Raw genomic sequence first — 144,179 nt, forward strand, 5'->3', positions numbered from 1 at the left:
ATTTTTCAGCAAGCCACAATTCCTCATTATATTCCAACTTGGGGGTGGGGGGGAGGAGGCTGTGGTTGGTTTAAACTTTTGTTAGTAATTTTATATCTAGGCTTGTTCAAAACTAGATTTACCTGTTGGGTGATGTCCAAGGAAATAAGGAGTGTCAAGTTGATGCCAGTGGGTTAGAAGAAGTCCCTTTGCTTCTTTGGAGCAACATTCTACAAGGCAATAAGTGCCAAGGGCAGGGGTCTGCAACCTTTAAGACAAAAAGAGCCACTTGGACCCGTTTCCGAAGAGAGAAAAAAACTGGGAGCCGCAAAACCATTGCGAGATTTAAAACAAATATAACACTGCAGAGGAAAAACCCTTATTATATTATTATTATTATTATTATTATTATTATTATTAGGAGCCAATGCAAAGAATAGAAAAGGAAGTATTATATTATTATTATTAGGACGACGTTAAATCTTATTTTGTGCACATTTAAAGCAGCAGGGAGCCTGCAAGTACCATCTGGCTTCAGGGCAAAGCCTTGTTTAAGCTGCCTAGAAAGGCTGACAAGCCAAGCTGAGCACGGGGGGAAAGTTGCAAGGCAAAGAAAAAGGACAACAAGAAGCACGTAAGCTGCAAATGGAAAGCGTCCTCTCCCGCGCTCGGTATTTGCGAGGTAGCAAACGGCTCTCATAGAAAGAGCTCCCCGAACTTCTCCCCACCCCCCTTGAAGCAATCCCGGGTGAGGTGGCGATGGGAGGGCTGCTGGTTTTCGCGAAGACCGACGAGGCTGCTTTTCTGCACAGCTAGATGTTCAGCGCCGCCTCTCCGTCCCCGCTTCGCTTTGCAGCGCGCAGAGCCTGTCCCTGGCGCGCGGCAGGTCAGTCCACAGGGCTCCCCAAAGCACGCCTCCAGGTTCTTGCCGCACCCGCCCGCCCGGGTCCAGGCGGCGCGGGCATGGCGGCGCACGAAGGCTCCGAGTTCCGGCCGGGCTTCCGGGCGCTTCCTGGGTCTCGCTGCTAAAGAGGCGTCCGGACGGCGAGGCGGAGCGGCAAAGCCAGGCGGAGGCGGCAGCAGTGCCATCTGGCGACCGACGCCTGGCGCTGGGAAGGTCCCCTTCCTGCCTGCCTCTCCGGGGGCGGGGAAGGCGCGACGACGAGGGAGGCGGCCCGAGCCAAGCCCTGCAAGGACATTCCAGCTGCCTGCCGGGCCCGACACTTTAACGAGGGAGGACGCATGAGCAGCAGCAGCGCCTGCCTCAGCCTCCCGAGGGCGGGCCGCCGGCCAGCTGGAGAAGTGGGTGGGCGCGGGCGGGCCAGGAGGACGGCGCGGCGGGCGCAGCTCAGGCGGGCCAGGAGCGCAGCACAGCACCCCCACCATTTCGCGCCATTTCCGTGCCCTAGGCAGCCGCCCCGGAGCCGCGGCAAATGTGTAAAAGAGCCACATGCGGCTCTGGAAGCCGCAGGTTGCCGACCCCTGGCCAAGGGCATCTGCTTGCTTCTCAGATACAATCTACACACCTACAGGTATACCATGATGATAAGATACCTGTAAGATACAGAAAAACTGAATGTATATACAGTTACCAGAGAGCTGTCACAATCTCTTCTGGCTGCCCTCCTGCAGCTTGCCTGGGCTGCTCACTCGTCTATCTGGACCAACCACCGGCTGCTTTTCTTTTGAATGATACTTTATGCTGCATATGTGTGGAGGGCCACCTGGATTTAAAAATAAGCAGCTCTAGCAAATAAAATGGCTGGTAGTTAAAGTTTTCTTCCTTCTACGATTGCATACGCTGTAGAGCAAGAATTAAGATCGTGAACAAAACAATCAGATGAAAACTGAGGAGAAAGACACTAGTGTAATGTATGCATTATCAACTAAATTTCTGGCACACCGGTAAAATGAGGATATGCTCAAATGGTAATGAGCAGAAGGCTCAAATCCGGGACATATGCCAAAGACTCCCTCCTGCTGACAAGAGCATCAGATCATCACCCAAGGTGAAACAAAGCTGCTTTGATGGGAAAGAAAAACAGAAATTGCACTATGATAAAAGAGCCAAAATATTAAGGCTGTTCTCCCAAAATGTAAATGCAATTGTTCAAAGCCAGAATGGGCAATGGCACTTAGGAAATCCCCAGCAGGGCTGTCCCAGAACGTTTTGCTGCTTGAAGCAAAATAGGAAGTGTTGCCACCTCTTCTACCCTCCTCGCTGCCCCTACTCTTTCTCCACAGCCCTAGTGCTACCTTCCTCCTCACAGTACCAACCTCCCCCCCCATGGTGAAGGTGGCGAGGGAGTAAAATGAGGCCCGAGAGGAGCAGGTGGAGGACGGTGGTGATGGGCAGCAGCAGCAAGCAGCATGCTCCTCAGAGGCTGTCCCACCTCACCTCATGGGAGGCTCGGCCCTGATCCCAGGTCACATAGAATATAAATGGAAAGTGGGCAGACACTAAGGTGCAGCTGCAGGGGCGTAGCGAGCCGCTTTGTCGCCGGGGCAATGATGTCATGGTGTGCATGCGCGCGCAGCATCCTGGGTGGGCTGCGCCGCCACCGCCACACGGTCAGAAGGGGTGCCGGCTGCTCGTGCCCGCCATCTTAGGTGGGCGTGAACAGCCGGCACCCCTTCTGACTGTGCAGCGGCAGCGGGGCAAGTTTTAAGGCTGCAGCACGCAAACAGCCGCACAGACGCTGTGCTGCTGTTCACACGCTGCAGCCTTAAAAGTTGCCATGCACCGGCAGCGCAGGTCGTGGGGGCAGGGCGCTGCCCCAAGTGTCACCCCCCTGGGCGGTACCCAGGGTGGCCTGCCCCCATGCCCCCCTTGCTCCACCCCTGTGCAGCTGAAACAGTAGATGAGACAAAGGGAGCAGCTGAGAGGGATGAAATTGTAACCAACTTGGACACCTGCACAAGGCCATACAGTAGCCAGGGAGAGGTAATGGCAACAAGTGCCATGGGCAGAAGCACTATTATCACATTGCTCTCCAGAGGCATCAGCAAGTATCCACTCAAGCTATGGAAGAAAATTAAAATCCAGAAGTAGAAGGACTACGTCACACACCCTAGAACGAATTATTTAGCTTTGTACCTGCCGGCCTACTGGAAATATCTAGGGATATTTTCATTTAATGTTTATTGAGAATATGAGTGTAACATATGTATTATCCACTAAATACCTGGTGTTTGGCCCTGTTAAAGCAAACAGCTATAGCCCAGGCAGCCAGCCTCTGGAGAGCTGACTCAGAGGTGCAGTCTGGCTGGAGGAATGATATACTACTCTCCACAGACTCCTAGGCCTCATCAAGAATAAAATTTGATTTACCATTAACTCAGCTGTAGTGAGTTCATATGTAAACAGGAGAAGGCAATACATGGAGGCATTCTAAGTAGGATTTCAACTTGATTAAATATATTGTAATAGATTAATCACGAGTTTTTAATAGTTTTTCTGTGAAATTTGCTTGTGATCAAAAATAAATTTCTGGACAAGCCCATGCGTACAACTCTTGTGAGCCACCCCACCCCATCTATTATTTTTATAAAAGTTACCAACTCTCTTTTTAAAAAATATATTTCAAATATTAGGAATCATCGCATCCAAGGCTCTCCTCAGAGAATGTATGTCTGAATCATCTTCATCCAAATGTCAATGAACTTCCACTCTCAGGCTGCTGGCAGTATGGCTGTTAGAGCTGGAGTCCAGGGATGCACAATTCTAATGAAACTGGACGGAGGGGGGGCAGGCTGTTGTCATTTGACTGAAGCAGTCACTGATGACCACATTGGCCTTGCAGTCAGCACAACTGCTTAGTCCAGCCTGACACCTTCTGTCAGCAGACAAACTAGAAGAATAAACACAATGCTGCGTTTTTCTCTGTTTGTCCTAGTCAAATCTCCCAGCTTTAATTTATTTCTTTCGACTAATGCTTTGGGTCTAAAAAGACTTACTCGGATGCAAGAGCCAATGATTTACGTGGAATTTATTTCCAAGGAAGCGTTTCTTTTAAAATCCCAGCTAGGGGGGGAAGAAATTTGATTCAGTTCGCTTTTATAGACAAACCTATCTAATCAGCACTTTCCAAAACAATATGGGAACTGAAATGGACCATCTTTTAAAATCTGTTTTCCTTATAATTTTGCAGTATAGTTCTCCAGTCAAATAGCATGCACAAAAATGGATTCATTCATAAAATGAATTCATAAAAAGTATTCATAAAATGTAGCCTCTGGTATTCCAGTTGAGTATGTGAATACTTTTCTGACTATCTAAAACTCACTAGATACTTGGATTAAGTGTTCCTTCACCTTGTCTATGAAGTAGAGATGTTAGCTGATAGTTTTGCTATATGGCATCTTTTTTCCATCTGAATTTGGTTTATTCTGCATAGCTCAGTATTAGATTGCAATGTATGATGATTAGAATTAATTGATAATTCTGTCAAGCAAATTGTGGCTTTTCTTTTAAAATCTAAATTATAGATACAGTTCAATGGCCCTTTCCTTAGTTGGTTGTGGTGGATGATAATATTCATTCATTATTTCATCCAGAATGAAACTATCTCCTGCTGATGGTAAGAGTTAAAAATAGAGCCATTTGTAGACGTCTCTCAGAAGATCAGAGCAGTTGAGTTACACAATGACATCAGAGAAATGACTTAAACAGCAGAGTTTTTAGTGCACTATCAAGAAAGGTGGCCAATTACTTTGCAGATTTTTGGAACTATGTGCAGTTTTAAATGTAGAAAGTAATGTTATGTATCAGGCCACATAACTTCCTAAGCCAAATGAAACCCTTTCATGATCTAATTGCTCTAATGAGCATGCAATTTCAATCACAGGCCATCTCTCGAAGAAAGGACAAGAGTATGATTAATTGTCTATTGTCTCAGAAACAAATTACGTTAAGTCACAAAATTGTATGACTGTTATTATTTTTTCCACTCAAGTGGGACTCATGAAAAGGATGGTAATGCTTCGTTATAGCCAGCCTTACACAGAAGCTTATTAGGTTCCCTGGTGGATTATTTTTGCCCTTTCCAACATGCCTGCTGCCCATTAACTTGCAAAGGCAAATGCAGCCTGACCATGCAAGGGACATTGCTTGATGGCATGATGAATTCTGCAAAACCCAAGCAGCCCAGATACTATGCCTATGGGATGCCTTAAAACAGGCTTCCTCAACCTCGGCCCTCCAGATGGCCTACAACTCCCATGATCCCTAGCTAGCAGGACCAGTGGTCAGGGATGATGGGAATTGTAGTCTCAAAACTCTGGAGGGCTAAGGTTGAGGAAGCCTGCCTTAAAAGAAAGAGTTTAATTAAAAATGGGCAAATATTTGTAAACATTATACAAGTAAATAAAAATGGCAAATGATGTCATTGGTTTAGCCTATGTGTGCCAACCACCATTTTTCTCAAGCCATCTCTGTCTCTTCACCAGGGCCCCAGCTGGCACATGATTGCTGAGCATAAGGATCAAAGTAGACAGGAATGCCTGTCAAGTGGTTGATTTTTTACAATGGGAGAGAATCTGGCAATGAGGAGCCTTCCATTGTGAATAGCTGACATGCTTTGGGGAGGGGAGAGAAGAAAGAAGAAGAGAAGAAGAAGAAGAAGAAGAGAAAGAGCAAGAACAGAAGAAGAAGAGAAAGACAGAAGATAGATATTTGAAAGAAAAGAGAAGAAGAGAAGAAGAAGAAGAAGAAAGAAGAGGAGCTTTGGATTTATATCTGCTTTATCACTACCCTAAGGATAGGGTAACATTTTCCTTTCCCCTTCCTCCCCACACCCAAACACTCTGTGAGGTGAGTGGGGCTGAGAGACTTCAAAGAAGTGTGACTAGCCCAAGGTCACCAGTAGCTGCATGTGGGGGAGTGGAGACACGAACACGGTTCCCCAGATTACACAGTCTACCACTCTTAACCACTACACCACACTGGAGCAATTCCTGTTGGAACAGCATAGGGCAGGCATAGGCAAACTCGGCCCTCCCATGTAGCAAGACTCTGCAGACTGAATGAAAACTACCAAACGCAGCAATAGAGAAAAGGAAAGTTAATTTATTGTTTGCGGACAGCAAGCAGTGGCTCAGAGGATATTTCCAAAAGCTGAGCCCCAGAGCATCAGTGCTCTGGGTTTTTTTTTATACCATTTCCAGGTGACATCAAACATTACATATTCATGTATTGAAGCCAAACTTAAGCCAATAAGCTTGGTCACAAGAAGCCTTCCTTTGTCCATATTTGGTTACTTCCCCTTTCATTTCCAAGATCAAAGCATTTCAGTATATATCCATATAAGGCATTTCCCTTTCCCTTTCCATATAAGGCACTTCCTGGATACAGTGTTCTGCCTAAGGTAAAGCAAACATCCCCATCTGAAGAAGTGTGCATGCACACGAAAGCTCATACCAAGAACAAACTCTAGTTGGTCTCTAAGGTGCTACTGGAAGGATTTTTTTATTTTTTATTTTGTTTTATCCCCATCTCTTATCAGACTCTGCTGGGAAGGCGTCCAATAGAACATCCTGTAAAGCATGTCCTCCATAAAAAGAGGGCATGTGTTGTGGTGTGACCTGGCCACCTGACCCGGTGTTGTGTGTGTGTGTGGGGGGGTAATCTGGAATCAGCCACAACCCCTGATAGGTCAGTCCCGTGTTGCTGGGATGCAATCTGACCAATGGGGTGTCGCAAAAAAGCAGCAACGTGGGACCTATTTAAGCCCCATGCGAGGCTACTGAGCTTTCCTTTTTGTAGCTTTTGCATCAGAACACGGATGCAAAAGCCCCAAAGTCATCCGCACTGGACCTAATGGTCAGGGGTCCTTTACCTTACCTACCCGTGTGTACTCCCTTCCCCTGACTATTAGGCAGGCACCATCTCTGTTGCCTTTTTGGTGCCCCCCTGAAGACCTTCTATTTTCAACAAACTGCATTTGGCCTCCAGGCCTGGGGTTCCCCTTATGGACTGCAACATTTCTACAGCAAAAGCTTCAGGGTCTTCAACGGCTCTCTTCTAATTCCGCACGTCTGTGTTTAAAATTACCCCAGTGCCAACGCTGGAGCAGGGCTGAGTCATCAGTTATATTTATGGCCCATAGCCTATGCATTTTTATGGACCCTAAAAGATAAGGAAAGACACGGTGTAGGATAAAAGGACTGAATATATTAAATAACTTTAATTTAAATGGAAAATTAAAAGACAAGAAAAAATTAAAGTAGATTTGAAACAAGTCATTTTCATTTAACTTTTTTATGGGAAACAGAAGATTAAAACAAATATTAATTATTCACAGAAAGGGCCATATCCATCTCAGGAATTCCTTTTTAATATATTAATGTGAAGATTGCATCTATATATTTTAAGATTGTGAACATTGTCATGGCTGAAGTGGTATGTGTACGATTGCTTCAACGTGTGCCTGACGCACTGCTGAACTGATATTTACTGGACCACTTACGTAAGAACATAAAACAAGTCTGCTGGATCAGGCCAATGCCTCTTCTAAACCAGCATCCTATTCTCAGTGGCCAACCAGATGCCTGTGGGAAAGCACTTACCACAATTGCCCAAGTAGCAGGCTTATTTACAAAGACATTTTACCTTGAAGTATGTCAAACTAATGGATAATCTTAGGCCATCACATCCACAAGTACTCAGAAGGAATGCATATTTAAATTAAGCTTGCAAAAGATATTTCTCGCACTTTTATAATAAGGCCCTGCAAGGCGCATTAACCCAGCTGAGATGGGATGCTCCCCCCTAAACATCTTCTTTAAAAAGAGATTTTCAGTGAAAATACCAAGAAACCCCCAATGCATGAGGGCAGGAACAAATCAGTCGCTTCATCTTGCTTTTGTTTATGTTCCAGACAAAATCTACCAAACATGGGCTTATTTATGTTCATGCTCCCCCGTCCTCTATTACTCATGGATCACTTTTAAAGTGGAACTAATAATTATATGACAACTACAACAATTGTTTACAAGAACGCTACCTTCTAATGAATTCAGTGGCATGCACTAAGGAATACAGCTTGAATCTAGCATTTCCAAGCTTCGCGTAGCTCATGATTTTCAAAATAGCTGTTCTCTGAATCCCACTGGCTAAAGGATCTGACATCACTAACTCCAGACAAGCAAGAGAACTTTCTGAGCAGAGGCTACATATAGCAACAGCATTTATGGTTGACTAAAGGTATCTAATGACATTGGTAGATGATCAGGAAACCCTACAGGAGTTTGTCATAAAACAGGAAACAGTGGGAAACTGGACATTTACTTGGCAAGTCAAGCACCAAAAGTGCTTGGGGTGTGCTTTGTGCTGAACCAAAATGACAGAGCAGAATATGATGAGGCTTTGACTGAGCAAAGCACATTATATGATCTGCATTTCTGTGCCAATTAAGGGTTGCCTATATTCCAGGCTTCCTCAACCTCGGCCCTCCAGATGTTTTGAGACTACAATTCCCATCATCCCTGACCACTGGTCCTGCTAGCTAGGGATCATGGGAGTTGTAGGCCAAAAGCAACTGGAGGGCCAAGGTTGAGGAAGCCTGCTATATTCCATTGAAATCAAGGAGGCTTATGTGGCCTTATTTGATGCAAGTCTGTAGACCTTGTTTTGATTTCTTCCATCCTGTCCTTGCTACAATTTCTGCTTACTGTTTCAAGTATTCATTCCATTGTGAGTAGATTATTTAGACTATTTAGACACCATATTTTGTCCCTGCTTTACCAGCTGAATCTCATTTAGTCACACCTCTGTGATGTTTGCTGTCAGATGGAGAAATAGTTTTCCAGGCCTTGCAGTTAGCTTCAGGACTCATAACTAAATGTGTGTGTTTTGTGCCGAATTGGATACCATTTTTCTCTGGTCCACAGTGGCCACACATACTTTGTCTTTCCTTGATACAGACAAATCTTTAAGTGCTTCTTGCTACATTCTAGGGACCCAAATGCAAGCAGGATGTATAACGGGGGGGGGGGGGAGGAGGCTGCTAATGGAACACAACACTTTCCAGTCTGTTGAAGCTCATTGACATAATCTCAAAACAAAATTAACATAACAAATGGTGCAATCCTAACTTTGGCCACTGCCTGGCAGGGCTGAATGGAGTGGTGCTGCCACCACTGTATCCTCAGTCTTGTGCATGACAACTGGGGTGAAAGGGAAGCAGGCAGATCGTTGCATGTCATGAACTGGCAGGATGCTGAGGAAGGAGAAAAGGATCCCGGGGAGGAGTGTAGCCATGGGGCAAACTGAAGATGGGAACATTGAAGGGGCAGCTGACAGTTCACAGGAGCCAAGGAAAGGAGACACATCACCAGATCAGAGGTGCCCCCATCTCCGTGGACATGGCGGACTCTGAGGAGGTGCACTCTAGGAGGACTGAGGCAGGCAAGGGAACAGAGTCCAACTAGTTGACCAGGTGAAGACCATGGGGCTTGTTAAGTCTGGAAGTTTGTAGTCACTCAGCTGGATGAGGCTCAGGGCAGGTGGAGAAGCACAGCTGCCCAGCTGCAGCAAACCCAGCTTGAAGTCAATCAAGATTGGAAGGATAAAAGGGAAGCAGGGCAATTGCTCTGTGTCTGCTTAACTTTTGATGGACCATAGCTTGGCTGTTTTGGGAACTCCACTGGATTGTACCTTTGGACTGACTCCAGGTTTTCCAACCCTGGAGCTTCTTCAGAGGAGGGAACCTAGCCTTATAGAATGACTTTGGACCTTGCTTAGTGTATTGAACCTGGACTTGTATTTGACCCTTTGGTTTGTTGAACTACTTTCTAGTGTTGCCCTTGGAATTGTGAGCACGATTAGGACTTAACTTGGGTTATGCTGGGTTTCAGGACACTGCACCGTCCTGGAGCTGGCACAGCAGTTGGGCCTTTATCACTTGATGGCAGCAGAGCAGGCTGAGAAGCCAACAAGATTCTGAGCTGGCTCAGCTCCTCCCCACCCACACAACACCCCATTGCAGAGCTCTTCTTCACTGACTACCACCGGCAGGCAGCATACCTGCCCATTTTCTCATTTGCCAGACAGTAGGAGGAGATCCACACCACTAGAATGATTCTGGGATGAGGAGGCTATTTACATGGTGGCAGGGCTTGGTGGAGGGATACATATGCTCAATCCACCACCACCAAGACTGTTGCAAAGAAGGTTTGGATTACCCTAGCTGTGCAGTATGAAAACGCCCTTTGTATGATAATAACAGTTCTAGAAGCAGAAATTTATTTATTTTTCTAACTGGCATATTAATGGTACATGTAGCTCTCTCTCCCTCTCTCTTTTTAAAAAAAGGAATCAGTTCTACCTTTGGTCAAATACAAATATTTCAGAGCACAGTCAAAAGTGTTACCTGATCAGTTAAGAAATGCATGTAATCCTTTAAGTTAGACTGTACCCATTATTTTGCCAGCACCTAGCATGCCAATGCTCTCCTTTCCTATTTTTTCTGGTTCCTTGGTTTGTGGGAGGAATAGCTAGATTTTTAAGCAAGTGAGAGACCTTGGAACATTTGAAAATGTAATATATAGGCACTGATTTTATTTTAACTTGGGTGCTGGTTACTAAGGTGTTATTATGGCTGTGTGCCTTACGAGGCTTACTTTCAGAGAACTCAGAAGTAGCACAGGATCAGAATGGTAAAGGTGCATTTTGTGAACATTTTCCTCCCCAGGGGAGTCTGAAAGGTCTTCAAGAGACAGGATTGGAGGGAACTAATGCTGGGTGTCTTCCTTGCAGTGCTGACAGGCTACAAAATCTCCAACGTAGTGAGGCAAGATGGCTAGATGGGTAACAGGAATGCCACCTTGCTCCCATTACATTCAGAGTGAAGAAAAAGGGAGGGCTTCATCTGCCCTCAGTGTCGTTGCCACATACAGCACTGGCCAATGGGGCTGCACTGTGGGGGAGGGGGGAGAGAGGTGCATTGCCCTCCTGGCTTCCTAATGATGTGCCTTGCTGCCTGTTAAGGGTGGAGGGGGTGGAGCAATGCGGCAAGAAACTCGGTCAGTGTGGGTGTAGTGGGGGAACCAATCTGGTATTCCTGTGCCTGTACTATGCCACTGCCTCGCCCTTCTCGGTAACCGGCAGTGGCACACAGGTGTTGGGAAGCCAGGAGAGCAATGCCACCTGTGCAACTCTGCTGGCCACATAACCAAATCTTACTAGCTACAGGGCATCACAATCTTGTGCTCACTACGTGATCCCTGGTTGGCTTTGATGAAACAGGCTGGGGAACCTGTTACTCTCCAGATGTTGTTGGACTTCAGCTCCTAAAGGTCAGGGGTGATGGGATTTGGAATCCAACAACATCTGGAGGGCCACCCTGTTCTCCATCCTGATATGTAAGGTGAAAACAACTATAACCTGAGTTAACTGAACTGTACATTCACATGAACAGTTAAAATAACTTCTGTGTCTGGATGAATGAGAATATATCATACCTCAGAGTGAATGCCAGGTAATAAATTTTAACACCACCACCAAATGAAACATTGCTGGCCATTATCAAAATTTCACCAGTGCTATGGGTTTCTGTAATAATCATTTTAGGAGAAGGGGATAGTAAGGCAGAAAAGGGCTCACTTCCCAGCTGATTTGGGGCTTTATTTCAAGGAGTGATAAGTAGCGTGAAATCTGGAAGAGAGTGAACCCAAAGTCAGTAGATTCAGGAGGCGGTAAATGAAGACTAAAGCTTTCTTTATCAAGGGACTGGCTACAATATGCTTTTGTTAGCACTCTTAATAATATAATTATAGCAATGCTGTATATAGGCGAGGAAGATGAAATGGAATTATTACTTCATTCTCGTTATTGTGTAAGGTGTAGGCAAGAAGCTGTTAGCCTAGTTTTGGATTCTGTTTGAAGATTAAAGCTTGAGAGATACAAAATGATACACATTCTTACCTTCTATATATGTTCAAGGACAAAAAGGTAATTATGGAAGGGGTGGTCGGTCAGATCTTTCAATGGGAAGAATAATTTAAAAAAAGAATTTCTTATAGAAATATGGAGTCTAAACATCTTAAATAAAGAATTGTTTGGACCTTAGCTAATTTAGAGGAAAACCTTCTCCCCCATTTCCTCCCAGTTGCTATTTTCCCCTTGCTATTTTTTCTATTTCCTTTCCCTTACGCAGAAGAAAAGTGCTCCAATTCTCAATATCTGGAAGAGATTTATTTTATTATAGAATCAGTAACACTCCCACCTTCTAAGAGCACTCCCAGCTGCCCCTTTGCATCAAAGTCTCATGGTAACAGGAAAAGGCACGAAGTTCAAAAGGGCTGACTTTTTGGTGCAAAGGGAGAATCAAGAGCCTTGGCTTGCATTCACATATAAGGTGTATTACATTAGTTTAACTGATTATGAGGCTGGCACTTCTGTCCCATTTTCTGACGTTCCTTTCACACTGCACAAACCTGCTCCATCATATCTCAACCGTTATACCGCCATGTTGCACTAAATGTCATTCGCACAGCAACAGCAAGCAACAAACATCAACAGGGGCCAATGTGTTATCCCTCTCCCTCTCCGTTCTGCCATTCAATGCCAAAATACCAGCCTTCTCATTAGGCAAAAAGAAAAAGCTTTGAAGTGGGCATGCCAGTATGCCACCTGACAGCTTGTCACCTGAGTGGCTGTGGCATAAACCCGTGAAAAAGGCAGGAAAATTACCACACAAAACTGGGTTGAGGAGGCTGCAAATTCCAGATTTTTTTTCTGGAATAATATAACACGGAAATGAGCACTAAACTTGCACTACATTCCTTTAGTTGGCTGGAAGTAGCTTTGATGTCTTATGAAAGCTCAACAAAATGCACAGAATATCAGTTAGGAAAAAGTCAGGAAAAGGGAGTAAACTGCAATTAGAATTCTGCCTCGATGGCTTTCCCTTTCCTATATTTGTACCCATTTTGCAAGGACAATCTGAGGCTTCTGTAATGTAAACACTGGAGGCAGCCATGTTGTTTTCCATGCAATTCCCCCTGGGAGTTATCAAGCCCTGCCACTCAGAGGGGGAATTTCTTTATGTTCATAAAGGTGAAAGGGAGAAAATAAAGGCAGTGCACAACCTTGCAAGCTTTGTTTTTGTTTAAAAATTAATTTAATTTATATCCCACCCTTCCAAGGCAGTAGATGTATCTGTAATATGTGTTTCTGTGCAGACTTTTAAGGATTTCCCCTTGAAAATCTGCCTGGAAATAAGAAAAGGATGGACTTAGTATTTTAATATTTTGTTGGAAGCTGCCCAGAGTGGCTGGGGAAGCCCAGCCAGATGGGCGGGGTATGTATAAATAAATAAATAAATAAATAAATAAAATTATTATTACTATCCCTTCTGAGAACTGGACTGAACTCTCCATGGCTCTGACCATCTCTAAATTTAGGTACAACATTTGGTCTCTATAATCTTGCAGTGATGTTTCAATGGCTGTAACAAAAATACCTACCCCCAGTAGCTATTTCGACGGTGATAACTTACTTTGTCTGAAATGATGTGAAATGTAATTTAATTAGGGAGTAAAATAACAATGGGAAATATATGACCTCTGGTTATGTGCCCATTAGACAACCCCCCCCCCCATTTTCTTTTACCCTTTCCATTGCAATGCATAAAAACAGCCGTATCTTACTCCCTCTGGCTCAGACTACTCATTATACACAGAGTAATGATACCTGCTCTGCAAGTGAAAAAACAATAAAAACACCTGTATTTTAAAACACACCTCATCACCCTGGGCAGGTTGTGAGTCAGAGCAAAGGAAAAGTGGACAGAGAAGGGATGTTTAACCCCTTTCTTCCCAGTCATTTTCATCTGAAGATCACCCTTCCCAAACTGCTTTTTCAGCTGTAGGGTGGGATGGGTTGGTGTGTGCAGATACAGAGACAGGCAAGAGCACAGTTCCCATTAGCTGTAATAAGATTTTACCATGTAAGATCATTCACTGGCATGATTATGCTATGCAATACCCTCAACGTGAAAATAAGAGAGCTTAAGCAGGATTACTTTTCTCATCTGGCTTCTTTCAGGGGCTTTCTCATTCTTAAGAAAATAATTTGGACAGAGATATGGCTTGGTATCTGAGCTATACCCTGAATAGAACACAAAATTAGACGTCTTGACGTTTCAAATGTTATGGAAGCACTGTTGGAAAAGGATACAATATTTACTGCCAAATGAAAAAGGGTGGTGGCTTGGGGGCACAACTGTGGGAAAAGCATGCTTCACACAGTAGTGAAAACAGATAAGATGCAATATATTGCTATTAGTATTGCATTTATATAGCATAGTTCAGTGCAAAAAGTAAATCCTGTTCTCTGCAATTCTTACAACAACCCTGTAAAGTAGGCAGGTATTATTATTGCAGCCACATTGTTGATGAGGATTTGTAGCAATATGTTATCGTGCAGGGCTTTATATATGAGGTGATATTTGAAATGGGGAAAATACTAGCTCAGAGCTCATTTGCACTTGACCATTTATGCAAGAATCACCTCAATATCAGACCTTTAAAATGCTAGGGGGGGAAAGAGAGGAGTAGGAAACCTGTGTAATAACTGAGGGAAGGGAAGGCTAGATAGAGGGTGAAAGGAAGGGGAACAGCCTGGAAACTTCAAAAACCACCTTGGGGGCATGTGTTACATTTCCTCTAGCACTCACCATTTTGGATTTATTTGGGGGCCAACTGTGCAAGTGATTCTTGGGCAGGTCCCAAATATTCCTGTGAATGGTTTCTATTTTTAACCCCTCATTCTCCTACACATTTGCTCCAGTTGGTGGAACTCACAGTTCTAGTAAAAAAGAGCAAAGTTGATCCCACAAATCTGAAGTCTGCCCAGTTCTGCAATAAAGCACACAGATCCCTGATATCTATCATCTGCTGCTTTCCTCAGATCAGCCTTTGCAGCTGCTAGCTGGGAGCTGATGGGAGTTGCAGTCGAACCACATCTGGAGGGCACCAGGCAGACCTAAGGTTTCAGTTGGGCTCCTGAAATTGTGGGTGTTTGCTTTATCTTTGGTTATATTGTGATTTTATTGTTTTACTGGGCCAAGTGCTATTCTGATGTTAACACTAGCTAGGGTTTCATTTTGTTTGCCTTTATTGCTACTGCCTTTTCTTTAGTTTTAAACCATATTGTTTGATATGTTATTGTGATCAATTTGCTTAATTTATATATTGCCGTGCACCGCTTTCTTCGGAACATTCTTCTAAAAGATTATTCAGTAAATAAGTATGGGGCGGGGGGAGAAACGTCCTTCCCTCTTGCCCTTTTCACTAACACAGGCACCAGTTGCAAGGGCCATTTTAAAACTGCCAGTTATGACTGGGCACCTGTGTTTTTGCACCCCTGGTTTTACGTTTACTTTTGCACAGAGCAATTCTGTGAGCAGAAGCCACTAAGTGCTGGTTTTCAAACAGTCAAAATGAATACCTAGGTCCTCAATGCCCCTCATGATTGCACAGTGATTACTGAACAGATGGCCATTTGAGGCATCATTCGTTGCCAGCCAGCTGGTGCACTGTAGGCGGAAGTATCAATATTTTTGGCCTTGGAAGGATGGCTGTCTATTCCACTGCCGGACTGAGAATAAAAAGAACCTTCAGGAGTGTGTCTGGCTGAAGAGTTTGTCTAAGTCACCATGGTGGCAGCTTTTGTCTCTGGTGATGACACTCCTTACACATTACTTTTTTAAAAGGGCACTGAAGTACCTGCTGGTTTATTTTTATGGATTCATACTCTGTCCTTGAAGAAAACTTTTCCAGAGTGGCTTGCAAAACAGTTTAAAACAATCAAAGCAGATTTCAAAAGGTAGTAATTTTTTAAAATTCAGTATCTACCCCCCCCAATGTTAAAAAGTGTGATGGTGACATAGAGGTGTGTGAAAAGACATGTATCATGCAGGTACAGAAAACTGGGTGTGGCTTCCTTTTGTGAAGGATGCAGCAAGACACCATGGTGACAAAGCTGGGTTACTTTTTATGTGTAAAATAAATCTAAATGAGCATGCAGATCTTTCTGATAGAGAGCATTTACACATTCTAGCCAACTAGAAAAACAGTGGAAACATTCCCTTCCACACACTCAAGAAATTCATCACATAAATGTGGTCATTTGTTGTACCAGCTTTTTCATTCCATTGTTTTTGAGGGAAACCCATTGATCGTCTGCCTAATGTAGGTGGTGTCAAATATTTAACTGGATGACCCCATACAATTTCCTTAAGAGCCGTTAAGGAAAGCAGCCAGGTAGGTTGCAAAAATATTTTTTTTAAAAAAATGCACCAGCTTAATACTGTTCCTTGGGAAGAAATAAAAATATAGTCTCAATTGTTTTTCTGATATTCTTCTAATGCCACCCAAATTACAGAGGATGCAGTATTTGGCCAACAAGATGCAAATGTTTGCTTTTGATTGTTACTGGCAGTGAAGGCCTTTTATGCTTCCTACATTGTCATCTGCTTCAACAACATTAAATTCCAATTTGTTGACATCTGGTTCCACACAAATCAAATCAGAGATGTTTGACATTACCAAGCTGTACTCAGCACACTCGCAATAAAGAGCAGGGTTTTAGAAAGACACAGAACTTAAGGAATGGTAGTAATCGTAGCCTGAGCAGGAGGAAGAATCGAATCTATGGCTGTGATCCAAAGAACTGTGCATATTTTCCATGTATAAATTAAGGGTTCTCTCATTGATGGCTTTTTGTGTTCCTCCACAAAAAGGTTGGTGTGCAGGAGGATACAGGGACTCCAGAAAATGGGGAAAGAGGGAACAAGAGCCTCCCTCAAATTGACAAGGGTCTAGATTCCTGACCCCTAAGTTAATCAATAAAAAACTATACTGTTGTAGTTAAGGAAGAAGCATAGTCCATTTTCTGGAACCTATCAACTGAACGAATATACCATCTTGATTTATGTGCCTTGAAGCAGAGTTTTGCTATGTAGAGAGGAAGTGAACCGAAAGTTAATGCAAGGAGAGAGGATATTGAAGGCCAAACTTGCTGTGTTTCAGGACCATGGACAGCAGTATTGGGTCAGGAAGCAAAAAACCTGGAGTAGGGGCACCATCCAGCATCCTCGACCAAGACAGGTAGCAGCAAAGAATAACCAAGGATGCAGCAACACACCAACTTTCAAGGAAGACCTTGTACAGCTGAGAAAAGAAGCCCTCCTATATGTAGGAACTAATGGTCTGTGTGGGTTGACTCAGATCAGGATCAAAATTTTTTTCATAGAGAAGCTGCCACCTGCAGTTTAGAGGTTCACCACATGGTGTTAAACATACAGTTCCAGCAGCTTAGTCCTGACCATGTAGTCATGTAGTTTAGTGTTGCATAGATGGGGTTTTTAAAAACTGGAAGACACCTGGCTCAGGACTATGGCAGTAGGGGTGGGCTTTAATCCTTTGTTCCTACTAGAATGTCAGACCCCCTGCCAGGCTGCTGTGTGTCCTGCGGGAAAGCTGCCATCTATGTCAATGATTTTCAGATTATACCTAGATTTGAAGTTCTCAGAATGTTGATTCTCAAGTAATGTCTGGCCGATCTTGTTACCATAAAAGTTATTGCGTTAACATATTTTACTCAATGCCACTTAGCTTGAATAACAGCATTGGTGGTGATGAGTAATTTAACAGCTGTAGAGGTTCCTGCTGACAATTCAGCACTAAAAAAGTATAGTAATCTAATGTTGTAAGGAAATGTAACTGCGCTGCAAGGAAGCCCACCCAGGGAGGTTAAATATGTAAGGGGTGACTTCAGGTAGATTTCTTCCATTTGCTTGAATTTTGACTGTTTTGGATCTCCTTGCCATCTGATTTGACAATAAGCCCCTGCCATAGTCACATTTCACTGTAAGCACTTAATAATCTTTGCACACATTTCTGAGTGTCCTATCTGATCTTCTGTATTCACTTCCTATTCATAGCCCCCAACTAAAATGAAATTGCTTAAACCACCAAGACCTCATTGCAAATAATTTGTTCTCTGTATCCTACCAGAATGTTTTTAAACAAGCCCCCTCCCTCTGCCACCAAATGCTTAAAATATTTCTTAGTAGTGGAGGGTGAGAACTGGGAACACCCAGACGTATCACTTTCTTGGTTTTGTTTAAAGGTAAAGGTAAAGGGACCCCTGACCATCAGGTCCAGTCGTGTCCGACTCTGGGGTTGTGGCGCTCATCTCGCTCTATAGGCTGAGGGAGCTGGCGTTTGTCCGCAGACAGCTTCCAGGTCATGTGGCCAGCATGACAAAGCCGCTTCTGGCGAACCAGAGCAGCGCACGGAAACACCGTTTACCTTCCCGCTGGAGCGGTCCCTATTTATCTACTTGCACTTTGACGTGCTTTCGAACTGCTAGGTGGGCAGGAGCTGGGACCGAGCAACGGGAGCTCACCCCGTGGCAGGGATTCGAACCGCTGACCTTCTGATCAGCAAGCCCTAGGCTCTGTGGTTTAGGATCAAATTAAATGTAGAGGATGTGCCTCCTGTCCTGACATGGGAATACAGAGAGCATCTTAATACTTAGCTAGACCACTGATCCATCTGGCCTACACCAGTGCTTCTCAAACTTGAGTCTCCAGCTGTTGTTGGACTACAACTCCCATCATCCCTGACCATTGGTCCTGCTAACTAGGGGTGATGGGAGTTGTAGTCCAATAGCTGGAAACTCACGTTTGAGAAGCACTGGGCCACACTGATTGGCAGTGCCTCTTCAGAGTTTCATGCCAGAGTCTTTTCCAGTCTGACCTGGAGATGCGGAGGATTGAACAAGGAGCATTGAGTTATGAGCATTCATGTGGGAAGCAGTCAATTTGGACAGGGCTGCAGCACAAGTATTGGCCTAAACCTTTCCTCCCCCCCCCTGTGTTGAGGAGGTGGTGATAATGGCCAGTAGGCCATTTTCTGGCTTGTTTGGAGCTAATATGCAGCCCTCCCTTTGCACACAGAGTAGTACCAATATTATTAGCAGTTTAATATTCCATTAAATTTACTTTGCAAGATCATGCCTGCATAATAGGACTATTATATGTTAGTATCATTATGCTCCTTTGCAGCACTGATGAGTTCTCTGCTGAATTATTCAAAAGGATAGCGCCTGAGACTATTACAAACAAAATTATATTTATTCTCTCACTTTTTCCTTCTGCCTAGAAAAGCCTTTCTCTTTCAATGGAACTTAACATTTAAGACATTCATTTATCTCAACCACCAGTGTTTGCCCCCGCAAGAACATCAGTAGGATCATACTACGAGCAAGAGTTCATGTACCTTCTGATTCAGCTACAAATCTATTATTGCAAGAATCATGCATGTGCTGAATTTGACATAACGATGCGGTGAGTAGATTAAGATTTGAGCCATGATCTATAGAGGTGCATATATCAGATCCTATGTAAGTATATATTTTTATCTGTGTTTTTTTTTTTAACAGCATTCTTCCACAGGTCAAGTTGAAAAGCAATTTACAGTGTAACACAGAAGCCAAGCTTAGATATAACAGGCAAACATGGTTTCTTACTACATAGAGAAGCTACATAAAACCTTAGGCTTTCACACTCCCCCCTCCTCCCTTCTTTCTGAGGAGGTGAGTGACAGCTTTCATTGCCCATTGCAAACAAAACCATAGTTCCCTCTGGCATGACAACTCAGGGAGCCATGGTTTAGTTAAACTGGTTAGTGAAAACAAGTCAATATCAAACTGTAGTTTCATACCCTTGTTTGTTTTAAAACCATGGTTTGCACAAACTACAGTTCCCTGAGTATGCACATAATAGAGAACTGTGGTTACAACCAGAAACATATGCTTTTGATTTCTTTCTCTGGCGTGTAGAAAAGAAGGAAGCAAGGAGCACACAGGCTAAAGGCTCATGTGACTTATTCACAGTGCTGGAAACCATGGTTTCCTGTGACACCTGAAATGGTTGGTATAAAGAGGAAATAGGAGGTTACACTATTAGATCATGACCTTAAAATATCATTAATTCAAATACACCTAAGAATGAATATTTCTGCAGTTTTACTAGACTGAACAAGATTCTTCCTTAGTGATACATTATACAAACCTAAAGCATTATGGTTCAGATGCTTACCCAAAGTTTTGTGCAGAGCTTGCTTGGTTAGCTGAGATTAGCCGACTGAAGTAGAATTCTTGCAACCCCATGCTTAATGTGGCTATTGGAATTATCACATGAGGTCATAGTCAATTGAAATTTCACAATAAAGTTGGAAAATAATTTGTACAAATTACGGTGATACTATTTGCTGCATTTTCTGTTCTTCTGGCCCCTGCAGAATCTATATAACTTACACGTTTGGCCTAGAACGTTTTTTAAAGGGGGAGATCTTATTAGGGATACATCTGTGTGCAAGAAAGAGATCCTAAGATCGATAATGAGAGGCAATGTCATTATGGAGCACTGCTTCAATAGACTAACCCACCCCCAGACTTTGGGTAATGCAGAGCAGTGGGAGGAGGAGGTTATAGAGAGGTTAAGGGAAGATAAAAGACTTTAACTTTGAATTCATGGCAATAATGCTTCTGAAACATCACTATAATTTTTAGGCTGCTATTCTGACTTTATGAAGGTAACAGAAAAGGCTTTCATTTGCTGCAATGAATAAGAACGCTGCCCAGTCCTTCACATCCAACTTTAGGTAAGTTCAGCCCCCCCTTCTACAAGGAAGACTGTCAATGGGGCAAAGTGGCTCAGCTGCTTAGTATGGGGTTTGGAGAATGCAGCAGAGACTGAATAATGTCCCTTCTGTTTCATTATGCTCCCAAGCACCTAAGGAAAGCATGGAATTCACTGCCACAAGAGAGGATTTGACAAATTCATGAAAGATAAAGCTACCCATGGCTTCTAGTCATTATGAGTATGTGCTTTTTGTTGTTGTTGTTGTTGTTCAGGTTGTGTCCGACTCTTCATGACCCCATGGACCAGAGCACGCCAGGCATGCCTATCTTTCACTGCCTCCCGCAGTTTGGCCAAACTCATGCTAGTCGCTTCGAGAACACTGTTCAACCATCTCATCCTCTGTCTCCTTGTGCTGAGTCTGTGCTACTTCCACCCAACTTTTTCAGACCCAAAACCATGATGTACATCTTCCAGGACATGCTCTTGGATTAGTCACATGTCCTGTGCCCCGTGCCCCACTTTCACCTCCAAAAAAGCACCCTGGAAAAACCCAAATGGCCACTGCAATCTTGCGTGAAAAAACAGGATGTCCCATTTTTTCCTGGGGCACTTGGCAGGTATGCAGTCATGGAAGCAGTTATTCCTCTTTATACCAGCTGCTGGAGAAATCCAGGCTTGAGAGTGCTGCTATGCTAAGGGTCCTGAATTTTACAAACCATTCCCTTAAATAGGGGCATTCTTTCTTTTCCCAATGATCCACACACACAATCCTTGCTGCTAGAATAATCCAGTGCAATAACTTATCTCTTTCTTTAGGACTGCATGCTGAAGATACACTAGTAAGTATATGTCTGGGTCTAACCATACTTCAAAATATTGCTTATCTTGGATGCCATTTCATAGCATACTTTTAGCTTTGGGACAGTTCCCCAAGCACTAGATAAAATCTGCTTTATCGATTCCTCATTTGCATCATCTGCCATTTCCTGTTTTACATATTCTAAATACAGTGGTACCTCGGTTCTCAAACTTAATCTGTTCCGGAAGTCTGTTCCAAAACCAAATGGTTCCAAACCAAGGCGCACTTTCCCATAGAAAGTAATGCAAAATGGATTAATCCGTTCCAGACTTTTAAAACAACCCTTAAAACAGCAATTTAACATGAATTTTACCATCTAACAAGACCATTGACCCATAAATGAAAGCAATAAATTATGTTCTGCAGTCACACAATCACTCTGTAGCTGAACTGGGTTCCACACAGTCACAAAAACAAAACAAAAAGAGCTGCAAAAACAAACAACTCAAAATAAATAGCAAAAAACAGACAGACCTCAGCATAACACTCAAAATGGAAGCGTGGCACTCAAATCGGAAGCGTAACACTCAGAAATGGTAGTGTGGCACACCACTCAAATCGGAAGCATAACACTCTTACAGAGCATGTTCGGCTTCCGAAAATAGTTTGCAAAGGAAGACTTACTTCCGGGTTTGCAGTGTTTGGGTTCCAAGTTGTTTGAGTACCAAGGCGTTTGAGAACCAAGGTACCACTGTGTCTGAGTTGATGTTAAATGCCACATTGTCCAAAGCTTTATAGTATTAGCTATCATTGTTAATGTTGGAATATATTTGGAATTATTTTCCCATATATATTTCCAGATATTTCTTGGGATTGATGTCCCAGTCATAGAATCATAGAGTTGGAAGGGGACCCAAGGGTCATCTAGTCCAACCCTCTGCAATGCAGTCATATCCTCCCATTTTATAACATAGTTCACTTGTGTACTGAGTGCTATGAATATTTTTTTAAAACTGGATATGCTTTTGACAAATTAATTTCTCAACATTATTTGGCTGCCTTAATCCTTCTCTGTAAGTTCACAACCAATTATATTTCAGAAACCTCTAATTTGAAAATATTCATACAATATAAATTCTATATCTCCCAAACCTTCTCTCACTTGGTCTTGCCCTGTATCTGATCGTTGCCCATCCATCCATAAATATCTCAAGCTCTCATTATGCCAGTTAGCAAATCATCCTGAAGTCCCCTTTCTATTGAGCAGTGAATGAAATAGCTGTAAAAACACTGCTGGATCTTTTCTCTAATTTTCTGTGTCTTGGGTGCATCCATAACAATGTTTGGGGCAGAGTTAAATTAGTAGAGTTGTGGAGTTAAGTTAGTGTACCATAACTTAATTCAGACTTCTATTAAAAATTAACCTTGCAATGGTACTGATTTATTTGAATAACCTTTTAAATTATGAGTTTATGCTATATGTATACTGCTCTTGAACCACGTTTGTCTACTGCAGTGCAGGAGTTCTCTAGGAGGGAACACATTGGTATTTTTCCGTGGCAAGAAACATAACGCTCCAATCTGGAGGTGGAGAGGGTATTCTGTTTCCGTTTCATCCTTGAATACCAAGGGAATGGATACATAGGAGAGAGCAGGTAGGGTTAGAAAAAACTGTTTGAAGTTATTTTTCTCTTTTGCACTCGGCCCCCTGTGACTGCTGTGAGTAAGAGGGCCTTTGCAGAGGTCAAGTCTGCTGATTCAGAGTCTTAGCTTGGAAGCTCATGAAAGTTCGAATGTGGTTTAAGTCTGCTGCAGTGGAGGCCTGATGGGAATAAAATTTAGGGATTAAAAGGTGTATTTTCATTAAACATAGCTCCAAATTGAATTTAATATTTACTAAGGCATATGAAACAGGGAGGAAATTAGATAGGAACACCTCCCACTTTGGAGTCTTCATTTCCTTAGTTAGAAATCTGACAAGGAGCAGAATTCTGTTTCCCTAACAGGATAACAATATTTTATTCTTCTTTTGCAATTTGGGCTGCAGTAAAATATTTTCCAGCAGGTGTTCCTTTGTTAATCATGTTTTGCAAACATGACTATTAAAAGGCAAACATGACCATTAAGTCTTAATTCCCTTGTGATACAAAATAAAGGCACCCAGAGGGTGTTTAGCCACACATGCAACAGATGATTCCATGCTTGGAATGTCAGAGTAGTAATGTCCGCCCCCTGCCAAAAAAGTGGCATATATAGCTATGCTTAACTTTGATACAGGTTTGCTATTCACCTGTGCAAGGCATCCATTTGTGTTGTAGTCAGTCATAATTAGATGCTGAACTTTTTTTTTCATTTCAGGCCTATTCAGGCACACAATTTAGTTATATCCATTCTTAAATTTGTTTTGCATGTATCATGGTACTTTATTGCCTTATATCACAACATAGCATTGCAGGGGGTGGACTAGATTACTATTGTGCTCTATTCCAACTCTACAATTCTATGGACCATCTAGTAGTAGTAGTAGTAGTAGTAGTAGTAGTAATTTTATTATTTATACCCACCCATCTGACTGGGTTGCCCCAGCCAGGCAGCTTCCAACAAATACAGAAGCATAATAAACCATCCAATGTTTAAAAATTTCCCCATACTGGGCAGCCTTCAGGTGTCTTCTAAAAGTCAAATAGTTGTCTCTTTACTTGACATCTGTGGGAGTGCATTCCACAGGGCAGGCACAACTACAGAGAAGGTCATCTGCCTGGTTCCCTGTAAATTCACTTCTCGTAGTGAGGAAACCGCCAGAAGGGCCTCGGCGCTGGATCTCAGTATCCGGGCTGGACAATGTGTGCGGAGACGCTCCTTCAGGTACACTGGGCCGAGGCCATTTAGGGCTTTAAAAGTCAGCACCAACTTAGAATGGTCCAGCATCCTGTTCTCACAGTGACCAACCAGATGCCTGTGGCAAACCTGAGCACAAGAATAGGCCTACTCTTGCTGCTAAGTTTCCAGAAACCGGTATTTGGAAGCACCTGCATAGCACTGTGTCCCAACCCAGAGAGAATATAATATAGAAAATAAGGAAATGTGTACATATATTTGTACTAACCACAGCATACAGTTTTCTTGGAGCAGAATTTAGCTTTTAAAATGTATCCTATAGAAATATACCGCTTCCATGGAATTATTACTTCTTATATCACTGGGATTTTAGATGGAAATGGCATTCTACCTTAAAATGAGAAGCATGCATTGTTTGACGTAGCTGTTTAAAATGTATTTATGAGCAAATTGTAGCTGATCTTTTCCCCAGTTCATTGGTGTTCTAAGACACATCTGCATTTGTAATGCAATAAGTTAAACTGAATTAAATCCTCATAAAATACTGAGAAGACATGTACCTATCAAGCTGTATGGTTCCCTTTCTGATTCATGCCTGGTTAACAACTTGCAAATTAGCTCAAATGAGACTTGGTTCTTGTTTTGTTGCTTGAAAATGAAAAGATGCAGTTTGCCCTCTAGTGGGAAGGAGAGGGGGAAATGAATACAAGTTGTGAAGAACAGAGCCAATGTTCAGTCTTATCATTGCCCTGGAATAGGAGGCCAAACAGATCAATGAGCCCAAGACCTCATCCTCTCAATTATTCATTTTAAGGCCAAATTGCCTTGAGATAATCGGCCACACCCCTCTGATGAACCTATGGAATGCAGACTTCATTGTACCGAACTGCCAGATGGTGGAGCACCAAGTTGCCTCCAACAGTATTACTGCAAAGTAGATGGCCATGATTTGGGCTTCTATCCTAAACACACTTACAGTGCAACCTTACATATCTTTACTTGGAAGTACCCGGTATTTCGCAGTTACTGCCAATAGGGGTTCAGCAGTAGTCATCCTGCTCTTACAGAAATCTTCCGAAAAAGATATTTGCCAGTACTTCTGGGTCAGCGTGGTTCGCAACCTGAAGTATGACTGCATTGTGCCCCTATGGCTACTATTTCAGGTTTCTGTATGGGATTCCCCATGATTTTTGGAAGTCCTTTGCCTCCAATTCCTGAGATTTTAACTTCTTGAAATTTATATATTATTTTATATTCCCTATTTTTTTATCATAGTAAGCCACATTGACACCAGGTGGTAAAAAGTAGGATCTCTTCCATCCACTACAGAAATCTTGCACTTACCTTTTCATCATGATTAAAGGAAGTACATTCATAAGAGATGACTTCCTGACACCAAATAATGTAAGCAGCCATAAAGAAAATATAAAGGCATGCAGAACCACATCAGATCATTGCAGCCTCCTTTCTGATCCCATCTCTTTCTTTCCCTGCAAACCCTTTCACTCTAACTTGTTTTGTGGGCTTTCTGTAAAAATTATAAAGTCTAAACATTATTATTTTTTAAATGGATTCAGGTGGATGTCTGTGGTTCACCAGGGTGGCGTGGTGGGATCAAGAAAAAAGTTGTGGATCATGCCTTATGACAACTCATAAAAATGAATCAAAATGCACTGTAGTTTTTCTTCTCCCATTCGAAAACATGTTTTCCTAGGACATTTGTGTAATGCTGCAACAGCCCCATCGTGTGGTCTCCTTTAAGCTATGCAATAATTAAGCAGTGATTGTAAAAGAAAAGGGTGTAACTTAGGCCAGTTCAAGGACCCTAGAAAAAGATACCAGCCCCATGTAATTTTTTGAGCAACCTACATTTTCAAAGCACAATTGTGGCAATAATTACTAATAAGTACCTAAAACTGTATAAGGCAAAGCTAAGGCTATGTGCAATATATACACATCAATGCCACAAGAGAACTTCTAAAAAACATGGAAGAGAAAATGTTTTGTAGGGAGCAACATTTCACTGTAGGTAAGTTGGTAGGCAGTGTCACATATACTGTAGCTGGGAATCATGGGGATACATCAAGTATATGAGCGAGAACTCAAATGGGCTAAGCCCACACCACTGTGCATATAAGTTAAGTACCACAGGAATCCCTGCAGTAAAATAAGCTCTCGTATATACCAGACAGTGCTTAAAATGCTCCTACTCTGAGAAATTCTTGATTTCTAAGCATGACGAAGAAATGTTCTCTCCAGCTGCATGTGTATAACTGTCAAGGAACTCTTTGTTATGAGAGAGGATTTAAAGAAAAATTACACAGTTCTTGTTCTTATTGCTCAGGGCAATTTTCCTTTCTAAAAATGTAGGCCAGGAGTTGGGAACCTCAAGGCCAGAGGTCAAATGTGACCCTCCAAGCCTATTTGTCCCTAGTGACTCTTCATTGGGCCTGAACTGCGATGTGCACATGGCTAGCTTGGTATGGTGTGTGCAACTGCCTCCCCCATTGTATGGAGTTTTGTCCATGCAGGAATGTACCTGTCTGTAGTTATTTGTGTGCTGTAACAAACATAGTGTTGGCATTATTTATAAAGTTAAATTTATTTTTCAGCATACAGACAGACAAATATTTAAGTATTTACAAGTATATAGGCAGGAGAAGCATCTTGGATTTGAAGAAAAGTAAAGGGATAACTGGCCATCAGGATATTTGCCCAGGAATGAAATGGGGGCATGATAAACAGTATTGTTTCAGCAGTTATGAAGACCAGAGTGGTTATTAATCCCAGTCACATCCAATGCTTTGAAAATAATTAGACAAAACTTGGTCAATAAATATTTCAAACCACAAATACAAGGGTATTCTTGCGTATTTAGCAAAAAAAATGCATTTCATATCCATTGTCATCCAACTGTAAAGTTCTAAAAGCTTTTGTAAGGCATAAAGTCTGAGTACATTAAAACAAAAGCTCATTCCTTAAAACAAATTTATTCTACCGAACTTTCAAAACCTAATTCCACTTTCTGTCCAGATGCTAGCTTGCTACTCTCTCCATCCCCTTAAAACAAATTTAATTTAATTTTTTTTTTGGTGAATACCCTTTTTAAAACAGCAGGTAGGACATATGGAACAGCAAGTTAAAATTTAAAAGCATCTAACCCACTGGAAAAATGCTCCAAAATTCATTTATGTTTTCATTCTTTTTTAAAAAATGGTTTTAAACAAGTTGGTTCTTTCTTTCATATTCACTCTTTTGGACTTCCAAATCAGACACAGCCTGTCCCTCAGTTCAAATTAAAGCCTGCGTAAATTTTGTTTGCTTCTTTTGGTACCAGGAAGGGGTCCTGATTTGAAGGAGGGCTTCAAAGACTTTCCACTTGAGCAGTCCTTGGCACTATGGTAGCTGCATAAGCACTTTGTGCAAAAGTCAAAACCACAGCCTTCACGGATACATGTTGCCCTCTGCAGATGGGAATCATACTTAGCAGGGGAACCACAGCAACTGCAGACTTTCAGGCTTTCGGTGTTTTTCAAAGTCATGGCAACCTGTTGAGCAAAATTTAAAAAAAAAAAAGGTTTTTACTTTTGTAAACATCCCTGAATCAAAATGAAGCTCTTTTAATAAAAACACAACATTTTTTTCCAGCTTGCTTGCCCTTCTAAAAAGAATTTAAGGCTTCCTCTACTTCAAATTCTATTGTCAAAAGATACAGCCTGTTAAACAGTTCAATATATTGCTCCCTTAATCTGGCTTCACAAAGTTTGTATAAGAATAACTGGCACATGATATGGGGCCATTGTACTTGAAATTATTACTAATAATGTGACATCACCAGAAGCCACTTGGAATTAAAAACACTTTACCTCAGAAAACTGTGTGTACCGGCTGTAGGAGGAAGAGCTCTGGTTGTCCACCTTGATTCTAGATGCTTCTTTAGAGTTTTGTGCAGCTGATACTTTCTGAACGTGAGTTAACGGTTCTCGACAAAGAGCATATTCCCTTGTATCACCCTGTCTGGAGGCCTTCAGGCTGTTATTCTGCCAAGAAAATAATGTTTATTACAAGACTGCCATTTGTTTTATGCTGTAAAGTATTATTTATCTGTTAGTATACACACACAACCTCACACACATCTGAACCTGATTTTGTATTCAGGGAGTAAAGAAACAAAAGCAGAATAAGGAAATTTAGCTGATACTTCAGAGATGTCTTCCTTCTAGTTACTGGCACTGTTCCTACAAAAGACAATCTACTATATGACCAATAGAGATGGCTCAGCACCTTTGCCAAATTGTCAGGAATTTGCATGAATAAAAGACCCCTGGTGTAGAACAGGGCATGCTAACCCACAGCTTGTATCAGCCGTCTAGGTGGCACATGGCCCAATATCCTCCAAACGTGTCTTTGGGGACCTAATTAAAAATTAGATCCTCAAGTGTTTGTTTTTTTTGCTTTTTGGATCTTCCAAAGAGAGCAATACAAATATGGATTGACTGGCAGGCTACTAAATGTATGTGTAGGCCAGTATCTTCCCCAAATTTATTTGCAAGACTGGAACCAGGGCTTTAAAAAAAATCTATTTGACGGAATGCCAGTAGCAACAGCCACTGGCCACATTCACAATCCAATCTTGGCTCAATAAACTGAGATATGTCTGAGGTTCATAGAAGTGTAGAGTTGGAAGGGACCACAGGGATCATCTAGTCCAACCCCCTGCAACGCAGGAATCTTTTTGCACAATGTGTATGCATTCACATACAACACCTTTATGTAAGCAAGCATGCATGACAGGAAGCCTCTATTAGTCATACATTTCTATTCCAACCGAACTGGAAACTATGGTTAATATCGCCCAAACAAACCAGGTTCTGGAAACCAGCCTTAAGCCACCTTTTCATAGTCTGACTTGTTTAGAAGCCATTATCTGCCATTTCCAGGTTTGGACATAATGGGAAGCTATAGTTAATTGTTGCTTAATAGATTGTATGTTTGCAAAGTGCTGTGTAGTTGTATGACGTTTAGGAATATGTCAGATTATTAAAACAAGATTTGGTTGTACAAGCATTGCCACTGACAATCTAGCATATAGACTCCTGAAATGCTTTGCTGCTTGCACAAGTAGCGGTGCAAAACAGCTGCATGCAAACCTGACCAAGGCCCAGTCCTTACTCTTGAGCCCTGCCACATATATTAATCAGGCCCTACCAAGTTATCTGGTACAAATAAAAGCAGGCTAACAAATCCAGCCCAAACTTGTGGACCTGAGAAAATGAGCAAGTTACCTTTACAGGACAGGTGTATATACCTTTTCAGCCCAATGGCCAACATGTCAGTGGTGGGTGGGGCCAGAGGCAAAATTGGGTGGAGCAACAAATCCAAATTGTGCCTTTGTACAGTAGACTAGTTCCTATGCATGTACCTCTCTACCCTCATAGAAGAGGCACCATCAGAATTCATGGAGGCATTTCAGCCATGCAAGAACACTTGGGAGTACAAATGAGAGCCTGTGAGGTGTGACCTGGGCCAGACAGAGCCTGAGGTTCTCCACCTCTGTTTTTTAGTTGTGTTAGCAATCAGAGGCTTGCAACAGAAATAATGGAAACCCCTGCCCCAGTTCCTAGATGTGTAGGTGCTTCAATAATAAAAACAGGTCTTAGAATGGGGGAAAGTAGAGAATCTTACCAAAGTCAATTTCAGTGCTTTGTTATACATCTGGACAGCCCACTTGTCATCTTGTAGAATTTTTTTCCACGTAGTGCTCACTTTAGCCACACTGTTGTGAAAAAACCATCAGTTATATTCAGAAAATAAGATCAAATCCCATTGATTAACCAAGTACACAATTCTACCTACAGATACCTTCAAGGCACCATTTATAAACCTTTCCATGTTATAAAACTATAGGCAACCTCAGTGCAGAGATGTACATTCATCTCCCTCCCATGCCCTCCTTTTAGAAAGGATGTGCACATTTCAGAAGTGTCCACTCTAAGCTTAGCACAGCATAGGTGTTAGACAGGTTCATATTCTATTCTGAAGTTTGAAATGAAATAAAGGAAAGCAGAAATGAAAAATTATAAAGGGCTCTAACATCTACAAATATAAAATTGTTTTCCCCACCAATGCCTTAACAAATTAAATTGAATGGGTAACATCCAATGTAATGTTGTGAACAGACTTCCCCTTCCTCGCCTCATATGCTCAGAGGGTCTTCCAATCCTCCAGAGTATATTTTGGAGTTTGGTGCAACTGCAAAGGGGAACAGAAAGAGAAATCCTGTTGCATGACCAACAGGTCTCTTCTGCTGATTGGATGTCACCCAACGAAGGTCATTCTGAGATATATATTTATTGCCAGAGCACTGGGAACAAACAGTAAAAGAGAATAGTTGCACAATACTTCACATGGGTATGCTAGCTGACACATAAGTTATGTCTTCATACAATATTCATCCATGAGGAAAATTAGTGCACCACAGTAAAAATGGTCTCGAGCGTGACCTTATAATTCAGCTTAATGTACAAACACCATATTAAATGAACTCACTTTATCAAGTCCATATAGCTGAGATGTTTTAAGATACTTGCTAGTAGATGACTGAACTTTCCATGGAACAGCTCACCAAGAATGTCTAATTTATCTAGTCCCATTCTTTTGCCAATTAGATTCCTAAATTCCATGTTTTGCTTGGAAACAATCTTATCTAAGACAAGAGCCCATGTCTTTGGATTTCTTCTACTAGTTTTTTTCAAAGTTGAGCAGACAAGTTCTTCAAAATGGAGGACTGGAAGCAAATTCTTTCTTTGATTAAGATGGTGATTTGGTGTATTATTGATGTTTCCTGCCAAAAGCATGCTATCATCATGGACAGTAGGTTCATGCTGATTGCCCAACAAAGAGGAATACCCACTGTCCTCATTTCCATTGTCCATTTCACTGACACTCTGAACATGCCTCCACAGTATTTCTTGGTTTTCTTTGTTGTTATGTACAGGTTCCTCACCACTTTGGATGCTGACACTCTTGGGACTTCCATGGTGCAGGTCACTGTAGAAAACCTTCTGATAGTCTTTATTGCAGTCTTTACAAAAGTCTTTATAATTAGCAATACAGAGCTCTTCTGATCTTTTCTCTGTTCCACCTGGTTTTAATGGTGAATGTCCACCGTGAACATAGTAACAATTAACATCACGTTTCATTTTCAAAGTGGTTTGTTTTTAAATATTGTCAGATTTGTATCTAAAACAAAAATAAAAAGACATTAGCATTAAAACTATTTCAGAAGACAATCTACCTTTCATCTTTAATTGTTGTCCATTTTTGGTAAACCAATCTGGAAGCATTGATGAAGGGCTGTACATTTGTTTTAAAACATTTAATTCAACATTTTTATGTTAAAATTACGCTGCAGAAATAGAGGGCTTTTTATACATGTGATTATTTCTTACTGTTTATAGACAGCTCTCTTTAATACAAATGAACAAAATAACTTACAAACACATTTTATAAGGCATTTTACATCCAGCGAAGATGAGGATAAACCGCCAAACTAAAAATTACTGTATTTACTCTTTATAGACATATTGTATGCCAGGTATGGAGCAACTTGGAAAGCTATAAAAGGAGGGCTACAAAATGGCAGATCAGGATAGTTGGTCCTGAATAGGCATGTTTGTCCAATTCCCTGCTGTACAGTTAAAGCATCATCAGCCATAGGCCATTTCCAGCTGGGTCCTGAAAGAATGCTTCTACTTTCTCAAGTATTATTAGGGGTTTCCCCCTTCATTTAGATTGCTGCTAGGGAAAGGCCAGGAGAAATACAGGTAGCCTTTCTCCAAGGCGAGGCAATCAACGAACCTAGTGGTGGCTAAAAATAATACAGCTATGGTGCATTAAGCACACCGCCAGTCTCAAGCACCCTACTCAACAGTGAGATACAGTTTGTAATGTGAAGGGGGTGGGGAAATCTAGATGCTGTTTGGGGCATCCTAAAATGCAAAAATATCTAGGTGTGAGGAAAGATTGCCTCACGCTGCCGTCCCCAAAGGAACAATGAGAAAAGCCCCCCCCCCCAATATCAAGGTGAGTGGCAGTTTCTGTCTATCTCGCCTCACCCACCGACCCACCCCTATTGGTTGGTTAGAGCAGTCCCAAATCGCTGTTATTTCTCCTCAGCCCGCTGCCATATCTGAGGGGTTGGGGAGGCGCCTTCTCAAGGAGCGCGGGAGATGGTAGAATGGACATGGGAGGCCCGCGCCTGCCTGGTTTCCCCCTTAATAAATGTATGTCTTGGGGGGGGGGAACAGATATTAAATCCACCTCCGACCCCCCCCCCCAATTCAAGGCTCGAGCACGCGCTTAATGGCTGCTCCCAACCCCGGCGGGCTCCAGATTACAGAAGCGAGGGAGGCGCAAACCCGCCCGCGCCCTGCAGAAATTGTGCCCCCCCCCGGGCAGGAAAAATAACCTTGCGGGGCGAGGTGGAGAAAAAGGATCTTGGGTGGGTGGAAGAGACCATTTAGTGTTTTTTCACGGGCTCCCCAATCCATGTTCCACGTGCGATGTAAGGCACAATTGGGGTGGGGGGGGAGGCGGGTGGCCGGGGTGGGGAGGAAACTCATCTCCTGAGCAGATCGCGGGATAATAAACGAGTTCAATAAACGGAGAAGAGCAAAGCGGGTAAAGTAAAGGGGATCATCATTTCCCGCACTTTAAAGGAGCTCCCCCTCCACTACGCGGGAGAGCGACGCAGGGTTCTCCCGCCGGCGCGACTCCTTTCCAGCGTCAGTTCCCTTTTATTGGGGAGAAGAGGGGAAAATATGGACTTTTCCAGCCCATCCATACCAAGCTGGATCCTAATCCCTTCCCATCCATTCCTATCAGGCGTTCTTGGGGGGGTCCGAGCCCCCCACACCGCTCCCTCCCCAAAGCGGGCATTGCAGCCTTGCAGGCGCCTCTTTCATCCCTTCTTCCCTCCCCTGTACTGTACCTGGAACGGAGGAGTCGATGCACTTCTACGTTTTCCTTCCCTTTTTTCTTCCTCCGTCCTTTTCCCAAACAGAGCTCTTCCTCGGCGCTACTTCCCTAGCCGCCACCAGCCCGCTTGCCTGCTCTGGGCGGAATTTCTTTGCCGGGTACTTTTAAAAACTTTGAATCTGGTATCCAAAACTAGAGGAGCCAATGGGGAGCCGCCGCTAAAGCTCGGCGGCCAATACGGGGGAAGTGAGAAGCGGAGGCCAATGCCAGCTCGCGAGAGGCGGAGCTGCCGTTGGGGGTGGTTTTCCCCTCTCAACTCTCTCGCCTGCCAAGAGGTTTAAAGTCTGAGGGCGCGAGCCTGTGCTACTCGGGGCCTTGAGGTGGCGGGCGGGGAAAAGGCGTGCCCATCCCCCGCCCCTCGCGCGCGCGCTGTCCCTCACGAGCTTTGGAGGGAGACGCGTTGGAGCGCGGGAGCCCACGATTTCGAAAGAGCTCGCGCTCTCCTTCCCTGGGCCGTTCTATTGGTCAGAGCCTGGCGCCCAGCCCCGGGCTCCTGCGCCTTCAAGGAGACATCATTCGGGCCTGGCGGACTCTCCGCCCCTTCAGACCTCTTGCCACTACAGTGCTGTACAGTATTAAGATAACGGAGGAGGAGGAGGAGACACGTAACACTGCACAACTGCCTGACCGCCTCTTAGACATGTTCCATCTCCCCCGGCCTGCGGTTTTTAATATAACAGGTACAGGAAACTGGTATATAATTAAGTCTCATTCTTAAAACTAGAGCTTTCACAATCCCGATTATGATTAACTTGGCAGCAAGTCTTACTAGATTTCGTAAATTGTTGTTGTTGTTCAGTCGTTCAGTCGTGTCCGACTCTTCGTGACCCCATGGACCAAGATTTCGTAAATTTCGTAAATTAATTGGGTTCTTATAACTCGGACAAGAAACAGAGACCAGAAACTGACCTGGGAGTATTCCTTTCTATGATACCTGATGGGGGGGTGGGGTGGAGTGAATTGGTTTAAGTAAGGAGACAGATTTCATTGTTCAGCAAATCAGGTATTTTATTTTATACAGCCTACTAGTTTTAAGCCCTGCTGCTGAAAACAAATCTCAAAGCTAAACCTTTTCACAGAATTAGGCTGTAGCTTTAAGTCTAAGTAAGTATGGAATTAAAGCCCCAGCTTGCTCAAATATATTCAGCCTTAAAAAGCATGCTCACATGCGTTTGACTCCACTTTGTTGGAGTCCTACACCTCCACACATGAAAGCATGGAATTGTAGAGTTGGGAGTATGAGGGTCATCTAATCCAACCCCCTGCAGTGCAGAGGGTCTTCCTGTAAACAAGGCTTGGGCTATTATCTTTAATTTTAAGCCTGCATGTATTCAGGAGGAGAAACAGGTTTAAGCTGCAAGTATGGGAGTACATTCTATTCAGTGCAGTAGTGCTTCTGATATTCTAATGGTGCAACCATGTCTTGCTGCAGAGGTCTTGGACAATGAAGCCCAATATTTAGTTTAATCTCTTGAACCTTCCCCAGCTACCTGATGGAAATTGCTCCCATTCCAAATCAAGGACAGCTTGGTGAAGCCTTATCAAAGGTATAAACATTATGAAATTGCATTGCAATTAAATTTATTATTACCATTATGTTAAACAATAGTAGAATTGGATAAATTATGCTAGTAGACCTCAGTTTAAAGCTACAGAATGTACTAAGATTCTTTCTGCCATGACTTCCCCATTTTCCACTGGTTTTAGTGAAAGTTGAATGCACCAAGGCTCTTTCCAGGTCATCAGTTTGCAGCAGTTTTATGTTTGTTGCAAAATATATTAATACATTCCCACAGCTATCAAGACTGTTAACTGTGTGGGACTAGGAATATACCATTACCCCATCTTGCCCCTCCTCCCCAAACACATCAGTTACAAAAGCAGCATGGAAGTGCATGAGAGGCACTTGGTACAATCCTAGATAGATGCACTAAGTAATAATTGTGACAGCTATACTTTCCTATCCAACTCTTAGATGACCAGCTCTTAACCATTTTTATTAGCTTGTTCATAGAGCCTCAAAGCTATCCATAGATTCATTCAACAAATAATGTATCGTGAATAAACACATAACACTTCATGCCTCTCAAGTGTTTATGCAGATCTTTACATGTAAATAGCAAATAGCAACACGTTACCTTTGCCTCCAGCTACAAAGCTATCAGTGTTGAATAAAAATCAATGTACCGGTAATACTTTGTTTTTTAAAAAAACAAACAGGGTAAGCAAGATATACTGCCCCTTAGATAAGGCTGTCTGCCACACTGGAGTAGGGTATTATAAAAGATAGCATGGATCTTTCTGCCACAAATTTTAGTATCAAAAAATACATTATTTCCCCTCTATGTCTAAAAGTAAAGCAGCATATATAGGGTACTTGTGCAGAGATAAGAGTCCTATGCATAAGTCCCATTGAGTTCCATAAGACTTACTCCCAGGTAAATGTGAATAGGATTGATCCTAAAATTGATCTTAAACAGTTTCATAAAAGCAACGTTTTATTGAATTCAGAGAGACTCAAAGGTCCTAGATACAGCGAGTACATAGTGCTGCATGACTGGGAGGTGGAAGGAACTGGCTCTAATTTCCCTCCACCCTGAACAACAACAAGCAGGGAATGAAATGTAAAAGCTGTATGAAATAAATGTGCAAAGAACTTTAAAAGTCCCACAGCCCCCAGCAGTATGGCTGTATTCTGGTACAGGATGATGCAAGAGAATAATCACAGAAGCCTACTGAACTGGATAAATCTCCAAAGAGAATATTGGACTGTTTCTAACTAAATCACTGGATCAGAATTTCCTAACTTCAAAAAAGTTACTTGATCTTCCGTGAGACTTAAAATCACTATTAGATTACCTCAGCCTGAAACATGCAAAAGATATTGCTACAGGCATGTGTGCAGGGTGTGTTTTCTTATTAGTATCTGGTTTTTTTAAAAAAAAATCAGATCAAAATTCTTCTTGAAAGCTTTCTACTGCAAGGTTGTACACAGGAAAGTAAAGTCAGGGGGCAATATCCAACAAAGTAGTTCCATCAGGCCAATAATTGGTTTGTGCAATGGAGCTTTATGGTTTGGGAAAGCCCAAAGGCAGATTAAGGGGGGCACAGAGAAAGGAAGTTGTTTAATAGACAGACATCCTTGTGCTAATGGAACAACTTTTGTTGGATGTTCCCCAACATTTCCATCCCCATTTAACAAATTCCTGTCAACTCACTGTAGATAGAATTTCAGAGCAGATTATCCAGTGGAGTTCTTTTTCACAGCAGTCACAGGTGTGAAAAGCACAGAAAAAGGAACTCCCTATATAGAAAGCCAATTTGATTGGCGTTTGCCTCAGTGCAAGGAGTCAACAGCTCACTGGGAAGCTGTGAAGATGATCTTGGACCTCTGCAGTTGGGAAGAGTAGAGCATTTGAGTCTGTCCTTTTAAAGACTTGCCATATGAAGCGAGGACTTTTATTCTTTTTCAAACCAGCCATTAGGCACTTGCCTATGAACCATAAGACTCTTCATTTCCTCTAGATTTCTGGGTTATGAGACAGCAGCTAAAGTACCAGAGACCTACACTTTCCCTCCTGTTTGAAGGCAGGCTCTAGGGGATAGCCAACGTGATGCCCTTCAGGCACTGTTATACTCCAACTCCCATCATTCCTGGTCAGCTTGGCCAGTGGTCATGGATGACAGAAAATGAGGCCCAGCTGGCTACCTCTAAAGTTCCAAAGTTCCCAGTCAAATTTCCATGTGTGGTGGAAAACTAGAACATGTAAATATGGGGTGACCAGCTATTTAGACAGTAGGATGGAAAGTGTAACAGTGTTCTCTTTACTCATGGGATATATGTACATAATTGGGCCAAAGGATTCAACACAAGTAGGCTCAGATTTTAAAGAAGTTTCATTTAACATAACAGAGGGGCAACCAGCAAAAGCCCAATCCTCTGACTTGCTATGGCAGCAGAGCTGTTAGAATCTTATGTATAATTTTCTAACAATGTCACAATAAATAAATTCAAATTTACATGTGGTGACAAATCCAAGTGCCACTGAAAACAATAGAATTTACTTCCAGATTTTAGATTAAGGTATCAACATTGTAATAACTTAAAACACGTTAGCTTTATTGCACTGAATGATTTTCGCTGTAAAAAAGCTATTCATTGTCAGTGTGTTCTCAATTCCTTGCCCACCTCTGAAGAGTACAGCACCAGCGTCCATTCAGAAATCTGTCTCAAGTGTCAATTTGCTTAGCACCATGTACCTGAAGCAACAATGGCTCTTACAAATCCATCATAGCTGTCTGCTTCAAGAAGCAGTTTGAGAATAATGCCAACTTCACACTTTTTCATAGAAAGAGAGATTTCTACATCAGGTAGGCCCAAAGCTAGCAGATACAACAAGCTAGTTGGTTGTTGCATTCTATACCTGTAGTGCAGATCATCTCAGCCTGGTTGGATCACTTTCAGAAATAACTTCCAATACAGTCTCATAATCAGCATATTCTCTTAGGGACTTTATCATTTCATCTAGCAGTTCCTCCCCCAACATGAACCTTTCAATGTCATGCACTGATCTGCTTATTCTGTGATCAGTAACACGATCCTGGGGGAAGTTGTAGGTTCTGATTTTCTCCGACCTTCCTCTGGAGCCAGTCTAATCAGAAAAAGAAAAATTTGATCAGGGTTTTTATATATATACCTAATCCTTTACAGAGTTAACAGAACCAAAAAGACCCAGAAGATAAGCCCTCACCCTGAATAGCTTACACTCTAAATTGCTTGAGCAAAATAAAAAAATGAAGTGTAACAGGAGAGGCTTATACGGTAGATCTCTCCATTATGCTTACACCTAAAAAGCAACTACTGTAAGTAGGAGAAACAGAACATGTGTGCTGCATCTCTTACAACATTTTCTGCTTCTGACAAATTGAAGCATCACTTCTCTCAGCCAGCCAAACTTTTAAAGGGAACAGGAGGAGAGCAGATGCACTTGGAGGTGCCTTGGGCTCTCTGAGGCACCTTAACAAAATATGAAGAAAACAAGAGCATGCTGTATCTAGTTCCTTTGCGATGTAACTGGGTTTTTGTGCCATGAACAAGATACAAATGTATGGCATGAAGAGTTAACAAGGAAAGCACTACAGGAAATTTATTTTTCCTGCACAAATACATCACCTACTATACCACACCTTCTCTGCCCAAGGTGCTACCGGAAGAACTATGAGGGCAGTTTCCTCACCACCTGGGCATAGCTAGAAAAGTTGGGGTGCACACAGGGCTACACTTAAGGATATTAACAGACTTGCTGGTAAGCTTTATGCTCACTTTATTTTAAGTGGGGTGTTAATTATACTTCACTGTGCTGTTTAAGAAACCTATTTTTTCTCCACCACACAATGCCTATTAAAATTCCAAGCTTCACGCTGTAGATTTCTTCTTTGTGCCCTCCAGCCCAATTATATCATCAGCTCATGCCTTGTTGTCATGTTTGATGTACGTACTTGTCCAAGTAGAATTTAAACTCAAGTTTCTGGACACTGATGAAAAGTAAATTAAACATTACCTGAATCTTTCTAGCAATTTCTGTTTTTCTGTTCTCTTCTTCAAGTTTGATACTGTATAGCTTGGCACGAAGGATCTGCATAGCCTTTTCTTTATTTTTTTTTGAGATCTTTGCTGCTGACACTCAGACACAACACCTGCAGCAGCAAGAAAAATAGATGCCAGTCAAAAACAAAACAAAGAGTGCTAAGGGAAGGATGAAGGCCAGCTTTCGAGGAGCACAGTGAGATCTGACAAGCAGTTTGTTTAAATTACACAACTAGTTTCTGAACTCAGGGCTTGGGAAAGTATATGCTGCTGTAATGGCAGCAGTGTGAAGCCTGGTGATTACCAAGATAGCAAAACTTTGCTAGGCAAGCACACAGAAGGAATAAGCTCCAGTGGGAACAGAGCACTGTTCCTAGGGCCCGTCATCCCCGACTACGCTGACAAGAACTGGAATCCAAAAGGATCTGGATGCTCAAAGGTTAGTCAACTAGAAGCAGGAAGTCTGGTAGGCTTTTAGCCCCAAACAGAAAAAGCCAAACATAGCAAAAACCAAACATGATATGTTACAACTAAAAAGAGGGAAGGCACTGAGGATTGGAAAAGAGAAATAGGAGAAGCTAAATATTAAGTAGATTTGTAAGAAAGGAAGGACCTTGCTGTGATTATGCTTTACTGGTAGGTTATTCAAAAGGTACACTGTCTGTTGCAAATAACATCAGAAGAGGTTAAATGTGGAAAAACAACCCTTTGCACTGTTAAATGTAACTAATTCCAACATACTCCAGGAATTCAAATACAATCTGCAGAATTCACACTTGTGGTTAGTAAAAACTGTAGTTCAAAGTGAAAATTCATGTAGAGGCCACTGATAATTATTTTTTTAAAGCAATGATTAAGGTATCACTGAATTCACAGGTTAACGCGACATGTATTACCTGTACATGCAAAAGTCTTGAATATGAATGGAACAATTTTGTATTTGTGGATGTGTCACCCAAATGCACTTGTCAGAGAAGTAGTACTGGCGGCAAACCTAGGTTTCCTGACATGTATATATGAAGTTGCCTTACAATGAGTGTCACTCAGGTGGACACAACACCTCCCCATTTCATGAATCTCCCTGGCACAAAGCTAACTTGCTCATGGTCCATTTTTTAAACACCTTATATAATTAAGGTGTTCTCAGAGCTTTCTCTAGGGTAGTGATCCTTGGTGGGTAATGCAAAGTCAAGACTTGCCTCTTGCTTCTCTACATTATGCTGTATGGGTTGGACAGCAGGTGGCTTCTTCCATGGGTCAGCGTCTGAGGGCCAAACACCTTCATCTAGCAGTGGTAATGTGTGCAGGCTTTTTGTGACCTCTGCATTCTGCATGCCATTTGCTTCCCTCTGGTGGCTTGTCCAGTTCTCATTTTTAAGGGCACCTGCTGCCTATATCCATGCTTTTCCCACTGTCTCCCTCTCACACACAATCTGCTTCCCACCTCCACACTATTAACTACTTCCTGCCCACCTCTCTGTCTCCTCAGGTTCTTGTGTCCTCCTGTTTCCTCCACCTCACCCTGTGCTCAGGTTATTGGTTTATTTTCCAGCCACCAGCTCCCTGTCTCTGCCCCTCACTTCCAGTTAATTCCACCCCACCATTTCTACCAGTCTTCTAGCTTGTCTGCAGCTTCCTAGCACCTGTGTATTATGTCCTTTGCAGACACAGAGGTCTACAGTCACTCGGAGCTGGCAGTAAGAAGGGGACAGCAACAGTGACCTCTGACACTGAATGAGAACACTCAGTCCATCGACTCTGACTGGCAGCAGTACCCACACTGACTCCTGGAATCTTCTGCCTACATACCATTTGTACTGCTACTAAGCCAAGCTCCCCACCTCCCACCCCACACACTGTTGGTGTAAATCATAATACACAGAAACAGATTTCACCAAGGTAGGAAGAAAGCTGTAATGTACCTGTGGGAATATGGACTATTCGTACAGCGCTATCAGTTTTATTTACATGCTGACCACCAGCTCCACTGGCTCGTTTTGTTTCAATACGCAAGTCTTTAGGATTAATTGTCAAATTTATCTGCAATGTGAAAGAGACACACTCAACTTATGCTTTGTAAATGAACAGCAGATAATTCAATTTACAAATCATTCTTATTTAAAATGAGAAAGCAAGTTTTTCACTGATACCTGGGGCACCCACCACCCTTTAAAACACTCTTTGTATCACCTAGAGCTCCTTGGCAGAAAGGTGGGTTATAAATGAAATAATCAAGTAATAAAATAAATAATTCTGAGCATAGTAAGTATACATAAAAGAGCGTACTGTATCTGAAAGCAGAATATTTGAGCACCTACTTAGAATCATAGAATTGTAGTGTTGAAAAGGGACCTTAGCGTCATCTAGTCCTGCAACTCTGCAACTGTATAACTGGATCATACCTCATCTGGTTGTGGTAAAATTGCTACAGTCATTGTGCTGGTGTGAATGCGTCCTTGCTTTTCTGTCTTAGGCACTCGCTGGACACGATGTACGCCCCCTTCAAACTTCATCTGTTTATACGTGTCGAGGCCTCCTATAACAGCAGATGCATGTCTCAAACCACCTTCAACAAAAATAGAAATGTACTGTAACTGTATAGTACAATCCATTTGGAAAAGTTTACTGAAGGATTTATATTGTGATGGATGATTTTTAGCTTACAACCAGAGTTCGTATTTTGTTCTTAATTTTTGCCCCGTTCCTATAAAGTTTATAAATAACCGGATATACTAATAACAAACTTGTGTGTTATTGAGTTAAAGGGGGTACTGTATCACCATGCTAAGGAGAACCCTAAGGTTGGCAGAAGTAGAAAAAATCATCAGCATAAAGAACCTAAGGCGCCCACCCACCCACCCCACTTCACCCTCAAATAAAGCCAAACCAGTAAGGACTGAACATGAACAGCAGCCAAAGAATGCTGAGTGTCTGTTGGAGTAGTAAAGGCAGAAAACCAGCAGAAGAAAGGGAATGGAACATCCTGAAAGAAGACAGAGCTGGCTGGAACACAAAACAGGAGCATTCCACACCGCAGTATTTTGTTGGGGGTCCCACTCATGTATATTGCTTTTAAACTGGTTAAGTTCAGACAGTCATCACTGATCTTATTAACCAGACATATGTTCATGCCCATGGTTTGCGCCTTTGCCTGCACATGCAGCCCCTTAACGCCACAACGATCAAACCAGGAAGTTTCCAATTAATCCAAGTTTTCTGCCTCCCAACACTCTTCCGGTCCATATCTTTGGTCCATTCCTTAGTGCAATCAGCTGTGGAAAGGCCTATCATAGCCATCCTATGAAAATTCTCATTAATTTATATAATATTCCTATAAACTAGGTGATTATTATAACCAACATATAACAGGGTGAGGAACTGGCCCTCCAGTTGTTGGGTCTAACTGGATGTAATTGTTGGATGCAATTTCTTCAGCAGAGTATTCCAAGAGGGTTACTGAAGACAGCTTCACAGTGTGTTTTTATGCTACTTTTTTCCTATTACTTATGTGGTTGCCGTACACAAGAGTGCATGCATCTTTAAACACTAGATGCAGACTGGGCAAACCTCTACAAGATCAGGTTTCCTAGACATGTGTTTGCTGGATTTCAATGATACATAACCACTCATACTCCAACGCTCATATTTAGCAGCAGAAAAAATAAGATGTCCCCTGCAGCAATGTAATGTGTAGGGTGACACCAGTATATCCACTGGTTACTTACCTATGTCACTGGAAACATATTCCAGAACTTCAAAATTCCACTTTTTATGTAGCATACTGTTGATACATATCAAACATCTCTGCTGTGAACAGCATTGCTTCCTGCCCTCCAACTCCAGCAGTCACTTCCATGATGAGATCACTTCTATCTGTTTCTTCTGAAGGAATCAAAAGCAATACAATCTGTAACGAAAAAGGGATGCCTTTCTACCCAAATAAAACCTTCAGCCAACAGTATCCTATCACATACCTTACTGGAACACATGCAATAAGAACAATAATCAATATATACAGTTGTACCTTGGTACTTGAACAGAATGCGTTCCAGGAATCCGTTTGACTCCCGAAACGGTTCGAAAACCAAGGCGTGGCTTTCGATTGGCTGCAGGAGCCAGAAGGACAATCAGCTTCCGAAAATCGTTAGAAAACCGGAACACTCACTTCTGGTTTTCTATTGTTCGGGAGCCGAAACGTACCAGTTCCAGGCGTTCAGCAACCAATGTATGACTGTATATGAAAATAATATTGCATATTATATTCCACTCTGGAATTATTCTCATAATGAAAAGCAATGTTTTAAATAAAATTAATAAAAAAGGAAGCAATGTACCTGATGTTTCAATTCTGCTATCTCTTCCTGACAGGAAAGAGCTTCTTTTTCCGCCAGCTTCCGCAAATCTTCATGTTCATCTAGAATACAGCTATTGTTAGCAAATAATGCCGATAACGATAAACTAAAATACCCGGCCCCTGTACAAGAATTTCAACGCACTAAATGCAGGTACTAATAGCGTTACATCACGGCGAGATGGGATGGTCCCTGCAGGAGAGAGCCAAGCCCGAGAAGACTCGCCTCTCTCCCTCTGGTGCAGGCCGGTAGCAAGTTGTGTGGCAGCCACCACTAAAGGCGGCTGCGGAGCCACAGAGCTGCGGCTTAGGGCAACGAGCGCCAAGCGGGCTCTGGCTACGGAGTCTGCCGAGGCGGCCTCACCTTCCTGAGCCAGGCGCTTCGTGTCGCGCAGCTCCTGCTCCTTCTCCCGCAGGAGGCGAATCCGCGCTGCCAAGTCCGGCCCGGAAGCCCCGCGAAGCAGCCCCGGCTGCTGCTGCCGCCACTCCAGGAAGCGCTGCAGGGCCGGCAGCTCGAACAGCTCGCGCAAGCCAGCCTGGCTGCTGACGGAGCGCCGAGGCGCCGTCGCCTCCCACCGCCCCGGCGCGAGGGCAATGGCGAGCGGCGAAGAAGATGAGGCGCGCGACCTCCACCTCCGCGGCTGATTCTGCCGCCGCCACAACAGACTGCGCGCAACACTCCACCACATGCCGACGTCAAAATACGCCCTCCCTTGTCCGGAAAGTTTCCGCTTCCGGTCACGAGGCCGGCAGCTTCCGGAAACAAACGAACCCGCCCCGCGTCCAGCATAGAGTTAAAACAAAAGTGGGCAATTCGAACCGCCCTCACTTCGGGTTCACATTTGGACGTTGTTCTATGCCGGGTAGGAAGTGGAACTGCGTTGGCAAATCACGGAAGCGCTTCATTCCCGAATCTCTTTAAACGTGTTGGACCATGGCCAGGAAATATCTGGGTTCCAGTCCACGCATACACGCACACAACGGATACGAGGCTCACCGAGTGGGCTTGTGCAGTCACTCGGCCGAGCCTACATCGCAGGGTTGTTGTGAGGATAAGGTGGGAGTGGGAATTGCAAGAGCCGCGCGTGCTGCCCTGAGCTCTACGGAGAAAAAGGCGGCAGATAGATGTAGGGGGATAATGCTGCGCGGGCTTCTTTTGCTGCTACGGGTTGTCGTGTGTTCTGCTGTGCACCGTTGTGCAGGGCTTGCATTGCTGCTAGTTCCCATTCACTGCAACGGCAGCAAAATCGGGGGAAAGCCGAAAAGATGCGATTCACGACTCGAGGGATGTCAAACTTTTTATAAACATCATGAAATGAAACATTAGAGAGAGGTAACCTAACCAGAATGGTTGCCTCCCAGTTTCTGGGCAATTAATTGAAAGGGGCTGGGATGTTGTCAGTTTTTCATTATTATTATTTTTGAAACACCTGTTTAACGGCATACTAGATTTGCACAAAACAGCAGGTTAAAAAATAAAAGTGTGTGTTGCACCTGGCCCTAGGAGCACCTCTCTAACAGAAGTAGAAGTAAACATGAGGGTAGCCAGAAGGGTGCAGCTGCCCCCCCCCAAAATCAAGTAAGTAAATAAAAACTTAACTAACGGACCAACTGTGTTGCATATAATTTGGTTCTGCCCCCTACCATAAAGCCTGACCTCCATAACATAAATCCTAGCTATGGCCAGTGCTTTATTTTTTAGAAATGAGGTGCCGGGACTCACCATGAAGTTGTTACAGTACATACTACACTTTTCAACAACAAAAAGAGATGCCGGTACTGCGTACCCGTGAGTACCCCTGAAAAGCACCAGCTATGCCCATAGAAGTAAACCATATAGTTTTTGTGCTGGGGATTGTAGTGGCATGCACAAATGCTTCAGGTGAATAAGTACTACCGTTAATGCTGCCTTGTGAATCACCCATGTGCTTATTTTACATACATTTAACCTTTATGTAATTGTCAACATCTGGGTTTTTGTATTTCATTTATCTATGATATTGTTTAGATTTTTCTTTCTACACCTTCATGTGTATATATATCTAACAACCGGTAACTAAGGGATAACACTTCGTGCATCTGATGGACTCTAGTCGGTGATAGTTTATGTCATGAGGTTAGATTCAGACTTGCTCTTGTGCAAACTGAACAGCTCCTTCTGTGGGTGGAAGGACCAAGATCTGGAGAGGAGACATACTGGGAAAAGGTGTGTGTGTAGGGGGGGGGATTTCCACCAATTTCCGCCTTTACTTCCTCCTGAAGCCCCAAGCCCCATCTCCACCCCTTCTTTAGTCAGAGTGTCCTGTGAGCAGAGTTGCACCTATGGATTTTCCAGATCCGGCTCTGTGCTGTTCACTAACATGGCAATTGTTTACCTTGAAGAAATAGTTAATATACTTGAGCCCTTATATGAACTCCTATATTGGTGTGTGACTCAAAATACAACAGTATATTCTAAAATGAGTCCCTTTTCTAACTCATCGCACTGATCTGCTCTTGGGGTCAAACAGATCCTGATTAGGTCAGAGATGAGGAAAAAACTGATGTATTAGACAATGACTCCCATTTAAAGTATAAAATATAAAATTTTATTAATAATTATTGTTCATAGTATAGCGGTACAACTATACAGAGAGAGTACCTGTGGTCTGTAATCGGCCTCCCCCCATGTTAATTCCTATGGGGTCTCACACATTTTCCCCTTCAACTCAAAATCTCTCAGAAGTGTGAATACAAAAAACCAGTACTGAATTATTAACATGTCTTGTACATTACCTGCTGCATCAGCAAGTGTTATTAAGAATTTTACTAGTTGTAGACACTTTAGATCCCAAGACCTTGCATATTCCTCCCCCATTCCTCAATTCAATTTAATTGGGATAGATCAGAAGCCATATAAAAAGTATAGGAAAGGGGAGATCCAACAGTACAAAACAATGAATCTTCTTCCAGAGAATAAATGAAGCATGATGTAAGCAGCATGTGTGATGGGTTGGGTGGGTTGGATTACAGATCCAGGATCTGATTCTACTCCTAGAGTGGCACTTTTCTGCCTCCTTCCTGTTGCAGCACTCTGAACCCCTGAAAAGACACTCTTTTAGGTTGGGGATTCTCCAGAATGGCACAGGAAATGGCAAGGGGGCTAGCATGTTAACGGAGAACTAGTGAAATTAAGGACCCCCCTGGTTTGAGTGAGCATAAGCACCTTCTGCTAATACAACTGCATCTATGGATTCAGGTTTATGCCCCCAAATGCCTAGGAGGGTTATGTTGCTGTCATAAACCACAGTCCATAGAACACCCTTACTTATAAACATCAGTAAAAAGTTTAGTTGGAATAAGAAATATCAACAGCACTTATGAATGAGAGACATGTGTGAGCTTTTGCATGACCACAGTGTATAGATAATTTATTCACAGCCATTTTTAAATAAAAAGTTTCATATTTATTTCATATATGTGTGGCCTCATGAAAATCCAAAATCAAGGAAGTAAATACAGTATAAATCCATTTTCGCTTGCAAGTAGTAAGTATAGGTAGGTATTTCTTTCTTTCTTTCTTTCTTTTTTTCTTTCTCTCTTTGTTTTAAAGTTATTGTATAGCACATGCACAATATGGTAATCTTTTTAGAAGTTTAATCATTGGCTGCTCACATTTTGCAAATATACTGGGAGCAATGAGATTATGTTACCGTCTAAAACATTGCCAATACTGCATCAATTTCATAAAACAGATTGAGGTATGCAAAAGTGGCACAAAAAAAATCTCTGGTTGTTTTTGCAGTCACAGGATTTTGACACCAACAACCTATATGGTTTGTTTATTTTTAAAGGTAAAAGGCATACATATCCTATGCATTTAAAATATACATCCACTCCTAGGAAGAACATTTGGAGTGTTGTGTGGTTAGTCTACTGAGCCTTAAGAATAAGGACATAGACTGAAATGTTAACACAGTCTCATTGCAACAACACACTAACCAGTTTCTGAAAAGTTTGTTTAAATGCTATACATTACCCCCTCCCCCAAATACAGATACTATGAAATCCTATGCTAGAATTCAGGGTGGTGTTTTTGGGCCGTTATAGTTAGTTTTCATTAAGTTTCCTCAGAAGATATATTCTGTCAAACTGACAACTCGCCTACTGTATTAAAAGTATCTTATAAAGATAGCGTCTGATTAACAGGTCACCATCAAATAGTAACATCAAAATATGAAGTCTAAATATTGAAAGTTGTATACATGCAGTATTCTCTAATTACATAGTACCTAGTTGTGTGCACCAGAGATAATTGTGTTTCAAACACTGTAACAAACCTGAATTCACACCATATAAATATGCAGAAAGGGTGCTATATATTCAGAGTACCATAGTAAATATGACGTTAACTGTGGCGCTCTTGATATGCAATACCACAGTTAAATCAATTCTGGTTAGGAAAAAAAACACGTATCTTACATTTATTTCATTCACAATGAGAATTTCACAGTAGGAGGAGGCATTTCTCTGTCAATTCCACTCCCCTTGCCCATTCCCCCCCTTTAGGAAAAAAATCTGTCTTTGTAAACATCTTCAAAGGTATTATTCTATCAATTATCTTTAAAATTTATTCATAATGGTAAATAACATGAATAAAGTATATCATAACACAATAACACTTTTCAGACAAAACAGATATTTATTAAAAGAATGTCCTTTATAAATAATTCATCTTGCATTTTAAACTACAGTTTCATAAACAACAATATTTAAAAGTGCTGATTATGGTAGGATAGTCAGCAACGCCAGTGTAAACAGACCTTTTATGCTTTCTGCTTTGCAGAATTTCCTCTTATTTATTTATTCTCTCTCCTTTTTTTAAAAACCCCCATTTTGTCAAACACTACCACAGTTATCCAAAGAGTTGCATAGGGAATAAAGAATAGCCCTTTAAAGTCATTATCTCCTGAATTCTATATAAATTACAAAAAAACCAAATGAGCTTAAGAAACAGCTAAATTGCCTGCGTCTCCCTCCCTCCCTCCCCACCTAAAAGTTCTACAGGTTTCAAGTAAAATAATAAGCAAAAATTCCCCACGTCTGCCCTTTGACATGTGTTCAATAAATTAAAAATGAAGAGGTAGCAAAGGAAAGAGAAGAAGAAAAAGAAAGAAAGATCCTTTTGGAAACAAGAATGGCCCAATCACCAGCAAAAAGGGATTTTAGGAAGTGGGTATTTAGGTACTCGGATATTCTGCTGGCATGGATAAAAGGCCTTCTTGTGCAGATGTTTAGGACTGGGGTGGGACTATCCAGCTCTGAAAGTTATTCTGCACCAACCAATACCTACTCCGGCAGAGAGTCCTTTTGGCCACTGCAACGGAGCTTCTGAGGACATCCTATTCAGTACAGCCCTGGGTCAAAAGCCACCTAAAGATGGGAGGGGGGCTGCACCTCAGCATGCTTGGTGGCTCTTCAGAGGTGTTGCCCTTCAGGAATAGCTTGCAGACAAGAGGCCAACATTTGAGACCCAAAGTCTACTCAGTTAACACCACAGTGAGGTTTATTTTAAACAAGGGCCAACCACGTCAACTGGCTGACATTAAGAAGGGAGAAGAGTCACTGAGGTTTTAGATGGTCAAAACAAAACAAAACTCTTCAAAACTCTATGGCCTGCTTTTAAAATGTTCCTCAAAGGGAATATGTCAGCACTCGCCACTGGTTTGAACAGCTGTGAAAAATGTGTGGTGTTTTATTTCAGTTTTTAGATTAGATATTTATTCGCAAGATCCAAGCACATATTTAAATCAAGAAAGTTTTTTTTTTTAAAAAAAAAAACCCACATTAAGCAGCTACCTACAAAACTAAACTAGCAGCAAAGGGAAAATGTATATTTGCCCCCAGGAATCTCGACCATCGCACAAGAGCAATGAATGGGGGTTCCACAAAAGCCCCATTACTCACTGCCTGAGCTCACGTTCAGTCCAGAGTGGCTTGTGCAAAAAGATGGCCCAAGTAAACTGAGCTTAAGGTGGTTGAACTACTATTTCCCTCTTTCATTCTAGTGCTCAAAAGAAGTCCTTTTGTTTGTCTGATTTTGGTTTTTGTTTTTTTAAACAAAGAACAAAGATAACAGAACACCCACTGATCTCATTCTTGAGCCCCCCCTTTAAATTAATATTTATTTAAATCTCTGTAAACTTTTTCTACTGCACAACAAATCCTTCAAAATTAGGCAGGTCAGAAGATAGTCTCTTTCAACCTTTTTTTTAAAATAACAATTTGGTTTCAGTTTCTGGAAAAAACATGAACATTCCATTTCATATGATAGCACTTTTTAGAAAAAATTAACTGACAGACAAATAGTAGTCCTCAGTGTGGACTGAAATGCTACATCTAGGCATTTTTTCCCTTAAAAAAATTTAAACCTTTTAATTAAAAAAAGGAAATTATCAACCATGGTTGTGTGTATGCATTATTATTTTTGTTTTCTGGGTTTTTGTTTCGTTTTGCTGAATTACATAACATTACACAGCAGCGTGAGATAACTGGATAGCCAGTCTTTAATAAATCTGTTACATTATCCGACATCTGAAATGTACATTGATTATCTGTTCTTATAACAATTAAAAACAATGTCAGCGCATATACTATGTAACCCCAACATGGATCCCTTCATGTAATTGTGCTTTGTTTATGTTTTTTTTTGACATTTTGAACTCTGCAATGAAAATGCCACAATTATGGCAGTAAACAAGAGGAACCCCTTGTTTTGAATTTTTAAATTAATGATAAATAACACACACATGCTCCATCTCTCTCTCTCTCCATCTTACACAGAAAGCTTGTCTGTTTTCCATAGCAATGGATTTTCCTCCACAGAGTGCTTGGAATAACATTGCTACACTTCAGGGCTAGTTTCTGACAGTGTTCGCATATGTTGTTTAAAAATGCAAGTTACTTTTCGGCCTGCTCCAAGGATTCCTGTGTGTACTGTAAGACCATATTGCACAAAATGTTATTAAATATCGATATAATTTATGTTGTTGGATTAAATATTGCAACAACAAAAGTGGTAAATGAAGCAGTTTGTTGCGTTGCACATGCTGTGTGAGGGTACACAAGGAAATACTTCATAAAACGGACACGCATGTCATTGCAATCTCAACTGCAGCTTGTGAAAAGTGTGGTGAAACGAGTGGTTATTTAGCAAATCTACTCTTTCCCCTTCCAAACTCAAACATGAAGGACCTTGGCAAATGTAGACAAAGACCATTGTGTGTATTTGTTTCTTCACAGTAGCCTGAGTAGTGCTAAACTGTAGTTCTCACAGGAACTCAGTTCCAGATGTTAGTAAACTACTAAGGTGAAGACAGATGGAATACAAAAAGAGAGCTCGTAGCATGTCTCTCGGCTGTGGGATAACCTGGCTTCCTCTCAGCCTGATGAAAAGACAGACGTAGACATCAGGCAAAGTAAACCCTGGCTCAGCTGTCAGTCTTGCTTCCCCCGACTCCATTAAATGGATGAGCCATCCACCTTCGCTCACTCCCTCTCTCTCTCTTAAAAAAAAAGCATGGCATGAACATTCATGCGTTCAATCTGCTCATTTGTCACCTTATTCATCGAAAAGGAAACGTTTCTTAAAGTGCAAAACCTGCTCCAGCTATTGCGGGGGGAGGTTTTTGGGGTGGGGGTGGGGGTGGGCTCTGCAAATCAGCAACCGTGCACAGCCAGACTCTGCTTCAAAGGCGCAGAACTGGTCCCCCCCCCCCCGAGGTTGACCCCGGGAGAAGAAAGGTACATTTTGGATTGAATGAAGACAAGGGTGCTTCCAGAGCAACCCCGCCACTCTAAAAATGCTTCTTCTGTCTTACATCCTAACAGTATCCCCACCCCACCCCACCCCAAAAGCTAAATCAAGATTTCAGCCCCCTCAAATAGACCTAAGTTTCAGAAGTGGAGCCCACAGTACTTCCACAAGAGACTTATAATCTGAGAGTTCAAAAACCTTGGGAAAGAGTCTCTGTGCATTAACGTATAGATCTGAAGTTGAGCGTCTTCGTACATATGCGGATTGGGATCCAACAAATTTCTGTTGATCACTTCTCGCACCCGTGAGGTCTAGACTAACCTAAAGAGAAGAGGAAGAGAAGTTGATCAAGGCCCTCACTCAAGAAAGGTGGTACAGATGCGCACTTTAAGGCTTCAGTCTTAATCACTGTTGTGCCCAGCTGGATCTTGCCTACATGGAAGGATTGTCATAAACCCTTTGACATCTTTATCAGTTGTATGATTGATATGAAATGTACTGTGTTTCTTTAAAATCAATGGCAAATGAAAATGGAATGATACAAACCTATGCATTTTGCCTGAACTACTGAGATCATTGGCCTGGGTTGAAAAGCACAGACATAGGACCATTTCAGGTATTTATTTATCTGTTCCATACATTGTTGTCAGTCCAGTTTGGTTGCAAAGCAAGCCCGGGCCCTCTGCCTCAACCTTTCCCAGGACTCTCCAGTGTCAGGCATAATCCCACTGTGCACTATCACTTTGCTCACTCCTATTGTTTAGAGAGCATTACACAGCAAAATAGTCTTATCATTATGGCACCTTTGCCCACACACTTGTGAAGGAGTTTACTTCATGCTTTCTAACCTAAAGGCAACCACAAGCCTTTATGGCATGGGTTTGGAACTTTCCCTTTGTTTTGTAGACTACATTCCGCTGCACAAAACATATCTCTCTCCAGTCTTCATCCAACCAAGCAAGGGGATTAGCATAGTGCAGGCCAGTCAAAACACTCAAGGAGAATGCAGAGCAGAGCAGAGCAGATGAAGGGTGTGGCCCTCAGAGAATTCCAAGGGCAGAGAGAGTGAGGGGCCTGGGGGCCACATTTTGACCCAAGCTTGTAGGTCAATTTGGAATTTATGGTATTACCCTCTTTGGGTGAAAGTATAGAAAATGTAGTCTTCGTATATAAGTCTTGCTTTTTCTTCAACAGTTTCTTTGTTCTGTTCCTTCTTCAGGTCTTCACATGCTAGCCAGAACAGCAAGTTTTCTTCGCTATATTCTGTTCGAAGAAATTCTCTGAAAATATTCCTACCGGGCTGGTGTTTTCATCATCTTGTCAAAATTTTGAGCCCAAGACAGGATTTCATCTTCTGTAGGGTTTTGGCTGCAAAACAAACAAACAATGACAAGAGCAACAACAACAACAACAACAACAACCATGAAAAGCTATTCAGTATTTCTAATTCTAAAAGCTAGAAGTCAAACATTCAGATTTAGAAAGAGAAGACAGAAGTAGGTTGTCAGATTATGTACAGGAGTCAGAGATGAGTGCTGGGATTGGGGACAGACATTTTGTCTCCCATGGAAATACAAAGCTTATCCTAATCCCAAAGCGCAGGACTCACAACAATAGATATTTCCTCAAACTAATGTCAGCAAGGATGGATGGAGAGCAGGTGCATTAACACACACACACACACCACACACACACAAACACCATACACCCTCTCTAATGAAAACTTCACTATGACTTGAGTTGGCCAGAGATGAAACAGGAGACATGTGTGAATTAATTCTAAAAAAGGATATTAATATTTGTTTCTATAAACAAAATGGGGTGCACAATGGATTATTAAAAAATTCTCCAACTTATAAAGACCAGAAATGTGGGATAACCATTCTTTGAAATTAATGGATGCTGTGTTATGAAAAATTATTCTTGTCCACAAGATGGCATTGCCTTGAAATGGAAAGTGAATAAAAAAATGAGACTGAAAACCATGAAGGCATTTTTTTTTTAAAAAAAATCTCAGATCTTGAATTGGTGCAATAGTTTAACTTAACAACAACAACAACAACAACAACAACAACAGTAGAGCTTCAATACTCTTAGTGTTGCTAATTTATAGCATGTAGTAAGGCCCAGGTTATCAATAAGTTCAAATAACTTGAACTATATGAAAAGGGAGGAGCACAGTATAATGTCAGAAATGAATTGATGTTGTAAAGGGAGGGCAAATGAAAAGAGGGTAGGGAGGCCAAATGAAAGACCAATGAAAGGAAAAAATGGGCAAAAGGAAAAAAAAGGTATGCATGTGAATTTTGTTTATGGCAACACCGGCTCCAGCCACACCTAGTCACTAACCATACCCACTGGATCCAAAAGCTCACACACTACCACTTTGGGCCTAGAAGGCTGTCTGCTCCTAGTGTAAACAATACTGAGTTAGATAAACTAATGTTCTGACCCAGTATAAGGCAGCACGCACATCTGAAAGTTAACTACATCAGTGTAATTGTGACATGGGTATGTAGCTGACGACAGAACAAGGGATGAACTTCCCTGCTCTTCCAGAACCTCAGCTGAGTGTTGTCAGTTGTGTGAATCAGGGATGATGCAACAGAGAGAACCAGCTCAGATCATTAAAAGTTCAACTGTGCCTTCTTGAGCTTTCCACTTGCATTAATTAAAAGATCTGGTTTTTGTGATTTCAGTAGGAATTGCCCCCACAATTGCCAGCATGTTTCTACAACCTGTTAGTTAACAAAACTAACCAGCCTGTTACTTAACTAACAAGCAACCTGTTAGTTTCACAATCTGTATGTATCAACCATTTTAACTAACATTGGTTATAACTATCCACAGTTCTCTGGGTTCATACATAACATGGAACTGTGGTTTGTTCACAGTGAAAGTGGAAGCTTTCACTCTCCTTTTATCGCACAAGGAGGAGAGAGGACAAAAACAGACACAAGCCCATACCTGGAAGCAGTTTACATAAGAGTATAAAATATACATTAAAAATAATGCAAAAAAAACAGATATTAAGAACAGCAAGTAATTATCAAGAAACTGATAAAATGTTTAAAAACAAATATACATAATAAAATTAACAGTGACTTACTAAACTGTAAGAAGGCATAGAAGTACTGTATGGATGATAAGAATGCCAATAGTTTGGGAGCAGAGCTGAGGGCTCCATATAGTTATTTGCTTCTCCCCAGGCAAGCATAATCAAAATAAATTACGCAAAAGAGACAGTGTGCAAAATTTATTCAGTGTCCTAATTATACATGATGATGAGTTCAGCTTTTCTTGGCACAGAATTTGTATTTCCATAACACAGGAGTTTAATACACACTTATTTTTGCATGGAGCATGCACAGCCCCGAATCTAATTGTGGTTCTTACAGTTATTAATCTGCACAGAAAAAAATGCATTATTATTCATTGATATTGCTGACAGAAAGGAGACAGCATGCTTGATTTTATTTTATTTATACCACAACCATTCATCAGCAATGCTCCTTTGCTGTTATATTACATGAAGACCAGCTGATTGTAACTCAAATTTCTGGTTGTTGCTTTATATGAATTAAAGCACACACAGTGAAGCAACTAACAGTGCAATCCTGTACAGTTTACTCAGAAATAAGCCACAACATAGTATTTCCATTAGTTCAAGGACTGCTGGCTACACAATGAAACTTCCCTCCCCTCTACTCATTTCTTCCCCAACTTGTTCTGTGTTTCCCCAAACCCTCCAGAGTAGATTTGGGAAGAGGAGAGGGACAGGAAGTTCCATGGCACAAACAGAGATCTTTGTGCTAAGGTAGCCATTGATACTGCCCATTGAGTTCAGTGGAACTTATTCCAAGTATGTGTGCAGAAGATTGTGGCCATCATAGTTTATGGTAAGAGGCAATTGGGAGAAAGACAAACAGCAAACTTACCACTCTTCTATGACTTGAATACTCTCCATTTTAGTTGTGTGTGTCGACCTTCCTGTACTGTCCCCTCTATCTTCATTCCTAACAGTGAGGCTGCAATGTAGTACAACACTTTATTTTGTCTAGAGAGAATTAATTTAAAACAATGAATATACAATATATAAAACAACACTGAGTTTAACGTGAACCTGCATTCTTAAAGGAGACATTGTCTTCGTGGCAAATGCAGGCCACCATTGGAATACCCATCATAAAAAAGACTCCTCCATCTCTTCTACTCAAAGGAACACCAAGGAAGACAGAATGTATACTTAATATCAACACCTCAATTGTAACTTTTGTAATCTTAGTTTGTTTGCAGTGGGTTAAGTCCTGACAATAAACTGAATCTCTATATTTTTATATTTGGAAGACATATGTGAAAAGAAAAGAAAAGATGTTCCATAATGTCATTATTTAAAAGGCCAACAGTTGTTATTCTCATAAATCCTAAGCAAGGCGTTTCTTGCAATGTCTTCTGGCAGCTCAGATTCAGCAATGCTACTAGCCACTAGATGGCTCCTCTTTCAAAATGTTATTGTGCATTCGGTGCTCAAGTACAGAAACTTGTAACACTAACACTAGCTCCCATGCTCTCTCTGTGACATGATGTGGCCTGTAAAAATCGAATTGATTGTTTCCCCTTTTTGTTCAAGCTCCTTACCTGCCTAGTTGCCTGATTGTATTTACAGCCAAACATATCAGTATTCAGTATGGCATCTACGCAGGGGCAGCCTGTCCCGTTTTGCCATCTGAGATGAACGTCACCTACCAGAATTGGTGCTGCGTCTGACAAGATCTTGTGAGATCTCGCTGGGGCTGCTGCCACACAATCCTGGAGCACGGCTGCCAGGCTCCACATTTGGCCTCCTTCTACCAGTGAGACCTTTGTCATGCTGGCCACATGACCCGGAAGCTGTCTGCAGACAAACGCCAGCTCCCTTGGCCTATAGAGCGAGATGAGCGCCGCAACCCCAGAGTCGGACACGACTGGACCTAATGGTCAGGGGTCCCTTTACCTTTACCTTACCAGTGAGACATTGGGGGGGGAGCGGAGCGGAGCAGGGCCACAGAATTTTTGGGGGGCCCCAGCCCCCTCCTTGAAATTTTTTGGGGACTGAAGACCCCTCGCTTGCCTGGTTTAAACTGGGGCACAATCCAGCAAATCTGGTACTGCTACTATGCGACATCTATTTATTTCAACTAGAGGCCATTAATGTTCAGTATATATCTTTAAGAAGTCATATTATCATTCACAATGTAAGCGGGTTAAAACATATCTATGTACAACAGTATGGCCTAGCACGACTGGAGCTTGTCTTATGATGATTTATGACATTGTCCAGAGAGTTAATCCAAACTATACATCATCTTCAATGAATAAAACATATGCATTGAGCCTCCAGCCATCATTTAATACTAAGGTGCAAGGATTCCTCGGCTGGGAGTTCACTATGTACCACTGTGATAAATGGCACTTTGGCCAGTATCTCTTCAAGCCATAAAAGCATGTTGCTTTCCAGCAAAAAAATAAAAAAATAAAATCTACTTCCAATTACTAGATGCTGAGAACAATCCAAAATTCTGCACTCAAAGACCGTTTTCTCTCTTTATAATGCTAATGGATAGTAATAGGGGATATTTTCTCCTACAAAAATATTTGCTTGAAATAAGATTTGCTTCCCAACTTTGTATGTTAGGTTTCTATACTATGCTTAAGATCCCTAATAGGTATATCATTCACAACAAAACAGTAGGTATACAGTGAGCTAATTTATAGTTGCCACTAGGGGGGAAAAATGGAGGTTGGGATAGTTTCTGCTTGAGCATCTTTGGATTTCTAGAGAAACCAAAGGCTAGATTTTTTCTCTCTCTCTCTATGGGGCTGCTCACAGCCCTAACCAGGACCCACAGAAAGCATTAATGTAGGTTGTTAGTAAAGTTATTCTGTGGGTACCATCTGGTTCTGTACAGAATTGGAGTCAAAGGCTGTTGAAGAAACTCTCCATGGGAAAACCTGGGACTAGTGGATCCAGGCAATTTACTTAAAGGAAAAAGATGATTTTTTTAGATTTCATCAGGGGACCACCTGAAGTCTCTAACAGAACCAAAATGATTTTCAATAAGGTTAGAGATATTCTATAATTGTGATGAGGCCATCCCCCACCCTGCTCACAGTAATCCGATGTTGTGGCAAATGGGTCACCTGACTAGTAAATTAGAAATGGATGCTACCATTTTAGGTAACGCAGTGAGCCTTCAAAATTATGGCTTCTGCTCTGGGTGAAAAATTTAGTGAAATCTTCTACCTGTCTATTCAGAAGTATGTCTCATTAAGTTTAAGGTAAAAAGGTAAAGGACCCCTGACAGTTAAGTCCAGTCGCTGGCGACTCTGGGGTTGCAGCGCTCATCTTGCTTTACAGGCCGAGGGAGCCAACATTTGTCCGCAGACATTTTTCCCTGGTCATGTGGTCACTGAAACCAGAGCAGCGCACGAAAATGCAGCTTACCTTCTCGCCAGAGAAGTACCTATTTATCTACTTGCACTTTGACGTGCTTTCGAACTGCTAGGTTGGCAGGAGCTGGGACCGAGCAATGGGAGCTCACCTGGTCACGGGGATTCGAACTGCTGACCTTCTGATCGCAAGCCAGAGGCTCAGTAGTTTAGACCACAGCGCCACCTGCGTCCACCTCATTAAGTTTACTGGGACTTAATTTCAGGCAAGTGTGCACTAGATTTCAGCCTTACAGTACCAGCCATTTGCAATACATGTGGATCATCATAAGCAGTGTAGAAAAGTAGTCAGCTCTAAACACTGAAAGCTCAGTTTAAGAGTAATGAATGAATCCTAAAATCCCTTGTGAACAGCTCTGTGCCTTTCAAGTGTCCCTGCTGACACAGAATATACTTTCTGAGAGGTGTGTAAATGTGTGAGGGGTATAAGCCCACCAGTCTGGCTCAGCACTAATATTCATTCATGTGTACCCAGTGTTTCTAAGAAACTGAGCAGGGTTATAATGTTGCCCTTGAGAAACAGAGTGTGTTTTTCCAGAATTACCTAACCCTTTTGTAGCATGAATAGTATGCTAAAAACTGAACCGAGGGGGCCAGAACTCCCCTTTCCCCCAATGTGTCAGTTGCAAGTATATTTCTCCCTTACAGGAACTATAAGAATACTACTACAGTATGTCATTGGTCTGCAACAATGATTCAGCAGTGATTCAGTAATGCAGCAGCAACTATGATTTCAATGGAGAAGCAGAACTCACTCTCTCTCTCTCTCCTCTCTCTCTCTCTGTGTGTGTGTGTGTGAGAGAGAGAGAGAGAGAGAGAGAGATTTGCACCAGTTGACTTTCTGAAGACTCCTAAAACAGGAAAGCGCCAATAGAATAAATAAGGCACCTGCATTGGGAGTAAATGTTGAACATCGCAAACTTGTGTTGTAGACAGTGTGATATAGTAGGCAGAGAGCACGGACTGTGGACCAGAGTTACTTAGGTACAATACTTTTTAGCTGTGAATCCTACTTGTGACCTTGGGCTCTTAGATCAGCAGGTCTCCACAGACTTTAAAGCTTGGAGGATGTTGTGAGGATGTAATGGGGGGTGGGGGTCATGTACTTCCCCCTCCCCAAACATATGAGCTGCTTGGAGGAAAGGTGGGACAAAATTGTGATGAAGATGTACTTGCCTATTACAGTGGTGCCTCGCAAGACAAAATTAATTCATTCTGTGAGTGCTGTCGTATAGCGAAAATTTCGTCTTGCGAAGCACCAACGGGGGAAGAGCAGTTTGACAGGGGGGGGGGAAATCGGAAATTTTTTCGTCTTGCGAGGCAAGCCCATTGAAAAATTTGTCTTGCGAGACAGCCTTCCGCTAGCGAATGCCTTTCGCCTAGCGAGTTTTTCGTCTAGCGAGGCATTCGTCTAGCGGGGTACCACTGTACTCCCATTCATTCCCGCCCCCACCTGCATTCATATTAGTTGGCTTCTTGCTACGCAGCTGAATTCAGTGACTGTCTAGGTGAGCATGTACAGGATAATAAGCAAAAGGGCCATTCCTATATATTTGCTATACAGTGGTACCCCGCAAGACGAATGCCTCGCTAGACGAAAAACTCGCAAAACGAAAGGGTTTTGCGAGTTTTTAGTTGACTCGCAAGACGAATTCGTCTATGCCTGTTTTTCGCAAGACGAATTCGTCTGGCGAGGTACCACTGTAAGCTGGCTTACCTTTTCGCTCTGGTCGGGAGGGGTGATGTCCGCGTCCGCCATTTTGGATCGACTGTGCATGCGCAGTCGATCCAAAATGGCAGACGCGGACAACATCCCTCCCGACCGCAGCGAAAAGGTAAGCTCCGCTGCCGGTCGGGAGGGGGCCGTGGGATCGTGCCCGATGTCGGGCATGATCCCACGGCCCTCTCCCTCCTTCCCGGAGCCCCGCCGCTGCGTTTTAAGACTGCAACGATTGTTGCAGTCTTAAAACTCGGCGGCGCGGAGCTCCGGTGCCGGTCGGGAGGGGGCCGTGGGATCGTGCCCAATGTCGGGCATCATCCCACGGCCCTCTCCCTCCTTCCCGGAGCCCCGCCGCTGCGTTTTAAGACTGCAACGATCGTTGCAGTCTTAAAACTCGGCGGCGCGGAGCTCCGGTGCCGGTCGGGAGGGGGCCGTGGGATCGTGCCCAATGTCGGGCATCATCCCACGGCCCTCTCCCTCCTTCCCGGAGCCCCGCCGCTGCGTTTTAAGACTGCAACGATCGTTGCAGTCTTAAAACTCGGCGGCGCGGAGCTCCGGTGCCGGTCGGGAGGGGGCCGTGGGATCGTGCCCAATGTCGGGCATCATCCCACGGCCCTCTCCCTCCTTCCCGGAGCCCCGCCGCTGCGTTTTAAGACTGCAACAATCGTTGCAGTCTTAAAACTCGGCGGCGCGGAGCTCCGGTGCCGGTCGGGAGGGGGCCGTGGGATCGTGCCCAATGTCGGGCATCATCCCACGGCCCTCTCCCTCCTTCCCGGAGCCCCGCCGCTGCGTTTTAAGACTGCAACGATCGTTGCAGTCTTAAAACTCGGCGGCGCGGAGCTCCGGTGCCGGTCGGGAGGGGGCCGTGGGATCGTGCCCAATGTCGGGCATCATCCCACGGCCCTCTCCCTCCCTCCCGGAGCCGCGGAGCTGCATTTTAAGACTGCAGCGATCGCTGCAGTCTTAAAACACAGCACCGCGGAGCTCCGGTGCCGGTCGGGAGGGGGCCGTGGCATCATGCCCGATGTCGGGCATCATCCCACGGCCCTCTCCCTCCCTCCCGGAGCCGCGGAGCTGCGTTTTAAGACTGCAGCGATCGCTGCAGTCTTAAAACACAGCACCGCGGAGCTCCGGTGCCGGTCGGGAGGGGGCCGTGGCATCATGCCCGATGTCGGGCATCATCCCACGGCCCCCTCCCTCCCTCCCGGAGCCGTGGAGCTGCGTTTTAAGACTGCAGCGATCGCTGCAGTCTTAAAACTCGGCGGCGCGGAGCTCCGCTGCCGGTCGGGAGGGGGCCGTGGCATCATGCCCGATGTCGGGCATCATCCCACGGCCCCCTCCCTCCCTCCCGGAGCCGTGGAGCTGCGTTTTAAGACTGCAGCGATCGCTGCAGTCTTAAAACACAGCACCGCGGAGCTCCGCTGCCGGTCGGGAGGGGGCCGTGGGATCATGCCCGATGTCGGGCATCATCCCACGGCCCCCTCCCTCCCTCCCGGAGCCGCGGCGCCGTGTTTTAAGACTGAAGCGAGCGAACAGCAGCGCTGCTGTTCGCTCACTGCAGTCTTAAAACGCGGCTTGGCTTGGCTCCGGTGCCGGTCGGGAGGGGCCCCCGGACTTTTTTCCCCATAGGAACGCATTAATTAAATTTTAATGCGTTCCTATGGGAAAAGGTGCCTCGCAAGACGAAATTTCCGCAAGACGAAGAGTCTTGCGGAACGAATTAATTTCGTCTTGCGAGGCACCACTGTACCAGCAAATATATGCATTGCACTATGGCAACATGCTGTAACCCAGATGCCGTGTGCGCTATAATACAATCAAATAAATGTGGCTTATAGGCAGAGATGGTGGTTGAAGTGTTTAGGGAATGCCAATCTATTACAATGGAATGATTGAAAATGGAACTTCTTCATTTTTCATTGATTCGTATTTGGACAAAGTTTTATTTAATGCATATAGTTAGCAGGTATGTAATCCCCACCCACTGATCTATGGCACTGCTGATAGCTCCCTGATCCCTCTTCAACTCTTTTCAGGTGATCCATGCTATTCTCCTTGCTGCCCATTTAAAAATATGTGTGTGTATATGCATACACACAAAACAGTGGGAACTGGGAAGAAGGGACAAGTTTTGACACCAATTAAACATGTAGGGGGCTGGGCAGAAGGAGGAACAGCAAGGGGAAGCGCTGAGCTTGTGTTGTCAGCAGATACTTTGAAAAATGTATGGAAAGCTCTTGTGCCATAGGGCTGAGTTGAAAGTCTTAACTATTGATTTTCCCTGAGTAAATGCACCCCCTATAGTATTTAAAGAGTAAATACTGAACTTCAACATGATACAGTAATAATATAAATAACATGCCTTATCTATTAGAAGGGAATACATAGCCTTTTTTTAGTGTTATCTCTCTATCTAGAGTGAGAGCTGATTGCCTGTTTTGGGGAAAACAGGGTACCTGTCCTGGGAAAACATACAGCACTGATCATCTTCTTGGCACTGTGGTTGTTTTCTCATCCAACAACTGGAGCGTATATATCCATGTGCAATGAATGTGACAATCCAGCTAGAGCAGGCATCCCCAACCTGCGGCCCTCCAGATGTTTTTGGCCTCCAACTCCCATGATCCCTAGCTAGCAGGACCAGTGGTCAGGGATAATGGATGGGAATTGTAGTCTCAAAACATCTGGAGGGTCGAATTTGAGGAAGCCAGAGCTAGAGGTTCCATGGGTGAAATTCAACATCATGCTAATATGATTCTTCCTTCAGCATAAGCACTTCTGCTGATGGAACTATCTCCCCTCCCCTGATGTGCTGTTTTGGGGGTTCTCCCGACCCCACTGAGCTGAAGAAAGCAGGAGCATATGGGGGAGCAGAAATGAGCAAGCCCCATTGTGCCAGCAGGACTCGTTGCTCTGGCTCCTGCCAGCACAACTATTGAGTTGAAGCCGGCCTCACATGTTTGAATCGTTCCTGATCCAGAATGAAAGTAAACGTGGATTCCCCAGACCACGTTAGAGCAACTGTCAGATCAGTCCTGTGAACATATCACAATCCAAATGTTTATGACTAGGTTGCCACTAGGTACATATCTCATTTCTCGGTGATTATGTGATTATTGCTATATGAGCTATTTGTACACTCCCAGGCAAGTGATGAAAACTGGTCCGCCAAAATGTCCCATTTAAGTATGTGACTGTGGCCATTTTAATACGGGTAAGTGGCCATCCATAATGTTTGCTCCAACCAATTGCAAGTTGAATCATGTAAAGTGGAACATAAAATGCACCAGGGGAGGTTTAAAATGTACTTTGGAGAGGGCATTTTGGAATCAACTAACATCTGGAAATAGAAATGATGGGATGAATCCCTCCATGTGAATGAACATTACAGGAGAAGCAAAAATGAAGGTAAGAGGTACAAATAAGATTCTGTGAAGCCAAATTGTGAAAATGAAGAAAAAGGGAGAGAGACAAGGGGACACGATGCACATTCTGTATGAAAGCATGCCTAAGCACATCAGTAGGGCCTTCACATGGATGAATATTTATATTCTGCCAGATTTTTAAAGGCTGTTTATCTTCTTTGCCTTCTGTCTTAAGAAAGAGGGGGCTGCTTTTTAATTGAAGGATTCCACAACATCTTGGTTTTAAGCAAGGAGACAGTCTTGAAAGAGTTGCTTAATTCTTTGGAGTCCAGAGATAGTGCTTGAGTTCTGTTTAAAAATCCCAGACACTTATTCCTGGTGCAAGTGACATTTTAAGCTGATTTGGAATGATACATGGTTGGAAGATAAACCCTCTGCAAGCAGGAAATTATTCTGTGAGCTAATATATCAGCCAGAAGTTATATCTTTCATCCTCCACTATAGGGGGTGAAGGGGATTTTTTTTTTTTTAAATATAATTCCATTATCAAAACATTGGCAGTGTTTGCATGTTCTGTGAATGCACAGAAGGCTCTCAGCTCACTCCCCTCCCCTTAATTAATGGGGGCAACAGACCATTATCCCTCATGTCTCTCTATTTTATCTGTATTATCCAGCACGATTTTACATCCAATGTTTTAACTGTATCTGTAGTATTCTTTGTATAATCGGGCCAGGCCACTGCCTGGTCTTTTACTATGTGCTATGGCCATATGGCTAATGCAATAAATTGATTGATTGATTGATTGATTGATCCCTTGTGTGTCATTACACCTGAACTGGGGATCATGGTTCCTTCACTTCAAACTAACCATAATGTTAAGTCAGGGTTTGCCCAATGTGAACTGGGCAGCTGAGTTAGATTCAGTCACTAAAGTCAGAACTTTCAGATGTGTCTTCGGAAACTCAAAACAAGAGTGCTCCAAATCGCCAGGTGTCTGCTCCCAATGATTTCATATAGGTGTCAAATAGCAAAGGAGACAGCTTGGGCTCTTGAGGGACCTCACAGGTCCGAAGCCATGAAGCTGAGCAACCATCACCTCGTACTACTTGCTGTTAGCAACCCTGCAGGTAAGAGTAGAACCCCTGTAAGATAGTACCACCACCTTCCTCAGTTGCTCCTGAAGAACACCATTGGCAATGGTGTCAAAAGCCCCTGAGATGTGAAGAGAACCAACAGGGTAGTGCTCCCACTGTCTCTCTCCCAATGCAAATGAGTTCAATGTCATTACCTGCTAACTGCTGCCCATCACACCACTCATAAAGATGCAAGGACAGTAGCTGAATTTCCTAGTAAGGGATTTAACATTTCTTAGTGGCTAGTTTCAAAAGAGCCTGGTATCCTTGGTCTCCAACGATGCCAACATGCCAACCTCACTAAAATGACAACATGAAATCCCTCAAAACTATCTTGCAATATGCCCGTGAAGTCAGAAAAATAAAAATCCCCCCAGTCCTTATCAAATTGAAGAGACTAATATATTTATTATTTTCAGTGAGCCCAGTTACACTGTTTCAAGCAAGCTCCCTGAAAACAGTTTCTTGACTGCAATCATTTTCCATCTGAAGGGTAAATATTTGATAGGAGGGCTGAGCTGGGTCCTGTCAATAAGTGCACCACACCCAAGCTGCTGCTGGTCGTTCAACTGAAAGAAGACTTAAGTTGGCTCTATACATAGCAGTCAGGAACCATGCCTGAGAAAACATCACTTCCATATTCACAGGTGGCCATTCTTTGTAGATATGAGTTTTGCATAGTTCCTGAGCTGAGCAGAGAGTGTACCAAGATGATGTCACTGGCAAAGCATATTATCTTCACAGTTTCTAGCAATGGAAGATCTTTTGAAAAATAGGGGAAATCATGCCATTGGTGTATCTGTCTTATGGACTTTAGTTTAACTGCAGTCTTCTGAATGAAAGAGAATAAAATGAAATGAAATGTAGGTCACAGCCACACCATACATCTAATGCACATCTAAAGCACATGGTGTCCTTACAAAGGATCCTGGGAACTGTAGTTTAAGGGTGCTGAGAACTGTAACTCTGTAAAGGATTCTTTTGTATGTGTGGATGTATCACATTTATACTTGGTACTCTAGTTGTTGAATAAAGACATATGAAAGGATTGACAACCTTAACTCTTGCATCTCTGCCACTGTTTCCTGTCCCTTAAGTTGAACCTTATACAGTTTTGCCATTGTTTATGTCCTGAGGTGAACTTGTCTTAATTTCACACAATGCACCTTGACATTCAAGGCAGTGTGAAGTCTTATAGGAAAGAGAACTGCATCTTGTGGGGAGGGGTGTCCAATTTAAGAAGCCAAAGGGACAATGAGGTTTTGTTTCTTTCCCACATCTTGCATCCTGAGCAGTTTTGTAGCAGACTTTTTTATTTTTATTTTTTTTGCATGGGGCTTTGGGACAAAACATAAAATCTTTCCTCACACATCAATTTAGGTGTGAGAAAGAAAACTCTAGGTGTGCAGAGCAGGCTGTGTTCAGAGCTTGACTGCATAGGCCACAGGAAAAGGCAAGTTACAGCATTTCCATCTCTGCCTTCTAATAAGGCTAAACAGTGTTATCATACACACTCACTATACATTTTTACACATGTATACTCAGAAGTATGTCCCACTGAGGTCAATGGAACATCTTCCCAGGTAAGTGGGCATAGGGTTACAGTCTCCATCACTCTTCTGCATGCTTCCAACAAAGGCTTCTCTGTTTATTGAATTGTAGATACCTGCTCTACAGTCTCTGTCCCATAACCTCATTATGTCACTACTAACACCTGGTAACTTCTTTTGATGCAACCCAGGTGTACCATATCCCTAGGGATTAATGAAGAGAATGCAGCTAGCTCATCAAGCCCACCACTGGCTGCCAGCTAAGTAGGGTGACCATGTGTCCTACTTTAGAGAGGATGGTCCTCTAGTTGAAGGATTACCAGAGGACAGACCTCCATTTGAAGGTGTCTTCTGTTCGATGGGCTGTCAGGCCAAGTCACAGACATAGAGCAATAAGTAGGGAGAGCAGATACCTTGACATTGCCCATCATTGGCGAGCAATTGAACAGCAGACTGAGCAGGTATAGTGGACTAAGCACAGGGCACATATCTGCATATAATTCACATTAACTAATGCATATGCACATTTAGAAATAATTATATAAATCAGTGCAAATTATCTGCAAACCTATGCCCCGGACTGGCTGGAGGACACTAGGTTGGTGGAGGCTGTTCTACTGCCATGATCTCTGCAGTTGGCCAGGTGGTTGTTCTAAAACAGGCTTTCTCAAACTTGGCCCGCCAGATGTTTTGAGACTACAATTCCCATCATCCCTGACCACTGGTCCTGCTAGCTTGGGATCATGGGAGTTGTAGGCCAAAAACATCTGGAGGGCCAAGTTTGAGGAAGTCTGTTTTAAAATCCCCAAACGCTGGTGTCCTCCTCCCAGGGGAAGGATTTAAGACATTGTCAGGGAGGCACAAGTGCTAGAACCTAGGAAGGAATAAGCAGCTGCTTCAGGCTGCAGGCTCCGGAAAAATTTACTCCTTTGATTGTAAATGCAACTGATAAGGTCAATAATTCAGTGCTGGAAGATGAATCAATGCAAAATCTTTATGTAGTGGAGAGCAGAACTACCAAACTTCAAACCAACCACTTGCTTAAAGATCAGAATCACTTGGCTATTAAGGAACACAAAGCAGACTCCCAGAGCCTCACAAAATAGTGTACTAAGAAGTTATTTGCATTCAAATAGCCAAATTGGAAATGTTCAGATTAATGAACCTGCTTTGCTACTTACTGAAGATTTACTCAATAAGACATGAACAGATGATGCTACCTACTAAAGCCCCAGGTAGGCTAGACCCAGCAGGAAGTAGAAACGAACCCCTGGTGGGTTGCCATATGTGACTGGTGGGTTTCATTCAGCTTGATGGGCCACAAGTTGTGTAGGCCTGCTGTTGAGGTTGTTTTTTTTTTTTTTAGTGTGAAGCTCAGCAATTTCTTCCATCCAAGTATGGCTGAAGGCAGGCAATAACTCTTAAGGGAGTTAAAAAGTGCTTGAAGAGAGGCATTTCCTCCAATGGATCCACACACATCCCCAGCTGCCTCTGGTCAAATACATTTTCCAGAGTTCTTTCCCCCCCTCTTTTTCAAAAACTGGTCACCAGGGGCAGAAGTGGGATGAGACCAAGAGTATATATGGTACCAATGAAGATCAATCCCTGTTTCAAACTGCTTTCCACTCTGAAAATCTCCACAGCTATGTGTGATAATATAGCCAGCCACCTTTATAAATAATGTGACAGCCTCAAATTTTATAGTGATAGCTACATTTAAATAACAGGAGAGAAAAAATCTGGCTCCTAGTGTGGGATGGATAACAAGACGCGATAGATATATATATGTACAAAATATGTGTATAGCTGTCAGACACCTCACAAATTCACTGTAAAAATAATGACAAAAGCATGGATGCTGTGACTTTTTTTTAAAAAAAAATAACTCCAAGTTAGCTGTTAAACCCATACAATGAAAAATGTTCCTTTTAATAAAAAGAAATATTTGTGTAATAAGGTCAGAAGCAAGAGCTTTCAGACTATCGAGGCAAATTACAAAACCAGAAAGAAGAGGTTTCTTGCCAACAGTGACTTTTGCTGATTCTGAGTACTTTAGTGAGCAGCCTGAAGGCTGCTGAGTTCACCTGGTTCCAATGCTGGCTTGCTGCCATTCTGGGCCTTACACTTCCATGCCCAACTATGACTTTTCACTTTGAAGGTTAGGAGCCGACAGCCAATTTTTGAAGAGCTAAGACCTTGTATTGTGCTTCACTCTATTAAAATAATGTAAAACTTTTGTTCGTTTCCCTACTGGGGGGAAATGGTGCAAATACTGTCAGTTTCTGAATAATCTATCCACCTTACGTTTATGACACTGTGGCAGAAGGAATGTTTTTGAGCTTTGGTATGGTTTCATGATGGGTGTTGTGATTTAATTTGTAGCCTAAATGGCATGTTCAGAGGGGGAGGGGCCTAGTGTTCTATTAAAATGAAGGGTTCTTCAAATTTCAAGGCACATGACGCAATAGGCTCTTCTGCCACCTGATGGAATTAGTATATCCTTCAACATTTCTCCAGGGAAAATAGGGACGTCCCATTCCATAATGATAATTTTACTGGGTTGCCCCAGCCACTCTGGGCAGCTTCCAACATATATTAAAACATAATTGAATACTAAACATAAAAAAGAATTCCCTATACGGGATTGCCTTCAGGTGGCTCAAGGGTTATATAACTCCATACTCTCCAACATTTCTCGTATGAAAATAGGGACATCCTAAGGTAAAGTGGTACATTCTGGGATCAAATCAGAAACTGGTACGGCTTCTCTAAATCAGCAACACCACCAGAAAATAGGTGGAGGGTCCCTATTTTGTGGCTTTGAAATGGCTTTAAAAATATTTAACAAATTCAGCTCATCAGTTGTCCCCTAAGCTTAAAATTGTGTATAATCTTTTTTTTTTTTTTTTTTTTTTATATAAAAAAAAGCTTTATTTTATTATTCGCCAATACAACTATTAATACATTCGCATATTACAAACAAAATAAACTAACATTCACTCATTATTACATTCACTCATTTTTACAAACAAAGTAAACTAACATTCAATCATTTACAGAAAAACAACAACAACAAAAACAACAGATAAAGAACAGAAACGGAAAAAAACAAAAAATTCGACCAGTCTTCCCTTGCATCCTTACATCTGTTTTCCCCACCACCTTTCAACACCCCCCTCACCCTGTGCTTGACTTCCAGTCAACTCAGCTGCAGTTCATTTCCACTTATCCTTTTTCTTTCAACACACTGTTATTCCCATCTCTTATTTCTTTACAATTCTTTACAATTCTCCTTTATTATTCAGCTTGTTTAATATCTAATATTTATAACGGAACCTGTTTATTACAATAGGAGATCCGACTTTTCAACATAATTTTGTAAGTACCCTTTGAACGCTTTCCAGTTTTTTTCTGTCTTTTCTGTTGTGGTCCTTCCAATTTCTTCCATTGTTTTGGATATATTGTAATATTCTAAAAGTTTGGCAAGCCATTCCATTTTTGTTGGAATTACCCCGCTTTTCCAATTTTTCGCTATCAGTAGCCTTGCGGCTACTGTTGCGTATAGGTATAATGTTTTACTTTCTTCCTTTAGGCTTCTTGGGATTATTCCCAGTAGAAAACCTTCTGCTGTTTTTTTGAATGAGTGCCTAACCATTTTTTTCATCTCATTGTATATCATATCCCAAAATTGTGCTATATCCGAGCAATTCCACCATATGTGCATCATGGTGCCTTTCCCAGTGTTGCATCGCCAGCAGATATCTCCGCAGTTTTTATTCATTTTGGCTATTTTTTCCGGTGTTAAATACCATCTGTGTTGCATTTGGTATATAATTTGGTGTATAATCTTCAAGGAAAAGGAGTCTTGTTACTCCTAATACATTAGGAAAGTATGCCAAGCCATTACAGCAAGAATGAGGAGCTGTGGTGCTCTAGATGTTTTGTTAAATTCTCATTCCCATCAGCTCCATTCAGCATGGCCAGTGACTAGGGATGATGGGTGTTTTAGTACATATCTGAAAGACCACAGGTTCAGGGGCGGAGCAAGGGGGCAGGGGGGGGTGGTCTGCCCCGGGTACTGCCCTGGAGAGGGTGACACTCTGGGGGCAGGCCCCACCCCCGTGACCGACGGTGTGGCAACTTTTAAAAGGCTGCAACGCGTGAACAACAGCACAGCGTCTGTGCTGCTGTTCACGCGCTGCAGCCTTAAAGGTTGCTGCACTGCACGGAAGGGGTGCCAGCCGATCACGCCCGCCATCTTGGGTGGACTGCGCATGTCCACCCAAGATGGCGGGCGCAATGGGCCGGCACCCCTTCCGACTGGCACCGCGCCGCGCTGCGTTTTAAGGTGCCGGTCGGAAGGGGCGCCGGCCGATCGCGCCCGCCATCTTGGGTGGACTGCGCATGTCCACACATGACATCACGGCGCACGCGCAGGGAGGGGTGCCTTGATGTTTGCCGCCCCAGACGGCAGATTGGCTCGCTCCGCCCCTGCACAGGTTCCCCATCCCTGTCTTGCAGCCAAGGTGAGATGAAGATGGTGTGACTGAAGATTCTGATGCCAAGGTCATTACTGAAACTTACTTATATAGTTGCAGTTGTTACAGCTGTAATATAACTGATGGCTTTAACCATTTCTAAAGGGTCTACCAAGCGGGGAACCAGTGTTGTTCTTGCTAGAGGAAATAGGAGGTTGTAAGCCTGCATAATTCAAACCAGTTCTTACTTCTCTTAAGAAAAAAATGCTCACTCTGATGCTCTGTGTGGATGGAGGTGGCAGCAAGATCAGGTGTGTCTTAGATGCCAGGCATATATTGAATATGGTCTTAATAGATGTAGATTTCTCAACATCTGGACTAAAGAGACTCTAATGGGGGTTTGGAGAACGTACCCATATGAAAATATGGATCCAATCTGCTTCAAAGGTTGGTAAAAGAGAAAAGAATGATTCTTAGGACTATTCAAGTGCATAGTCATATAAGTTCTTTTCATTTTAAAAGAATGGACTGCAGTCTTCTCTTAGACAACTAGCGTGATGTAATCTTAATACAAATGCAGTAATTTGCCAGCTGAAATAAACAAAAATTTAAAAATATTGGGCAAGGGTATTCTCACATGGTTTCTTCTAAATGTCAGTCAATACTTTATTTGCTAAAAACCAAAGGTCATCATAACTTTCTGAGAATTCCACAGGCTATGCAACCACATGCATACATTTTCTTGCATCATTTTGTGGATAGAGCTTGAGTGGAAAATGGATTGATGGAAAGGAAAGAGATAAGGGAGGTAAAAATTCATTGTGGATATCCCACTTCAGCGTATGTTTTTATATCTCTTAGTTCCTCCCATACCCCAACTGCACTACTTGGATGCCTTTTTATCTATTTTGTGATGGAACTGAGGGCAGGTTGGGCAATTCTCTCCCTTCCTCCCTTTTTTAGTGGAGTGGGGAGTCTCCATAAGAAGAGCTTGCTGGATCAGGCCAATGGCCCATCTAGTCCAGCATTCTGTTTTCACTGTGGCCAACCACATGCCTGTGAGAAACCCACAAGTAGGACCCAAGCACAAGATGACTCTCCCCTCCTAAGCAACTGGTATTCAGAAGCATTAAGCCTCTGACGGTGGAGACAAGGTCCAGCAATCATGGTTAGTAGCCACTGACAACCTCCTCTTTTAAAGTCCTCCAAGTTGTTGTCCATCATTGCCTCCTGTGGGAGCGAGTTGTATCAGCTTCCATTGTCCCTTAAGGCAGACAAGTATCTTTGGCTCTTCTCTTTCCTTGGATCTTTGTATCCAGACTGAATGCAAGCCCCACCAGTCAAATATTATGTCTTTTTCTTTGTGTGTTTTTTGGAGATTAACTAAATATGTGAAATAATCCTGGGGCAGAGCAGTTTTATGCCAAACTTCCATGCACATAGAAAATAAGCAGGTAAGCAACCATTATTTCATGCACCCTAGCTTTCCAGAGACAAAAGGTTTTCTGACCAGGAGGAGGGGCATTCAGTCCCACCTGCACCCCCATCTGCATCCAGAAATGGCACAGCCTCTAGGATGACCATATCATGCTTTAAACAAAACAAAATGTGTAGATCACACTTAGTTGCATTTAGAGAGGCTCTGACTAATCTTTCCTTATTTTGTGAAGGTTCACTGCAAATGAAACCTTGATTCATCAGTGAACTTACTTAACCAGCAGGAAGAAAGTTAATGAGAAGAGATGTCTGTCTTTCTACGAAATGACATATTTGCTTATTCCTTAACATCCACTCTTAGGTCTACATTCCCAGCTAAGAAACCTTGCAGTATTAATAGGTACCATGTGGCCTAATGCCTATTATTAAAGAGGCATAAATGACAGAAGAGGCACATCCTCTCTTAAACAGCTAATTGTTCTCATGCCATATCTAATGCTTTGATTGATGTCATAAATTTACTATCCACTGAACAAAGGTGTGGGTATTTAACTATCAGTTGCTGTGCAAACAAAAGGCTTAATCCTCATTCTGATTCAAATGTTGGCTGCAGTGACAGCGAAAACTAAACATCACCTGACCTGAAATGTGCCAGTCAAACAGATGCAGCCTTAAGGATGAGTGGTGCTTTAAAAAAGGTTCCGGCTCAATGGTACAAAGGTCTTCCAAGCCTTTACCGGGAACAGAAGCATGCACGTCAATCCAATGGAATTATAGTGTGGTCCAGGGGATGAGTGTTGGGCATGGACATTAAGTGACTGGCTTCCAACAGCAGCCTGCATAGTCTGGAAAAACAATTTATTCTTCATTTATAAAATGGGCGTCAAAATGACCTTAGCAGAGTTTATAAGAGGCTTTGGGCTTTGGGAGGGAAGGGGAAATGCTGCTGCAAAATGCACTAAATTCTCTGTCCCCACACCATGTGCAGGTGGAAAAATGGGATCATTTAAGTGAATTGGTTGGGCAGAGCGGAGTGTTGCTTGCTTTCATTTTCACTGGTACCTATGTGGCTGTTCTGGCAATGAATCACCTCTTGACAGCCTTTGCTCCACCTGCAAATGCCCTGGACTGACACTATGGATTGTATCCAACTAAGGCTTGGGGTGGGGTGGGGTGTGAAAGTTAGTTATTCATTTCAGTGGGTCTACAATTCCATTTGATAATGTTAAACTAAATGGATATCTGCAGAGAAAATGGCAACCACAGTCCCCACCATTAGTGTGGCTGTGCTCAGCTTCCCCACGAAGCCTTTGGATAATCTGCTTAGTTATAGTAAGGTGGAGACTAAGCCAGAGTATGTGTAATTGAAATAGTCACATATTCTTCCTCTGCCTTCATCTTCCCTTTTCCCTGTTGCTTCTTGTGCCTATTTTAGATTGAAAACCCTTCAGGTAGGGACTTTTTATTTGCAGACCAGGCTGTACATAGAAAGTTCTGTGTAAATTATGATGGGCATTTCCATGGTCACCTGCACCATTCAAGGAGCTTATTTAAGATGAAAATCACAACTGTTATTTTTTGTTGGAGCTACATGGCCACAGGAGTCAACCTGAGTTTTATATGGACACAGCAGTCATTGCGTAAAGAGTTAAGATGCAACTTCATCATTGTCCCCCCCTTAGCATGATCTGGATGTGCTGCTGTAATTTTAGTAGCCTTTAGAATCATATATTTGATTCATACGGTCTTCAGAGATCCGTGCTGTATTTTTCCCTGTTTCCTGAAAGAAAACCAATTTTTAAAAAACCCTTCCACTGCAAATGTTAGAGATGGAAGAAAAAGTTATTAGGCCATCCAATCTGTTTCTCCTTACATTCTTTTTCCATTCTTTTGTCCAATCTAATTCTAAGAATCGCAAGCAATGGCATTTCCACCACAACTTTGATCCTAACTTTCTAACATTATTTTGTTAAAGCAGGCAAGCTGTAACAGGCTTGCCCAAACTTTCACAAGAACGCTGTATAACTAGCAGCACATAATCTGTGATGACAGACAGTATTGCAACTTACAAACACACTGAAGGGGGGATGGGGGGCATGTAAGCAACGAATGCTGTTGCGTAGATCCTAAATACTCACAAGCTACTATATGGAGACTGTGGAGTTTTGGAGTCTTGCCAAGGGCAACATTGTTTTTAAATACCATCTGAGAACGACTTCAAGCTGAGAAAAGTTCCCAGAGAAGTATAATATAAATAAATTCAGCTTGCTTTTAAAGAGCAGCAAAAATACAATTCTATTAGCTGACAGCCACGGGTGATACTTGGGTAACACAGAGAAGAGCTTGCATTGTCCCTACTACCTAATTTACTAGCAGTGTGTGTGTGGTGAGGCAGAGATGTGGACTTGCCCTGCCAAAATCGGGAGTGATGCAGCTTACCTGGATTGGTATAGAGTGGGGAAGGATGTTGCCAAAGTAGGACTGTACGGGTACCAGTAGAAACCCAGCATCCAGGTAAGCTGAGGTGAGGTCAGTGTCGGGAGGGTGGCTCCACATTCCTGCCCCACCACACTGGCTGCTACTGCTATTATTCACCTATATATTCACCTATATTTAAAAAGTATATTTTATTCCTTATCCAGCATGCAAAAGCAATCAGGAGAAAGCTTCATAACAACCAATTTTCCTACCCCCTTCTCAGACGAACACTTGGCTTGACCCTGGAAGAGCACTTTGATGCCCATGACTATATAACATGGACATCAAAGTGCCCTTCCAGGCCTCGGTCCTGTATACCTGAAGGAGAGTCTCCACCCCCATCGTTCAGCCCAGACACTGAGATCCAGCTCCAAGTGCCTTCTGGTGGTTCCCTCACTGAGAGAAGTGAGGTTACAGGGAACCAGACAGAGGGCCTTCTTGGTAGTGGCGCCCGCCCATCAGATGTCAAAGCAATAGTCAGGTAGGACTATTAGGGAAGTTTTTAATGTTTGATGTTTTATCGTGTTTTTAATATTCTGTTGGGAGCCACCCAGAATGGCTGAGGAAACCCAGACAGATGGGCGGGGTATAAATAAATTGTTGTTGTTGTTGTTGATGATGTGAGTTTGCAGCCAGTGTGAGGACTGCATTTGGCCGCAAGAGAAAACGGTCACATGATGGCTTCTGGGTGACCTTGGGCTAGTCACACTTCTCTGAAGTCTCTCAGCCCCACTCACCTCACAGAGTGTTTGTTGTGGGGGAGGAAGGGAAAGGAGAATGTTAGCCGCTTTGAGACTCCTTCGGGTAGTGAAAAGCGGGATATCAAATCCAAACCCTTCTTCCCCATACATCCAAGGCACGATTCACACACGTGAACAGTGATATGGACAGCTGTTGCAAAGGTGAATGGCATAGGTGCCATTGGCCAGAAATATTTGGAAACCATCTTCCCCTAGGGTTTCTCCACTGGTGTGGCGAGAAATGGCACAATAATGGGGCAGGAAATCTTCTCTGTACATAATGGTTTCTTTCAAGCTTATAAAATCACACAGTTGTAGACAGGGATGCTTGGGGGTTTTGTTCGGTCTGCATTTTTAAGCAGACTGACCCGATTCACACTTCATACACTTCTGTCTTTCTGTCTCAAGGTTCTGCCCTAATGGCACCATTGCTCCATCTTGGGGTCTGTTTCTTCATCACATTACAGCAAGGTGGGGGACCTTTTTATTAGCCCGGGTAGCTTCTGGTAGCTTTCTTGGGGCCAATTATGCCAGTGCCAGGTCAAAGCAAGAAATGCAAACTTTGTCTTTGTACGGTAGCCCAGTTTCTTCACGTTGACACATTCTTCTCTATCCTCCATCCAAGCAAGTAATCAATGTTATGACAGGGCTGGTGAGGGGTGTGGTTTGTGAGGGTGTGTGGTCTGGGGAGATTCCCAAGACTCAGAGGATGACATTTGGCTCATGGGGCTGAGGGTCCCCATCCCTGCAATGAAATTTTAGCTACTGGCATTTCTAGACAGATGTGTACACGTGGGAAATCCAGAGCATCTAAGCAAGTAAACAGCTGTATTGTAACCGCAGCCCTGTTGATGCCACTGAGATGTTCACAAGCATATAAATATTGCTATATTAAAAGTTTTATATATACACTTTTGTGACAGGCATCCTAGGCAGGCTATCCCAGCCTAGAAAGATCACATGGCTATCTGAGGTTATTTTAAAAACAGGAAAATAAACACTAAATTTCAGTCTCATATTTCCTGAGCTGATGATTCTTTTAGGAAGAGCTGAGCAGCAACTATTTCCTGGCCTGATCCCCATTAAGATGACGGCTCTTTGCCAGTTGAAGGATCTCAGTGGAATTTGAATGCATCCTGACTATAAATACATTCTGTAGGTTATTCATCAAATTATCAGGCAGAAATAAACAAGACAGTTTTGTTCATGTTTGCCATTAATTCAACATGCACAGACCACCATTCATTTTCTCTTCCCCATGCCCTGCTTCCCCAAATAATCAGAAAACTACCTTTTTGCACATATTTGCTACGTTATTTTTTTATTATTTCTATAGTTGGGAGTTTTCACATATATAAAATTTGGAAAGTCTTTTCAAATGCCCATCTTTTAAAGTTGGTTAGGGGGAAAGCCAGTTCTCCTAGAACAACTTTAGAGAGGGTCAAATTATATGCAGAAAGCAAATGCACACAAACGCTCTTCTTGCTTAGCTCTGGTTGCATTATCAGGAGGGAGCTCTGCGCGCGCATGCATGCATGCATGCACAGAGGCTTAGGAATCACATTTTCCTCAATGCAAAATATTGTTCAATTACTTTCTTTTTTAAAATGTGCAACATGAGCACAACGTTGAGAGAAGACATAAAGTCTGTGTGCAACCAATGAGAATCAAACGAGCATTTGTCGTGCAACAACCTGATTGCACAGAAAAGCCCCCCCCCCCCAGCTTTACGTTAAGCCTGACAACTGGCTTTTACCTGTGCTAGCTATGGTATCTAGCTGTTGACATTTACCTGTTGACATTTACCTGCACTAGCTATGGTATCAAATAGACTGCGTGACATACCATGAGCAGCTGCAACAACAACACCAACAGAAGCAACATGTGTTGTTGGGCCTTTGGTTTCCAGGTGCTTGAGACACAGCAGATGTTTCTTCATTTTGTGGCTGTTGCCTTTTTCTCATTTCAGCTACTTCAGCACCCCAGTGGCTACAAGAACACAGACATAAAAGAACATGAAGGAAACACAACCTGCATTTGTGCCCTTTCTAAATTGACGGCAACGGCTCACGCCCTCTTTCAACTTCATATTACAAATCAAAGCATCGGTGTGACATCCTGTCTGCCACTTTGTGTCTCAGGTGATTTGTGTCTTAGGATTCCCAGGGGCCCTAAGTGGGAGGAAGGAGTGCAGAAGAGAAGCTACACAGAAGGTAAGGAGGACAGGGCAAATTTTCACCTGCCAGTCTCCATCTCCCTAAACCTTTCTGGAAGCAAAGATGGCCTCTAGACCTAATCAGGAGAGGAGTTCGAAGGGCTCCCTCTTCAATGTGCGTTCCTGAAATCTGGTTCCCTCTCCAGCAAATATATTTTCTGCAGTGATGTGGGGAGAAGGGCAGACATCTTTCACTGACAGAAAGGATTTGAAGTGTGGGTCTGGGGAGATAGTGCTTCAGGGTTGCTTGCCGCAAGGCTTAACACCTAAAAGATGTTCACAGATCCCATGTTGCTGTTTCATATTCCTTTGGTTTAAGAAACTCCTTTTGTTACCTTTTGTTCAGTGGTACGCACCTCACAGTTTGTATAGCACTCTGCAGTGTTTAAGATGTCAAATGACAATGTGACTATCACAGCTTTTCCTTCTTTCTTTTCTTTTTGCAGAGAAAGAATGTCACTGAAGACACACAGACTTATTCCCTGTTTTACTTTAAACAGTGTGGCAATATATGCCTTACTTTGCAGAGGAACACCCTCTATTTGATGGGCTGGCCAGATCAAGCCCGGTTTTAAAGAAAAAAGAATGGAGAGCAGGAGCCTGAAAGTTGGCCTTTACTGGCGAGCACCTGGTCAGTCTTCCACACTATGATGAGATGTATTCTATTTCTATCTCATTTATAAAATTATTTCTAAATTTGCACTTAGACATGTAAATTAGCTAAAGCAAATTTGTGTTCTAGTTCCCCCCTTTTTTGGTAATATATTTCCTGGGGGGGGGGGTTCTTTCTCTTTCTTTTTTTGCAGTGCTTAAGTGGCCACTCTTCTGGGTTCATATAAAAGTAGATATTGTACCCAGGCAACATGGACAATACCACTTTCACAATTTGATTGTGAGCCTGGAACAATTTGTGAAACATGAAATCAAGGTACCTCATTGCATCTCACTATGTTGCCTGCCGGATCTTTGCCAACCTCGCTGGTTTTTGTTATTGCAAGCAGAAAACATACCATTGCAAGCCCCGGCGAAGCACCATAGATCACTGATAGGTTGAATTCTGCTGGATATGTCATATCTATCTATACAATGTTAGACATTTTCATATATATATATATATATATATATATATATATATATATATACACACATATATATATTCATTCTCTTATATATATAAAATCAAACTGTTAAGGAGCCAAGTTCAAATACCTCAAGACTTACTTGATTGTAATTTGGCAGGCTTTATCCACTATGCCTGAAATTTTCATTCACTTTTCCCCTAAAGGGGAAAAAGCAATACCCATTTTTAAAAATTCTGAAATCATTAATGGGGTTAAATGAAACTTTGTTTTTTCCTGAAACGGACTTGGCATGGAACCTTAAGCTGAATTGAGCAGCATCTGAAGCGATTTGGACTGAGCTGAACTGTTATTGGAAAAGCCAGATCAGGGTCTTGAAGTTGATGCAGAAAACTACCACATTTTTCTCATGGCAGGGTAGGCATTTTCTCTCTCTGAGAGGTGTTATTTTGAAACCTCTGCAACTCGATTAATGAAATCTACAAAATTTAGCCGTGGGACAAAGGAGAAAACAACCTCCTCAGGAAGCCCAAAACTATGCATATTTATACAAAGAAATAACCCCTTTTGAATTCAACAAGACTTGCACCTAAGTAAGTTTGGATATGATTTCTGACTTAGATATGGAGTTCCATAGCACAGCTTGACTATTTACTTAAGATTCATTAACACCTGAAACACTGGAAACCTCAACAGCAGGGGCATAGCAAGGGGGGCGGGCTGCCCCAGGCAGCGCCCTGCTGGGGGTGACATTTCAGGCGGTGGCCCCACCCCCCTGGGCTTATTATTATTATTATTATTAGCTATTTTTGGCACTGCCAGGGTGGAGCCGCAGGGGTGGCCAGCGAGGAGGGTGCATGAGCAGCCGCGGCACGAAGGGGTGCTGCCGCCGGGTGGCGGCTTCGGGAGTCTTTGCAGCCCGCAGAGACTCCCGAAGCCGCTGCCCGGCACCCCCCGGGGGTGGGGCGTTGCGGCGTGTGCGTGCATCATGACGCACGCGCACGCCGCAATGTCCCGCCCCCAGGGGTGCCTCTTGGCTTCCCGCCCTGGGCAGCCAAGGGGCTAGAAATGCCCCTGCTCAACAGAGAAGCACAAGCCTCTATACTGTTGACGACAACACCACCCTTCATTAAAAATTGTGCTGCTGTTTTCACTTAGTGAATCAACCATTCAATTATGCCAACAATGGACAGCGTTAAACAACAGAAACAAGCAAAGAGAAAAGTTTTATTATCATCATTATTATTATTCACAGGCCAAGGGAGTCGCATGTTTTTTGTTTTTTTATATAATTAAACCACAAGCTATCTCATGAGGCTTGGTTCGCCATGAAGTGAAGCCCCACAGAAGCTTGTTACCATATTTAGGGAAAATTAATTATCACAGACTGCACTCTGCCCACAGAAGCAATTAGCAAAAAAATAAATAAATTCCCATGCTCACACAGCAATGCCTTGGGATGGGATCTTGGAAGATCCACACCTGGCCTCAGGAATGTTTGCTTCTTCCTCGTATCCATGCACATTCTCAGACTTTCACATAACTAGGCACAACTCTATGACTATCAAAGTGCAACAGACAATTTCTGAGTTGAACAATTGCCTTGCCGACTAGAAAGCAACTCCATTATATGATTTACTTTTTATACACTTCCATTACACAAATCCAGGACCGGGATAGTTAATCATCTAAAGAATCCTATCTAAAGGTGTAGGTACCCCCCCAACCCCCCCCCTGCTATTTCTATTAAAGCACGTGTATGTCTAGAATCACAGAATTGGAGTGGCCTTGGAGTCCTCTGCAGCCACATTCACATCATGCATTTAAGTTACAGGTGGGTAGCCGTGTTGGTCTGACATAGTCGAAACAAAATAGAAAATTCTTTCCAGTAGCACCTTAGAGACCAACTGAGTTTGTTCTTGGTATGAGCTTTCGTGTGGTATCTGAAGAAGTGTGCATGCACACGAAAGCTCATACCAAGAACAAACTCAGTTGGTCTCTAAGGTGCTACTGGAAAGAATTTTCTATTTTGTTTCGATCATGCATTTAAAACACTCTCATACCACTTCAAACAGTCATGGCTTCTCCCAAAGAATCCCGAGAGTGGTAGTTTGTTAAGGGTGTTGAGAGTTGTTAGGAGACCCCTATTCTCCTCCCAGAGCTACAGTTCTCAGAGTGGCTTAACAACCAGTCTCTCCACACAGGGCACCCTGGCCATTGCACCTTTGTGAGAGGAATATGAAATACCACATATTTCAAAGATCACAGCAATCAAGTTGGGGGAAACCAATCCCTTGCATATTTACCTGTAGATAGTCTTTGAACTCAGTAAGACTTAGCTGTAAATAAAAGTGCATATGTATCTGTTGAAAATCATGACACTCTTTCATGATTGGAAAGTTGAGAATGAGAGATCACAGATTACTCTGTATCATATTTTCACTTCCAGCTCTCTGCATGAAACGCTTACAAGTTTTAACTATTTTTCCTTTTTCTTGCTGCTACTTTTTTTTTTTACTTGTAAATCAATTTGAATTTTGAAGTGTATGCTGCAAATAAAACAGACTCCTGTGATTTTGTATTCCTTTGAAGCTAATGAATGTGAAGGACTACAAAATTTGTTGTGATTATTCAAGGCATATATCTCTATCATCTTTAAGTTCAAAGCTTTTGGGGGGTGGGGAGTATCAAAACAAGGTATGCTCATCACAGAGACTGCTCAGGGTAATTCACATGCTTGTCGCGGTTAAATTGTTGTGTGCTTACTTTGAACACTAACAAATCAGAGCAGGATACCCAGATTTCATGTAGCTGCCACTGCTCAGTCTTTCCCTGTAGCCAGGTAAGAAAGAGGTTCCATTGCAACCATCTACTGCAAAGAAAACCAACAGGCCATGACAAAGCCAAGAATAATCATGGGATTTCTCCTTAATCTTCCCCTTGTGTGCCAGCTTTGCTGCTTTTATCTTGTGTTTTTTTTAATGAATTCATCATTTCCTATTACATCTGAACTGGGAAAATGTGGCTTAATTTTGGTTTACTAACCAGCATATAAAACCATGATCTTCTAGAGATAAATTTGGGGAGAAAAGGATAAGAAATGTAAAGAAACAGAAAGTCGCTGCTTAATATGTCAAATGCCCTAGATTGGGGCATGATACTTAGTTACAAAGAATCCACAAATTTTCCAGTTTGTACTGAAGAAAACCCAAAAAGGATTCTTCTCTTTCTCATTGGTGCAGAGAGTCAGGCACATACACAGCACATGTTAATGGAATTATTATTATTATTATTATTATTATTATTATTATTAATACCCCACCCATGTGACTGGGTTTATTCCATACACACTGTATCTACTGAAAAAAAGTCACAAATGAAATCTTATTAAGAGACGTCTTTGGACCTAATGCACTGACAGCTACCAGGAGAGGCAAAACCAAGCTCCAACTTTTCTTTGCACCTGCTCAGCAGACATTTCATTGATTACCCAGTATTTGAGGCTCCTCTGAGTTCGGTCACATTCCAAAATTAGATGATGGCCAGAGGCCTTCTCAGTTGTGGTACCCCACATGTGGCATGCCCTTCCCAGTAATATGGTCTTCCAGGACTAGGTGAAGACTTTTTAATTTTAATTCAATAGGGCTTAGCAATGCAAACTTTCAGTTTCATGGTTTCCATATTAAGATGTAGCGATGACCTGCTGTTGTAGTCAAATTCAGTATCCCTCAAGTTTTTCTGATAAATGTGTTCAGAAACTTATTGGAGACAACGGATGCCTTCCCTCCTCCTTTCTTTATACACACCTGAAAAATATGTAGTATCTCTTGCTTTAGTAATGTTTAAGGAAATGAAGAAACTCCAAAGCTGCTTTCCAGTGATCTAATTCCATGACTAACTCTAGCCTATTTCTGTTTATTGCACCACTACTGACTAATCTCATACTCCAAAGATGTATATTAAGAATGGGCTATCCAAACTCAAACCTTCGTCCTTTAAATCCTGTGGGCACATTGAAATTACAGCACATAAATATTGTGGCTTGTCAGATCTGCGCAATTCCCAGCTCTCTAATCTTACCCTGAGTATTAGCACAAATTTGCAATCCCCTAGCTGTGCTATTATACAGGAAGCTATTAAGAAGTTCCTCCAATTGCAAAGGCAGGGGAAGTCAGCATATCCACTTAATTTTGACAAATAGGACCCTCAAGATCAGTAGATGAGGCTGTTTAGAATGTTGTCTTCATAGACTGCTGAACAAACTATGACAAGAGTGTCAATTATCTTGCAGATTCTCCTATAAATCAGCTTCAGTGCTAGGTCAGCATGTCTGAGATACTTATAGCTGAACAGAATACAGGTTTCCAAAACTGAATGGAGAAGTTAGAAGCAGCTGTCTGTAGAAAATGCAGCGATATATATTGTTAGTTCACAAGTCTCTTCAACTTTTTTGGAAGATCAGTAGAGTAGGAGTGAGGAACCTCTTGCCCTCTAGATGTTGCTGTACTACAATTCCCATTGGCCATGCTGACTGGAATTGATGGGAGTTGGAGTCCAACAACATCTGGAAGGCTGAAGATTTCCCACCTATTTCTTAGAGGATGAGCATTTCCACTTTGTTGGCATCCACTATCTCAGGAGACAATGGAGGACTGCGCCTGTGGAGGTGAAGTGCAACTGTTGGAAGGATGCAGCGCTTGCTGTAGCTATAGAAACTGATACAGAAGAGACATGTTTTATTGCAGCCGGGGCAGATGAAGGTATCCAGTTGTGCTGCTGCAGATGCACCATGGAATTTCTTCTATCTGTGCTCCTCCCAGCAGTCATTCCTCCTCTGGTCACTGCTATAGATACACAACCTAACTGCCTGCCTCCAAGCACTGTGGCCGTTTGCGATTCACACACAGCAGGGTTGATGTTGAACAGTCCTCCTATCCAAAGCTAAAATGGGCATCACCTGATGTGGTTTTTTAAAATAATAATAATAATAATAATAATAATAATAATAATAATAATAATAATGGCAACAAACATAATTATGACTGTTACCCTCTTGCAAGGATGCCTACATTGAATACTTGGCAGCTATAATGCAGATCTGTTACAGTCAAACCTCGGCTCTCGAACACCTCTGTTTTGGAACGTTTCAGCTCTTGAAAGCTGAAAACACGGAAGTAAATGTTCTGGTTTTTTAATGTTTTTCAGAAGCTGAACATCCGACGCAGCTTCCGTTTGAGTGCAGGAAGCGCCTGCAACCTTGGTTGTCAAACATTTTGGAAGCCAAACGGGCTTCCAGAACGGATTACGTTCAACAGGCAAGGTTTGACTGTAATTGCAAAGGAATCATAGCTTAGGGTTGCTATATAGCCAAATCAATTAAGTGCATAGCCAAAATAAAACTCTTTCCCAGACATTTTAGCGATTTCTATCCAGACGCTGCTTCCGACTGCAGTATTCTGGATATGTCCGGGAAATGCTGGACGTATGGCAACCCTACCATAACTTGGGGACCCAGCATATGCTGAATGCCCCAGTTTCATCCTCTAGTTTCTCCACTAGAGGTCATGGGAACATGTGATGGGAAAGTTCTCTGCCTGGCTTCCTAGAGAGGACCACTGCCATACATAAATGGATGAATAGCCTAATCTAGTGTAAGGCAGTTTTCCAGTTTAAGCTTGGTATCTTACTATTGCTGCCTATCTAGAATACTGGAATAAGGAGAAACTATGTTTTAAAGCTACCTTTTAGGTCTTCAGGGAGGTAGCTGAACTACAAGTGAGTGATAGCTCCAATCAAGACAGAGTAACAGCTAGCTAGATTACACCCAGACTACAGGTTGCCAAATGTTCCTGCTTCTAATGGATTTTGCATTCTTCTAAAGTATTTTCTGTTGTTCCAGGACATCACAGCTACATAGAAAACGCTGCATGTCCTGTATTTTAGAACACTAAATCTTAATAGAACAAACACAGCGGGTCTATGGCGTCCTTTTTATAATTCAAATAAAACATCTTGCATTTATTAGAGGACTTGTGTTCTCACAGTTTCACTCCTATTCAACTTGCTACATTTTTATAGGGAAGGCTGCGGCAATTTAAGTTTGGATTTCAGAAATATAATTTCTCTCTCCAAGTTCAGGTGAATCTGACATTTTAGAATTGGTTGACATTTCACTGACTAATTTAACAGTTTAAAATAGTGCTGTGCTAAATTTTCATGAGGTTTGATATTCTGTCTTGAGAAGTGGACTTCTGAGGGGAATGAAGCCTCATACACCATACAGTAGTAGCTTTTTGCAATCTCTCTCCCCCCCCCCACTGCCCACATTCACATTTTCATGGCCATTTTTAGGGATGCTCTCTAATTCAGAGCATGATCCAAGCCAATCAGACATCATGTAGTGAGCGTGATGACCTCACAGTGCCATATAACCAATCAGATTGGGCTTTGTGGCAATATCACAAAGGGGCAAAGTCTTCCCATTGCCTTCATTCTCAGTGAGGCAGTAGATGAGAAGGGAACATATTCTCTTTGCCCAAGCAACCATTCTTTGCCTTGCCTTGCTGATTTCATGTCCTGCAGTATTTTCCAGACCTTTGCCTCAGTCTAGTTCAAGTCTATGTACGTTATGTATAACTAGTCAGAGAGCACCTGAACGGGTCACTGAAAGTCGTGCGCTGCAAACAGGAAACAACTACACTGCACTGGGTTTCTAGATGGGTACCGATATGCAGCTATCTTCCTCCTCCACCATGTCACTTTCAATGTGATGTGCATTCAAATGGGCATTCTATCCAAGTGAGCATCTCCAGTCACATTCTTCTCTAACTAGTCGTCCATGCATGGCTGAATTGAGCATAACAGTCATCAGCCCAGTTGCATCAACAACAAAGATACTTTGCCCAGTGATGCAGCTAAGGCTAGACCTCATGGTTGAAATCCAAAACCCCAAATCCCTACCACAAACACCAAGAGAATGGAAGAAGATGGGGACAGCAGCAAATAGGAACAGTGTCAGCACCTGGGCCAGTATGAGCAAGCCAGGAGCTAATGGGGCTGACACTGGTTGCTGAAGTATCCTTCCTTCCTTCCTTCCTTCCTTCCTTCCTTCCTTTCCTTCCTTTTTTAAAAACAGCAACATTTCATACTTAGGGGGACAGCCAGCTAGGCACATACATGGTTATAGAGACTCATTATATTACTTAACTTTTAAAATATATTATCAATTTTTTTTACAACAAAATGATGCTTATTTCTACATAAATGTGTTTAGCATAAGGGCAGCAGCAGCAAGTTCCATTTTAGTCCAGCGTGTCACAACTTTATTTGCAGCTGCAAAACTGTCAGTTGATAATCTTCGGAAGAGAAAGGCTTGTCAAGTGGAAAACTTGCAACACTGCAAACATAAATTTTGCTACGGGCTCATCCATAGTGTTGTTTAATGTGGACAGCAAGCTTCCTGCGCCTCCATTAATTCTCCATATGATGTTCTCCAAATAGCTGCCTCCTCACACTTCCCCCTCCCGCAGTCTGGATTCTCTCATACGAGGGATGCACTGAGAAGGAGGCGACTGAGAGAAAATCCAGACTGAGGGAGGAGGAGAGAGTGTGGGAAGGCAATGATTTGGAGAAGAATGTCATATGGATAACAGAGAATTAATTGAGGTTTCTCTCATATTTCATTTTCCGAAGCTTACGTTCAGTTCTGATATTCCCCATCAGTTTGCGATTTATTTTTAGAAAGCCGTCGCCAGCATTTAAGTGCTAATCGCCAGCCACAATGGCTATGCTCTGCCTCCACTGCTGGAAGCAGCATGGCTCTGAACACCAGCTCCTGGCAGCCACAGGTGGACAGAGTGCTGTTGCCCTCCAGCCCAGCTTGCACACTTCCCACAGGCATCTGGTTACCCACTGTGAGAACAGGTTGACGGACTAGAAGGATAACTGCCCCGATCCAGCAAGCCCTTCTTCCCAAGTTCTCGTGATGTACACATTTCTGCATGCAATTTTGCCTAGTATACATATTTTTGAAAAGCTCTTCCTATACGATTTTCATCAATAAATACATGCATTTTAGGCATGTATTTGCCCTAGCGTATACATTTTTGTACATACCTGGAGAACCACACTGGAAAAAAAATCCAGAGGGGTCTGTGTTTTGATTTGCGGATTGTTTCAGAAATAGTGCAGATTAGATCGCTTTGTTCCTAAATATGAACTGAAGCAAATTTGTCGTCCCCCCCATTTCAAAGTACGACTGTTCCCCAAAAGAGCAGCCCACGCCTCTTCTTCCTCTCTCCTTTGGTCATACAAAAAAGGTAAAGTGATTTCACTGTGTGCTTCTCCGCCTCCACAACAAGGAGCAGCCAGTGGACTGGAGTGAAATTCAGGAAGCATGTAGTACTGTATGGTGAGGTTACATTACATATTTTGTAGTAGTGGAAGTCACAGCGGAAGGAGGAGGAGGAGGTAGAGGATCAGAGACGCAGCCACTTGTTCGCAATAAGCTTTAGTTCTAGCCAAAGCGAAGGAAGTGGACAGCAATTTTTTTCAAAACTCATCTCCATAATTTGTTTCACCTCAGAACAATGTGTTTTAAGGTAATACAAGTTTCTTCTTTGTGATGCAATCTGATGATTTTTATTGATAAATAATAATATAATCGAAATATCTGAATACAGAGATTCACACTCAAGCAGAAAATATTTCTACTCATACAGGTTAATGGGGCATATCAGGGTTAGAAATAAATCACATCCTTAAAAGCACTATAGCAAACGCACAGGAACATGAACCACATTTGAGCATTCTTAAAAAGCTAAAGGCTGTACTCAGGAACACACTAGATAAACTGGAGGTCTGGGAACAATTTTAGTTCCTGCTGCAGCCATGCTTCTTGCTGCAGAAGTCTTACAGTTAGAGAATTGCAATTTTCTTCCTTATTGGATCATGGAAAACGTATTAGTGAAGACAGAAATCAAATGAACATTATAAGCCTTTCTCCCTGGGCAGGGAGAGAAGGGATCTGGTTTTGGTTATACATTTTGGATTTATTCTGTGTCTGCTGGAGTGAATAGGTTGCTAGACATATTTATTATGGTGGTCTATTCAGTGTCTGTAGGGACGCGGGTGGCACTGTGGTCTAAACCACTGAGCCTAGGGCTTGCCGATCAGAAGGTCGGCGGTTTGAATCCCCGCAATGGGGTGAGCTTCCATTGCTCGGTCCCAGCTCCTGCCAACCTAGCAGTTTGAAAGCACATCAGAGTGCAAGTAGATAAATAGGTACCACTCTGGCGGTAAACGGTGTTTCCGTGCGCTGCTCTGGTTCAGCAGAAGCGGCTTAGTCATGCTGGCCACATGATCCGGAAGCTGTCTGCGGACAAACGCCAGCTCCCTCAGCCTATAGAGCGAGATGAGTGCCACTACCCCAGAGTTGTCCGTGACTGGACCTAATGGTCAGGGGTCCCTTTACCTTTACCTATTCAGTGAGAATGTGTGGCAAACTTATTCATGTGAGTGCTCACCAATTCCCACTACACTGCTCCTGTTTTGTGGAACAGCATTCCTGTCAAGATATGACGGGCACCCATTGCACTTTCTGACAGGCTTTCCCAGCTGGGTAAAATGGGTCTTTACCGCAAGTGTCTACTTTATTAGGGCTTTTGTCTTGTTTTAAATGTATCCGATGCTTTTGTATTTAACTACTTTTTAATCATCTTATGTGTGAAGTGCCTTGAGATGGCTGTTTAATACATCATCATCAGCCACAATATGCCCAAAACAAAACACTCAATCTATATTGAAGCAAAACAAAAAGTTGTGCTAACTAGCACTAAGGAAAGCTATCAGAAGTGGAACTTCATCTTAAGCAGCCAGTCTGAGACCCATCAAACACAGCCAGGTTCATATTGTTGTTAAATGTGCACAACTATGCTGTAGATGCTCCTTTTACCATTTCAGAACAGTTTGATGATTGATAAAGTAAGTAAGCAAGAATATACCCCTTACACGAGTGGCTTTTAGGACAGCAAAAAACACTGAAAATTATATCCCACCCTACTTCAAGGCTTCTTTAGGTATTCTAGGGACTTGGGTTCCCTAAGCACCAGGCAACTTTCAACACAGCAGCCAAATCCCAGTGGACCACTATTAATATACAAACTTGATTATTAATAGCTTTCCCACCAAATTTTTCTATATTAGACTTGCAGCAATGAAATTCAGTGAGTAGCATGACTACAGGCTTTAGAAAACTACGGGGAGCAATCCATTTTATAAGAGTTATGGACTGTGTAATGTACTGCATTGCCATTCTATGCCTTCTTTTGTAATACAGTATGTGAAGAGAGTACTGTATTTAAAACCAGAATTTTGGCATAGACAATGTGCTCAGTCCAAAGTGGAAGGTCCAGCACCATTTCCTGAATTATAGACCATAAATTCGATATCTATTAGAGTCCTGGTGGTTTTCAGATTGTTTTCTAGGAAACCTTAGGGTTCTTTGAAAGTATATCCTTAAAAGTTTATTTAATGGCAAGCTGAGCTTTGTGAATATAGCTTGCTCACCACAGCTGATCTGTCCCTTTATTACATAGCTATGGAGAGGTTTTGAGTGTGTTCTAGTGCACACTCACTCACATATTGCTGTCAAAGGGGAAATAGTGTCAATGAGTTCAGCTGGAACTCTGTACATGCTTCGAGAATCTGTGCAATTTGGCTTTGCTCTGAGCAATGAATGTGCCGTTGTGGTACAAGGGAAAAAGGCTGTGCTAGTAGCCTGCTTTGATTTCAGCATACGTCAGGCACAAGCAGGTTGCAATTATCTAACTGATTCCCTGGATGCCATGTTATTTTACTTTGGGAACCGTCACAGTTCCTAAAAGAGATTTTTTTATGTTTCAGAAGCAAGGTTTGGTGGGTTCGCAATGGTGGTGGTGAATCAATTTGGAGTTGGGTAACTGGCCTCCCCAGTGAAAGCTAGGATTCTGCCACTGTTCCAACAGGTGGAAAAACTATTTTAAATACTTAAACTCCTGCTGAAGCATCCAAGCCTAGCTGTGGCTCCCACCCTGCTGCTACAGCAAACCATTGTGAAACCATGATCCAAATTGTTCTTCCTATTCCTTTTACGTAAAGGTAGGCCAATATATGGACTGGACTCTATAGTTTCTCTCTAACTTTTGTATCTCCGTTATCTCAGCCAACTCTGGCTCTCATGGGACGGAAAGAACTATTGTATGTAACATTTCCTCACCCTGGTTCCCCTGCTCTTGCCATAGCAAAGCTGAGTCTCTTAACTCCATGTTCAGAAATGCTCCACTTCTATTCCTTCTCCTTTTGTTTCTGCAGTAGTAATAAATTATATGCTCCATACAGTATTTTGAGCCACAAAAACAGTCGTCATTGCTTCTAAATAATTTTACCGTGGCATGATCTTACCCCTAAACACCATTATTCATTTGTAAACAAACATTGCAATTGCAACAGCAAGAGCGGTTATTGCTTTTATTGGGTTTTACTGATTACCGCTAAATCCACCAAAGTAAACAAGCCAATCCCAGTTAATGCCATCATGTCTGTAGCATCCAATTTTCTCCACTAAAGATCCCTAGATAAGTATTGCTAATTCGCCCAAATTAGCCATTTTGTCAGTACACGTGTAATATACATGTTCAAAAAATGTGTGCAAAGGCACACACACTTATCAGTAATAACAGGGCTGGCCACTGACCATGTCACTGGTCTGGGGACACTAGAATATATCCCAGAATCCTATGCAATGAAGTGGAAAAATTTAAAACCATAAAACTGGAACATTTGTAGCTCTATATGGAGGTGAATATGCCAGTGACATAATTTTAGATTTTTTCTCTCCATAGTATTCTTTTTAATGTTCCTAAATCATTATTACATTACCAAAGCAATATTTCATTACCAAAGCAATCAGATTTGCTTTTTGAAACTGTAGGTGCAATGTCTGCTTTCAGATTTGCACCTCGATTTTTTGGACAACACTGAATTACAGACAAGGACCACAGATTTAAGATTGCAACTGATTCCAGTGCTTCCTTGAGCCCAGCAGGGCCAGATTAACAAGGACCTCCTTAGAAGACATGTTGGCCATTCTTGTCGGATGCTCTCCCTAGGGAGGTACACCCGACACCAACTTTATCTAGTTTTCAGGCAAAGATTTTTCTAATGCTACTAATAATATTTGCCCTTTGCTACCGTATTAGCTTTTTAAAGATAAGCACTAGCATCTTGAATTGGGCCATTAATAAGGGAGAGCATTTAAAGATTTATTCTTTCAGATGCTGAAATGTATGAACGATGCATCTTCTGTTTGTGTGTGTCAAGTCAAAGTTACTCAGCTTTGAGAAAAGCAATGTCTCTCCAATGATCTTAGAAGTACAGTCGTACCTTGGAAGGTGAACGCCTTGGCACTCGTACGTTTTGGCTCCCGAATGCCGCAAACCCGGAAGTGAATGTTTCGGTTTGCGAACGTTCTTTGGAAGCTGAACTGAGGTCTGCAAATGGGTCATAAACTTATGGAGAGGAGTCAAGGAAGAGGTGGTTGTGAAATCCCTCAAGAAATGTGGAGCCAGCAATGCCATGGATGGAACTGAGGATGATCTCATATATAAATACAGTGACTCAGAGGACAGAAGTGATACAATAGAGGTTGAAGAAATTGATATGTCTGGAACAGAGAGTGAGGCATAGTTTTTTTTTAGTGTTACCTACCTGTATGCACTCTGTGCACATTTGCTGCAGTCATAGTTTTACATGCATACTCCCTAACTACCATATTTCTGACACTTAGGACCTCTGTGAAGGTTCCATTGCTTTTATTTTGCCTTCTCTTGACTCTCTGTGCCTTTGCGTAGGCGAATGTGACATTACAATCCTTGCTGGCCCTATGGCTCTTCTTACACTGCATATTATAATAATGCTACTAGTCCCCCCCCCCGATAAAAAAATTACCTACTGGACTTCCGGTAGGAGCGCCATTCCCAGCGGCAGTTTCCCCGGGGATAGGAGCCTCGCAACCGCGCTGCGGGCTCCGGTAAGCCACGGGAGGAGCGTCCTGTGGTCAGGGGTTTCCAGCAGGCTCGGCGGTGCCAACCCATTCTCTTGCTTCCCTTGTAAAAGGGAGGCAGGAGTGAATGGGCTCTGGCACAGAGCTGTGGAAGCCGTCCCTAACTGGGGAAACGCAGCGGCAGCCAGCCGTTGGAAAATGAGTGCCCCATTCTTCCTTAATTTGGACTTTAAAAGAAGAAATCTGTAAGTACAGATCTTATTTGGACTGTTTGAATAAAATAATTTAATTAGGCTTTCAGAGAGAGATGTAAAAAGAGGAAGTCCGTCTCTCACTGTTGCGGCAAGATCAAAGTAACACCGGATATGGCTGTTGCTATTTAGAACTGATTTAACGCTTTATGTTGATTCTGATTCTGGATATCTAAGAAACCCCAGTTAGGGGTGAGACTGCCACTGCAACTAGGTAAATCCAAATCAGAGGAGTGGGCTCAGGACCAGACCAGACACCTGTGCTGTGGCCCCAGGAAGTGCATATCAAGGATGTCAGGGGCTGATGCTGGGCCTGTGACGACCCATGCTGATAAATAACCATGTGCAAAAATACATTAGGCTAAGCTAGGGGTGAGGAGGTCACACTGAGGTCACACTAGCAGGAGCAGTTCTCCACAGAGTTGTGAACTCACAGAAGTGATAGTGAGGGAAAACAGGTCACTTGTGTGTATGCCCCAGCTCTTTGCTGAAAGCAAATCACTGAGTTATGCTACTGACAAGCTTCCTAAATTGAATCCAGTGATCTAGCTCTCAGGGAAGTTCCTGGTTCATTGATCAAAAGGAAGGTGTGAGGGAGAGCTGCCGGTGTAATAGAGCTAATGAAGAGTTATTTGCCTTGCCAAATTGCGGGACCTCTTTATCAAGGAAGCCTAATAACACATTCTCCTTTCAAGACAAGTGCCAGAAGCTTTGTTTAAAGACTTCCATTTTATGGCTTAAAAGTAGCAAATAAACTACATAGAAATAGGTAGTTTTCTATTTGTCACCATCATTTCTTTCTCTGCTCCATTGGACACTTATTGTATGTATCATTATGTGACAAGAAAATGTCCCTTTCTTACCAAATTCTTCCTTGTGTGTGTGTGTGTAGCAGCACACAGCACTGCCAACTCAAATGATCTTCCACATTTATCTAGTTCAGCTGTCCACCTTGAAACAAAAATCCCTATATCCTATCCTAATAGAAGCAAGCAAGCAAACAAACAAACAAAATTATAGTTATCTGTAAGCAGAGGCAGGAGTGAGCCATTGGTTTCATTTATTTAATGCATTTCATATCCATGCCTTCTTCAGAAGGTTCCAGGATGGTGTACAAAAGAGTGAAATAATAATAATAATAATAATAATAATAATAATAATAATAATAATAATAATAATAATTTATAATTCCCCAGCCTCTCTGGGCGGCTTCCAACAAAAGATTAAAGGTACATTAAAACATCAGTCATTTAAAACTTCCCTAAACAGGGCTGCCTTCAGATGTCTTCTAAACGTGAGATAGTTGTTTATCTCCCTGACATCTGATGTGAGGGCGTTCTATGTTGAAAACCATCAACATAGCATATAACTACTACTACTACTACACACACACCCCAGTAGTAACTTGGAGCAGGGCTTTTAGTGTGGCTGCCCTTGTTCTGTGGAATAGCCTTCCTGTTGAGATCGGACAGCCACTCACTACTTGCCTTTTCAGGAAGCAATTTAAGACATTTTTGCTCCAACAGGCTTCCCCAGCTGGATAAATGGGTCTTTACCATGTGCAGGGGTGGAGGAATGGGGTGTGGTGGGTGCAGGCCGCCCCGGGTGTCGCCAATGAGGGGGGTGACAAAATTGGGCAGCACTCACCTTGGGGCCTGCAGCACACCCGAGCCATGCGTCTTTCCTGGGAGAGACACGGTGGCTTGGGTGCGCGCAGGCTCTGTGCTGCCCAAACGGTCTGCCCACTGCCTCCCCCACCCAGCTTTCCAGTCGTGTCCGACTCTGGGGTTGCGGCACTCATCTCGCGTTACTGGCCGAGGAAACTGGCGTATAGATTCCGGGTCATGTGGCCAGCATGACTAAGCCACTTCTGGCGAACCAGAGCAGCGCATGGAAACGCTGTTTACCTTCCCGCCGGAGCGGTACCTATTTATCTACTTGCACTTTGACATGCTTTCAAACTGCTAGGTGGGCAGGAGCTGGGACCGAGCAACAGGAGCTCACCCCGTCGCAGGGATTCAAACTGCCAACCTTCTGATCAGCAAGCCCTAGGCTCAGTGGTTTAACCCACAGCACCACCCGCGTCCCAGCTAGGGATTTAGTTCTGTTTTAAATGTGCCTATCACAGCTGGAAGGGCGCAAGGCAGGGGGACCTACTGTAGGTGGAGCCAGAGCCAAGTACCGTATTTTTCCATGTATAAGACTAGGTTTTTCCCCCTACAAAATAATGTCCAAAATTTGGGGCGCCTTATACATGGGGGCCATCTCCCCCCATTATCTTAAATCAGAGTCCCCCCAAATAGGGGGAGTGTTATACATTGGGGTGTCTTATAGATGGAAGAATACGGTAATTCTAGTTTTGTCCCCATCCTCCTCTCTGGGCCATGGCTAAGGGCAGACTTATGTCTCTTTTGCTCCAATGGACCAACTTTCACTGCAGTCAGACTATACTTCTATGTCTCTGTGTAGGCTTAGGGTGGTAGAACCTCAATGTATTCCAAACGAACATGGAGTTGGAAAATAGATGTTACCACTGCTTTTCCCCCTGGCGGGTACGCAGGGGTTCGCATACCCTTAAACATTTTGTGAATCTAAGTTTGGCCTCATTGAAGGCAGGATTTCAATATGAGTAGGAAAATGAGAGTACCCCTAATCATCCCCCCCCCCCGAAAAAAGCACTGGATGTTACAACAAGTGTTGAAATGTTACAATAAGCATCTGAACATCAACGGATAACCAAAAACATTCGACATTTGATGGTAAACAAGACACATAATTTAATGCTGGCTATCATATTTAAATTTACACCACAAATATATGTATGAGGAAAGACATATCTATTGTCAGCCAGCCGAAAATTCATCTGGATTTGTCAGTGTTTATACAAGAATGTCAATGTTTATCACATTTTTGCATGTTAGGAAGATATACGCATGTAGAACTGCACGTGCCTGTGGCCTCTGGAACTCAATAGTTTCAGCCCATGCCTGAGATGGACAGTTACACAATTTCAAACTTTTTCAACACCTTTTGAAATCCAACATCACCTCCCAGCAATGATAGCCTCAAGAACCACAAGCAGAACTGGCCGAAATTAGTCATTAATAACACCAGTTGCAAAATTCCATACTTTTCCAGTAAGTGGCACAAACCTGTTTTTTTCCCCAATTCCTGTTTAATTTATTGCACCTTAAAATAATATGGTGCTTTTGGCTGGTCTGCATCCCTTATTACTTCTATTTTCCTTTGAAAAGAGAGAAACCAAAATTTAAAACAAGAGATTGAAATTCTGGGAAGTGGAACCATGTGTGTCTGGGAAATGTGTGAAGACACTGAGGAATATGCTGTAAACAGTGACAAGATTGTTGAACCAGATGCAACCTGCCCTTGTGGTGTAGTGGTTAGAGTGTTGGACTAGGACCTGGGAGCCTAGGGTTCATATCCCCACTAGACCATGGAGTTCACTGGATGACCTTGGACCAGTCACTGCCTCACAGCCTAACCTACCTCACAGGGTTGTTGTGGGGATTAAATGAGGAAGGGGAGAACCATGTATGCCACCTTAAGCTCCTTGGAGGAAAAGGTGGGATACAGTATAAATGCAATAGATAAACATAAAAAATTACAATGTGGTCCCCATTACTTTTGTGGACAAACTAATTTGGCTTAATTCAGCAGTTTGATCAAATAAATCTAAAACTCTTATGGGCCTGCAGTTAATCCCTGTGGCTTCAACCCTTCAACAACAGGAACTTAGATGAGGGGTGTGGGTGTGTGGTTTTTATTGTAATCAAGGATAAAAGAGTTAACACCTCCTTTCCCAATTTCATGAATTTCCTAATTTCATGTACTGAATTTCATGAATCCCTTTCCTAATTTCATTAATTGAAAGTGAACATTACAGACACCCCTCCATAATTGAAAGTGAACATTACAGACACCCCTCCATGAAATACGATCATGCATTTCATGTATTATATTCAAGGAGCCTAATTTTGTGCAGGATTGCATCCTAAAATACCTACTTTTGACTCTCTATTGTTCTTGCTAATTTTTCTAAAGGGCATCTCTGTAAGGAAAAATAAATTTTGATTAAGAGATTGTGGTTGGGGCAGGAAAGGAAGCTACCATCAGGTATGTACATAATGTGATGGCAAGCTGTTCTTAAAGTGCAATTATCAATTGAGTATTTATCAAGTAATAATTAAGCGAAGTTATAATTTATCAAGTAATAATTAAGCGTGGTCCCGAAGGAATCATTCCCAGGCTTGCTTGATCATCATTTTTATTAATGACTTGGACTCAGGAACAGAGAGCGAGTGTGCTCATCAAATTAGTACACTGTACTAAACTAGAAGGATCGCCAATACTTTTGAGTTTATCAGGAGGGTGCATAATTATCCTGGTAAACTGGGTAATTGGTCTGAAAATGAAAGAAAAAGAAAGCCAATTCAGCAAAGGCTTTCACACACCCTGCAATGTTTCGCAGATGAGAGCAGGAGCCCGAATGTAACACACCAAGGACCCTATTCCTGCACCCATTCCCACACTGGGAGCCACTACCCGACACTTCCTCCTCCACCACCGCTACTTGTTGCTGTAGGTTCCACTCTGCTTGCTGTGAGCTATATTTGTTAAAGAGCCTGTGTCCAATGCTCATTTAAAAGCTAAGGGGGCATTTGTTCATTTGGTTTAACAAAGTACGTGTTTTCAATTGTTCAAAATCTAAATCACCAGTTGCAGCATCTGAAGAACATTCCGCCAAGCAGCCCAGATGTTGCTGAGACAGCGGCGTACAAGAGAGGCAGCATGGGGAAACCCTTGGCATTGACTGGCACATTCCAAAGGTGGTCCAAGGAGGGAGGGAGGGCTTGATCCCTATTTAAGGAACAGCCTGCCTTCCCTTCAGCCTCTCCGTTTTTCAGCAGCTTCCCAGTGTGCTTTGGGGTCACCACTAGGAGACTAGTTAGGTTTTTTTTTCATCTGCCTCATTCAAACTTGACAGGGTGCAAGTCGGACTGCTGTGTTGTTTAAATAGGTAGATCTGCTTGATTTTGTCACTTTTGGCAGTTTAGATGTGGGGAAAGAAATAGTTTGGTTTAGCCTGGTGATAACCTTTCGTTACCTTTTAGGTGGGCCCCAAGGTTCACTTTTTGGACTCAACAGTTCAGAGGGTAAGGTATTATTATTATTATTATTATTATTATTATTATTATTATTATTATTATTATTTATAAACCGCCTTATACTCGGAGGTCTCAGGGCGGTTCACAACAAGACCACAACATATAAAATCCAACCAAAAGCAATAACCCAATAACACCCCTCAAAGCCACATTCTAAAAGGGTGTTGGATGTCAATAAGATCAACCAAAGGCCTGGTTAAAAAGGAGGTAGGGGCATCCTTTGAAACTATACTCAAATCAGGTAGGCTAGGGAGCTGTTCCCTAATTCCTTGGGCAAGGCTGAGTCTCCCAAAGGCTATAGTTATCCAGTATAGTCAGTTCCTGCCCCACAGTCACCCCCCTCTGCTGATTTTAATAAAAGTGGCCCAGTTCAATCCCAGTTTATGTCTCTGCCTCTTTATTTGCCTATTGGGAAACACATATAGCAGGTTGTACATGAGAGTGGATAACCTTTGGCTCTCCAGATGTTGCACAACTACAACTCTCATCAGTCCTAGCAATCATGGCCAAGGCCAACAATGATGGGAGTTGTTGTACAATGAGGTCTCAAGCGCCAAATGTTTCCCACACCTGAGTCACATTGATGTGGACTAGAGACAAGATGCATCCAGTCTTCACTCAGGTATTTAATTTACAGAGCAGGAATGGGGAACTGGTGGACACCCAGATATTGTTAGATTGACTCATGACTCTCATCATTCCTGATCATTGCTGGCTGGGGCTGATGGGAGTTGAAGTCAGTCCAACAAGATCTGCAGGGGCCCCTCTCCTGTTCTGGAGACTTCTGGGACAAGGTAGAGGACTGAGGAATGCCAACTCTGGTAACTCACATTAACAAACATGTTAATAAGGCACTTCAAAACACAAAAAATAAGCCAAGTGAGAATAATTTACCAGGGATTATTCCTGATACAGAATGATGCGTTCCTACAGGACTGAAATTTCTCATCTTCCCTTCACACTTTGGGTATTTAAGAGGTGATTTTGTTTTTTAAAGATGCATTTATATTCCACCTATCTTCCAAGGATAAAAATGGCATACATGGTTCTCCCCTCTCTGAGTTTTATCTTCCCAACAATCCCGTGAAGTAGGTTAGTCTGAGAGACAGTGACTGGCCAAAGGTCAACCAGTGAGCTTCCTTGTGAGTGAGGCTTTGAACTCTAGTCTCTCATAATCGAGTCCAACACTCTAACCACTGCTCCATATTGGCTTTTAAGAAGCTATAATCAGGCTATTTGAATTCCTAGAGACAGTAATTCAGATGCCCTCACAACATATTGTACAAATACAAATGTGGTTAAGGGTGCTTCAAAATCAGTGTTTATTGTGTGGTCGGTGCTTCTCATGCATGCCAGTTATTCAGTCTCCACGTGATGCCATTGGTATCAAAATTCCAGTTTGTATCCTTCCCCTCGCCCCTGATTTAATTTGGATGTACCCTTTTGGCAGAAAATCCAACTATATCTCTCTATCTCTATCCATCTCTATATATCTAATGATCTATTTGCAATATCTGATTCGTGTGTTTGCAATATTAAACCCCCACCTGGAAGCACCCTGAGAGAACTGAGTGGCAAATCAGAAAGCATCAGCCTTCCCCCACCCCCACTCTTGTTTGCAGCAAACCTCTGCCTTGAATACAGTGGATGGTTACAGGCATCCCACATCCTCATAAACTCAGACCCTCCCCTGCAATCTGAGAAGAATAAAACTGATCTACCTTACAGGATTATTTGCAATATAATTACAAACAAGATTACAGGATTATAAACAAGAGAATGTGCAGGAAATGCTTTGAACGCCCTAAATTGCCTCATAAATGCCGACCAGTGTAACAGTTTGGAACTGCCGTACGAAGAAAATTGTATTAGCGATACGTTAAAATGCGATCTCACTTTGCAAGGAACTGCCAGCTAATATAGCATTTTGCCATTTCTGGAACAAAACCAAACAGCGGATTTGCCCAAGTATCTAGGTACTGTACTTAATGCATGCACTAAATAAATGCGCTGAACCTGCTCTCTCGCTTGTGCCTGTTACAATGGGACTTACTGATGTAGAGAAGCACCATGCAGTGAATCCGCTCTTCAAATGAGGCAAATCAGCATCAGTCCGATTGTCTGCTTGTATCTGCTTGAGGCTGAGCATGGCAGGAATTAAACGGTAGCAGTGTGAAGCCTGTGATGATCTTGCCATGAAGAAAAACGTACACTAGATCAGTGTTTTTCAACCACTGTTCCGTGGCACACTAGTGTGCCGCGAGATGTTGCCTGGTGTGCCGTGGGAAAAATGGGAAAGTAATTATAAAATACTTTCTTTGTGTTTATTTGATTCCTATTCAAGAGAATTACTTTATATATAGTCAATATAGGCACAGAGTTAATTTTTTTTAACATTTTCTAATGGTGGTGTGCCTCGTGATTTTTTTCATGAAACAAGTGTGCCTTTGCCCAAAAAAGGTTGAAAAACACTGCACTAGATGAACCTCTCCCAAGTTCAAAAAGCAGCGTTACAGCAAACATGGCTCATCACTGAATTTTTCATTCAGTCTGCATTTCTCTTCCGGCCTCTCCTCACCCAGATATTAACGTACCTATCAGTGCGTGCACAAAGAGTCAGGAATTGTAGCTTGAATATTCCAGTCTTAAAAACGGCTCCTTTTCCCCTGAGAATGGCAGAGCAGATTCTATGCCAGAAGGCTCTGTTTAGGGAAATCCCCTGCTGGGAAGTGCAACAACCAGGCCCAGCAGGGCTGTGCGAAAGATAACATGACCTGGGTCTATAATTCCTGGCACTTCTTTGCTTTTTTTGCGGTAGCCTGATCTTCAACCCTGGTGCCCAAACATCACAAAGTGGAACAATTTTAGGGAATTAATAGAAAGCCAACTTCCTCAATTCAGCTGATTAGATCTGATATTTTCTAAAACAGCATCAAACCAAAGCAAGTCTGAACCAAAAAACAAGTGAAAGAAGTGGGTCTTCAAGGCTTTTTATATATATATAAAAGTCTGATATCAATGTGGCCACAAATACCCCTATGAAGAGGGAGTACCATAAGTAGTGGGCTACCACTAAGAAGGCCCTGTCTCTTGTGCCTGTCTTTAATTAATTTGAGAAAAGTTAATTAATTAAAAGTTAATTTTGGATTTCGCTGATATTGTAACCATTCCAGCCACCTAGCTTGACTCGTATGGGTGCTGCATTATGTTTTTAATTAATATAATGAAGCAATACATTGATAAAAACAGGAGGTTTTCTGCTGTTGTGGATGCCTTGATCAGGGCAAAACTAGATTATTTATATATTGAATTTATATACCGCCCTATACCCGGAGTTCTCAGGGCAGTTCACAGAAAATATCACAATATATAAAATCAAAATAAGAATAATAACCCAAAAACACCCTCCCAAAAAGAACCACATTTTAAAGGGGGTATAGGATGTCAATCGGGTTAACCAAGGGCCCGGTTAAAAAATAATGTTTTTGCCTAGCGCCTAAAGGTGTATAATGAAGGTGCCAGGCGAATTTCCCCGGGGAGAGCATTCCACAGATGGGGAGCCACTGCAGAGAAGGTCTGTTCTTGTGTTGCCAGCTTCTGGACCACTCAAGGAGGAGGTATAGGAAGGAGGGCCTCAGAAAATGATTTCAGGGTCTGGGTCGGTTCATATGGAAAGAAGCGGTCCTTGAGATTAGACACCATTCATACAGTTATCAGTCTGGATCAAGACCCTAGCAAGTGGAGCAAGAGGTCCATTTATGCCATGCAGAGGTCCCACACACCTGCTATTCGCATTAGAAGGAAAAGTGTGCTCTCCTTCATGGAGAGCACGTGTTGCGGTGGGGACTAGCAAGTCACCCCTCTGCTGCTGGGCGGGTTTGTATGGATGGCCACTACTGTGATTGGGCTCTGGCTGTCGTTGGGGAGATTTCTATGTTGCAACTTGTTGATGGACAGTCCAGAGCCTATAAATGACCCTGCACTCAGCGTCGGAGCCCTCCTGGCTTCGTGCATCGGATCACCCGCCCTGCCGCCCTGTTATTAGGCCTCTGCGTTGACCTTGCTATGCCTGTCATGGGGTCGTCTGCGTTGTAGCAGGGGCCTGGTTGGAATTTTTCCACTTGGCTGATTGGCTGGTGCCATTTGGTTTTCGCCTACTGCGTAGCAATTAGTCACAACTTGTAAGGTTGGCGGTTAGGCATTGGTTATAAATTGGTTTAGGAGGGGCAGAGTTGGCTGTGGTTGCCCCTCCTATGCTGCGAAGGTGCAGGTTGGCTGTGGTTGCCCCTTCAAGGCTGCGGCGGCGAGGGGAATTCCGTTAAAGGAATCCAGGGGCTCACCATGCTTGTCCGTTTCCCCCCGGTCGGGGGACAGGGCCCACGCAAGAGCCCCTGGGAGCATTTGGGGAGAACGGGCGCACATTCTCTCCCCAAAGCGTTTTCCCCTATACTGACTCCACAGGCGGGTGGATGTCAGTTCTGTCCCCAGCGGGACAGATAGTCTTAACCAATGCCTAAGCAACCACTCACTTATTTTGTATTCAATAAAGTTGTGGCCAAATTAATGCCAAAAACCTTAAACTTATATCTGGTGTGAAGTGTGTTTTACTTGAGGGGTGGATTGGGGACCTCGACACGCAAACTTCCATTGCTGTAAATAGAGCTTTTACCCCAATGCAACTAGAAGGTAAGCTCAGAAGGGAGGGGTGTAAGCAAGAGAACCACATGGCTATGCTCTGTTTCCACTGGCAGGGGCACCATGTCTCTGAATACCAGTTGCAGGGATTTGCAGGTGGGCAGAGTGCTGTTGTGCTCATGTCCAGCTTGCAGGCTTCTCACAGGCATCTGGTTGGCCACTGTGATAACAGGATGCTGGACTAGGTGGACAACTGTTCTGATCCAGCAGTCTTGCCTTATACAGTGGTACCTCTGGTTAAGTACTTAATTCGTTCCGGAGGTCCGTTCTTAACCTAAAACTGTTCTTAACCTGAAGCACCACTTTAGCTAATGGGACCTCCCGCTGCCGCCGCACCGCCAAAGCACGATTTCTGTTCTTATCCTGAAGTGTTATTTCTGGGTTAGCTGAGTCTGTAACCTGAAGCGTATGTAACCTGAGGTACCACTGTATTCGTATATACGCTGCCTTGGGTTTCATGATGGAAGAAAATCCAGATATTAATTTATTTATTTTTAAATAAGAAGTTATGTTTTTATTTTGTAAGCTGCTCAGGGAACTACAGCTGAAGAGCAGCTAACAAATATTTTAAATAAATAAGATGTTTTTTTGTCTGCCTCCAGTCTTTTGTGGGCTTTGAGCATGCAGCAACCATAGGAATACATTTGGCAAAGCTGATTTAGGCAGGGAACACTGTAACTGGATGCCAGCGCAGTGTTATAAAATCTGCTGCCTGTCACAATTAGCAGTTTTGCGGTTATTGAGAACGCCCGACTGAACAAACTCAGCAACATCTGTTGAACCTGCTGCCTTCGCTGAGATGCAGACTGGGGTTGTTTTCTCCCATTTTAAAAGTGTTTTAAAAGCGACAAAAGAGGGGCAAATAAAAGGGAGAAATCATGCGACGTAATTTGTTCATTGGACGAAGCAGGCCAGCAACTGAAGAGTCATATTCAAAGCCAAATGAAACATATAAGGGAAAATGGGGACATGCTTCATGTTACCGTAAATGATGATGAAGGAAAGAATAATATAGCAGTTCACGAGGTATATGAGTAACCCACTGCTAAAAGGTTCAGGGGAATGCTGTACCACAATTTTTTGAAAGATGTAACACACACACTATATTGAAGGGTCTTAATTTGTTGTTTGCTGTTTCATTCTCTATGTTACTCACTCATACTTGAATACAGTCAGAATTTCATTATACACAACAATACTAGCCAAGTTAAGAAATGGGCACTGTGTTCATTGGGGCTTAGTCCCTAGGAAGGCTTCGTCTGCACAGAGCTATAAGTCTCAGAGTGGTTTAAAAGTCAATCCCTCTTTCCAGGGAACTGTAGCTCTGTGATGGGAATAGGAGTTTCGGCATCCTTAACAAACTACTGTCCCCAGGATTCTTTGGGGGAAGCCACAGCTGTTTAAAGTGGAATGATATGGCTTGAACCACCTTTAGGAAAGCACCTTTAGCTCTCAAAAGTGGCCCACCTTGATCCAGCCAACTGAACCTCAGCACGGTGGTACCTCCGGTTACAAACGGGATCCGTTCCGAAGGCCCGGCCGTATCCTGAAATCTTCATAACCGGAGAACTGCTTCTGTGCACGTTCTGAGCGGCAAACCCACTTCCGGGTTTGCCGCGTTCGCAACCTGAAAGTTACGTTACCCGAAGGTAACGTAACCCGAGGGTCCACTGTATTAAGTATAAATTAATCACACAGGAGGAATTGCTAAATATAGTGGCAAGCCACTTATTAAATATACAGTGTACCTTGGTTGTTGAACTTAATCTGTTCCGGGAGTCCCTTCGACTCCCGAAATGGTTCAAAAACCAAGACACGGCTTCCGGTTGGCTGCAGGAGCTTCCTGCACTCAAGTGGAAGCCGCGTCGGACATTCAGCTTCCAAAAAACGTTCGCAAACTGGAAAACTCACTTCCGGGTTTGCGGCGTTCAGGAGCCAAGAGGTCCAAGTACCAAGGCGTTTGACAACCAAGGTATGACTGTAGTTTGAGGATATGATCAAAGGATATGGAAGCCCTATGCTAGGACTCCACACATCTCCATTATACTATCATCCATGCTTTCTTCTCTACCAAAATTCACGCCAGGAGCCTTCCCCTTGCCATATACAGTATGGGCGAAGGTAGTGCTAGGGCTGGACTTTGGGACCGGAGTCCTCCAAGTCTAAGACCCTGGGTCTGTCGAATATAGCACCTGAGACCCCCTCAGCACTTAGTAAGGGAAGCCATTGGGCAGCAGAGAGGGTAGTATATCAGTAGCAGTTAAAGGCACCAAGTCCAGATTGTAGGTCGATACGCTTGGGCTCAGTGCAGGATAGGATCAGGGGATGCAACTCTCACGAGACATTAACATATGCTCATTTGTTGGTTAATGAATATCTGAACAGGGCTAATGCCAGCATTCAGTGCCTCAGACTAACCCACATATTCCAATTTGTTGGCATGAACACTCCTTTTCAATGAATTGCTTTATTGGGGCTAGTTTTTTTCAAAGTTAAATCCATTATAAAGTAATTTCTTAGTGGCAGAGCATCTGCTTTGCATGTCGAAGGTCCCATACTCAGGTGAGGCTGACTGCTAGCCATGACGGCTGTGCTCTGCTTCCACAGTCAGAGGCAGTAATGCTTCTGAATACCAGTTGCTGGAAACAGCAGGAGAGGAGAGGGCTCTTGTGCTCGGGTCCTGCATGCAGTCTTCCCATAATAGGCATCTGGTTGGCCACTGTGAGAACAGGATGATGGAGCAGATGGGCCACTGACCAGATCTAGCAGTCTCTTCTAATGTTCTTATATTCTTATGTTGCCTGTCTGAAACCCTGGAAAGCTGATTCCAGCCTGTGCAGCCATCGCCGAGCTAAACTGACCAATGGTCTGACTCAGGATAAGGCAGCAGTTACATTCCTGAGGAGTTTTACTTCATTACAAAGCAAAGTGAAAGGATACTGATGGGCCACCTTTCCAATAGTTCTAACCCCACATATCAGGCTATTTTCTGTCAAGAGTTCACATATAAATTCTCCATTTTAAGACATTCTTTAATATTTAATCTGGATTCTTATTTATCTTTCAGATTCAGTCTTCATGAAGATGGGTGGAAGGCAGAAGGCAAACAGTGCAAGCCATGTATGTCTGCTTATGCCAATTTAGATTAAACTAATTCAGTGGTAGCAAAGTAGCTTTAATGCAGTACACTAAATTAAATACTTTGTGAACAGGAGACTTCAAGTCTCACAGCCCTATTAATGAAGTATTTAAACTAAGCATCACATTATGGGATGGGGGCGCTCATCTCTGTCCTAGTTCAAAGGACCAGCGAGCCTTGTTTCCATTTGCACAAAGATTCCACACAAAGTCTGCACAATTTTGAAATCCACCAACTGAAACACAACTCACCAGCCAGCACTGCAAGAATACAAGAACCTAACTGCCATTGGTGCCTTTAAAAATGTGGTTGCCGGCAGCCTGCTTGCAGCAATGACAACTCAGTACTCTTCCTCCCTCCTATTTAATTGTCATGATGGTTGTCAACTCAGTACTCTTCCTCCCTCCTATTTAAGTGTCATGATGGTGAAAAGCAAACAACAAAATAACACCCAGAAAATAGATACAAAATGTATCACAAGCCTGTAGATTGGATGAATATATCAATATAGTTGGATCACCCCAAAGGGAATTCCTGAGTGAAAAGTTTTAAGGAGGCAGCTATCTGGTTCTTCCATTATGCCAAGAAATGCATCCTTGCCATCAAACACATATCTTGGCAGCTGCTTGACAATCCTGTTTTAGTAATGTCAGGCAAGCAGCAAAAAACAGAAGGTTAATCAGGTCTTTGGTGGGCTGGTGCTAGTTTGGTGGGTCACCATTTGTAGATAAGCAGGTTCAGCAGAAGGCACTGCTCCACTTTTTTGTGCTGTGGTAGATAAAAATGATCAATAGGACCAGGCTGCTGATAGCTTTGCATGGATGTTTCAATCCATCATTGCCAATGCATCTATCAGATAACCATGTTCTATCTTTCTTTCTTTAAAAAAAAAGTTAAATTCTCCCTTCAATTCTGTTCCAATAAAAGCTGGATTCTCCATCCCATATACATCTCCATATGTTTATATATTTTACCAAATATATTTTGTTTCTGCTAGCCATGGTAAGGGACAAGAGCTATGAGGATAACTGAAAACCAGCCTGACCGTTCACAGATACAGTGGTACCTCGGGTTACATACGCTTCAGGTTACAAACTCCGCTAACCCACAAATAACGCTTCAGGTTAAGAACTTTGCTTCAGGATAAGAACAGAAATCGTGCTCTGGCAGCGCAGCGGCAGTGGGAGGTCCCATTAGCTAAAGTGGTGCTTCAGGTTAAGAAGAGTTTCAGGTTAAGAATGGACCTCCAGAACGAATTAAGTTCTTAAACAGAGGTACCACTGCATTCTGCTCTTCTTGAGTTGCTGGGATTTTGGTTCACCCCATGTTTTTGAAAATATCTTTGCAGCCTTAAAAGACAGGAACTTGCTTTTAAAATACTTTAAATAAAAAGCTGATGTGCTGAACGTTCTGATTATTGAAAAATGCTGCATTTGTGGATTGAAACTACAGAACAAAGATGATGCTGCCTACAACATCCTATTTTACTCTTTAACAACAACAACAACAACAACATTAGAAGCCTCCTGCTTACACATTTGGGGCATTCGTGGGCCTGCTGAAGACTGCATGGCATAGACAAGAGCCTTGGATGACTAGACAGGGATGGCCGGATCGGCACCATGAATGAGGAATGCTGACTTCTAGGCACACACTGATGATAACTTTACCACACACCAAAGCCTGGACCCTGCTGAGTAGGCCTAGCATAGCTGTGTGTAAAGGGAAGCCAAATTCAAGGCAAAAGTATTCCAGAGTCTCCTTTCTACAAAATTCCATTGCAGATGCCAGTCACTCAGACCGAAAATCACCACCAAATCCTCTCATTCCCTCCCCCCCCGCCTAGAATATGATGTCAAGTTTATATGTATTGTCTTGTAGAAAGTCAACCCAAATGTTTGATTTGTCATGAAAGGCCATGTTTAGAAGCTGAAACAGTTGGCTATTGAGTATTGTCAAGGGTTATAGGTGGCTCTTCAACTCAATATTCACTGCCAGCACGTTACCAGTACCTTTGGGTTGCTTATCACCTTTCTTCTAAAAAGCTTCACCTACTGATTCCTGTGTTTTATGCTGTTATTAAAACCAAAGTCCAGACAAGTTGGCAACCCCTTCTACCTAGCATATGCAATACATGTACCCTGCCAACTCTTTGTCAGCCAATTAAGAACGCAAGACTTGTATTAACAGAGCAATATAATCCCGTGAATGCAGATTTTACCCTGATTTTTCATTGTTACAACAACCCTGTGATTTTTTTTTATTATAGCCTGGGAGGTAATAACTAGCCAGCAGTCTCCTAGGAAGCTTTGTGTCTGAGCAGAGATTTTGCACTTGGGTCTCGACAGTTGAATGCCACTACGCTAGCAGCTACATCATTATTCTTACACGCTTGTAATAAAATATTGTCCTTGTTTTCTAGTGAGGGGTTTCCTCTGCAGACGATCACAGCATAGAACTGATCACCAAGACAAGATCTAAGCAAATATATGAGAGCGAGGAAGATGAATGACTCTTAGAACAGAGCAGCCTCCATCAACTCCAACCAACATAGCCAATGCTGAACTACCAGCCCCCTTCATCCCTGACCATTAAATATGCTGGCTGGGGCTGATGGGTGTCATGCCAGAGTCCAACAAAAATTAAAATCTGGAGGATGACAGGTACCCCGTCCCTGCTCCAGGGCAGACCACCAGGAAACCAAGCTGAAGACCAAGGAAGTACAGTGGTACCTCGGGTTACAAACGCTTTGGGTTACAAACACTTTGGGTTACAAACTCCGCTAACCCAGTAGTAGTACCTCGGGTTGAGAACTTTGCCCCAGGATGAGAATGGAAATCGTGCGGCGGCAGCGGGAGGCCCCATTAGTGAAAGCGTACCTCAGGTTAAGAATGGTTTCAGGTTAAGAACAGACCTCTGGAACGAATTAAGTTCATAACCTGAGGTACCACAGTATTGATTGGAAAATATGGTTCCTGAATCTTCATTAGAAGCTCTTCCTTCCATTGTTCTCTACTGTTTCCTCAAACTCCACTCTCCCTCCATCTAGTGAAGATTCGTTGGGTTCCTTCACTGTCACACAACTTAGTTCTTTCTGCTTGGATTCTAGAACGGTCTGGAGGAAGCCATCTTGACTGAATGGAATAGAGGAAGAAGGGTGCCAAGCAGTTTATCATCAAAGTGGGCCAACCATGGGTTCAACCACATGCTTATAACTTTCTGAGCCCAGAGCTCCAGCCAACATCCAAGATAAGTAGCATGTCCCCCTGACAGCTAGGGGCAAAGGAGCAGGCCAAGGTAGCATGGAGGGCATTTTATTTCCTCTTTGTGGCATGTCCTATATTTAGAGAATGCATGACGTGCCTTTCAGTCCCAAGACTTCTGATTTCAAGGTAGGGATTAGAGGGGAAGTTAAACTAGTCCTTCCTTAGGAAGCTCATAAAAATGTCATCACACAAACACACACACACACACACACAGAGAGAGAGAGAGAGAGAGAGAGAGAGAGAAATGGAGCTGCTTATGTACAAACCATGGCAGTTAGACCAGGAAGATTAGAAACTGCAAAAGAGAGATGTTTGTCCCTGTTGAAAAGACATGAGTCCAAGTCATTTCTGTGTTATAATTTCATTTGCTGCCCAGTATAAAGGAGTGATTTTTTAGGGCAGTGATGCCACCCCCCACCCCTGAATAATTTAATACATCCTTATGCATGCTGTGGATAGATCCCTAGAACTGATTCTTCTTACAGATCATGCACATGTGCATGTAAGAGAAAAAGACAGAGGAGAGAGAAGGGGTGGCATAGAAGGAGTGTGCGGACCATGCAATCTTTTAACCTCTTCCCACTTTTGGTTCCTTCCCCACTACTGGCATGTAGCCCCAGATAAGTTACTGTTCAGGGAATGTGGCCCTTGAAATAAAAAATAAAAAAAATCCCTCACTCCCTGGTCCATTCCACACTGACAATGCTTGGGCATGCCATAAATATAGGCCTGGTTCATGGAGTATGTTAGAACTTCCATATCCTCCACATCACCTCCAACACACAGCTTTGCTTTGCTTTATTTTTACGCATCTTTTATGTTCTGCTTTTCAACCCAGACAAATGGGGTTCCTTCACCCATTCAGCTGTGAGGGACACACACACGATAAAGGAGCCAGGAAGATACTGAGAGAAGAAAAAACTGATAAGAACAGATTATAGTTTTGTTTGACGTTTCATTAGTCCCCTGACACCTATAATATTCTGAGTAAGAGGAGTGAGAGTTTAGTTTGAGAATAGCCTGAACAGGGCTGAACCCAGAATCTATTTACCACGCCAAGATTTGGCCCTTGAACATATGAACTAAGAGTGCCTCAGAACATGTACATCACCAATGAATTACAATACAGTGGACGCTCGGGTTGCGAACGTGATCCATGCGGGAGGTGCGCTCACAACCCGCAGCGTCTGTAACCTGCAGTGTCTGTAACCCGCAGCATCCGTGACCTGCAGCACCGCATCTGCACACGTGCGTGATGCAATTTAGTGCTTCTGCGCATGCGCCAAGAGCAATTTAGCGCTTCTGTGCATGTGCAAGCACCAAAACCTGGAAGTAACCCGTTCCAGTACTTCTGGGTTTGGCGCGTCCGTAACCCGAAAACGCGCAACCCACAGCGAGCGCAACCCGAGGTATGACTGAAGACTGCCCACTCATAAGCTGAAAGTTTAAGGATACTTTTGGTTTAGTTTAAATCCAGACCTTCCTTTTCCGCAAATGACCATAGATTAAAAGAAACCACTTTTCTGATGCAGAACTGAGGCTCCTCTCCTGTGTTCTCATAGGGAATTACTTTTGATTAACTATGCGTAGGGATTAGGCTATGAATGGAAAAAAGGAGGTGTGGAGCAGAAGCAGTGCAGAGATTGAGTGATGGAGAATGCTATGGGATAACCACATCCCTGAGACAATAATTTTCTGATTGATTCCAATTTAACATACATAGTATGAATGAAGTACAGAAACACAAGGCAGGTTGCATACTTGTCAGGGCCAATGCTGGAAAGCTAGACTGGGGGAGTGAAGAAGTACAAAGGCCATTATGAAGGGAGTAAGGATTTTGCCACACAAATTACAAACATATATATGCTGGGGTTTGTAGGCAACATTTTGGGTGAGTGCCCAATACCCCTTCACTACTCCCCTGGGAGACCTTCCTAATACAACGTTATAATGGAAATTGAGAAACTAAAACATTTTACAACTCTTTGAAGAAAGATCCCATTAATTCAAATTTTAAAAGAGCACAGAAGTAGAGACCAGAAGCTGACTGGAAGGAAAGGAATCCTAGAAGCTGAGAGGTAAGCAGAAAAGAGTGTTGATACATCAGATCTCATGGCTTCCTGGAGAGAAAGATGGAGGGAGAGCTGACTTTGAAAGGAAGAGCCCATCCATCACAATCTGCCACCCTTCTCTCCTTAACCTGTGTATTATTGTCATCGTCGTCCCCTTACACACACACACACCTACTGACAGAGTCAGCAATTCCGCCAGGACACTCTAAGCAAAAACTGAAGATTTCAATCACTCCGTCAGTGTATCAGCTATGGGTGGGTGGGCAACAGATTTTTATTCTACCTGGGCAGAGATGATCTGCTGCCCTTCTAGCCTAAGCAGGCTGGCAAGGATCCTGCTAGCTGTAGCCTAGTCTCTCTCTCTCTCTCTCTCTGTGGTGTGTGTCTTTCCTCCAATCTCAACCCCCCACAATATTTTCACAGAAATGGGGAGAAGAATCTGGCCAAGTCCAAGCCCCCCTGCTGATGCCGCAGAATGCATGAAGAGGGTGGATGGGTGGCGTTCAGCCAGGAGAGGCTCTGCCTGGTATAGAAAGGGGGAAAGCATGCCTGGCTCTCCCTATGAAAGGCAAAGAGGCTGTCTATCACCCCCCTCACAACCCCTCCCATCCCTCGGTGGTGTCCCCTTCACACCAAAGCAGCTACTACAGATTCAGTGGGTGCTTCTCCTCTTTTCACCCCCTCCCTCTTTCTGAAATTGGTGGCATGTTAAATTCCGTTAGGGGTTGTTGCTGATTATTTAAAAGGAAAGAGTTCTAATCCAAGATTTGGAAGCGCTTAAATAATAATAAAAAAACATTTTTCTTAAATGGCTCTACACGTTGCAATGATCTTTTTGCATTAGAGATTTGAGGGGTGTGAATCGGCTGGAGACTTTCAGGGAATCAACCCAGATACCTCTCTGGGAGGCATTTGAGGGAATTACAAAAAAACAAAACAAAACCACCCAGCATCTTTTCACCTCTGAAAAACGGACATGTGCACATTTCAGGAGCTTTGCCACCCCTCTTTTCAGCTCTACACCCCTTTTTACGAAATTTCTCCCCACCCACCCGGGAAAAAACCTCCTCTTCCCAACCCCATCTTCTGCCTCCCTGACTCGCTCCGTTTCCAACCCTTCGCTTGCCAAACCCGGCAGCATCCTTCTCCTCCATCTGCAGCCCCCGTGTGTGTGTGTGTGGCAGTCGGTCCAGGGAAGACACCCCGGCGAGCCTCTCTCGCTCCCCACCCGTTTCTGCATCACTGGAGAGAAACAACATCCCCCCCCCCCGCCGGCACCCAACACACACGGAGGCGCGCACCTCCAAAGGCGCCACCAGCCCCACCGCTCGCCCCCCGTCGCCCTCCGCCCCAGGCAGCGCCAGGCGAGGCAACCCGCGCGGAGCTCCCTCTCCCCTCGCCAGGCTCCTTCTAGAGATCTCGCCATTCCCCCCTGCATGCATCTGGGTCCCTCCAAAAGCAGACATTTTGGGGCCGGGGCTCCGTGCGCGGCCGAGATTGTCGAAGGGAAAGCGCTCCAGGTTCTTACCCACCCCCGCCTGGCTGCGCGCGCTCCGCCCTGAGCGATCCCGGCGAAAAAGGCTGGCGCCGCTGGTCCCTAGCGGAGCTGCTGGGCTGCCATCCGCCCAACTTCAGCACCCAGCCGGCAGGGAGAGAGAGAGAGGAAGGGAGGGAGGGAGAGGGGGGAAGGAGGGAGGGGGGGGAAGCAAAGCAAGGGAAGGAGGAGGAGGGTGGAGAGTCCAGACCTCAGTCTGCGCACGCGCCTTGCCGCCAGCGCTGGCCCCGGCACAGCAGCTGGAGTTTCCCCGCTTCTCCCGAGCGTGACTCACTCCTCGCTGCCCCCCTTCCCCCGCACACACGCCGCCGCCGCCTCCCACGCCCCCCCCCACGCGTCGCCTCCCCCCTCCCTGGGGAGATTCCGAGGAGGTGGGGGAGGAGGTTGTCTGGCGAGCGGGGGAGGAGGGAGGGGGAGTCGCCCAGACGAAACCCCCTCCGTACACCCACCCACCCTCGGGCTGAGTTTTCCGGAGGAGAGAAGAAGGCACGTTGATAAGATCCCCGCGAGCAGGCAAGCGGGCCACGTGTTTGTGCGGGGTGCGGGCTTGCGCGCGCGCACGTCCAGGTGAGCGCCCGGGTGGGGAGCGAGGCGACAGAAGCGCGGAGCCGCTCCGGATTTATTCGTTCATTTATTTGTTTAATATCGGAGAGAGGAAACTGCTAAGTTTCGGCCAAGCAGGCGGGAAGAGCTGCCTTTTTTTGGGTGGGGGGGGGGAGGCAACCATAGCTGTCAAGTTTCGGATTTGAAAATAAGGGATCACATGGAGTAACACATGACTGGAAAGGTTTGCAATTCCACAAACATAGGTGTGCACTGCCTCAAAATAAAAAGAAGTGAACAAAAGAAGGCTCACTAGGGGGGCATTGCTAAAAAAAAAAATTCAACTTTTTAACCAGAGGTTCAACTGAATAGAATCTGAATCATATGCACCACAAGGCATGTGCAGCCTCAACTTAAGGTGGCTCCCGGCCTGGCTTTTTACAGGCCCCAGCTGACTGCACAACCTGGCCTTTGGAAAGGCCATATAGACAGATACCTTTAGCTTCTGCACCCCTCCTTTGCACACCTGTCAACACAACCACATAGGCATTTTCCACAACAACACAACCACATAGGCATTTCCCTTCTGCAGGCAGGCACCTGTGCGCAAGAAATGCGCTCCCCTCCCCACAGCGGACCCATGCTCCCTCGCCCTCTCAAATTTCCCCTCTGCAAGCTGCATCCATGGTTAGAACATCGCACCTAAATATTTCCATTCTGCACAACGCGCAGCATTTGCACAACCCCCTCCTGACAGCACCACACATGGAGGGATAATTCCCACACACAGCTTGATGGGCACATGTGCAACCCCGCCCCCACCCCATATATAGATATATATATATATATATATATATATATATATATATATATATATCAGATCTGCATCAGAGGAAATGGCACATGCCTCTTTGTCAATTTTAGCATAGTTGTGCTCCGTGGGCGACAACGTACGGGAATAGAAAGAGATGGGCTTGGCCTGGGCAGGCCGCGTCGTCCTCTTATATACCTGCTGGGATTGACAAGTCATCTGACCCTCACCCTCACCTGAATCTCATAGCTCTCCGGTAGCTGTCTCTGATCAATTATCATTTAACTCTTGGGGGAAATAATTAGCATCAAACATCATGTGCCTGGAAGTTGCCAAACCAATTAACCAACCAGAAGGATTACTGTTAATAGCACCAGTTTTCCTATAACTTGATATTGCTGGATGGTTTTGATCAACTGCAAAAGTAGTATTGCGGGAAACTCCCTTATTCCAAGCCATTTCCCGCTGCTATTCCTGATTTTTTATATCAGGGATATTACCCAATACCTCTAGGCCAGTCTTTGCCAACTTAGTGCACCCTAGATGTTTTGCACTACAACTCCTATCAGCCCCAAATAGCATAACCATGCTAGTTCAAGTTGATGGGAGTTGTAGTCCAAAGGACTTGCAGGGTACCAGGTTGGCAAAGGCTGCCCTTCACATAAAATGATTGTTTATCTCATGCATATTGTCCTCAGCAACTTGAAACACTGATAGGATGCAAATATGTCTAATAATAAATAGTTATGTATATTTTTCTCTTTTATTTATCTGTATACAGTGGTACCCTGGTGCACAAACGGCTTAGTTGATGAACAAGTCGGCTCCCAAACACCACAAACCCGGAAATAAGTGTTCCGATTTGCGAATGTTTTTCAGAAGCCGAACGTGCATTTCGGCTGTCAGCATTGTTTCTGGTGCCAATCAGCCAATCAGAAGCCGCACCTTGGTTTTCTAATGTTTTGGAAGTCGAACAGATATTTTAAAATTTAATTTAATTTTTTAATTTTAATGTATTTTTAATGCTTTATTTATGTCTACTTTTATTACATTGTAGTTATGCATTTTCTCATGTTGTAAGCTGCCTTGAGCATATTTTGAACTGTGGAAAGGCAGCATACACATAAAATTAGGTATGCATGCATGCCCTGATAGTTTAATGGAGAAACTTAATAAGGTGGCCTAACACATGACCCAGGAGCACCATCAGAGAAAGAAGATTAAACGTGAAGGGAACACAAACACTTAAACTAAAAGTAAACAGGGAAATGGCTCTGTTTGAAGTTTGGCAGCAGAAAACAGAGAGAGCATTTAAGTTTGGCCCAAGTAATGCATGGCTATAAACTTTGTTTAAAAGTCTTGGGAAAGTAATGAGAAGATGCTTGCATGAATAAAGTCTAAATGAGCAGTCCTTCCTTCCCCTTATCATAGGCCAGGATCTTGGAAGTGCTTTTAAGGTAGGTGGATGCAAGGCAGTTCAATATGTAATTTAGAATTAAAATCAAATGAGGCCCCAACTGTACTGAAAAGTTCACAAATATTAAGAATGGTAGAAGTTCGCTGTTCAGAGCTCAGCCTCTTGGCTCTGCCTCTCTTCATCAGTGCTCAGCTCAGCTCGTCTCTTCATAGAAAAGCTCTGTTCCTAAGGCACTGCAAGCAAGACTGTGCAGTCGGTTGCTGGGTTGCAGGAAATGAGCTGCACCCCCCCCCTGTGTTTCCTTATCCATTGGCTACAATACCATTCCCTTTTTTCCTGGTGGGCAGGATGTGTTTCCTTCAATGAGAAAACTGTATCTTTCCCATTGTGTTTTTTTCAGACAAGGGGATTTCCAGACATCGTGGTGGCATGATCTGAGAGGAGACATACCTTATGTATAATGTATAATGAAGGTGCCAGCCAAACCTCCCTGGGGAGAGCTTTGCAGAAATGGGGAACAACTGCAGAAAAGGCCCGTTTTTGTATTGCCAGCCTCTGGACCTCTCAAGGAGGCACACAGAGAAGGGCCTGTGATGAGTTGGGCTGCTCAGTGGTGCCATTGTGGAGCCTTCAGCTCAAGCCCAGCATGGAGCTGTCCAGGGTGCCTTCCTTGGCATCAACACTAGTCCCAGACCTGGTGTTACTTTGCCTTGCTCTTCACCCGAACCTGAACTCTCCCCTTGGGCCAGAGATTCCCCTGCACTGCTGAAGCTGTTGTGTGAAACAGGACATTTGCTTCCAATGGCCTTCCTGCTTTATAGGGGGTGAGGTGGTAGAACCGCTTCCAACACATACATTTGTTTTTCTGTTGCTCCTTTTTCAGCCCTAAAGAATCATGGACGTTGTTTCCAGACTATGCAGGAGGGGTGGAATATAATACTGGTACAATAATAGTTCATACACAGAGAGGAAGGCTGGGAGTGGGGTATGGGTAGTTCATACATGTGGAATCAATGGTGCTGTTCAGTGAAGCAACCCAGGGACACAACGATATGGATGGGAATTATTTCACAATTTTTTTATGAAGAAAAAAATCTAGCTGTTCCTCCATGCTATTCCTGCAAAAATACAAGGGTCAACAATCATGAACTCATGGGGGCATGGGCTCACATGTGTGCCTAAGATTATTTACAGAGGACCTCTTCAAAGTGCCCTCTTGATTAGAATCCAGAGGGGGTAGTAGCCCTGCTACGGTGCCATTCAAATATGTTTCTCTCTCCCTGCCCCACAGTTTTAGTGCCTTTTAGTGTTTTACTAGTTTTCAGTGACACAGTGCTTGGGTTTAAAAGAGAACAATTTCCCCCAGTAGAGTTTTAATACAGATCATTGGAGTTGGCATTCTTGTAATGAGGAAATCTCGTCTTATATACAGTTACATACAGTTTTTAAAAAAGTGATTGCTTGATGAGATGCATTTATGTATTTTAATTCTTGCACTTCTGATCCTTTTATAAGTTACCTAGAGCAGGCATGTCCAAAGTCCATTTTGGGGGCCTAATCCCGCCTGCCGGTTGGTTTAATCCAGCCCCCACAGGCAGCTCCTTCCCGGGGCAAAATCCTAAAAAAAAGCTCAACAGCTTTTGGGGGGGGGGAATCCTCCAAAAAGGTCAATAACTTCAATAGTTTGGGCACCCCTGACCTAGAGGCTTCAGTGTACAGTAGGGGGACACACAGAGATAGGACCCAATTTATTCAGTGTTGGCTGCAGTATGCTTTGAAATCCTGCATGCTTTGGCACCTGTGCAATAATATCCAGATCATTGCACTCATGGGAAGTACATGCCACATAATGCTGCCCTCTTCTGTACACACAGTGCTTATACAAAAGGCCTCCAGACCTGCTGTGTTCTGCAAAGAATAGATTGGGTTCTTTATTAATAAGCTGTCCTGTGCATGCTCTAATTATGCCCCATTGTTCTATCCTAGTAATTTAGAAAGGGAGCAAAGCCTGAAACTTGGAGAAAGCCTTTGGAAGAGACAGGAAAGGCTATTAATTAAATGCCTCTTATTTGTTATTTTTAAATAAACACCCTGATGGTTGAAGAAAAACCAAAAACAGCCATATAAAAATAAAAATCTGTGTTGAGTACAGGTTGGCAAACTCTCAATTACAGATACTTCCTGGGCTGGAAATCCCAGCATCAGAATTTCCAATGCATTTTTACACTTTGGAACTCCCTGCCTATTGACATCAGGCTGGCACCTTCACTGTAGTCTTGGTGCCTGCTTAAAACATTTTTGTTTAGGCAAGCCTACCCAAACATGTATTTTATTTCTTTAGCTGCTGTTGATATCTTTAGCTCCTTCTGAATAATTTTAATTCCTGTTTTTAACTTTTTTTATCAACAGTTTTCCCTTGTTCTATTTTATACAGCTGTAAACTGTGTAGAGGCTTTCCCCCTTTTTAAAAACAATCAAGTGATATATCCATTTTATTAAATAAGGTCTTGATTCCAATATACTATTCTTTAATGCTGTCTCTGTACTTCGGGGAGTGGGGTGAACTGGTCATAACATTATTGTGGTTTCCTTAGTCCTGTTATAACTGAAGATCAATAAAATGCAGTTAAATAAATAAAGTGACCTAAAATTCTATAGCAACAGCTAGTGAAATTGTGGCTACAGCCATTCCAGTGGAATCCAAGTAAAAGCATTTGGGTTCTCTTCTTAAGCAGATTACATAGGAAGTCAGTTCCAAAATGACTTTGACTTCCAAATAACCTTGTTCTTTCATGCAACCATAGCCAAAGAAATTGCACAGCCATCTCATCATGCTTGTTTCATGATTACTAAACACATGTGATATACTGTATTTTTCCATGTATAAGACGACCCCTATTTTTAAAACCCAAAATTAAGAAATTAAGTTGTTTAGCTTTTGGTGGGATAGGGGAGGTCACTTCCGTCAATTGCTCACCCGCCTGCCTGCCACTGCCGATCGCTTGCCACAGCCACTGTTGATCATACACCTCGCTGCAGCTGCCAATTGTCTGCCCGCTAACCGCCACCAACAGCCCACCCGCCCACTTGCCACAGCCGCCAATCGCCTGCCTAATTGCTGCAGCCACAGCCAATCACCAGCAGGCCTTGCCACAGCCACCAATCACCCACCCCATCACCGCTGCCAATCTCTTGCTTGCTGCTGCCATTAATTGCACATCTCCCCCACCCCCCGCATTCACTAACGACACCCAATTTTTGCCTAATTTTTAAAAGCAAAAAGCACCGTCTTATACATGGGAAAATACGGTGTGTACACACACACACACACACACACACACACACACGGTTGCCACCTTGCATCCCATACAGCAGCACAAGTTGTCTGAATATCAGACGGCCTTTTCCCTGGTAGTGGCACAAATGGTTGTGGCATGTGGCTGCACGGTGAGCAGCAGTGAGCCTGACTGCTTCCACACCAGACAACAATCAAGGCCTCATTTGCCATGCAAATGCATGTGGGCTTTCCAACAGGGATATCTGAACAAACAAATAACCTGTCTAGTCCAGCATCTTGTTCTCACAATGGCCAAGCAGATGCCCACCAGCAGGACCCTGGTATTAGGGGAAGCGTTGCTGCCTCTTAAGTGTAGAGGAAGAGCATAGTCATCATAGCTAGTAGCCATGAATAGCCCTCTCCTCCATTAATTTGTCTAATCCTCTTTTTAAAGCCATCTAGGTTGGAGGCCACCTCTGCCTCCTGCGGCAGTGAGTTCCAAAGTTCCACTAAGTGCTGTGTGAAGAAGCATTTTTCTTTTATTTGTGCCGAATCTTCCAACATCTGACTTCATTGGATGTCCATGAGTTCTAGGGGTGTGAGAGAGGGAGGAGAGCTTTCCTCGATCCACTTTCTCCATGCCCTGAGTAATTTGAAAATCGGCATTTTAGAGCACCTCTTTCCAAATGCTTGCAGCATCCCTAACAGCATGGCACAGCACATTTGGCTGAGAGCAAGCACAACATGGAGAAGAAACCTGTTGATATTTATACATCTGTAAAAACTGGCCCAACATCTTAGCCTCATATATCTTCACACAGCTGTTGTGAGACTAACACGCTGCACTGAGAACCACAGAAGAAAGGTCTCTTCTTAGGACAAAGACAAATTATAAACCCATTAGAAATTATATAAACACATTCCCTTCAAATGTCCCATGCAGGTGTGACCTAGCAGGTCGGAGGATTGTGTCCCTCCTTTTCATCCTTTGGCTTGTTTCCTGGATTGTTCTTTTGTGTCTCCGTCCATCTCCATGTTTATCATTTTTTTGTTCATTTGCTCACATGCTTTTGTGTTTATTTTCTTTTTTGCTGTGGTTTCTGGGTTTCTTCCTCCTGTAATAATATTGCTTTCTGCTTGTTTGTTTTTTGTTTTCTTGCAGAAGAGGAGCCTTGTGGATGGGAGATAAGGATACCAACAAGGGCCTTTGTTCTTTGTGGGAAAACAGCCATGCTTGTTGCTCACTATTAAACCATTACAAATGATATGAAAACATTGTCTTGCTGTATTTCAAAGACACAGAAACCCAACAACAGTGGCTTTCTGATAGTCAACAAGTGTTGCGGTCCTTCTTCGGAAAAATAAAACCCCAAGCAAAGCAGTTATGTTTTATGAAAAGTGGCATATACCTGTAAATATTTGAATAAATAAATGTTAATAATCACAAAGTGAATATCATAATTTTTGGAGGGTGGTGCATTTTAACCCAGAGCCCAATCCTGGCACATGGTCATCCCTTTTCAATTGTATTTTCTCACCATTAATAAAGCTTTGCATCAGATACACTTATTAAAATGTGTGTGGTTTGCAAACAATTGCAGCAAGCTTTGCTTCTTTCCCATCTGTCTCCTGCCGGCACCAAGAGTTGAAGTTTTCTGGTTTATCTAATCCAGGCATAGGCAAACTCGACCCTCCAGATGTTTTGGGACTACAACTCCCATCATCCGTAGCTAACAGGACCAGCAGTCAGGGATGATGGGAGTTGTAGTCACAAAACATCTGGAGGGCTGAGTTTGCCTATGCCTGATCTAATCCTGCTGCTGTGCTAGGAATTCTGATAAGATAAACTCAGGCAGATTCCATCTGACCCCTGATAGTCATTACCAACTGCAATGAATTTTAGGTGTCTTACATTTTGTTTTTTTATTTGTTCAGGCATTTGGTTAGTTGACTGGAGGAGCTGTTTTGTCACTCTCGTGATACCTGATAAATTTGAAATGTTGTGGTTGTGGTTTGATATTTCAGGTTGCTTTCTTTTATTATGTATTATATGTGGTTATGTTGTACTCTGCTCCAGGGCTGGTTTTAATGAAGAGTGGGTTATAAATTACCTAAATCAATAAACCAATATTTGTTTCTTGAGAAAATTTCCATGCCACTCTTCAGTGCAAGAGTTTCAGGACAGCATATATATGAAAAATTAGAGCTGTGTTCTCCCTCTCTTTCTCTGAACCTGCCTTGTTGACTGACACAAACCAACAGAACATCAACAGAAGTCAACAGAGTATATAATACCAGGATTAAAACTAGTTTACATCACATGCCCAGACATTTTTAAAAAGGTGTTCATCTGATTCTAGGATGACATCAGGGTTGACACTGGGCAAGTTTCTTTGGGAAGGGCATTTCTTATCCCAGGGCGCTACAACTAAGAAGACTTAGTTATCTACTTTACGTCAGAGGAGAACTTCCAATGAAGCACTGGCAGGCTGCTGTAGTACAAGTTCAAGACTCGTGGCTGGGTGGGAAACGTGGTTCTCCAGATGTTGGACTACAATGGCTATCATCCCTGGCCATGGGCCATGCTGCCTGGGACTCATGGAAGTTGGTGTTTATCAACACCTGGAAGGCCAACCCTGACTTTCAGGCACTGTATTTTGAGGAAACACCCAGGAAAAATTGGAAATAAGTCCACAATGATTCATTTCTACCGGGGTTGGGGGGGGGGCATTAGACTTCTAGTTCACATGGAGCTCATGCCTCCTGTTGCCAAATCCTATTCTTCAAAACCAGAATTGGGGAGAGGGGGGTGGTTGAAAAGAGGAAGGAGCTTTGTAGATGTTGAAAGACATTCAGTGACCACTTCTCATGTTCCCAGGCATTGTCCTGGCACTGAAAACAGGGGCTTTGGAAATATGTGCCAATCAGGGGAAAACCTCAAGTTTATCTCAAATTAGTCCCTGACTACCCCCAATCAGTATGGGGGGGATTGTTTTTAAAGATGGGTGCATGTTTTATTATCATTCCAATCACGACTAATTGACTAGGATGTGTTCCCCCCCCATACAATACACCATAGTAAAGAAAGCCCCCCACAATATGTGGTATCTGCAATTCACAATTAGAGGGCTTTGAATATTCAGTCAACCAAGCCCTTAAATTGGCTGAACACTCTGAACTGCTTTATTCATGTTCTTTCCAAGGGTCAGCAAAGACACTAGGAAGTGAACCATGCTTCCAGCAGAGAGGGGTCCAAACTGTTCATAATTATTGCTTTGCTTTCTTCTGCTTGTATAGCAACTGGCTATTTGCTGGAAATGCCAAATTTAGAAACTTGAAAGAACTAATTAAAAATCCAATTACTTCCATTAGGAATCTCTGACCTGTAAAAAAAATAAAATTGGGAGCCTCCTGGATGCTAAAAATAGCCCTTAAACCCTATTGCATCCTTCTGAGAATTATGACAGTTTGACAGAAAGTATTTGGGGTGGGGGGCATGGAAAGATTCCATGCAAATAACAGAATCACCCACTGCATATTTTCATGTAACCCTTCTGATGTGTTGCAAAGGAAACGTGACCTTCAAGTTATTTGCAAGCAAAAACACGTCTTAATCAGCTTTCTCATTAAATATTTGCTTTTCGTTTGCAGCTTTGTAGATGTGCTAAATTTTTGTTTTTGCAACAGAAATTGGCAATCTCATGCCCCAAGCTAAGAGGAGAGCTGAGCAGCCCATCTAGAAGCACCATGCAGTGCACTGCACTGAGTTCAGCCTTCTTGCAACTATAGTACCTCAGGATGCAGGCGGAAGTTCATATGGTTCAGCCTTCCCCAACGTTGCACTGTTTTTTAGTTTTTTTTTAACCATAATTTTTATTGAGTTTTTTCACAGAAATATAACTTATACATAACATTTGAGTCTTGTCATTCATTTCTTTATATACAAGAAATTTCTAAATTTCTATAATACAATTCTATTTTTTTAAAAAAACCACAACAACATTCCACCCCCTTTCACTCCCCCCTTTCTTCCTCTGTTTTGTTTTGTCATCCTAATTAAATTCCACGGTTTTACAATTCTTTATTGTCTTTGTCATCTGCCATATAATGTTACCCTAGTAGCATCTGTAGACACCCATTTCCAATTTATTCCCATTCAACTTACTTTGCATTTTTGTAAATTTTACTTGTATGTGTTAAAATGCTAAATATTATAATTTTATTCCATTTGTACCTTTCACTCCATAATATTTTTGTTATGATTCATTTTGTCTCTATAATCAATGTCTTATTATTTTTCCCCTTTTGTATTTCCAATAAAGAATTTTATATTTGACTATGAGTTTAGATTTTCTTTCATATTCCATACATCTTATTCAGATATGTCATAAAATTTTCCCATTCTTTTTCAAACATTTCACAACCTTGTTGCCGAATTTTTGATGTTAGTTTCACTATTTCCATGTACTCCACCATTTTCTGACGCCATTCCTCCAGAGTAGGAGTCTATTGCTGGTTTCCAAACTTGAGCTAATAAAATTCTTGCTCCCGTAGTCGCATAGAGAAATATTTTCACATCATTTTTTCAACATCCTCCCCCACCATTCCCAACAGAAAGGCCTCAGGCAGTTTTTTTTAAACGAGTACCTATAAATCTTTTTTAGTTCATTATAGATGTTTTCCCCATATTGTTTGACTTTATCACAATGCCACCACATATGTATGAAATTTCCCTCTTTGACTCCACATTTCCAACATTTCTTGTCTCCTGATTTATACATTTTGGACAGTTTGGTTGGTGTAAGGTACCACCTATACATCACCTTATATATATTTTCTTTTAACTGTACACCTGTCGTGAACTTCACTGTTGTGTTCCATAGTTTATACCACTTTGCATATTCAATGTTATGTCCTAAATCAATTGCCCATTTGATCATTGCACTTTTAATTTCTTCATCTTTGGTATTCCATTCTAGTAGAAAATCATATATTTTAGATAAACTTTTAGTATTATTACAAATCACTGTTTTTTCTAGCATGGTCTTTGTTTGTTCAAAACCTCTTGCTTTCTTATCTTTCATAAATAAACTATAAATCTGGCAATATTCCAACCACCCTTGTAGTCTGTCTTTAATTTCTTCATATGGTCTCATTATGAATTCCTTATTTTTTTCTACTAGTATATCCCTGTAGGTAAGCCATTGTTCTTCCGCATTTGATTTTTTAACAGAAAGTGCTTCTTGAGGCGACAGCCAACCTGGAGTTCTTCTTTCAAACAATTCTTTATATTTAGCCCAAACTAGATATAATGGTTTTCTTATTGAATGGTTTAAAAAGCCCTTATGCACTTTGACTTTATCGTACCACAGGTACGCATGCCATCCATATCTGTTTGTAAAACCTTCTAGATCCAGAAGCTCTGCGTTTTCCATTTTAAACCATTCCCTTAGCCATACCAGGCAAGCCGATTTATAATAAATCTTAAGATCAGGTAGAGCGAAGCCTCCCCTTTCTTTTTTTATCTGTCAAGATCTTAAATTTGATTCTAGGCTTCTTCCCTTGCCATGTGAATCCACAGATTACTTTCTGCCATTCTTTGAATTGGTTTTGTCCCATAACAATCGGTATCGTTTGAAAAAGAAAGAGCATTTTAGGTAATACCATCATTTTTACGGTGGCAATCCTCTCCCACTAAGACAATTTATTCCATATTTCTAAACTTTGTTTTACCTATTTCCATGTTGTTATGTAGTTGTGTTGTATAAATCAGAATTTTTCGATGCAAGCCAAATACCCAAATACTTTACTCTTTTCACTGCTTTTATACCTGTTTCCTCTTCCAGCTGGCCTTTTTGATATGTATTCAAATTTTTTACCATCATTTTTGTCTTGGTCCTGTTTAATTTTAACCCCGCCAGTATCCCAAACTCCTCAATTACTTTTAGAGCTTCTCCTATTGATTTTTGCGGATCTTGTAATGTTAGGACTATGTCATCTGTGAATGCTTTTACTTTATGTTCTCTATAGCCGTTTAACCCCTGTAATATTTTCCGTTCTTCTTATCTTTTGGAGAAGTACTTCCAGTGTTGTTATAAATAGGAGGGGCAATATTGGGCAGCCCTGCCTTGTTCCCTTTGATATTCTTAGACTCTGTGTGAGTTCATTATTTATAATGATCTTTGCCTTTTGTTCTTTATATATTGCCTCCACACATTTCATAAAATTTTCACCCATTTCCATCATTTCAAGATTCTTTTTCATGAAATGCCATGAAACGTTGTCGAACGCTTTTTCAGCGTCAATAAAAATTAGGGCTGCTTGCTTATTTATTTTTATATCCAGATATTCTATTATGTTTAAGATGTTTCGCATGTTCTCTCTTAACTGTCGTCCAGGTAGAAATCCTTTCTGGTCTAGATGTATTTGAGGTTCCAAAACCAACTTAAGTCTTTGTGCCAGTATGTTTGTAAATATCTTATAATCGTTGTTTAATAAGGATATTGGCCTGTAGTTTTTTACATTTGTTTGATCAGATCCTTGTTTGTGGATCAATGTAATGTATGCCTCTTCCCAAGTTTTGGGGATCTGGCCTGCCTTCATTATATTATTGAATACTTCTTTAAGGGGAACCATCAGTTCCAATGTTGCACTGTTAAGACATCTGGGGCTGCAACTTTCAGAATTCCTGACCAATGGCCATGCCGGTTGGGGCTGATAGGATAAAGAAGAAGGCTGAGCAGTGATCTGACTTGTTCCCCCTGGGCAAAAGAAGCACTTTTCCAAATATATATATACGGTCAACTGTTTCCTCTGCTGAACATGCATTGGGTAGTCTTCATTAAATTAAAATTGCATCTCATCAGCTTTTTCTGATTCACTTTTTATGCTATTGGTGAGCTGCTTCTTTTGTCTTTCATTGGAGAACAAGTCTTAGATTGAGTCAGATCATTGTCTATCTAGTCTATACCAACTGGCAGTAGATCTCTGGGATTTCAAGACAGGTTTCAAAGGACCCTTTCCCCATCCCTACCTGTAGATCTTTCGGGCTGAGCTTGGGACTTCTTGCATGCAAACCATGCAGTTTATCAATGAGCTATGACCATTCATCAGAGAGACAGGAATGTTTAAGCACTGGGTGTGTCACCTAGCTGGCTGCATGAAACGTACAGGCCAAGAGCAGATTATCCAAGGCCTCCATTTAATATTTGCAACTTTTAAGAGTGTTTCATTTACATAATACTTCCAACTTTAAAATGAAATTTGAAATGGGGAACTGTGCCTTAGATCTTTCTGCCTTATCACATGCTTGGCATTCTTAATGGTCATTCATTTTTCAGAATATCTCCAAATCTTGTTCCAGCTCTATAATTTCATTTTGCAAAGGAAAAAAAGGCGAAGGTTCTTTGCAATCTGTGCATGGCAAGTGGCTATTAAACCAAATAATTCAAGATTCCAGAGCCAGGCTCTTAGGCCTTTATTTGATCTTTAATCAATTTTTATTCAGGCAAATATCATTTGCTGTCAACGACTTGAGACTGAATAATAGCCCTGAAGTGCCGATTGATCCTGAAAGTGCTCGACCAGCCCTAACCCTGTTGAAGTTAATAGGATTTTTGTTCTTTATATTACCTCTTGCTGTATCCCCAGCAGTTTTCGTAATTGCAAGGGGCTCATCCTAAAGTGCCAAGGTTAACCCTTTCTGTGCATTTGTCCTTGTGGGCAGGAAGCGGGAAAGAAGCTGAACAGGGAGGAGACAGGCACCTGTGCTTAACTGAAAGAAGATGTTCATTTAGCTCTAGGGGTTTCAGAGTTTAAACCAGGAATGACAAACACTTGTAAATTTCTTGCAACTGGCCCAGAGAGCATCTTTTCATTGTGGAGATGCAGAAAGAAAACAATAGTTTTATAGTTTCTTTGAAGTTGTTCCGAGTTCAGAACACTTTTTTTTTTTTTAGGCTCAAGCTATGTGCAAGTGTTTACAGTATTCGTACTTGCCTAGATACAGTAAATGTAGTGAATCTTTATTCCACACGCCTGCTGTACCAGAGATGGGTATAAGGATTTGTCCTCTTGTTCCCCTCATGATGCTAACGCAGGAGCACTGAGGACAAGGGAGAGCTGGCAGGCAGGAGGGAGTGCTTAACCCTTCCTCACCTACTGATTGTCCCAGAGGCGTACTATCTCTTGACAGGAAGCGTAGAGCACAGCCATCATGGCTTGTAGCCATTCAAAGGCTTATCCTCCAGTGAATTTGCCCAGTCCTCTGTGAGGGAAATGGGGGTCTTCTAACCACTCTCAGCACCCTTAACAAACTGCAGCTATATTTGGGGGGAAGCAGTAACTATTTAAAGCGGTATGGCATTGCTTTAAATGTATGGTGAAGATGGGGCCTGAGAGATAGAGAGATCAGAGAATTGTATATGGGGAAAGAAGGAAGCAATTAGAACTAATAGATGCTAAATATAGCTTACTGTCCCCAAAGAGCTCCTAAGCTGCAGGCTGGCATGCACATAGGGACAACGAATATTTCCCTTGTACTTTTTTTTAAAGCGTCATTCAAAATGCTTGAATGGACTTTGTTATCAGGCAAAGACAAAATTGTCAAACATATCAAACCAGGTGATAAGGAAACTATTAATCTGGAACTTGAATTGCTTGTACATGCCTCTACAGTCAATTGCTAAGTTGGCTAATATTTGCATTTAAAATGGCTTATTTTGCTTTCCTCAACAATCCATACATGACCAAGGGACACTAGGAAACATACATGACCAAGGGACACTAGGAAAATAAGCAAATTTGCTATTTTCCAGGCAGAAAATGAATCCCACAACCATCAAAGAGCAAACATCACACTTCCTCCCCCCACATAGAATAAGATAGTAGCTGTGAAGGACCTTCCTCCCCCATCTGCTTTTTCCACCTTCCCAGCAAAAATTCCAGAATGAAAATACTGTGCTCTACTTAGCAACCCAGGTGATTAATCTGGTGTGACAAGTTGCATAATATACTATACCAGGAGTGTTCTACTCTGCCACATGGGGCAACATGAGACGGCAATGTGAAAATGTAGGGAAACTCCCCATGGAAAAAGTGTTTCAAAGTATTGATGACAGCCTTTTTAAATGCAAGTCCTGTCATCTGATAAAACAATTTAAAAAACAGCAGCAGCACGTACGTAACATCAGTTCTAATCCATGACAGATACCCACTGGGATAAAGATTTCAGAAGGCATTTTGAAAGGGGGACATCTTTAGCATGGGCTGAAAAGACTATAGAGAAGGCGCTTGCCTGACATGCAGTGGGAGCGAGTTCCAAAGGTTGTCAGCATGTGGGAAACCTGTCACACAAGACGATGTTGTGCAACCTCTATGGCAACTGCTGCTGCTGGTGACAGTTGTACGTAGAGCTTGAACATCATTACATCAGCTCTCACCCACTGACTGTAATTAAGTAAGCAATTAAAAAGGGAGCTCCCCAGGAGCATGCTGTGTCTTATATTCCACCAAATCAATTTCAGCAAACCAGAACCTCACATCCCCAGATCACTCTCTTAGTAGAACAATCCCCTGTTCGGATTTGTGGGAGGGAGTTGTGTGGGGTTTTTCTTTAAAAAATAAATAAATCCCTTGCCCCTTCGAAAACTGACATCATGGTTTTTATATGGTTACATTCATGAGGGAAAAATAATAATAAAGAAGTTGAAACCAAAAGAAAAAAAGAAGAGCCCCCCTAGAGGTGATAATTGCCTTGCAGTTTCCATGCTGCATCCAAGCATCCCAGTGGTAGGAGGGAGGCGACAGTTGTGCATAGATACCGGTACCTCCAAGGAATCCATGGAGAACCAGCAGCTGCTTCGACTCCTGCTGTTTGATGGAATCTGCTCCACTGGTTTGCTGCTGGTACCACTCCAAGCCAGCATGAGGCACAGGCGCACAGGAAGGAGCCTTATTCTGGGTCAGCTGTTTGTTTGCCTGCTTATTTATTTCATTAAAAGCATTTGTACACCAGATGACAAAGGACGCGGGTGGCGCTGTGGTCTAAATCACAGAGCCTAGGGCTTGCCGATCAGAAGGTCGGCAGTTCGAATCCCTGCGATGGGGTGAGCTCCTGTTGTTTGGTCCCTGCTCCTGCGAAACTAGCAGTTCATAAGCACGTCAAAGTGCAGGTAAATAAATAGGCACTGCTCCGGCGGGAAGGTAAATGGCATTTACCCTGCTCTGCTGTGGTTCGCCAGAAGCGGCTTTGTCATGCTGGCCACATGACCCAGAAGCTGTACGCTGGCTCCCTCGGCCAGTAAAGCAAGATGAGCGCCGCAACCCCAGAGTCCTCCGTGACTGGACCTAATGGTCAGGGGTCCCTTTACCTTTACACCAAATGACAATTTTCAGGTCAATGTCCTGTGCTACTCTGTGGGGTATGAGCCCCACGAGTAAAATTTCCCAAGGTGATCTAAGTGATCTTATAGGGACAAGCAATTTTTCAGGGTAACCTCATACTGAGCTGTTCAGAGTTTTTATATAGGCCAGCAATATTTGGCCCAGTGTCTCCTGCTCTGATTGACAGAAACTATGCAGAGTTTCAAACTGAGGTACTGTATTTCTTGTCATGTTCTACTTGCTCTTTTGAACCGGGGTTTGTCCCAGACATGGAGTTTTGGGCTGAGAAAGACTTCAGAGTTGGCTTGGATTGTCAAGAACATATATTGGAAATTACATGGGAGCTTAGAAAGCATTAAGTTTCCCCATGTGTGTTGGAGGTCCTTCTGCTCCCTCCTGCACCTTCTTGGCTTTTTGATGTTTGGTGTAAAGAGGCCTTTTTACTGGCACTCCACCCACTGCCAAATTGGATGTCACTTCAGTGAAGACTTCTTATTTTCCCAAGATACCCAGCATACGACTTAAGCTGGTTTCAAAGCTGCTGACATGTTGTCTACTGATTCTGCTGGGTGGGGGGCCCCATTCTGTGCTAATTCTGTATTAATAATTTTTTAATTGGGATTTATTTATTTTAAAATGTAAATATTTGTTCAAAATTGGTATTGTTTTGGTGATTGTTATGAGCTGCCCTGGGGGATCTGCATAACTCATGGGCAGTATATAAATATTCCTGATGGACAGAATGTTTCCACAGGTAAATTTTTTAATTTTGCACATGTGGGGGGGGGGGGAAGTGGATGAAATATTCAGCTGCTTATAGAGGGAAAATGGGTAGGATCAGGTTGTCAATCAGCTAGCACCAGTGTATTTTCTTCCTAAAAATAGTTTAGGGCTACTCTCATTTTCCTACTCATTTTGAAATACTGCCCCTCAATGAGGCCAAACCTAAATTCACAAAATGTTTAGGGGTATATGCGCACCCCTGCGTCCCCCCCAGAAAAAGCACTGGCTAGCACCTTACCTTACTTTTTAAAAATAGTCTTCAAGCTGTGTATATGGCAGCAAGTTCCCCCCTAATAATGATAACATGGTCCCCCCCCCTAAAATGTCCCAATGAAGCTTTTGATCAGATCTGTTTCTGCTTTCTGCAGTAGGGCTCTTGACTGATTTGCTTGCTGAAGGTGTGGTGTGTGCCTGACTGCTTCTCAGCATTTATTATGCTCTGTGCTACAATGGATTCTGCAATTGATGGATGTGGCAGAAGTTACAAAATGACAGAGTCAAACCTTAGAGATGCAGATACCAGCGTTATGGAGTGGCCCGTGAATTAAAGGACCCCATCAGAGTGGTGCTTCTGTTATAACTGATTTTTCGTTCGGATAATCAGCATCTTGCGTTGCCAACAGGTTTAACCGGGTCCTGCTGTTGTGGCTGGATAAGCAGGAGTTAGAAGCTGGCGATGTTTATCGTTATGCAGCTAAAAGCATCGCCAGCTAATTCACACATATCAAGCCTCTGTTAAAGGGGACAACTGAAATGCTGGCAACTCGGCTGTAATCTAGATTATCCTATAAGGAAATGATTGGTGCTGTGAAGGGTTATCTTCATAAGGCAAGCCTAAAGGAAGAAAGTATGTGTGTGGGTGGAAGTGGCACGTGTTGACTGGGTTGTCCCTATTATTAAGCAGAGTGAGATAGCTGCCTCTGGTGGCAGATAATGAGGAGTGGAGAGCAGACAGAACAGGCCTTTCCTGAGTTCCCCGAGTCTAGATTTTTCTGAGTCTAGTTTATAACCTGCCACAGTCAGGTAAGGTGGAGGGCTCTATCGTCTTGCCAGTGCTGAAGTAAGAGTCAGTATCATGTCTGGTTGGCTTTGTGCATCTTGTCATCTTTGGGACAACTTTGTCGTGTGAGGTGTGAGGGTAACTGGGTGGACTGTAAGTAAATCAGTGGAGAATGTATGAGGTGGAGAGTATACCATTTTCTTTGATGCGTGTGTCTCTGATACTACCACCCTGAGATCTGCGAATGAAAGGTGGTATACAAATTTAATAAAGAAAAATCATACTAGGTCTCACATGACTATGAAATATAAGCTGGTAACATTAGATAAAATTATGGGCACATGGCTAAAAATTGTCAATTACCAATAGTTAGGATGAAAATCCAAAGGCATTATTATTTCTTAAAGGTGCAAAATGCCTCTGGGATAATTTATTTTGGAACAAAATACTTAATCAAGTCTTAATCAAATCTCAGAAACATAATTCTGCCAGATGGGAAAAGTCTGATGAAGAAGAAAGCCACACAAACCTGGGAGTTTGAATGACTGGCAAAGAGTGAATGGAGTGCTTTGCAGAAGGTTCCAGGTTCAAATCCTAACCTCTCCAGCTAGGGCTGGGAAACTCCTAAGACCCTCTGCTTCTCAGTGTAGACCAGGGGCATGCAACCTAAGGCCCGTGGGCTGGATGCAGCCCAGTGCCTCCTCAATCCGGCCCACGGACGGTTCGGGAATCAGCATATTTTTACATGAGTAGAATATGTCCTGTTATTTCAAATGCATCTCTGGGTTATTTATGGGGCATAGGAATTAGTTCATCCCCCCCCCCCAAAAAATATAGTCTGGCCCACCACATGCTCTGAGGGCTGGTGGACCGGCCCATGGCTGAAAAAGGTTGCTGACCCCTGGTGTAGACAATACGGAGCTAGATGGTCCAATGGTCTGATTTGGTATAAGGCAGCTTCCTATGTTACTATGAAATTAAAATGGATGCTTGTCACTGCCATGTCCAGGTAAGGCTGGAGCTCACTCCTCTTCCAGGTCACGAGAGGGCACTTTGCTGAGGGTCCGCTCAAACCTGGAGGAAACCCCAAAGAAAAGATACAGGATAATTTTGTTTAGTCTGCATTTTTAAGCAAATCCATTTAATATGCACTTCTTGGACTAATACGCAGATCAGAACACAGCTACTGTTTTGATTATGCAGTTCTCCAAATTTTGCAATGTAGCTCTCAGCTCAAGATGTGTGTGTAAAAAATAAAATAAATGCATGCTGTAGGGAAAATGTGCATGATTTAAATGTGATTGTACCCATATTTTTACCCATATGCATTTCCCCCTAAATGTGATTTTTCATGGAGTTAAAAAGGGCAGAAAATGGGATGGGAAAGATATATACCTGAACACATGCAAAACTGTCACAGATTTGAAACAGACTGATCTTTATATCCCTACCCTGAGACTGCTGGTCTGTAGGAGTGGGTATGTTGTTGAAGCAAGGAATTGGAGAATAGGGAATTGTTTTTCCTTAATAGCTTTATGTTCCTAGTAGAAATCAGATTCAAATAGAAACTGTAAGGCTGTCTGCTGTATTCATTTGCCTTCTGGTAGGTGATCTCCATCCCATTTTCTTAAGCACTTGCCTTCTGGAGCAGGCCCTACTTGACTTAGACAACTGTCTAAAGTGACTGTGCTGAAGTAGCACTGGCCTCTCACTTCAGGAGACAGGCTGCCTGGGGACCATTTTGGACTCCATTAGTATATAAATATTTGGGACTGGTGTCTGCCTGCCATAATGCTGGGGTTGTGGTAGTTTGCCTATGTGTCTCTAGAGGACACCTATAAACATTGCACCCAGCAAACAGTAAGGAAGCAAACAGGAATAGAACCCCACTACTCCATATAAGAGACAACAGGACTGGCCATCTTTTCCTATTCTAATGTGGGGACGCAGTTCATTTATATCAACAACCTCAGATATGCTGATATCAACAACCAAAATATCAACAACCTCAGATATGCTGATGACACTACCTTGATGGCAGAAAGTAAGGAGGAATTAAAGAACCTTTTAATGAGGGTGAAAGAGGAGAGCGCAAAATATGGTCTGAAGCTCAACATCAAAAAAACTAAGATCATGGCCACTGGTCCCATCACCTCCTGGCAAATAGAAGGGGAAGAAATGGAGGCAGTGAGAGATTTCACTTTTTTGGGTTCCACGATCACTGCAGATGGTGACAGCAGTCACGAAATTAGAAGACGCCTGCTTCTTGGGAGAAAAGCAATGACAAACCTAGACAGCATCTTAAAAAGCAAAGACATTACCTTGCCGACAAAGGTCCGGATAGTTAAAGCTATGGTTTTCCCAGTAGTAATGTACGGAAGTGAGAGCTGGACCATAAAGAAGGCTGATCGCCGAAGAATTGATGCTTTTGAATTATGGTGCTGGAGGAGACTCTTGAGAGTCCCATGGACTGCAAGAAGATCAAACCTATCCATTCTCAAAGAAATCAGCCCTGAGTGCTCACTAGAAGGACAGATCCTGAAGTTGAGGCTCCAGTACTTTGGCCACCTCATGAGAAGAGAAGACTCCCTGGAAAAGACCCTGATGTTGGAAAAGATGGAGGGCACAAGGAGAAGGGGACGACAGAGGATGAGATGGTTGGACAGTGTTCTCGAAGCTACTAACATGAGTTTGGCCAAACTGCGAGAGGCAGTGAAGGATAGGCGTGCCTGGCGTGCTCTGGTCCATGGGGTCACAAAGAGTCGGACACGACTGAACGACTGAACAACAACAAAGCACATATGTTGAAGTGAGTGACTCCCATTCTTTTGGACTTGATTCCAGGGGTGTACAAATAGGTGCACAGTGCATGGGACAAATGAAGGTTCCGAGTCAGTTAGATGAACTGTTTAAACACCACGTATTTTAAAAGCCAAGCTGAATATGTATCACCATTTTTACGTCACGCTAAAGCAAACTCTCCCAATTGGAATTCCACAATAAATGAAAGAAAGCAGTCCATGCACAGCATTTTTATATGCTGCTTAGAAGAGAGAGCACTTCTGAGATTTCTTTCATTTGTATTGCCAGAGACCAACACAAGAAGGCGCTAAAACACTGTAGTACTTCGCCGACTGCTGTAAAAGAAGGAATAGCTTTGAGCAAATTGCATCCAGCAGGCATAGACATGACTTTGCTCTGCGCTACTGCCCTCCTTTTGAAATATGCACCATCTCTCTCTGATGAACTTACTGTTTAATGAGAGATGGGTGAGGAAAGAATGATCTGCAGCACTACTGCCTCTCCTTAGATCTCAAGCAGGTTTAAATATTGCAAGCATGGCAAGAAGCAAACTTTGTCCAAAAAAGTTGGATGGCTGTCGCTTCCTTTCTAGATGTTTTTTTGGGGGGGAATTGGAGTAGGAAGAAGAAGAAGAAGAAGAAGAGTTTGGATTTGATATCCCGCTTTATCACTACCCGAAGGAGTCTCAAAGCGGCTCACATTCTCCTTTCCCTTCCTCCCCCCACAACAAACACTCTGTGAGGTGAGTGGGGCTGAGAGACTCCAGAGAAGTGTGACTAGCCCAAGGTCACCCAGCAGCTGCATGTGGAGGAGAGGAGACGCGAACCCGGTTCCCCAGATTACGAGTCTACCACTCGTAGGAATGACAGGAGCCAAAGAGAAAGCATTTGTCTAAAACTTAGGCAGAAATGCCCTGCTTAATTTTGATCTCTTAAGAAATGAGATTCGAAATAAATGTTGGGAAGAATTTTCTGTCAGTTTGACAGTGCAGCAGTCTTCCTCAGAAGGTGGTGGACTCTCCTTCCTTGGATATTTTAAAGCAAAAGTTGGATGGCCATCTGTCATGGATGCTTTGGCCGAGATTCCTGCATTGCAGGGGGTTGGACTAGATGAACCACAGGATCCCTTCCAACTCTACAATTCTATGATTCTACATTGAACGGTTTGAATTCTGGATTATAAGCCTCCATGATACCACTCTTTTTTAAAAAGCTGGGAATTTCAGGTAGTTTTATGTACAACCCTTGATCCCTGTCTTGGTTGACTGGATGCCTAAAGTCAGTGGTGATGGTGATGGAGAATCTCGCCTTCCAGATGGGAAATTGTAACCCTGCATCGCCTGGACCATATTGTGCTACCACCAGTGTAGACGAACAGCTGCTATTGCCTAAGAGTCAAGCATCCTCTTGAACTGCAAAGAGGAAGCACAAGGAAGTATGTGACTCAACCACTTCTGAAGAAATCCGCTCCACCTCCTTGTGGGGAGGAGTTGCGGTGGACTGCAGAGCCGCTCTCCCCACTTCCTGTGGGCGGGGGACTTTGTCCCTCGCTGCTCGGAGGAGTCCCCGGCCGCGTCAGCAGGCAACCGGCCAATCAGCCGGCTGGGGGCATGGCCGGGGGCTCCCTTTCAAAAGGAGAGGCGCGAGCCGAGAGACCTCCTTTCGGCTCGCTTCCTCGGATCTCCCACCCTCCCTCCCTTCCCTGTAGGCAGGTTTCACCCTATGGCCTTGCTTTGGACTTTGGTTGGTCGCCTGCCCTTGTCGGGGGCCTGGTAGGAATTTTTCCACTTGGCAGATTGGCTGGGCCATTTGGTTTTCGCCTACCACTTAGCAATCGTCACAACTTTGTAAGGTGGCGGTTAGGCATTGAGTGACCTAATGTTGGCGGAGGGGAGGCCTGGCCATCGCCTGCCCCTCCAAGCTTAAGGGTAGTCCGTTAAAGGAATCCGGGGGTGTGGGATCTTGTCCGAAGCCTGGGGCGGGGCTAGGGCCATGCCACGACCCCATTGGAACCCAAGGGGAACTCGAGTTGGTCTGAATCGACGGGGCTCCCCTTATCAGTGGTTTACCCTTACTGGACTTCCTGCTCTGCGGGCAGGAGTCAGATATAGTCAGGTCCACTCAATGCCTAAGCCAATACCGCTCACATGCTGTAACCAATAAAGTTGTGGCCAAATTTTTACCCAATCACATTAACCTTATATTCTGAGTCCTGGTGTTTTTATTTCATCCCTGGGAGGGCGGCTTTGGGGTCTCGACACGCAATCTTAGCTGCCTAAACAAGCCATCAGCCTTCAGGCTTAACAAAGCACCTTGGCTGCTACAATAGAGGGATGGGTGATAATTTTCAAGAGGATGAAATCAGTCATTTGGCAAAGAGAAGGCTGGGAAGTTAGGGAAGTTTTCAAAGTTGTTCTTGTTGTTAAATTGATTACCCTACTATTAACAATTAAAAACAATTAAAACAGATTGCAATCACAGGAATAGGGTGGGCCCTGAAATCACACATCTCAGGTGTCAGAAGCCAGGGTAAAAAAGTCCATCTTCAGCTTTCGCTGAAAGTTGCATAGTGAGGAAGCCAGATGTACCTGTGCGGGGATGGAGTTCCACAACTTAGGGGTTGCTACAGATAATCCCCTCTTCCAGGCCACCACCTTCAGTTTCTAAGGGAGGTAGAATTAGCAAAAAAAGCCCCCCCCCTCCCGCTGATCTAAGAGAATCTGTAGGGAAGGATCTAGTATTTCAGATATTTCCCACCTAAGTCATTTAGGGCTTTAAATGCTAATGTGAGCACCTTGAATCAGGCTCAGAAACAAACTGACAGCCAATGCAGCTGTTTTAGAATAGGGTTTCAACCCCAGTCAATAACATGCTGCTGCATTTTGGGCCAGCTGACATTTCTGAGTCATCTTCAAGAGTGCGTTGCAATAAACCTATGTGGAAGTTACCAGAGCTTTGGAGCATCATGGACAAGTCATCTCTGTCCAAAAGGGGCTATAGCCAGCTGTTGCTCAAAACAGGCACTCCTAGTCACCAAGGCCACTTGTGCCTCAAATGACAATGTTAGATCCAGGAGTACCCCTAAGCTTTGATACGATATTAAAAGAAATAGGGATTGCTTCTGTTATTAAGAATCTCTATTCCAAGATGTCAACTGGGGCTTAAGTAAAATGATTTAGGAGACTATTTAGCATTCCTAAACTACTTAATATTTAAATATCTCTAAGTACAAAGTATTGTTGTTGCTGTTTTTGAAATTATTAAATGTATTTACACCCTGCCTTTATCCCAAGTTGAGATACAAAACAGCTTAAAACATTAAAAAACAACATTATAAAATACAAAGTAATAAAACTATACCTTTATTAGCTCTCATAGTTTTCAGATGTTCTAAGCCTGTATATCAACATAGACATTTTCTGCCTTTTCTGCTATTTTTATAATATACTGTTTCATTTGCAATTTTTAAAAAATGCACACTAATCCTTTTGGATTGAAGAGCAGCATATAAATATCCAACATAAAAATAAAAGAAAACTTAAATGGAAATATGCTCAACTTCGGGGTTGTGGTAAGGATAAATGGAAAAGTCATAAATCGTATTGCATGGTTAGAAGTGTCACTGTAGTTGAACAACAGTGCTAAATAAGATGAACATTATTTTATTTTTAACTAAATAGCTGTTAGGCTAGGGAAATCATATATTTAGCTTAAGTTAATGAACATCCAGTTACGTTAGATTAATTGGTCTTAAGTTGGTTCAAGGCCAGTTATGCTACAGTAGATCCCTGTATCAGGCTTAAATGTTCTTAAATCCTATAACTTTCTCTGCACTTTGAATTGGAGTTTCATTTAGAGAACTCTTACCAGCAGGCTCCAAAAAACCCTCATCTCATAAATTAAGATAAGCGTTAATGGGCTGAAGTTGGTTCTTCAAAACAATGTAGCACAATATCAATTTTTTGCTCAGAACAAATCATGGCAGGCACTAAGCATCTTGGATCTACTGATGCTGCAGGGCTTCATCATTCATCAACGTCTGATCATTTATCACTGCCACATCCCAAATATGCAGTAAGGCCTGTTTGCTCTTGCCTGGATGTCAACAATCTCATGGTTATAAGCAAACATTCAAGAAAACTATTTCAGCACAAGGTCTGAATTTTGTTTCCATCTCTGATGTTACAACAGAAGGAAAACTGGCATGGCTGCTAGTTTGAAAACTCTGCCAGGCTGTCACTAAATGTCATCTAAAATATAAATTTTAGGCGTTTCTATTCAGAATTTCTGATGAATTTCAAAGGAAACCAATAGAGTGTTGATAAGAACAATGACTTAAAGCTATGGTTTTCCCAGTAGTAATGTATGGAAGTGAGAGCTGGACCATAAAGAAGACTGATCGCCGAAGAATTGATGCTTTTGAATTATGGTGCTGAAGGAGACTCTTGAGAGTCCCATGGACTGCAAAAAGATCAAACTTATCCATCCTTAAAGAAATCAGCCCTGAGTGCTCACTGGAAGGACAGATCCTGAAGTTGAGGCTCCAGTACTTTGGCCACCTCATGAGAAGAGAAGACTCCCTGGAAAAGACCCTGATGTTGGGAAAGATGGAGGGCACAAGGAGAAGGGGACGACAGAGGATGAGATGGTTGGACAGTGTTCTCGAAGCGACTAGCATGAGTTTGGCCAAACTGCGGGAGGCAGTGAAAGATAGGCGTGCTTTGCGTGCTTTGCGTGCTCTGGTCCATGGGGTCATGAAGAGTCGGACACGACTGAATGACTGAACAACAACAAGAACAATGACATTTCTCCATGTGTCTCTGTGTGTCTATCCACCCATTCCTATGGGAAAATGTGCAGCTGGCTCAAAGAAGAAGATACCGGTACCTAAAGCATACAATTGCATTTCCTCCATCTGTTTCTCCTTATTTCTTTAAAAGTATTTTTATTAAAGGTTTTCTTGATTTACAAAGGTAGTGCAATGTCTCTCTCATATTTTTTCCATGTAACATTTTTACAAATTAATTTAGTTTGTTGAGACATTAGGAAGAAAAGGGGGAAAGAGGTGGGCAGGATGGGGAGATGGGTGGGGTGGGGTGATGATGTTTCTATTTTACTTAATATATGTAGGGTTTGGTGTCAGCATGGTTTGTGCAGGTTCTTTGTTGTTCACTTGTGCTCCTTTGGTGTTGAGAGAGGTCTGGGTTGGCATAGGGTGCGATTCAATATGGCTAAGCTGTTTCTCCTTATTGTTGGAATTCTGCAACATACCTAGAGCAGGCAGATTCCACTGAGGTCAGCTCAATATTCAATGGGTCCTGGACCAGCTCAGCTCTTTCCCATCCTTGGAATGCCTTCTTTTGGAGCATTTCTGGTGGGGGGCGGGGGGACCCAGTGGTGACAATTCCACCCACTCACATGATCTGTATGCAGAAGAGGGAGTTCTGGGAGGGCTGAGTGGAGGTACATACCTGTCCAGTCTATCCCCAGCCTACCTGAAAGTGGGTGGGGAGGCAGGTGGGTGGGTTGCTCTGAAACTTCTTGATAAACATGCAGAAAACTGCGGCTGTTCTTGGCTAGGCATAACTAAATCCCGTTCCAGTGTTTTCACCTGCATTTTTCAATGAGATACTTTGAAAATAGAAATCTAATCAACTCATAAACTATGAAACATTTTTTAAAAAAATAATTGCTAGATTAAGCTTGACAAGAGTATTTGAAGACAGCATGCATTTCACCAAAACTTGCTTCTCCGAGCTTCTTTGGTTTATTAGAGAAAAGAAAAGAAATTATATAATAAATAAAAGTAAAAAAGCAGGAAAGAATGGCTGTAAGGATTTTTTGTTTTGTTCTTTGTGGAATTTGTTTATTGTTCTTTGGAACTGATTATATCCCAGCTCTAAGCATGTCTTCATCTAGCTTAAACTTTTGATAATTGCACTCTATTTTACAATCATTCAATGGAAAAATGTAGCCTAAACCTACTTTCATGGGAAATATTTTTGTCTCTTTATTTCTAAAATATGGCATAACCTGAAAGCATCTCTCATGACACAGAAGAGATTTGAACAAATAAGGACATTTTTTTAATACAATGGTCAGCTACTTTTCAAGTTAAAGTATTTCTGTAAAAACATTTCCCAGAAAAAATAAATAAAAAGTGCTCTAAGGATTTGCTCACACCACCACAATATATATGTGTCTTTTTCTTCCTCCTGAGTGCCGTATTGTCCTTGGGAACAGAGAGCTAATTCTTTTTTTTATCCAGGTGTTTAAAGGCTCATTGCTTTTGGAAGAAAGAGGCAATGCAGCCTGGTAAGCAAGAGAAAAATCACTGCACCATATGCTATGCGATGGAGCTAATAAAGCTAACTCAAAAGTGAACCAAGTAAATCACAGCTGGAAGCAGAGCAGTGGTGGAATAAACTACAAGGCTGAAGTAAGCAAAGGTTTTGTCTTTATAATGCTATTTATTATTATATTTATATCTGAACGTTCTTGCAAAAAGCTGAAGGAGTTCTATATGATTCTCATTCTCCACATTTTATCCTCAAAACAACCCTGTGAAGTAGGTTTGGCTGAGAGATGGCAGCTGGCCCAAGGTCAATGTGAGCTTCATAGATGAATGCAGGCTTCAATCCAGTTCTCTCAGGCATTAGTCCTCACACTCAAACACATTGACTAATAAACAAAGTACATATGACATTATGTCCCTTCCTTCCTTCCTTCCTTCCTTCCTTCCTTCCTTCCTTCCTTCCTTCCTCTTTCTTTCTTTCTTTCTTTCTTTCTTTCTTTCTTTCTTTCTTAAATTATTCCGTACCAGCAGATCATAGAACATCAGGATGGTGTACAATATTAGAACATAAACACTATTTAAGAAACCAGATAGTGTGGGACCATCTACACTAAATGCAAGACTTCTTGCTGAGGCCCTCTGTAACATGGGAGGACAACTAGCAGCTATTTTCTGGATGATAGAATCATAGAATCATAGAGTTGGAAGAGACCACAAGGGCCATTCAGTCCAACCCCCTGCCAAGCAGGAAACACCACCAAAGCATTCCTGACAGATGGCTGTCAAGCCTCTGCTTAAAGATCTCCAAAGAAGGAGACTCCACCACACTCCTTGGCAGCAAATTCCACCGTCAAACAGCTCTTATTGTCAGGAAGTTCTTCCTAATGTTTAGGTGGAATCTTCTTTCTTGTAGTTTGAATCCATTGCCCCGTGTCCGCTTCTCTGGAGCAGCAGAAAACAACCTTTCTCCCTCCTCTATATGACATCCTTTTATATATTTGAACATGGCTATCATATCACCCCTTAACCATCTCTTCTCCAGGCTAAACATACCCAGCTCCCTAAGCCATTCCTCACAAGGCATCGTTTCCAGGCCTTTGACCATTTTGGTTGCCCTCCTCTGGACACGTTCCAGCTTGTCAGTATCCTTCTTGAACTGTGGTGCCCAGAACTGGACACAGTATTCCAGGTGAGGTCTGACCAGAGCGGAATACAGTGGTACTATTACTCCCTTGATCTAGATGCTATCCTCCTATTGATGCAGCCCAGAATTGCATTGGCTTTTTTAGCTGCTGCATCACACTGTTGACTCATGTCAAGTTTGTGGTCTGCCAAGACTCCTAGATCCTTTTCACATGTACTGCTCTCAAGCCATCCTGTATTTGTGCCTTTCATTTTTTTTGCCCAAGTGTAGTACTTTACATTTCTCCCTGTTAAAATTCATCTTGTTTGCTTTGGCCCAGTTCTCTAATCTGTTAAGGTCATTTTGAAGTCGTCATACTGTAATGTGAAGGCTCCTAAGACCAAATTGTTCAGAGCTTTGCATATCAGCTCAAGAACCTTGAAGCTGGCCTGGTAGCATATGGGAAGCAACAGCAGATGTTTTAGCCGGGGTGTCACATGCTCTCGGCCATCTGCCCCCATCAGCAGTCTAGCTGCTGCATTCTTTACCAGCTGGAGCTTTCAGACCAGCCCCACATAGAGCAGAAAGAAGTCTGCAAAAAGTTGAAGCAACAGTCTATATATTCACCAGCTGGGAATGTTATATGGATGTTAAAGGAGGAGAAAGTACAGATACCAATTGCTGGGAATCACAAATTGGGAGGTTGCTGTTGCTCTCTGCTCCTGCTAGTGAAGACCTTACTTGGAAGGTCAATACAGCCCAGGTGGTCAAGAAGGCCCAACAGAGACTTCATTTCCTTAGGGTCTTGTGAAAGAACAATGTTAGACAACAACTGATGATTTCCTTCTATTGGTCCATGATAGAAAGTGTTCTCTCATACTGTATTACGGTGTGGTATGCTGGTTTGACAGCCACGGACAGAAAGTCCCTACAGAGGGTGGTTAAGACAGCACAAGACATCATGGGCTGTCCCCTGAGTCCGCTAGTCATCATCGCAGGAGACCGTTGCCTCAGAAGAGCAAGGAACATTCTTAGGGATGACTCACACCCTGGCCGGCAACTTTTTAATCTCCTGCCCTCGGGCAGGAGATATAGAAGCATGATAAGCTGCACCAACAGGTTAAAGAACAGTTTCTACCCGTGGACCATGAGGCTGCAGCTGACGTTTGGGGTTGGTGGTCGTACGACAGCACATGGGGTGTAACAAGGACTGAGAGATTGTGGGGGGGGGCTCGTTTAATCTCACTGTAAATGTGCAACAGTGACAATAAAGTATTTCTATTTGTATTTTGGGCTTCTCAAAGGCATCTGGGTGGCCTTTGTGAGAACAAGATGCTGGACTAGATGACTGTTGGCAGGATCCAGCAGGCTCTTCTCATGTTCTTAGGAGGAGGTATGTATGTCTTTCACTGTACTTGTGTATGTTTTACAATATGTTATGATCTTGTTGGTAGAGCATGAGGCTCTTAATCTCAGGGTCGTGGATTTGAGCTCTACATTGGGAAAAGATTCCTGCGTTGCAGGAGGTTGGACTAAACGACCCCTGTGATCCCTTCCAACTCTACAATCATACAATATATGCTCAATTTGAGCAACCATTCTCTCTCTTTTCAGGAGAAGGTGATCTGGGCATATACAGGTAAGTGCACAGGTATATATATATCGTTGTTTCACATGACATTTATGCACTATGAAAGGGGGTCTGCTCCTTCATTGCACAACCTTGGCTTCCCCATTGACATGTGAACTGGCCCAAGTATGCCATTTTAGTTGTTGATCATATATATCTGGTATGTGCAAGAAATGAAAAGTTATTTTGTGTTTCTTGAGTGAACTTGAGTTGAGGGAGCAGCCCTTCCTGAGACAGATGAAACTGCAGTAGTGCTTGAAATATGTCCTGCAGAGGTGATAAGTCAGCTGAAGGCAGCAGGGAAAGCTCGTGCCAGAATCTTAATGGATCATAAATATCTGAGGAAATATGCTTTCTTTTAAACCAGCACAGGTAAATGTCAAACCATTTACCCTCAGAGCTATAATCTCCCAATGAAACAAAGAACAGGATAAATTAATTCTAAATTATCATGTTTGAATTATATTTACGCATTTGGTGCATTGCAGTGAAAAAAATCTAAACCAAGCCAGGCAGTGCTGAGGCACTGGAACACCTGCAGCCTGGTCACACATGCTGCACATAATTGGCTCCTGGGTCAAGAGGAAGTGCTTGGAGATAGTACTTCCTGTAGAAGTGAGTGGGAGGAGGAAGTGAGTGGGGTGGGAATATCTTTCGCAATGTAAAGAATTGTGGTGAGCAGGTAATTGGCAGCAGGGAAGAGTCCTTTCATAGTTTAAAGGGTCAGGAGATAAACTGGACCTTTTCCCTCAAATGCCCAGGTTCAGATGCAGTCTATGTATTATACGGCTTTCAATCAAATGCACATGGAGAGCACAGGAGAAAGTGTCTGTTTGTCTAACCAAATGTCATCGGTTTTTCAGCTCTGTTGCCTGGCTGCCAAACTCTTACCTCTGATTGATTGACTGCCAAGGAGAGAAAAACATGATATCTTGATGCTAATAATTAAGCACTAGAAACTCACTTATACTCCCCATCACCATAACAAATGTGCCTGATAAAATTAATGCTTCAGTCAGACTAATGACACTGGAGACAATCCCTTTGGAACTAATGTTGTGTCCACATTTGAGCAGTAACTTGGTAAAAAATTCGCCATCCACCAGTGTTGTAAATATACTGAAGTGAAATGACTGAAAAGTGAAACCACTGCCTTTCTGGCACCACCTCATGGTGGAAGTGATGCATAAAGCTTAACACTTAATACTTTTCAGCGTAGCTCTGAGTGAGAGGGTGATGCACACTGGCCAGCTGGAGTCTCTCCATTATCGATCCCTGGAACTCCCAATAACTCAGTGGAGAGAATTAGTGATTTGCCTAATACTCTAACCAGATGGAATCTGAGGTTTGGCTATTCGGGGTCCAATCCTACCCTAAAACTCCCTTTGAATTCTGGCCAAACTTTTATCATTCACAATAAGAGAGGACTGATGACATAGCAATACTTGCCAGCCTATACAGGAGAGGCATTTTTTGGAACCGAAACGCAGATATTTCGGAAGTTGAGGTGGAAGCAGATATTATGAAAAACACACGGGGCTGCTGCTGAAGACACTCGCCACTCTTGCAACGAGGGTTAATAATGAGACGGATGTGTTTCCGTAACTCCACCCATGCTGCAAGACCTGGAAACAGCAGGCAGCACTCTTGAGAAGCTGCTGGCATCACAGCACCTCAACAGGCTCACCACTGGGACCTCCATAAACAAAATCCTGCTAGTCCAGGCAGCAACCACCTTTCTTTCCAATAATGCTATGGAAGATGACACAACTTTGAAACATTGTTGGGGGGAAATGGCTGCCAACAGAAATGGTTCCATCGGGCCTCATTTCCATTCAGCTGTCATCTGGGAGCAGTGCTGGATTTACGTATAAGCTAAACAAGCTATAGCCTAGGGCCCCACTCTCTTGGTCCCCCCAATAAAAAAAAAAATTAAAGGAAAAAACAACTGGATGTACATTTCCAAAATACAAGATAAAAAACAAATAAAATAAAACCTACATACAGCAACAGTGTTTTGTGTTGTGTGGTGTTGTTTAGTCGTTTAGTCGTGTCGGACTTTTCGTGACCCCATGGACCAGAGCACACCAGGCACTCCTGTCTTCCACTGCCTCCTGCAGTTTGGTCAGACTCATGTTGGTAGCTTCCAACCATCTTGTCCTCTGTTGTCCCCTTCTCCTTGTGCCCTCAGTCTTTCCCAACATCAGGGTCTTTTCTGGGGAGTCTTCTCATGAGGTGGCCAAAGTATTGGAGCCTCAGCTTCAGGATCTATCCTTCCAGTGAGCACTCAGGGCTGAATGCCTTAAGAATGGATAGGTTTGATCTTTTTGCAGTCCATGGGACTCTCAAGAGTTTCCTCCAGCACCATAATTCAAAAGCACAAATTCTTCGGCGACCAGCCTTCTTTGTGTTGTGTAGGCTCCTATGATGTAAGAAATGGGCCCCGCCTGCTAGCCTGCTCCCGAAAATATCACTGGTTTGCTCATTTCTAACAGCAACAATTTGTTGTTGACAAAGGACAGCTGGACATATAAAGGGCCACATTACCCTCAGTAGGTTAGGGCCTCATCAAACCTAAATCCGGCCCTGTCTGGGAGCAACCATTTCAGCAGTGGGAGAGCTGAGAAACAGTGCTCACTCCCAGGGGCGTTTCTAGCCCCTTGGCTGCCCAGGGCAGGAAGCCAAGAGGCACCCCTGGGGGCGGAGCATCGTGACGTGTGCGTGCGTCATGACGTCATGACGCATGCGCACAGCACGACACCCCGCCCCAGGGATGCCAGGCGGTGGCTCGTGCCTGTGCAGGGGGAAAAAGGGAAGCATAGCGGCTGCTTGAACGCGCCCGCTTTGCTCCCCCCTTTTCCTTTTTGGCTGCTTCTTTCAAGCCCCTGCTTTGCCTCCCCTTTTCCTCCTTCCAGCGGCTTTTTTTCTGCGCGAGGGGTGGGCCAGCGAGGAGGGGGTGTCATGCCCGCCGGGTGGGGTGGGGTGGGGGGGCTGCCAAAGTGCCACCCGCCTCCCCTGGAACCCGGGGCAGGCTGCCCCCCGCCCCCTTGTTCTGCCTCTGCTCACTCCATCAGCTCTTCTGTGAAAGATCAACTCCATCAGGCCTTGTGGGCAGCCATTCTATCAAACTGCCTCTGCGGGAGAGAGAGGAGGCAGAGCTCAGTCTATCTGCTTTGCTGCA

General features: G+C 43.0%; 3 protein-coding genes across 3 annotated transcripts; all 3 read right to left on the minus strand.

The window, feature by feature from the left end:
- Nucleotides 1-26,856: 26,856 nt before the first annotated feature.
- Nucleotides 26,857-31,501, minus strand: FBXO5 (F-box protein 5). Its single transcript, XM_033144026.1, has 4 exons — nt 30,823-31,501; nt 29,959-30,049; nt 28,140-28,313; nt 26,857-27,821 (listed from the first exon to the last, which is right to left on the minus strand). The coding sequence occupies exons 1-4, from the start codon at nt 31,473-31,475 to the stop codon at nt 27,570-27,572; spliced, it is 1,170 nt and encodes a 389-aa protein (XP_032999917.1). The 5' UTR covers nt 31,476-31,501; the 3' UTR covers nt 26,857-27,569.
- Nucleotides 31,502-37,736: 6,235 nt separating this feature from the next.
- Nucleotides 37,737-43,914, minus strand: MTRF1L (mitochondrial translational release factor 1 like). The gene is given in 9 exon segments (XM_033144025.1): nt 37,737-37,964; nt 38,874-38,974; nt 38,977-39,009; nt 40,822-40,939; nt 41,302-41,465; nt 42,625-42,671; nt 42,673-42,806; nt 43,234-43,313; nt 43,615-43,914. Coding segments are annotated over 7 exon segments (762 nt in total). The 5' UTR covers nt 42,756-42,806; nt 43,234-43,313; nt 43,615-43,914; the 3' UTR covers nt 37,737-37,748.
- A 7,112-nt stretch (nt 43,915-51,026) lies between these two features.
- Nucleotides 51,027-111,068, minus strand: RGS17 (regulator of G protein signaling 17). The gene is given in 8 exon segments (XM_033144027.1): nt 51,027-51,356; nt 51,788-51,795; nt 52,176-52,197; nt 52,199-52,342; nt 52,344-52,413; nt 54,984-55,073; nt 76,284-76,427; nt 110,909-111,068. Coding segments are annotated over 7 exon segments (624 nt in total). The 5' UTR covers nt 76,403-76,427; nt 110,909-111,068; the 3' UTR covers nt 51,027-51,185.
- Between the last annotated feature and the right edge of the window lie 33,111 nt (nt 111,069-144,179).

This window comes from Lacerta agilis, chromosome 3, assembly GCF_009819535.1.
Source record: "Lacerta agilis isolate rLacAgi1 chromosome 3, rLacAgi1.pri, whole genome shotgun sequence".
Classification (NCBI taxonomy): Eukaryota; Metazoa; Chordata; class Lepidosauria; order Squamata; family Lacertidae; genus Lacerta; species Lacerta agilis.

Coding starts and splice junctions, on each gene's coding strand:
- FBXO5 (XM_033144026.1), bottom strand. CDS start 31,475: ATGAAACGTGATGTTAATTGTTACTATGTTCACGGTGGACATTCACCA. Junction 30,050..30,822: donor AGCTATATGGACTTGATAAA/GTGAGTTCATTT, acceptor TTTTCACAACAG/TGTGGCTAAAGTGAGCACTA. Junction 28,314..29,958: donor AAGCACTGAAATTGACTTTG/GTAAGATTCTCT, acceptor TTTTCTTGGCAG/AATAACAGCCTGAAGGCCTC.